This window comes from Clinocottus analis, unplaced genomic scaffold (genome assembly GCF_023055335.1).
Source record: "Clinocottus analis isolate CAN_PGR_092001 unplaced genomic scaffold, fCliAna1.0.p SCAF_6, whole genome shotgun sequence".
In the NCBI taxonomy this organism is placed as follows: domain Eukaryota; kingdom Metazoa; phylum Chordata; class Actinopteri; order Perciformes; family Cottidae; genus Clinocottus; species Clinocottus analis.
Genome location: NW_027176218.1, coordinates 18,528,956 through 18,673,134, shown reverse-complemented (window position 1 = coordinate 18,673,134; position 144,179 = coordinate 18,528,956). Strand labels below are relative to the sequence as shown.

The 144,179-nt window shown below is 41.0% G+C and overlaps 4 protein-coding genes across 5 annotated transcripts; 2 read left to right on the top strand and 2 right to left on the bottom strand.

The window, feature by feature from the left end:
• The first annotated feature begins 42,687 nt into the window (after positions 1-42,687).
• Positions 42,688-48,692, top strand: il34 (interleukin 34). The gene is made up of 6 exons (XM_068603544.1): positions 42,688-42,786; positions 43,044-43,121; positions 43,244-43,321; positions 45,000-45,107; positions 46,823-47,006; positions 48,509-48,692. The coding sequence occupies exons 1-6, from the start codon at positions 42,709-42,711 to the stop codon at positions 48,541-48,543; spliced, it is 561 nt and encodes a 186-aa protein (XP_068459645.1). The 5' UTR covers positions 42,688-42,708; the 3' UTR covers positions 48,544-48,692.
• A 3,039-nt stretch (positions 48,693-51,731) lies between these two features.
• Positions 51,732-73,500, top strand: lonp2 (lon peptidase 2, peroxisomal). Its single transcript, XM_068603536.1, has 18 exons — positions 51,732-51,772; positions 51,988-52,266; positions 56,016-56,151; positions 56,630-56,743; positions 59,967-60,098; positions 61,111-61,233; positions 61,312-61,475; positions 61,900-61,994; positions 63,675-63,793; positions 63,903-64,042; positions 66,292-66,433; positions 66,711-66,861; positions 67,524-67,650; positions 68,519-68,658; positions 69,408-69,493; positions 69,979-70,186; positions 70,270-70,460; positions 70,568-73,500. The coding sequence occupies exons 2-18, from the start codon at positions 52,034-52,036 to the stop codon at positions 70,796-70,798; spliced, it is 2,532 nt and encodes an 843-aa protein (XP_068459637.1). The 5' UTR covers positions 51,732-51,772; positions 51,988-52,033; the 3' UTR covers positions 70,799-73,500.
• A 4,942-nt stretch (positions 73,501-78,442) lies between these two features.
• Positions 78,443-100,915, bottom strand: siah1 (siah E3 ubiquitin protein ligase 1). 2 transcript variants are annotated; one of them, XM_068603584.1, is made up of 5 exons: positions 100,776-100,915; positions 85,638-85,694; positions 81,962-82,143; positions 80,872-81,168; positions 78,443-80,578 (listed from the first exon to the last, which is right to left on the bottom strand). In XM_068603584.1, the coding sequence occupies exons 2-5, from the start codon at positions 85,645-85,647 to the stop codon at positions 80,207-80,209; spliced, it is 861 nt and encodes a 286-aa protein (XP_068459685.1). In that variant the 5' UTR covers positions 85,648-85,694; positions 100,776-100,915; the 3' UTR covers positions 78,443-80,206. The 2 variants fall into 2 exon arrangements, with proteins under 2 accessions (XP_068459685.1, XP_068459684.1); XM_068603583.1 differs by lacking the exon at positions 100,776-100,915 and adding an exon at positions 89,026-90,480.
• An 8,968-nt stretch (positions 100,916-109,883) lies between these two features.
• Positions 109,884-126,873, bottom strand: n4bp1 (nedd4 binding protein 1). Its single transcript, XM_068603119.1, has 12 exons — positions 126,379-126,873; positions 123,225-123,452; positions 122,881-123,054; positions 121,342-121,868; positions 120,298-120,667; positions 119,493-119,831; positions 118,718-118,953; positions 115,264-115,394; positions 114,716-114,812; positions 113,479-113,586; positions 112,369-112,470; positions 109,884-112,212 (listed from the first exon to the last, which is right to left on the bottom strand). The coding sequence occupies exons 1-12, from the start codon at positions 126,688-126,690 to the stop codon at positions 111,858-111,860; spliced, it is 2,979 nt and encodes a 992-aa protein (XP_068459220.1). The 5' UTR covers positions 126,691-126,873; the 3' UTR covers positions 109,884-111,857.
• Positions 126,874-144,179: the final 17,306 nt, after the last annotated feature.

Sequence of the window (144,179 nt, the reverse complement as noted above, 5' to 3'; positions counted from 1 at the left end):
AACTCTAAAAGATGTCAAGATGCCTCCATCTTAGAGCGAGGCAGTGATCACTGTTATTCACAAAGAAGGAAAAGATAAACTAGAATGTGGATCTTATAGAACAATCTCTGTGTTGAATGTTGACTACAAACTATATATAGCCATCTTGGCCAAAAGACTGGATAAAAATAAATGGACATCTCTCAGACACCATTACATTAGAGCGTGGAAGAAGACAGGGATGCCCAATCTCGCCACTGCTTATTGCCCTATATGTAGAGCCTATTGCTTAATGGATAAGACAGACAGAAAGCACTATATGCTAAAACTTTGGCCTGGATCAAAATAAATGGACATCTCTCAGACACCATTTCATTAGAGCGTGGAAGAAGACAGGGATGCCCAATCTCTCCACTGCTTTTGCCCTCAATGTAGAGCCTATTGCACAATGGATAAGACAGACAGAAAGCATCAAAGGCATTTGTATAAATGATTCAGACCACAAAGTGGCCTTGTATGCTGATGATATCCTGATCTATTTAAGTACCCCCTCTAACTCCTTTTTTTGAATGATTGAACCTGTTAAAAACATTTGGTAGATATGCAGGATAGATATTCAACCTGCAAAAAACACAAATCTTGACCTTTCAACAGCTGAACAACTTCTTGGCCGAAAACAGTTTTGATGTCTTCCAGTCCGGCTTTCGTCAGCACCACAGTACTGAAACTGCTCTTGTTAAGGTTTTCAACGACACCCACTTAAACACAGACAGTGGCAGAACTTCAGTCTTAGTATTACTGGATCTCAGTCCTGCATTCGACACGATAGATCATGACTACTAGACAGACTGAAAGTCTGGGTGGGACTCTCTGGCGACAATACGGTAGCTAATTAGACATCAGAGCTGACTAGCACGACATGTGGTGTTCACCAAGGCGCAATACTGGGGCCTCTTCTGTTCGACATCTACATGCTTCCACTGGCTCAGATTATGAGAAACAACAAAGTGTGTTATCCTAATTATGCAGATGGCACATAAATCTACATAACTATATCACCAGGGGACTATAATCCCATACAAAGGTTGGCTAAATGCATTGAAGAAATCAACATCTGGATGTGCCAGAATTTTCTTCAATTAAATAAAGATCAAACAGAAGTTATTGTTTTTGGTCCCAAGGATGAACCAAAAACAATAACAGTAATAAAGTGAGTGCTCAGCTTCAATCACTGATAAAAACTTCAAACCAGCCAGAAATCTAGGTGTAGTTATGGATTCAGACCTCAACCTGAACAGCAACATCAAAACAATTACAAAGTCAGCCGACTATCACCTGAAGAATGTATCAAGGGTTGAAGGACTTATGTCTCAACAGGATTTGTAGAAACTTGTCCATGCATTTATCTTCAGTAGACTTGACTACTGTAACGGTGTGTTCACAGGCCTCTGTAAAAAGTCAATCAGAAAGCTGCAGCTGATACAGAACAATGCAGCTCGAGTTCTCACTAAGACCAGGAAAGTGGATCACATCACTCCAGTTCTGAGGTCTTTGCACTGGCTTCCTGTCAAACAAAGAATTGACTTCAAAATCCTGCTGCTGGTTTATAAAGCATTAAATGGTTTAGGGCCAAAGTATGTTTGTGATCTGCTGCAACCTTATGAACCATCCCGACCCCTCAGGTCATCTGGTTCTGGTCTACTTTCTGTTCCAAGAGTCAGAACTAAACATGGAGAGGCAGCGTTCAGCTTTTTTGCCCCACATATCTGGAACAAGGTCCCTGAAAGCTGCAGGTCTGCTGAGACCCTCAGCTCTTTTAAATCCAGTTTGAAGACTTTTCTGTTTGAGGTTGACTCAACGAAAGTTACGAAGGTAACTACGGTTCTATGAATCCCGGATGACCGCCAGAGGCAGTGTTTCACACTAGATGCGTTCCATCTTGTGCTTGCGCAGGTAGAGTATTTATAACAGAGTCACGTGTGACCTTGGATGACCCCAAGTCGGGTATAACTTCCGGTGTCATCCTGAGATCAGTCCTGCGGAATCTTCTCACGAACCACGAGATTCCGAGTGACCAAGAACTCTGGCGGTAATCCAGGATTCATAGAACCATAGTTACCTTACCTTCGTAACTTTCGTTCCATTTCATCCTTACTGAACGCCAGAGGCAGTGTTTCACACTGGATGACTCGTATCAACAAAGTCACGAGGAAAGTCAAGGGACCCACCTCGTCAGACTCAGACAGAGGGATCTTGCCGAAGGACCACACCCAGAGAGTTAGGGGTGGCAACGTTAACCCTGTAGTACCTGGTGAATGTGCTTGGTGATGCCCATCAGGCTGCAGCACATATATCCTCCACGGGCACACCCCTCAGGGTTGCCCATGACGTGGAGACACTTCTGGTGGAATGGCCCCTTACTCCGGGTGGCAAGACACGGCTGTTTGCTTTGTAAGCCTGTGCGATGGCCTCCATTATCCAGTGGGACAAGCGCTGTTTGGAAAGGGCAAAGCCTTTCCTAGGTCCTCCATAGCAGACAAAAAGCTGCTCCGACCACCAGGGCCTGCTGTGGCCCTGACATAGGCTCCTCAGGCACTGGGGGGTCAAACTGTGCCAGCTGGATAGGCTGGTTTAGGTATGAGCGTGTCAGTGCCTTCGGCAGAAACGCTGCATTAGGCCATAGTGTTACACCCGAGCCATCTGAGTTCCACCTCAGACAGGATTCACTCACCGACAGGGCGTGGAGCTCGCCTACTCGCCGGGCGCAGGCTGACTAGGCGTAGCGAACGCTCTCTTCACTAGCACTAGTCTAGTAGCTGCCAGAGTTTAGCGTGGTCACCTCAGCGTATTGCTGGGACACTCCGCCTACCTCTAACAGCCAAACTACTTACCGACGCCTGCTCCCTGAAGGCCGGCCGCGACGGTGTCGCGAGCTAGCCACGCAGCTAGCGGTGTGTGCTCCCGTTAGCACTCCGCCTAATTAGCAGAACGCTCCGTAGAGCGATCCGCCAATCGTGCAAACCGCTGCTGTAATCAAACATTGTTAGTCGATCTCACCCGATGCTTCACCGGTGTTGTTGAGGCGACAATGTTCGCTGTCCGGCTTAATCCGGATGCTGGGGCACTGTTTCCTCCCAAGAGGGGCAGCTTATCGCAGCCTTTGGAGGGCGAGAGACCCGCGACTCCGACCGGTGGTCACAAGGCTACAGCGACGAGCTCTTTATTTTTTACACAAATTTAGCTTCAGCTAGTGCTTAATGTAGTAATAGTTAGCCTGCTTAGCGAGAAGATGAAAAAGGACTGATCTCAGGATGACACCGGAAGTTATACCCGGCTTGGGGTCATCCGAGGTCACACGTGACTCTGTTGTTATAAATACTCGACCTGCGCAAGCGCAAGATGGAACATATCCAGTGTGAAACATTGCCTCTAGCGGTCAGTAAGGATGAAATAGAACTGCTGCATCTCACTACAGCATTTTATTTCTTAAACTGCACTGCAACTTTTATTAATTTTATTTGTATTTTTTTCTTGACTGTTTTAATGTTTTCTTAACTGTTTTTAAATCTGCTTTTAATGGTTTTATGTGAAGCACTTTGAATCGCCTTGTTGCTGAAATATGCAAGACAAATAAACTTACCTTGCCTTTAATTGTACACCTCCTAAACACATTAAAGATAAATTCCACCTTAACTGGGACCAGAAGTCCTTGAAATACGTAGGAATACACCTACCAAGAGATATCTCCACATTGGCAGGGATTTCTTTCCTCGGATTAAGCCATAGAATTGACTCTGTAAAAATGAACATTCTCCTCCTGCAATATGTGTTCCTATTTCAAGCACTCCCTGTAGAATATTTCAATGGTGTGCCTATGACCTGGGGTTCAAGCCAAATAAAGTGGATTATCAACTTAAATCTTGGATCCCAAAAGGTATAACAACATTCTATTCTCTGACAGAAAAAGGAAAAATTAAAGGACTTTGAACACCTAAGGAAAAAATATTGTCTTAAAAAATCTGATTTTTATAGGTATCTCCAGATACTAAGAATATTTCTCGGCCCTACCAAAACGAATCAAATAAAGGTATTATCTCTAAATCCTACAAGGGCCTTATGACAAATAAATCCCACACTGCAGTATATGTAAAGGAAAGATGGGAAAGAGACCTCTCAATATCAAATGAGGACTGGTTAGATGTGTGTCAATTCCAATGGAAACGCACCAATTCTCATATATGGCGGGAATTTGCATGCAAGTGTTATTCGTTTCTTTATTACACCGAAGCAGAAGGCACGCTTCGCGGGAGGGGATGCCACATGTTGGAGACGGTGTGGGGCTCATGAAGCAAATTACTGGCACATTATTTGGGAGTGCCCTGTGAAACCTTTCTGGGCAGAATTTCATAAAGCACTAAAAGTCATACTTAACACTGACTTACCCCTGGAATTTTTTAACTTTTATTTTTAGGAAAATTTGATTTTCAAGCATGGCGTCAAGATAAATACATGTTTAGTACTTCAATAACAGCTTGTAAAAAAGCGCTCACCCAACGCTGGCTGCTTTCTGAACCCCTCACGATACAGGAGTGGATAGACATAGTACATGACATCTATGTTATGGAAAGGCTCACCTTCTCCCTCTGCCTTCAGAGAAGTATGCTTATTCAACTCTGAGACAAGTGGGTGAGATATGCAAAACCAATACAGACAGATTCTGTGGAATAATGAATGAATGACCCTGTAACGCAGATCTAGTTTAGGAAACCTCTCTGACCTTTATCCCTCTCTCACCCTAGTCCCCCCCCTTGTCTGATGTATTCCTCTGTTTATGTATACACTCTCCCAAAATGTACAATGTTACTTAATTTAAAAAAGCTGGATGGTATATATTGAATACTACACTTGTGCTGATGTATTCTTTGTAAATTAAACTACTGTCCAAAACAAAAATAAAAAATTTCAAAAAAGATTTATGAGGTTCGGACTGGCCCAGCTCATTTGCATATAAGGACACAGAAATACAGAAATAAATAAATGAAGAAATACGTGTAGACACATAAATACAAGCATAATTAAATGAAGATATAGAAATAATGTAGAAGTAGATGTATTTAATGATGTCCTGTTAATGTATAACTTATATGTATATATTCCTGTATTTATATATTTATTTATACATTTATTTAAGCAATGATTTATTTAGTTCTGTATATATTTATTTTTCAGAATTTATTTTTAAGTATTCATGCATGTATTTATTTATACTTAAGGCATGTTCTGTCCTCCATACCCTGCAGCTTTTTATCTGTCTGTCTGTTTTTTTCCCTCTATTTTTTAGAGTAGACATTAGACTCTGGGAGCAAATTACCATCTCCCTCTAAAAAATACTTGATCTTATCACTGAGTAAAATTCATGAAAACACATCACAAGGTTCCAAAACCAAAAAACAGATCTTCTGACCTCTGCCAAAACCTTGCTTTTCTTGACAACTTGCAAAACTTTTGTTGGGACTTACCCGCCGGCATTGATTTCCCCTTTGATTTCCCAGTCTTCAGATCATGTGGTTTTGAGGAGAAGAGTTACATGTCTTGTTTTAAACATTTGACTGCTGAAGAGCTTGAAAATAACAACAAATGTCCCAGGGGAGGGATGTGTGCGCATGCATAGTTTTAGTCAAGGGTCAGACCTTCAGACCCTGTGGTGGTTAATTCTGATGCAGCTGCATTTCTTATTAAAGCCAGTTGTGAAAATGGAAATACGTGCCTGTCTACGTTTAGTGGTCGAATCAAATGTAAAAGATTTGATTGAAATCTCTCTTGTCTAAGTGAGGTGGATGTCTAACTTCTTAGATGGATGGATGGATGTGAGTGTGATAACATTGGTTATATCTGGTACAAAGATAAGAATATACATAACCCATACACAGCACACTGACAAGCAAAACAGAGGGAAAGCCAGTCTGACACAGAAACATTGTCTTGTCTGGTTGCAGAATGAACTGAAGTAAGCTCAGATGATCCCAGCTAAGAGATGCAACATTTTTCAGTAAGTCTAGCCTCCTGCTCAGTGTTTCTCCTTTGTCACATTGTCACAGACAGTGAGGCCAGCAACCCTGCAGAAAAGCTTTGTTTTTGCTTCACCAATGAATATAAGAAAAAACTAAGGCCCATCTTGTGATGGGATTACACCAGTTGAGATGCCAAATTGCCCCATGGTTGTACGTGAGTGTGTGTGTGTGTGTGTGTTTTTGTGTGTGTGTGTGTGTGTGTGTGTGTGTGTGTGTGTGTGTGTGTGTGTGTGTATGTGTGTCTTTGTGGTTGATCCCAACCATTGAGATATTGATATCTAAAAACAAACAAAAGACCATCTTTGTGGTTTAAGTTCAGATTTAATTCAGGTGTGGCTGCAGGGATCACTGTTGTATTGTGTAAATGGATTTAAGCCTCGATTGGATATTGACTGTGAGGCATCATAAAATACAAATGTCTCCAAGTTGAAAACCAACACTCGCAAATCAGTGTACTCCATGTAGCAGTGGCTGAGTGTCACCAATGTACTCTGCAGTGTTTACTGACTATAAACAATTGCTGTTGATTTACAGCCAATTTGAACAATAATCTACTATATATTTTCAATCTGGCAACATAACGTAGTATCGTACCAAACGCTCATTAGTCGTATTTGGAGGACTGAGATCGGTCCACCAATGACAGTTCTCTCTACATTAAGAGCTCGCGCAAGAAGGTGAGACGTAAGGGAGATACCCTTTCCAAAACTTGTAAAGGCGTAATAACTAGTTTGTGAAAGACCCAGAGAAACACAAATATCCAACGAGGCAAAATCCCGGACGTTTTTGGAATAACTGCCGGACGCATTTTTTAGGTCTCGAAAAGAGGGCATGTCCAGAAAAAAGAGGACGTCTAGTCAACTGACTTAAACAGTAATTTTATGCTTTATTTTACAGTATACTACAATATTTTTGGGATATTTGTATTGTACATTAAAGTAATTTATAAAGCAGTTTTTACAGAGACAATTGGTGGATAAGTGCTAATAATAATAGTTTCAACTTATTTAGCGCTTTTCATAGTACACAAAGACGCTTTACACAATAGACAATAACAGACGCAACAGAACACGAACATGAAGACAAGAGCAAACAAAAATAAACAACAAAATATTTGAGGTAATAAAGAAATAATGAGAAGTAAACAGAAGAGGCTGCGTGGGGCAGAGCGAAGGGCAGGTGCAGAGGTTTATCAGGTGAAAGCAAGTTGGAAGAGGTATGTTTTGAGGGCTCGCTTGAATGATGGTAGGGTAGGAGCCTGACGAATGTGTATTGGGAGGGTGTTCCAGAGGGGGGGTGCAGCAGCTGAGAAGGCCCAGGTCGCCCCAGGTCCGGCGCTTAGTCCTGATGATCTTTAGAGTGGTTGAGCCGGCGGACCTGAGGCAAGGGGTTGGGGCGTGGAGGGGGAGGAGGTCAGCAAGGTAGGGAGGGGCCAGGTTATTTAGGGATTTGTAGGTGATGAGTAGCAGTTTGTAGTCTATCCTGTACTGGACGGGGAGCCAGTGGAGGTTGTGAAGGACCGGCGTGATGTGATCATAGCGTTGGGTGGAGGTGAGCAGTCGGGCGGAAGAGTTAACCATAACCCTAACCTAATTCAACCCGACAGTGATCATGTTCAGAGCAGTGAAGCCCAGTCTTCATCTATAGTTGAGGTGTTAAATTTGACTGTGTTTAAATCGCTCACATACTTCCATGTATGTCAGCCACGGTTTCCCCCATGTCTTGGCTATGATACATTGGAAGGCATTGTATCATCTGATCTTCCATTGTATGTTAATCATCTTGTTAAGGTGGATAAACGGTTCAGCTTTCTTGAGTTGTATCAGTGAATAAGTCAGTTCAAGTATCTCAGTAAGGTTACTAATGACAAACCTTGTGAGGTTAATCCAGAAGGTGGAAAATTTGGGGGACATGCTGTTCAAAGTTGGTGTTTGCACAGAATGTTGCCCATGTTCATTAGAGACAAAATAGAAAATTCAGGTGACACAGATATAGCTTATTACCAATTTACCTTAATCTTTTTAATTTATTTTATTTTATTTAGTTATACTAAATTGATTTGGTAAGTATCTTGGTTGTCTCCAGTTGATTCAGAATGCTGCAGCTTGTGTATTAACGAGGACTAGGAAAAGAGATCACATTACTCCTGTATTAGCTACTCTGCACTGGCTCCCTGTAAAATCAAGAATCACATTTGAAATCCTTCTCCTCACCGACAAAGCCTTAATTGGTGATGCACTATCATATCTTAAGGAGCTTATAGTACCATATTACCCCACTAGAGAACTGCACTCACTGAATGCAAGGCTACTCCTAGAGTTGTGTCAAGCTCCTCTTCTGTGGGGGCAGTCACCTCATTTAAGAGTAGACTTAAGACTTTCCTCTTTGACATTGCTTATAGTTAGGACTTGCTCAGGTTAGCCCTGTTCCTGCCCCTAGATGTGCTGTTATAGGCCAAGACTGCCGAAGAACATCTTAGGGTACACTGAGCTCCTCTCTCCTCTTGTCTCTCTCCTTCCGGATGAATTCATGTCCCTTCAATACACATTACTCACGCTTACTCACTTCCCGGAAGCCTCTGTGCTTGGAAACTTGAGGCGAGAGCCTCAAGTTTCCATTTATTGTGGCTGTCTGGACCGCTCCTGCCTTCTGCCATGGCCATGCTGATGCCCCTCCTCTCTACCTTCTTCTTCTGATATGGATCGTGGTTTATGCCTACTACTCATTATATGAATCATTTTGTCATATTCATTGAATGTGCTGTAACTCCGTTACGTTATTCATTCTGAACACATGACATCTCTTGCTTCTGTCCATCCTGGTAGATGAATCCTCCTCTGTTGCTCCTTTTGGGAAGAGGTTACACATGACTTTTGATTCAAATGAAAAACCGAAAAGAGAATAAGGTACCGTGATGGAAGCTACATCCAGTCCTACAGTTGCAAACCAACACTTACGGATGTACAAGATTTCAGCCAGAACTCCCTCCAGAAGAAACTAATGAGACTGTGGACCAGAACCACCAAAGACTTTTGAAGATTTTCAGACAGGAGTGTACAGATGTAGCTCAAAGAGCAGAGGTTAAACATCTAATGGAGCTCACGTTCTGTCTTAAGCGTCGCCATATAAAAAAAAGAAAAGAATTTGGGTGGCTGTAGCTCAGGGGGATGAGTGATTGTCCCGTTATCACAAGGTAGCCAGTTCGATCCCCAGTCCCCCCACAGCTCACACGTCGAAGTGTCTCTGAGCATGACACTTAACCCCTCGATGCGCCTCGGTTATCATGCCCCTCTTCAGTGGAATGAGCATCCACTTTCAGTGGATGCCTATTCTGGAGCAGGTCCCGCCTCAGTCGCCATAGCCCCGTTGATGACTTTTCTCTCTTCTGCTGAAAGGGACTGTGGCTATTTGGATCGTGGTCTTTATACTCATTATAATAATCATTTCTTACATATTACATACAGATTCATTACTGTAACTCTGTTACGTTGTTCATTCTAGTCACATGACATCTATTGCTTCTGTCCATCCGGGGAGAGTGATCCTCCTCTGTTGCTCTACCTCAAATTTCTTCCCTTTTTTTTACTTGTTAAAAGGGGATTTACTATCTTTATTTGGGGAGTTTTTCAGCTGAGCCGATGTAAGGTCCTCGGACAGTGATGCTATGTGTATAGATTGTAAAGCCCTCCAAGGCAAATTCTGTATTTGTGATTTTGGGGTGTACAAAATAAACTGAATTGAACAGGACAAGTCTGAGGGCATCACACCAACTTTCTTGATGGGACTGTGTTTCCAATCTATTTAATCTTCAATATCAAGAGGAGAGAAGAGGCGGCACTCTAGAATTGATTCAGATGTAAGACTCCTCGTATTTCCTTGTCGCCAATATTTTTGGGTTCTTTTACAATTCATATAAAATAAACAATGCATTTTATTTAGGATTGTTTTATGGATGTATATTTGGAGAGAATATGTGTGCCTGTGTAAACTATGTATGCTTGTGTTATTTATGTTGGTTACATTATTATTATTATTTTAATTTGTTCTGATATACACATTTCACATTGTTTTTTGTAGTTGATAATATATTAAGTTGAAATATTTCTTGATTCAAACGTATTTTTAAAAGCCCAACAACAGCCTCAGAGAGAAGCTAGCATGACTGACTCCCATGACAAATGGAAAAACAAACCATGGCCATCCATAGAAAATGTTCCTGGTGAAACCTTTTTGTGGTTCAGTAGCTTTTTAAAGAAACACACAATTGACAAATAACGTTGTGACAAATGACCCCTGTTTAAGTTGCCAGCCAAACTCCTAAAATTCATCCCCTCAGTCAAACTGCTCCAGATGCTCTCTTCCTATATGACTCATCTATTACATACCCCTGATGGTAGTCAGGAGCAGTGAGAAGACGGTGATGAAGAGTCTGCTGTGTAGAGAACAATGTCAAAAGCAGAAGCAGGTTATGGCGCTCACTTTGGTTTCTCCGGCTAAAAGTCCCCTGTATGAGTTTTCATCATTCTGCGCCTCTTGATTAGTGAATCTGGTGTTCATATGCAGCGTTTAGGGTTTTACTGACTTTTTTTCATTTTAATTTCAGGATATTTAAAGTGTTTTTGTACATTTAATGCCTTTTTAAAGGCTTTTATCAGTTAAAAGTCATCTATCACAAAAAACTAGCTTGCCAGGGTTTATTTACCTGGTCATTCCACCTTTTTTGCAACTCTTTTTATGTTGCTTCTCTTAAACAACTCTTTGAAGTAGTAATAATGTCACTTTTTGTACATCTGGTCAAAAAAATATCAAAGAAGACCTTGTGGCTAAATGGAAATATTCATTAAAAAATGCCCCGTCTTGCTGTGTCCATGCCTCTGCCCTCCTGCGGGATTTCCCCTCTGAGCTCAGCAGCCAGTCTGGAGGGACATGCGGTTTGTGGTGGAGGTTTGGCTCTGACTGTCTCGGTGTGATCTGGCACTGGTCTATAATAATGCAATATTTATCCCTCCATCATATGGCCAGCCAGAAGCCTTTCACAGTCCATCATAGACATTCTCTAAAGTGAAATTGTCACCACTATTTCGTGGGAAATCACAATTCAAGAGATAGATTTTACCCACAACATGTAATTCATGCTTATAGAATGAAACCCAAGTTATTTTGTCAAAAAAAGAATAGTTGTGCCTTTGTGTGAGAATGTTTTTCACCAAGCCTGGAAATATGTATTATATTCTATAATAGGTTGACACTGACTGCTCTTGCTAAATGCTACTGGCCGTCACACTGAGTTTTACAGATTCCAACTTTAACAGAAGGTAAAAGTCCTGAACAATACTGTAGTGCCCAAGGAATATAGATGTGCCACTTTGTGGAACAATGTCTTACACACTGTAAACTGAAATTTCACATTTCTTCTCTCTCTCGTCAGTAAACAGAACATCTAAATCCATGCCACAAAAAGAAGAAGAAAACTGTACAATGTAGTAGCATTGTCCTTCAACCATCACACTGAGTGTAGCCTGTAATATGACTGAAAAGACAAGCAGATGTGCCTGTCCTGCATTTTGATGGATTAAGCCCTTCGAGTAAATAATATAGAAAGAAAAATATATATCATGGATTGAGGACTAAGGTAGGTGTACTGTCTGGTTGTCTATGACCTCATGTTCTGAGTCCATATAGTTTACATCTAATCTATGAAATGTAAGAGAGGAGAAGCCTGTTGATCAAGTCCTCTTGCTGGTTGTTGTGAATGGAGGCGCAGGACCAGCTATTAAACAATGTGCGCTGCAGACCTATTGACTTGAATCTGTTGTCTGCATACAGAGAGCCAGCACTCTGTGTTTTCATCCTGCCAAGCCAAACAGGATCCAGTTCCGACAGCTCCGGCTAGAAAACACGTTTCAAGGGACTCTGCTATACGTGAAACCACATGCCGTTTCCCGCAGTGAGTGAAGTGCACATCTGCACACTATAAGGCAGAACGGTGTGAAACGTGGTGATAAAAGGCTTATGTTCATTCCCAATGCTAAAAAAACCAACACTGCAGGCTTTAGGCTGGGGGTTCGTTAGGAACATTATGACAATCATCAAATTAATAAGATGAAAAATCACTGGACCTGATAATTTAATTTCGGAAGTTAGTAATAGTTTCCCATTTTGTTTTTGTTTTTCATTGGAATAATTAAAATAGGCAACTTTAGCCAAGTTATTTTTAAGACTTATTTTTGTTGAAGGAGAGAGAGAGAGAGAGAGAGAGAGAGAGAGAGAGAGAGAGAGAGAGAGAGAGAGAGAGAGAGAGAGAGAGAGAGAGAGAGAGAGAGAGAGACTCCATTATGCGTGCGCTTTTATTTTGACAAGCCGTCTGTGTCTGCGGCTTGAAGTTGACTTGAAGGAGCTCGATGTCAGCTTGTTGCGCACTTAGCGGCTCACTCAGACGGAGCGCACTGCAGCTACGTCGATGGACTTGCCTTACTGACTTTTATCGGCTTTTTATTTGAAGGATTGGATGGCTATCGGATCAGGTTTTCTTCAAATTCAACAAAGGCTCATTTCAACGCGCCACCTCTGAGCGGACAGAGCTTTTACGCATCCCGGGAGCCGGGGCAAGAGGGACCCTCCAGGTGCGTGTGTGTCCACGTGTGTGATGAGTGTGCGCGCTCCTAGGTATACGTTTAGATTTCTCAAACTACACATGTGTGCTATCATGTGTAGCGCAAGCGGCTGTGCCTACAGCGAGTTGTCTTAAGGAAAGTTGTCCAGCTGCACTTTCACTTTTTTCAGGTGCGTAAGTTAGTTACCGCAACGGGCCCTTTACTTGTGGCAATATGGGCGCGCTGATGAAGTTTACAAGTAAAAAAAAACTTAATCTGTAGCTCAGCCTGCATGGAGTTATTGCAAACCCCAGTCGAGACTTCACAAAGTTTGCGTCAGATGTCATATATCATGCCCAGTAATGCGAGACCTCATTGATCACAGGACGGGGACTCGGCTCCTCACAGCAAGAGTAACATCTGCATCAAACAATTTCAACACACAGTGAGGGAGTTCAGGTTTCATACTTCAGAAGGAACCTCGTCACGCGGCTGGTTGAAACAAGCTGAGACAAGCCAACACCGAAGCCAGTTAAAATCAGACGGCGAGATGCAGTTTAATAAACCAACCCGCACTTAAAAAACATTTCCTTTATTGTTTAGCTCAAATTTACACTGTATTTTGTTTAGGCCTCGGCTATGTGATTTTACAATGTTTAGAAACTTAAAGGGAAAGATAGCTCAAATGGAATTTATATTTGTCATTTTGTTATATTTGAACGTTAATTACAGGAATTTATTAAGAGGTTGTAGTACAATTTCAGTGGATCCTTGTTCCACCCTACCTCAGTTTTGGAAAAAAAACCCAATACAAATCAGCAAAAACGATATTATAAAATTCATAATTCCCCATATTTTAACAAATCATTTAGATATTATAAGACACTTTCAATTGATTCTTGGTCAAGATGACCCCTGTAGGTCCAATGTGATTTTACTGTCCAGTTTTTTTTAGTTTTTTTAGGGAAAGTCAGCTCAAATAACATGCTATTCCCAATTTCCCCATATTTGAACCTTAATTACAGAAATGACTTAAGATGTAAAAGTAAACTTTCACTGGGTTCTTCTGTATGAAGTCTATATCTATTTTTATGTGATTTTACTGTACGGTGTTTAAGAACATTAAAGGGAAAGTCTTTCAATCTTACTATTTCGTGACTACAACTACTTCTACTACTGCTACTGCTATATCACCTACAACTTACTTTGACAGTAAAAACGTCAAGCTTCCAGCTTTTCCTGATTGCATTTACTGCAGGAAATGCATTTGCTTTTTGATGCAGTTAAAAGGGAATTATGGCAAGGATATGCAAATGCTGTATTTTCTCTGACCTGTGCTGCATACTGAAAGGCAAAAGCCTCTATTACAGCAGAATTAGTCTAGAATTAGACAATATATGTCACTCATATAGGCACAGATCTGTTCAATATTTGGCTTTAGCTTGCCAGTGATGGCACTCTATTATCCAGGCTTGGTTTTAGGGTCTGGCTTAGAATTAAGATCAAGTATAAACATGCAGTGCTGATTGGTCAAGGCAACAATAATTACCTGAAACTAAAAATCTTTAAGTTTTCATTACCTTAGAATTAAACTTTTATATCTACATATGGAGCAGTTCCCTCTCACCGAGTGCGCCATGTTGCACCGCCATGTCTCTACAGTAACCGGGAACGGACAAACCAAACACTGGCTCTGGTGTGAGTTTTTTCAGGTTTTTACATTATACCTGAAGACCACGGTAGTTGTCCAACACGTTTGAAAAATCAAATGTATATGGGAGCAGAGGTGTGTTCACTTGGCTGCAGTCTACAACCTTACCACTAGACGCCACTAGATCCTACACACGGCTCCTTTTAATTAAAACTATCTGTAGCTTCCTCTTCTGTGTCATGAGGTGACCGCACATGCTGTAATGACAACACACAAACTGTTACATTTTTGCCGGCTGTGAAATGAACACTGGGTTTCAGTCATTTGTTGATTGTTGTGTCTTAGCTGCCTGCCACACAATGTTTTTACCACTTGTGGCACATTGTGGCCAACCAAAAAAGTAATTGGTCCAATCCCAACTCCACCCTTATGGACTCACAGACTTTGAGGTGCGCTCCTGCGAAGTCCTAGAGGGTTTAGGGGTGTCCCATTGTCAAATTGTAGAGTGTCTGGGGGCTCTGTGGCGGACATTTTGAGTCCTTTATGAACCCTTTCCGTAATTCAACATTAGATGCTGACCTTGCCTAAGGGAATTACCCATTATGCATTGCATAATGCATTGCCTGTGGTTAATTGTGTTATTGTTAAATTCATCCATATCAAAAAGATTTTGTCAACATCATTATCTTATCAAATCGTTTTCCAATAGCTCAATATATATATATATATATATATATATATATATATATATATATATATATATATATATATATATATATATACACATATACATATATATATATATGTATATATATATTACATTTATCAAACATTTCGTTTTGACAAAAACAAGTGAATAAATTATTTAAAATTACTTCTCATTTCATGAGGAAGACCTTCAAATCAGTAAATAAAAAGAATATAATAAATACACAATTGTACACAATATTTTTTTATGTACGTCACATGATGTTGCACCAATATGTTGTCCCATTCATGTTTACACCAGTTCAAACCCTCACAGATTCTCACACTCAACCAGTTAGCCTGCTGACGTCAGTGAGTCCCTGAGGGTTCAGGGCTTGAGGGTTTAGGGTGGAGATTGGGATTGGGCCATTGAGTTTGTCAGCTGGCTAATGACTGAGGTGCCATGTGAAGAGCCATGAAATGAGCTTGTAAAAACTAAATAAGGAGGAAGGTAAATCTTTAGCGGGAGATAAACAGGGCAGAAAGGGAAGAAAAGTCATATCATTGAGACAGTTTTTTTGTTGGATGAGCAAATCAGATAAAATATGTTTTAAAGCATTTTAATTAGCTATGAAGAATTGTATTCGCACGTCATTGGTACATGGTGTTGAAGTGTAACCTTAATGTCCTATCCCAAAATAGACACTTTTGGTTTCAGTCAGTGTGACCAATCGGTGTCATTCACTGCTAATTATGCAGCAGACAGTAGCTCCTGTGTGTTTTCTACCAAAACTTCAGAAGCATTCCTAAGCTTCGAGTCAACTGGAGATTGGAACATTTTATTGACGAAACACGCGGTGGGTGTGCTGCTCTGAAATTCTGAGTCCTATACAAGGAATGCCTCTGCTGAAATGTCTAAGACGGCTAAGCACCTCTCTGACGGTGTGAAATGAATAAACTGGCATTTTATATTGATCTTCTCTCTGATCTTGCTGCTGCCTGCTTTGAAGTTGCTCGGAGCTCAAGAGTTGCATTTTTAATGCCCTCGCAGTTCGTCAGACGGTCGAGGATCGGCTATGTGCCAAATGTTATAGGACAAACATATTGTCCATATTAGGGCATGTCTGTTATACATATGTGCAGACTGGGACTCAAACATTGGATGTAGTGACTGTATCAAGGATGGGTGGATGTGTTTTCTGTGTTTCTTGCAGATATTTATGCATGGATACTGTCGTGAGCTAAATGAACAATCCAGTTCAAATAGTCCAGGAATGTGCGTGAGGCCAATTGTTCTGTCTGATCCAAGTAGGAAGTAGATGTGTGAATGCGGTTGTGGGTAAAATGTTGGTAGGAAGCAGCCTCTGTCACGGTATTGGGGGACCTCCGGTTTTGTTTTGTGGTTTATCCTTTGTGTCTCTGCACTTCCTGCCACTGTGTGCCTTGTCTTTATTGTGCATGTCTCTGATTGTCATCACCTGTGCTTCCTCGTTGTTCCCACCTGTGTCTCATTACCTTCCCCTTGTATTTGGTAAATGGCCCCGTACTTGTACAGCGCTTTTCTAGTATTCCGACCACTCAAAGTGCTTAAACACTACATGACATCATTCACACTCATTCACACACTGATGAGGGGAGCCACCATGCAAGCGATCCTCTGATTGAAAGACAATCCCTGCTCACCACTGAGCCACAGTCGCCGTTATTTAAACCCAGTTTGTCACCTGTCCCCTTGTCTACTTATACTGTGTTACACCATGGTGTGAACTGGGTGTAGATGTCCTGTCTTATTTCAGTTTTTGATTCCTGTTCAAGTTCCATCTTGATTCCTGTTTTGTTCTTTAGTCATTTTGGACCCGGACTGTTTTCAGGCCGGTCCTTGTTTTTTTTCGTGAAAAAGATTCTTGGAACGGTTCTTCGGCGTTTGGCTGCTTCCGACACCTCCCCTGACAGAACAAGCCAACCAACATGGACCCAGCCTTCCATCATTCCTCAAATCCTTTTGCTGGATCCCACCTGGCCTTTGGTGGTTCCCGCAGCCTCGAGAGGAGATCGGTCCGCATGTTTTTTTTATGGGCCTGACGGCCAAGATCTGGGCTATATTGACCAGGAGGTGGACCCTGAGAAGCCCTGCCTTGTCTGCGGTGGGCCCCGTAGCCTGAAGGGCAGGGTTCCAGGACCCCGAACCTCCGGGTCACGCCTCCGCGCCACTTCCAGACCCGCTTTCCGCCGCTGCCAGCCCCAGACCTGGCCTCACCGCCAGCCCCATACCCTGCTTCCGCCACTGCGCCGCGTGTCCTGCCAACACCGTCCTGCTGGCCCCGCTGCCGGCCCCTGCCACCTCCCAGCCCTGGTTCTCTTCGCGGTCGGTCGGTCTCTCTCTCTCTCTCTCTAGCCCCCGCCTCGCTTCCTGGCGTCTCCTCTGGTGCCCGTCCTCCGTCACGCCCCCCCTGAGCACATTAGCCCGCCTGGTGGAACTCCCCCCTGAGCGCATCTGTGGGCCTGGTGGCCGTCCTCCGGCCCGATCCAGCTTTATAGGTTTTGACAGCACCAACATTTATTAGGTTCGTTCGAGATGAGCCGGTTCTGCGTAGAATTAATCGCAGGGGATTGGCGCGCTATGCATGCTGATTAGATTTGGGTATGACTGGCTCCCGCCATGCTCTGATGTCATGCACACGTGGTTAACGATACTTTCACGAAAGCTAGGCGGCATCGATTTTAGAGCCAGGTGCCGCAGCAGCTCTTCCCGACTGCCTGGCTTATTGCATGATGGGACATGCCTGGCTGTCGCCACATCAGAGAGCTGATTGGCTCTTAAATCTGACTGCAAACACCACATATTGTAGAAAATTCTTACTTTATGTGTAGTTAATAATAATACTTAATGCTGGATTGTTGACTATTAGTCTCATGTTTAATCTCAAAACATATCTTGTGTGGTTCATATTACACAATTGTATTTATATAACATATATCAAAACCAGTAGTAATGTATTTCACAGGCAGACATAAAAAATAAAGGCTGCAGCTACACACACATTACTACATCATAATCAAAATGATCCCGCAACCTAGTCTAAATTATTAATTATGAACACTGACTAAGTTTCTATCTTCATATTCTAAAGCCAACTTGATTTCTGAGATGTTTAATTGTTTGGGCTTCAAAAAGTTACCCTTAGCTACTATAAATTGCTGTCACAATCAATTTGGCTGTGGACAGAACTTAACTACCAGCAACATCACAGGATCCAGCAAAGAAAACGCCAAATCCCATTTACAATTAGATTTGTTTGTCATCTTCCAACCTTAGCCTCCACCACACTTCAGGACTACATCAATTTTGGGGGATGGCCATGCATCTCTCCAGCACAAGATTGAATTTTGAGAGGATCGGCTAATTCATGCAATGCTCCATCCACAACTGTTGAAGACGATTTACTGAGATAAGCACTAACTGGTGCTCATTCTCCAGTCAGGTTCCATCCAGAAGTTCTCACAGTTTTGATTAGTCTGTGCTAATTTAGGCAGCCAGCATATTATTAAGGTTGAAAATCTGTATTAAGCTAACAGAAATTGTATTAGGAGAAAATATCCAAAGGAGTGTCCCTATTTGCACATGTAACAGGTACGGTTTTTCATGTACAGTATTGTGTAGAGGTCCAGACAGACGTTCATGAGCCTCAGAATTGCAGATTTCTTTTCCCACACTCAAACCTTTTCCAAATTTTCACACTGACAGAAGTTTTTGAGTGTCTTGATAACCTTTTTATCAGTTGGATTAGAAAGTAGTGATACACCTGGTCTAAGGGAAACTTGAGTGCAACATAACGTTTCTCCCCCATTCCCAAATAAGGACCAGTGCTGGGTTGATACAGTCCACAATATGTATTCATTAAAATGGGTTTAAACCCTGAGCTTCCCATCAAATATTGATTGTTGGCCACGAATGAGGACAAATATCACTTTTTTCTGGCTCTGACAAATAGAACAAGTGATCCTCTATTTTACCCAAAATGTCGGGGTTCTGTAGATGTAGACACTGAACCCGACACAAGCGGCTCACACAGTCCGTTCCACAGGACATTTACTTGCACAGGAACTGCACGGGCAAAATAACATTTTAGCATGTTGACATGGCACACCCAGGACTTTCTTCCTATCCTAGCCTGGAGACAGGAGCCAACCACATTGGCAAACTCGGTTCCAGGGTCAGGTTGTTCCACACCTCCTGACTTTTACCCACCAATTTACACTGGAGCAGCTAGGTTCAAACATCCTTTGGCTACTTTAAAGCGGATGCAATGCATTCAAACACATTAAAGTAGGAATCCACCTCAGGCTCACATCGAAGCTATCTCAAGGAGAGTGTGGGGTTTTATTTGTTACATGTGGCTGGGGAACAACACTCCGCCAGCATTTCCAAAGACTCTCACCCTAAGGTGCATAGTCTCCACTAACTCCAGATTCTGCACATCCATCTCTCTAATGCCGAGTGTCAGCTGGAACTCCTCAGCCGACATTGCCAGAGTAATTGGAAGACTTAAGGAAGTGGGCGTGACCGACGGCACAGGATTAGAGTAAAACACGGAAACAATGTAACAGCACCATCAGGCAGAAAGGTGAACAGCGTTCCTGTTCATCGTCTTCATATGACGCTCTAATGGTGCGTTCACACCAAACGTGTCAAAAAATTTCTCGACGCGCGTCGTAGAAATAGTGTGTTCACACCAAAAGCAGCAAGACTAATTGCGGCGCCACAAAGGGGGCGTGGCTTATCTCCGCCACTTTTCTCCTTGAAAAGAGCGATCTTTTCCGTTGTAGAGCGTATTCACGTGACGTCATCATCTCAAACGTGCCATCTTGGGGTCCGCCTCGTTAGCCTGCTGCTAGTGGGAGGCAATGGATTTTGCTATGGACTTTGTTTTTACACACAGGAAAGTTTCAAGGCGTACAAAATTCTGCAGGCTTATGCCGAATTCACACCAAAAGCGTAATGCTTGTTTCCCTGATTTACTCGCTCGACACGTTATGTGGTTAACTCGTTTTTCGCTTTTTTTGCAACCAGTTGCGGCGGAAAGGCGGTGCGGCTTGAGTCCCGTTACCCCGAGTTACCATCATCACATAGCCCTGTCACGTTCCTGAAAAACAGTTTTCTTTTCCGCTATCAACCATGAGACATTAACAACTATTTCTGCGTTATGCTTGTTGTGTAAATACCACAAATAAAACAAATGTCGGAACATTAAGCGCCCCGTGTCTCGGTTCATACTATACTCCGTAGTCACACAGCGGTTTCCAGGACGAGTGTCTGGATGACGCCGCTTCCAGCGCTCATTCAGAGGGACCAGCAGTGACTGTTTGGCTGCCAAGTGCTGTTCCCATGTAGCCAGTATTTTATTTTACCTTGAAATGAATCACAGAGTAAAGGCAGACATCGCCCGACGGAGTTCCCATGTTCGTGGCTTTCTCCCAAGTTTCCATCCACAGTTCTATTTGCGCAAGTGAAAGACATTGATTTTCGCTCGGCAAAAAAGCGAAAGGAGATTATTGATGAGAGTGTGTCAATGGAAACGTGCCCACAACCCGATGTATCAACAGAAACACATGAGAACAGTCCTGACGCTCATACGCCGAGTGAAACCGAAGTAAGTTAGATGCATTATTTGAGAAGCTGGACAAGTTGATAAACCCGTATTCTGTATCATTAGTCCCACATCCAACAACAAGGCATAGTACAATAATCACAAGACACGCCGTTTTGAACTGAAATAGTGTCTCCTTCAGGATATAATGGTCATTTTTTAAGAAGAGTGGCATAAAACACAGCAAAACAATGCTGTGCATGTACCCCTATATGGCCGCCAAAGCTTGTGTTGGTCATGTGGGTGAATACGCTCAATAGACTATAGATTAAATAACCACTAGATCTGCTTCATACTTGTTGTGGAAGTCACAAAAACGTATGAACATAAACTCTATGGTGTCTGGGTTCATAATAGTATGCGTAGTACCACAACAGCGCCTGAATGAGGCCGCTATCAGTGCTCCTTCCGGGTGACCGGCAGCAGTTTGATTCAGCACCGGCAGGACGGTGGTGACGAGCGGACTATCTCAGCTCTGATTGGCTGACGCAACTAACTACCCACGCGTTTTTGCAGCCGGAGTTGGGAAATTTCAACTCGCGCGTCGACCTGAGTTCGCTCCGTGACCTGCGGGCTGTTCGTGCTACTTCTACGCGTCTGACCTGCTGCCCGCTAGAAGATACGCACGTCTACGCAGCTTCGACACGGCTGTGCATTGACTTTACATGAAATCTCGCCGCGCGTCAAAATCTTGACGCGTTCAGGCTTGATCATGCTTTGCGTCAGGTCGACGGCGTACCTACGGCGTAGGTACCGTGTCGACGCAGATCCCTACGCCGTAGCCTGACGTGCACCTCCCCAAAATCCTAACTACGCGTCGCGTCGACGCGGACCGCAAGCACTGTGATTGGTCCGCTCAGAACGTAATTTCCGGCAGTTGCTTTTTTTTTTTAGTGGTCGTACAGACCACCTCCGCAAACGTCTTCTCTGTCGCCTACGCTTTAACATTTGTAATATACGCATTTGCTCTTCAATTTTGATGAGCTCCGACGCAAAAACCCCTGAAACCACACAGCCACACCCCCCTGGCGACATGACGGTGAATTGCAGAGCGACGCGCTCCCTCGACGCAGAACTTTGAATGCTCAACGACGGCGTCACATCGACGGCGTATGTACGCCGTTGATGTGACGCCGAAGCTAGGCTTTTGGCGTGAACACAGCAGAATGGTGCTAGATCTGCTTTATACTTGTTGTGGAAGTCACAAAAACGTGTGACCCTAAACTCCATCGTGTCTGGGTTCATAATAGTATCCGTAGTTCCACAACAGCGCCTGAATGAAGCCGCTATAGCGCTCCTTCCGGTTGAACGGCAGCAGTTTGATTCAGCACCGGCAGGACGGCGGTGACGAGCGGACCATCATCTCAACGCTGATTGGCTGACGCAACTATGAGGAAATTACAACTCGCGCGTCGACCCGAGTTCGCCCCGCGGCCGACGAGCTGTTCATGCTGCTTCTACGCGTCTAAAGGCTGAATTATACTTCTGCAACTCCAACTCCGGCTGGCCACGCAGTCGGATTGACGGACTCGTTTTGATTTTTAGTTCCCTTGCCTTTTCCATACGCCAGACCAGCAGGTGGTGCAACGACCGTAGTCGACATGCACACTGACGTTCACAGATATCTCCCTCCAGGAATTCACCTCCATCTGCGTGTCCTTATACTCCATCAGAAGAGTTTTATAAATGCTCTTATTTGTGGACCTCTTCAGCCAAACGTTCTTCAACAAGATCCATTGTTCGTGTTTCTCCTATGGCTTTTGAAAACAGCGGTATTATGCTATGAAACCGGAAATGAGACTCAGAAACGATGCGGTTATCGGACCAATTACAGCCTTCCGGGCTGCGTACGGCTCGCGTAGCTTTGACGGATAGTCAGAAATTTGGGGTTACGCACGCAAGCACGCAAAATGGCCGATTTGACCGCGCATGGTCAGCCATGCGTGTCTTGCGTGCTTGCGTCTCTGCGTAAAACCCGAGTATAAATCAGCCTTAACGCGCTGGAAAATACGTGTCTATGCAGATTTGCATTGACTTCACATGTAATCTCGACGTGCGTCGAAACTTGACGCTTTCGGTATGAACACATTATTACTCATAACAGTAGTTTCACGTGTTGCTCAACATCCTCCAGGAAAACCACTAAATAATTGTGTTATTGTTAAATTCATCATTATCTTATTAAATCATTTTGAATAGCTATATATATATATATATATATATATATATATATATATATATATATATATACACACACACACACACACACACACACACACACACACACACACACACACAGAGTGCTGTGACAAAGTATTTGCCCCCTTTCTGGTTCCTTATTTCTTTGCATAATAACTGGTTGTGCCACCCTTTGCAGCAACAACTGAAACAAGCTTTTACAATAACTGGCAATGAGTCTTTCACTCATTGCTGCAGAATAATTTTAATTCAGCCACATTGGATGGTTTTCGAGCATAAATAGCTTGTTTAAGGTCATGCCAAAGTATCTCAATCTGATTGAAGTCTGGACTTCGACTCGGCCACTTCAAAACCTTCATTTTGCTCTCTTTGGGCCATTCAGAGATGGACTTGCTGGTGGGTTTTGGATCATTGTCCTGCTCCATAACCTAAGTCTGCTTGAGCTCGAGGTCAGAAACTGATGGCCGCACATTCTCCTATCAAACGATTTCACTTTTGTATCGCTAGTCTACAGAATATTTGCCGAAACGTCTCTGGATCATCAAGAGGTGTTTTAGCAAAAGAAACAAGCCTTAATATTCTTTTTGGTCAGCAGTGGCTTTCGCCTAACTCTCCCATGGATTCTATTTGCACCTAGTCTTTTTCCTCTTGTTGAATCATGAAGACTGACCTTAACTGAGGCAAGTGGGGGCTGCAGTTCTTTAGATGTTCTGTGGACTTCTATGACCTCCTGGATGAGTCGTCGATGCACTTTTGGAGTAATTGTGGTATACTGACTGATACATGTCCATTAATTTCTTTCTCATCTATTCTTAAATGTATTTAGGTAATGTATGATAGCATGATGTGTTGCTTTCTAAGATCTTTTAACCAACTTCACTTTATCTGACAGGTTCTATTTAATGATTTCATTATTCAACAGGTCTGGCAGTAATCAAGCCTGGGTGTGGCTCGTGAAATTTAACTACTTAAACCGTACAAATGTGGTTAATCACATTCATGATGTGGGTAGGGTGGTATAGAAATACTTTTTTTTTTGTTTGACTGTTTGCTTCTTTCCTTATCTGGTTCCCTGACATTTTTTTGTGTCTTGTTTTCAGACTGTCCGCAACAGGGAGACAGCAGAAGTACAAGAGCCATACAATCCAGGATCTGTCTCTGCTGGCATGTTCCAGAAATGCTCAACGGTGCAATGAAGACCTGATAACCCAATAACTCATGAGTGCCCCACTGAGCACACACACTGAAAAGTTGCAGACATCAGTGTTGTGTGTGTGGCCGGCCCTGTGTGTTTGTGTTTAGAACACTGTGCTGAGATAAAGCACTGTGGAGTCAAGGACTTAAGCTCAAGAGTATGGTCCAACTGTCCACCTCAGTCTACCTGCTGGGAGGCCTTTTGGGTAAGAATCATCTGCCCGTGTTTGTGTGTCTGTGTCTTGGCCCTTTCCACGGCAGTTGGTGCTGAGCTGATTTTTGTTTTTGTCCAAGTTTAACAAATGGAATTGTTTGTCTGAGTCATCCAAAATTTGCAGATAGCTACAACGTCAGTATGAATCTTAAAGGTACAACAAAATCAAAAACAAGTTCAGTTTAGGTGAAATTATATGATTCTTCAACAGTCTGTGTCATTCAAATCAAATTTGTAACTTCCAAAGTTTATGGATGAAGTCTTTGTTCTTTTATGGACTGTGTTTGCTTGCTGAGCCATTGCAGAGAGATAGAGATAGTAGAGGGAATACTAAAAAGATTGGAAGATTCACACTTCCTCATACTCCATTCCATCCCAAACCGCATATCCTAGTTACGGTCGTGGGGGCGCTAGAGCAGTTAACATTGGCCGAAGGCAGGGTTCACCCTGGACAGGTCGGCAGGCTATCTCAGGGCACACATAGCGACAGACAACCATTCACTGCATGTCTTTGGACTGTGGGAAGAAGCTGAAAAACCCGGAGGGAACCCCTACTGCCACGGGGAGAACGTGTAGACTCCACACAGCGGGACCACCCGTGATCAGGGATCGAATCCGGGCCAGGTCAAACCATGATCAGGTCGCTTGCCAGTTTTACACCATTCATGGAGTCGAGGGCATTAGGCTTCTAGTTGGTTATCTGTCTGAGATCTCTCCAGACAGAAGCAGAGTCACTTGTTGAGAGCAGGGCCCTATTCCACCCACACGGTTCAACTAAGCAGATCAAATGTCCCATTATCCAGCTTAACTAACGAGATGATTGACTACAGGATATGTCGGTTCCACGAAGGTGGATCCTCCTCAAACCGTCTCATTCATTGTAGCCAGACGTCAGTCCTCAGGATAACTGCGCGTGCCCGCTCTACTTCAGAAGGGAGAAAAGTCAAACGGCAAATTCATTACGTGTCTTTCTAAAATGACAAATAAACCCAGAGAAAGAGTGTCTCTTTTCTCTGCTGACGAGCAGAAGATGATCATAACTACATATGATGAATTTAAGTCCATAATCATGCCAAAGTACAATGGTGCTTTCACATTTAAGCGTAGCGAACATTCGCAATACTTCCTGTTGTAATTGCAGCATAATGCCGCGTAACACGAGTCAGTGCAAAATATCAGACAAGTAAATGTGTCAAAAAAAATTTTTTTAAGTGCCTCATGACCCAAATCAATCAGATTATATTTATCTACTGCTGGCAGTAGTATACGAATTAATATATAGTTATGAGGATATATTTACTGTATGCACGTATGTATCATGAACTATGTGTATATTCATGTAACCTATGTGTGTTTAGATTACCATATAGCTAAGGGTTTGAATATTTGTATGGGCGGATCAGTATGTATACATTATTCATAATCAGAAATTCAATTAGTTGAAGCAGGGATAAGTATTCTTATCATGAGTCCACCTTCATCATGTTCTACAATAATGATATGTATGGTGTACCAATGACTATCATATAATTAGGAGTGCCTTCAACACATCCATAAATTTCTTAAGCGCTAAATAAACGTTATGAACAGCACACAGTGGCTTTCGCAATGTTCTTCGCATTGCAGACACAAACATGTACCACTCGCAAAAAGTGAGCTGTGGCCTTGCGCTTTTTTTTTGACACAATCCTTCTGTGATCCAGTCTGCATATACAGTAGATATTGTGTACATTATGTGAGACAGACAGCGCTCGGCTGCGCTGGTGTTTAATGTACGGCTCCAGAAAGTCTCGTAAATAAATGAGTCTTTGTTGGCAGAATCGATAGCGCTCATATGAAGTCATCATAATGCGAGATTGGATCTTGGTGATCTGGAATAACTCTCTCTATAAAACTAATATTGCTCCTTTATCAATGAGGAAGGGAGCTGCTTTTTGCCTGGTGGAAGTGACCAGCTTATCCAGTGAACTTTTACTAAACCTGCTCCAGACTAGGTTCGGGGATTTCAATGTGTTGCTATGGTGATTGCTCTAAACTGGCTTTGTGAAACCGAAAAGCCTGATCTATGTAATATTATCCTGGAAATTATCCAGCTATATCAGTAAACCGCATATGTAGAATAGGGCCCTGGTGTTGCAGTTTCTCCTTATTGTTATTTAGCATCTCTTACTGCCTTGATATTTTTACTCTTTAAACCTGTCCTTGTCCCCACTTCTAAATACCTGTTTTTTATGCAACCTTAGCTGTCTGAGTTTATGATGATACACGGCAATCTTGAGCCCATTACCAACTACATCATGGGTGGGCTGTGCATCTTCGACGACAACAATGCCCCACGCCGTCTAGGTGCGGACGTTGAGTTATCTGTTGCTTTCCACCCTCTTGCAATTGATGCTGAAGTGTTGGTAGTTCCTCTTTTGCTAATCCACTATCAGATCCTCAGTCTTTTGATATTCACAAAGAGGTTGTTCTTCTGGCACCACGTGTCCAGGTGACTCACTTTCTTTAGGTAGCATCAAAAAACAAATTGTCCTTCTGTCTATATTCTCGAAACATGTAAATAGACACAAACACTATGTTCACATTTTCTTCTTCCTTGATAAGTCCCATCACTTTTTGCTGAGAATGCGTAGTGTGTGGAAACTTCTAGTTTAAAGTCATTGTGAAACTCTGTGATGGAATTTTCTCCCTAAAACATGATACGTTCAGTAGGTTCTTAAACTTTCTGTCACATAGATGAGTAGAGCTTAGTCTGAACATGACTAATGCCCCAAACATACTTACTGCATTATTCCCAATCAGAATCAGAGTTGGTTTACTTTCAAGTTCATTTGCATTTACAAGTAATTTTGCTTAGTAATTTCATACGGTTTCACAACGCCAAGTACAAACTAAGAATTATACTGCGTCATCATGTTAGTGGTGGAGCTGTTAGTGGTACAGCAGGGGGCTCAGTTCACACAGTGTGGGGTTCTCCTTTGTTGATAGTGAGTATGAGGTGCTGATGCCCACCTTCACCACCTAAGGCCTGTCTCACGAAGCTGGAATAACATACCCGGGGTTTCTCTCAATTTTCAAGCTGCACTTTTTGGTCTCACGAAGCCGGTTATCAACTCGTTAAGTCAACCCAGGAGTGTCTGATCTAGATCTGTCCTTGTGTACATGAAAAGGGCGGAGTTAACTCTGTTAGACCAATCGTGTACCATGGAGAAGCCTCCGAGAGCAACGTAGTTTACAACGGAGAGGCAAACCATAATCTTGAGAATGTACGAAAAATATAGAGAAAGAATACAAGCAAAAAGGAACACTTCTGCAGCACCCAGAAGCCGCATAGAATCGTGGCAGGAAATCACTCATTCCATCAATATGTAAATTACTGGGATTGTAATATTAAATCACTGTCTCAAATGTATGTGCCTATTTTGATTATCTTTTCGTTTTAAGAATTTAACCTCATTTCAGTTGCAACCCCTAAAAGAGCTAAAAGAACATGGGAGAAGGTTACATTGAAATACAAGAACATAGTTCAAAGTGGTCAGTAAATTTATTATAATATCTTCCAGGCTACATTTATGATGTATGATTTTGCCAGTTGCGAAACACGCGCTCTCTGTGGAGCGCTGCTCTTACTTTCTGTGCGCCTTCCTCAATGGGATTCTGTAGAACTGGGCAGGCCATTTTTCCAAGAGAATGATTGGCCTGTAGGCGGTCTTATGAACCCGCTGCAACGTACCCAGCTAAGAAGTGAACCAGCTTTGTGAGACGAAAAGCCTAGCTTTAATCCAGAAGTTACCTTGCTAAACCGAAATCCAGCTTTGTGAGACAGGCATCTGAGGTCTGCCTGTGAGAAAGTTAAAGATTCATCTGCACATGGTGGAGTTGAATGTCTTCAAGCTTTGTGAACAGTCTTGAGCCGATTATTGAGAGCCCCAACTGACCCCCTAGTGGGCAGCAGCCCTTAGAGGCTTTAGCAGGTCTGTTCAAGTAGTGATATGAACCCCAAATGAGTTTTAATACTTGTGTTATTTGATATAATTCTTTTCAGAATTTATTTGTAAAAAAGTTTGCAAAAAAATAAAATATTTGATCATTACTATGAACACCTAGCATTATTTCAGCAAGATTTCCCGACAATGCGTTTTCGAGCCGCTCCGAGTATTTTCAACTCCCCGGTGAAAGGCCTGAACATCAACCTACAGAGTTGAAATAACCCTCTCTGGAAATATAATGATCTAAAGAACCGGAATCTGCAAAATCACAATAAAACAAAGCCTTAGCCCGTTACCAAGGATTTTAGTCAAAAAACTGTGTCGTTCAGTTCAAAAATGGAAAAGTTATAAGCTTTATGCCTAAACATGCTCGGATTAGGGCATGCTGGGTAAATCGGCATAAATCCCTCCTTAAGACGTGACGCGTTCAAAAAAAAGAAGAAAAATATTATTTTTTTCTGTTAGGATAGAATTCTTCCCACAAGTCTTTACTGTATTTTAGTAATTTAAATTAAGTTAATTAATGTTGTGGATTACACAAGACCCGACTTTTTAAAGAGCTCCATCTCCTCCTCTTGTCCTGTGAGCAGATTCAGTTGCAGTTTTTATAGTTACACCTTTACATTCTACAAGGCTGGGTTGCACCAAGAAACATTAAATTAATCCTGGTTTAGAGTTAATCTAGGGTTAGTAAAACTAGGTTTAAACTCGTTTATATTTAATCAGAGATGTGTTGCACGTCTTAATTTTAACCCTGGATTAGTTCAACTAGTTCAAACAAGGGTTAAAACAGGATTAGTTTATGTCCAATGTCTGCCATGATGGATTCCGACGAAATGTAAACAAATTCACAATGCATGTTTAACAAATACGGAACTAAATAACCCTAAATTAATACAATCTTTTTCCTGAACTAACCCTGTCGCATTTAAAATTGCAAAGCTCCAAGGAGCTGGAGAAGTGTTGGCACAGCTAAATTCCTCTCACTTCCATGCTTGATTGCTGGTCCAACCTTCCCATTAAGGTATATGACAGACTCCTTTGTGAACCACTGTGAAAACCCGCTGTTGCCATAAAATTCAATTGGGTTTAACCTATCTCTAATTTTCCTGCAAGCAAATCTTTCCTGTAACCCACGGGTCGGCAACCCAAAATGTTGAAAGAGCCATATTGGACCAAAAAAAAACAAAAAACAAATCTGCCTGGAGCTGCAAAAAATTAAAAGCCTTATATAAGCCTTAAAATGAAGGTAACACATGCTGTAAGTGTCTATATTAGCCTACTATCAAAATGACTTAAGTCGGCTACAAATACATGAGCATTCATGATTAAATGTTTATTTCCCTGCTGCGTATCCTGGAGCAACCCTGTCTCCTACAAATTACGTTCCCCCAGAATACGTATCTTCAATTACGTTGACTAGAAACTTATTTTCTCCCTGATTACGTTGTCTTTGACATTTTACAAATACGTTGATTATACGTCTGTGATTGACATACTAAAATAAGTGTATAAGCAATGTATTTGTAATACGTATTACAAATACGTTGCTTTTACACGTATTTTAGTTTCATTGTTTATTACAAATACGTTTAAAATCGTGTGTTTGTGTTATTGTTTTCCCGCAGAATTTAACCATATTTGCATTTCTAAACCGGTAACGGCCCGCGTAGCCCCGGGGTCCGGGCCGGTAACGGCCCCGCGTTGGACCGGGTCCGGTCTTCTCTAAGTCGGGTTGTTTGTGAATGCAGCCCAAAGTGGGTGATAAACTCAATCTAGTGCAGTGAATCACTGCAGTGAACTCAACAGACACTCGGATCATCTTCTCATTACAAAGCTAACATGTAGACAATCCTTCCGCATTGGCAATGAAAGCAATTCATTCGGTCCAAGAACTGTTGAATCCTCTGTTCTCCTCAGCTAACTTTCTCTTTTTCCCTTTGGGATCCATGGCCCATCACACATCCACAGGTTTGTTTGCAACAGCCAGTGCCTGGCACTGCGCCAAGCTGAAAGAAACGTGTGTCGCAGGCTATGACGCAAATCTTCGTTGACAGAATAGTTGAAATTTGATATTTTTCTACACATTTTTACAGCATTGGAAAACATTAAGAATGTTTGCCCTCCTAGAGAAACCTTATTAAAACAAAAAATATATTTTTTCGCCGCATCTTTTTCCATTTTCATTCATTTATATATGTATACATATATATATATATATATATATATATATATATATATATATATATATATATATATATATATATATATATGTATATATATGTATATATATATATATATATATATGTATACATATATATATGTATATATATATATATTTATATATGTATACACATATATATATATATATATATATATATATATATATATATATATTTATATTAGGGCTATTACCATTGCTATATTACCATTGTTAATATCGCCTTTGATTCTTATGATAAAAGCATTGCAGTCTTAAGAAAAAGTGTATTTCAATCTCTTTGTTGATGATTGATTTCAAATGTCACAACGATACTGAGTTTTCTACGAACACAGTTGGGCAACATCTGTTATATATTTGTTTCAGATGTTGCTGTAGTTAAGCCAGAACATGATGAATACTGATACAAGCACACATGTCATCAACTGTGTTGGAAGTGTTATGGTCAGTGTGTTCTGGCACTCTAGTTACTCAGGAATGCTTTGTGATGTATAACACAGTGCAGGGCGGCCAGCAGAGTTGAGCTTTTGGGTCTTTTCTCCCTCAAAAACACACATGTCATCGCTCATAGATACAGCAGGATTTTATTATTTATTTAGGGTGTAGCCAATCTGATTTTTTAAATCTTATTTTACAACTTGCCAAATTCGATGCCCCTTGCATAATCAAGGTTTGGTCCTTTCTATATTTTCATTTTCACACTTTATTTAGTGTGAATGTGTTTGACCGTCTTGCCGTGACAGGTTTCAGCACTGCACAGCACCGAGGAGAAAAGGGACAAATAGAAAAGTGTCATTCTTGTCAGAAAGTGTTGATGAGGTTGTAAAATAGTATGTCATGTCACTTTAGATTATTTCAAGTTTAAGTGTCTTCATCTCAGCATTTGCCAGATGCATGAGGAGACTTGTGACAGCATAAGGAGATTGTATGTAATGCTGGTCCTGGCAGATTGTTGGTGTTTACATAGATCAGTATAGGTTTACAATGAAAATACCGTTCTAACATGCAAAAAATAACTAATATTTAGTTACTACTAAATAGCACATTGTGCAAAACCATGAGCTAATATTTTTTTGACAAAACAGAATCAGTGCAGATATGTGAACATCAGGTTGTATCAGTATTAGTGGCTGTAGTGAGCTGTATTTGTTGAGGAAAGCAGCAGCTTTCCTCTACAAATATGAACTGGGTTTTAGATTTGATACGGCCGCTCTCAGTTTATGCTCCATGTTCATCTAAGATCTGTTTTCTGTTTTCTCTTTCGAGAGATGGAACAGCAGAAAAAAACCTAACGGAGACTTATGGAAATTGACTTTTGGCAAAATGCCAAGAATCGGCGAGTCGCGCATGCGCAAGTTTAACCTGTTAACGGCGTAACAAAACATTTACCCGACAGTACAGGCATTTCTTCATATATTTATTAATGACTTAGTTTTATGTCCATGTAGTTTTATGTCCGTGTACTTTGTACTTTTGTAATGTGTGAAGCCAGCAGCTCATTGTTGGCACAAGACGCGAGCACTTCGACTCATTTCACTTTCAGTTCAGAGAACATCGTTCAGAGAGCTGCTCCGCTGCTCCTTGCAGGAGAGCTAGTGATGCCATCTTCAACCTGGGAGCGTTATAATAAACGCAGATATAACTTAGTTGTCTACTTTTCACGCGATATATTTTTCGACGCTCTCTGTGCTGTGCGTGTGCTCAGTGCTCACCTGTATGCGCGCAGGTGTCTGTGCGCATTAGGGCGGAACTCGCGCAACCACGTACAGAGACATATATGACAAGCTGTGTGTAGAACCGATCAATAAAATACGGCCGTTTAGTTTGTTTAATAACAGAAAAAGGTGTAAATCTGTTCTACAGGTTTAAGAACCGTAAATGACATTTTGTTTTCTGGCCCTGTAGAGAAAACTACAGTGGGGCGGGAGGTTTTTTCAGGGGGGCGCCCCGCCCCCCTATTATAATGGTAGGCGAAACACTGTAAATGGTCAATATACATTAAACAATGCCTAATTTCCCCAAAGGGAATAATAAAGGATGACTTTCTTTCTTTTTTTTTCTTTTCTTAATTTCCTCAGCATGGTTTGGCTCAACTCCACTCACTTGTGGTACGAGAGGCCTTATTACAAAAAATTTGAAGGATATTAATTACTCAACTATTGTAACCTTGAATTCAGGAATGTCAGCACTTCGTCAAGTTTATTGTAGTAGGAATCAGTGGCGGGCCATGGATTTGATACCCGTATCTTCAATTTGAGTCGATCAGCTGTTGCGGCGCGCAACAGCTGGCCATGGACTCCTGTGACAACAGCCGAGTGTCCAATCCGCACCCCCGGAATACCTTTACACGTTCAAGAGGAGAAAATATCTGCTTGACAGCAGTAGTCAACACCCTAAATCCGCCATTGCTTCTCTTCCTCCTTCAGCCACCAAGCGCCAAAACACGCAAAAAACTAAACATGTCACAACTTCTCTGCTTCAGCTGGAATCATTCTAGCTCCCACTGAGGGCAGCCCTGTTGACAAACTGACCAATCACAGTGCATATTAATGGTCACTCTGGGCCACCAACCAGTCACACGTTCACACCAGCGCAGGCTTTGCGCGTAAAAAAGAACATGCCCAGTTTGTCAAAATAAAGATTTGTTATGTTGAAGTCCATGACAATCAACCACAACGTCCAATCCCTGTGTAGTTTCATCTGCAAAGCCCTTCTTAAACTGCTTTTCTTCCATAGAGATACAAGAGGAATACATGTGATTGGATAAAACTCTCATTCAAACCAGCTGATTTATTTTTTATCTGGGTTCCATGAATAAGAAAACTGTGGTCGCTATGGGAGGTACGTTGGCCAAAAGAAATGGCGGATTTGTGCAGGATATCTATTCTGTGTTGCGTTAGCATCAATTCTCTGACCAATCTGTGGTCTTCAGTATTTTTAAACTCTACCTTCTATTATCGGATCAACTAACTTAAAACCTCAACCGAGGTGGTACCAGGAGAAATACCAGATACTAATTCACAAAAAAAAAAAAAGCGAGTTGAGTTGAATAGAGCTGTGCCATGCAGTAAAAATGCTGAACTGACCAATTTACTCTGCACTGTGTCAGTGGGACTAGGGTTGCAACTAACGATTATTTTAATAATCGATTAATCGGTCGATTATTTTTTCGATTAATCGGATAAAAAAATAATAATTTTAAAGCATTAATTTGCAACCTTTTATTACAAAAACAGAACTAACAGTGCAAATTCACAGTGCAACAAATTTTAACAATAAAGAATTTATAAAAAATAAAGAAATACAAATCAGAAAACTTAACAGGATTTGTCATAACTTGTTCTCTACAATTACAGACACACACACACACACATGCACAGACACACACGCTCACAAACATGCACACTCACAGACGCACTCACTCACACACATGCACAGACACACACACACTCACAGACATGCACACTCACACACACACTCACACATAGACACACATACACTCACAGACATGCACACTCACACACATGCACAGACACACACACTCACAGACATGCACACTTACACACATGCACAGACACACACACTCACATACATGCACACTCACAGACATATACACTCAGAACTCAGAGAATAAGAGATGATATTCCAGAAGTAACCACTCAATGTATCAACAGATAACTTACAGACTGCACTTTACCTAAACAAAGGTAATTAGATATGGAACTACAAATCCCAGCACACGTCCTCTGCATGAAGCCACATTATATCTGACTGTTGAACGCAGGTCTGTGTTCTGCACCTCAGAGGAAATATTTACGCGTTGCTTCTCTTGAAACCTCCGCGGTATTTTAAAACGAAGACGTTATCTAACCCAAAAGTGCGGCTCAAACACGGGGAATGAACGACTAACTAGAGAGCTAACGACAACGGTTAGCCTAGCTGTTATTGTACACACAACGCGACGATGCAGTGACATACGAGAAGGCACAGCGGGCTGCAGAAGCTCCTGGACCTTCCGTCTGCTGCGCTCCGCTCCACTCAACAGTTTTGTTCAATACTCAAACATCTCCGCCGCATCTATTATGGATGCTGTATCCGGGGAAGAAAGAATAGAGTTAGAGGAGGATGTGTTCATGGGTATACTCGGTAAACGTCTTTTTGAATTGTGAGCCTCCCAAACAGCCCAACCTCACCCACAACAGCATCTTTAATGTTAATACTGTACAGGTTCCAAAGAGGCCATTACTTTTGTCAGCATACTGCTAATCTCATGGAAGATATTTGATGTAATGATGTAATAAAAGACAAACTGCTATAGGTATCATGGTATATAGTTTCTAAATCACACATAAATCGTGTTGCTAAATCACATCTATGAGAAAAGATTTATTTTGGGAAGGACTGCAATTACTGGTAAGTTGTAACCACTTTTAACCCCAGTATGATTGGTAAATGGGCTTCTCTACTTACACAAAATGTTGTCTCTCTGAGCGTCTCCTTTGCAATGTAGAGTGACATGCAGCTTGTGTACTCACTCATCTGATATATTATAGATGCAAGTGTACTGCTGTGTGTGTATTTCAGCGAAAGAATGAACGAAAACAAGGAGCTGAATTTCCTTCCAAAGCTTCATGTGTGTGATGCAGTTCTTAAGTTTAATTCTTGTGACACAGTCAAGGAACTCATGTCCACAACATCAGTGTGTCAATCTCTTGCATCTTGATCACCGACCCCGTGTGCCTCATGTGCTCACATCCCAGGGGCAATACCTTTCTGTTTTAAAAGGCATAACCTTTTCTACAATTATGCCTCGCTCAACGGCACAAGCTGCACACTGTTAGATGTCAGGGGTGGGAGCATTCAAGTTAATGAGTCGAGGATGTAAAAAGTTGCATTTGTACCCAAATTATGTTCAATGGTAGGAAAAGACTGTGGTGAGAATGCTGTGGACATGAGGTTAGTTGCATATCCTTCAGCCCATGTTTCTGTTGAGCGATAATTGAATAAAAGTGGAAACTGCACAACCCACTTACACTGCCATGATACAATTAGCTGGCTAGATCTAGAGAAAAACCACCACACAGTCTGGTCTTCCATTTTTGTAATAAGTGGTGTGTTAATTTTTTCAAAGAAACAAGCACATACTCAAGCAAGCTATTTAATGCACTAACTAGACAGCACTGTTTCTGTGAGTTGTCACTAATTTGCTTGTGATATTAAATTGTCTTGTCACAGTTGAAATTGCTAATCCTCTGTCTTGTTAAATGAGATTAACTTTCTTCACTAGTCAAATGTGAAGCTGTTGACACTTGTGCAGAGCTGCATCAAGAAATAGCAACTTTTTCCACACTAAATTTAGAGCAAAGCAGCTATTGTATGTAAAATAAAACACTGATACGTGAATAAATAAAATAACCAATTATTTTCTGGGAGATCTGGCTAAAAGGACATGGATGGCTGCATTGATATGGATGCATATGAGTGAACAACAGGCAAGCCTAAAGACAAACAAACAACACTGATAAACTAACTCTCTAAATTTATTTTAAACACATTATTAAATCACTGATGAGATAAACACACATCCTAATTATTAGTAACAGTAGGTGCTGGCTCTTCCTCTATAACATCCCATTTCGACTTTTTTGTACCCTACATCGCTAAGTTTGGTTTTAACAACCAAAACCTGCATCAAAGTGCAAAATCAAAACGTTCTTCCGCCCTGAGAATTATGTGATTATGTAGTCCTCATTATTCCCTGGCCTTAAGAAAGTATGCTGAAAAACTAAAGTGAAGAGAAGTGTTGACCGTCGAACTGAGCTCAGGGTTCCCACAGCATCGAGGTTCTGTCATCCCTTTCTGCCCCAATTACAGGATACTGCCAGTTGACTAAATAACTCAAATTTGAGTGTTTAAACTCTGTAAACATTCATTGCAAGATATTTTTTTAAAATACATTTCCCGATAATTGATTTCAGATGTCATTTATTTGTCTCAGATTTCAGGTCACTGTAATAATGCCAGAACACAAGTTAATAAATGCAAAGATAATCTTATTTCCTGATCACAGCACCCATGCACCTTTTGTGAAACTTAATTTGAAGCATATACTGCAGGGAAATTGAGCAGAAGTAAAATGTGACAAGTTGTTGAATGTGACTTGCAAATTGATCTTGTACCTTTATCTAAAAAAGGAGGAAACCAGTGGCTTTCTGGATGGTCAGAGAATCTATTATACCGATACATGCATGACTTTGTTCTGCTCCGCTTCTTTTAACTTGTGTCATGAAATGTAAACAAATGTAAACAACTGTATATGCATACTGGATCACAGAAAGATTGTGTAAGAAAAGCGCTAGGCCACAGCTGGCTTTTTTGCGAGTGGTATGTTTGTTTCCGCGATGCGGAGAACATCATGAAAGCTGCTGCATGCTGTTCATAACGTTTATTGACCGCTTAAGACACTTATGGATGTGTTGAAAGCACTCATAATTATATGACAGTCATTCGTAAAAAATACAAATATTGTTTTTCAATACTGACACATTTACTTTTATTTAGCAAAAATTCTATCCGGGTTTATATCTATAGACATAAACCCAGATTCTCTGGGTTTATGTCTCATTTTAGAAAGAGAACATCATGACTTTGGCATTCAACTTTTCTCCCTTCTGAAGCGGAGCGGGCACGTGCAGTTATCCTGAGGACTGATGTCTTGTTAGAATGAACTAGTCCGTTTGAGGGAGGATCAACCTTCGTGGAACCGACATATCCTGTAGTCGATCATCTCGTTAGGTTAAGCTGGATAATAGGACATTTGGTCAACATTGTTGAATCACGTACGTGAAACATGGCCCTGACGTCTCTTGATGATACAAGCACACATGTCCTCAATGTGTGAAGTGTTAGGGTCAGTCTTGCAGTCTTGTTACGCAGGGAAGCTTTATGGTGCACTGAACAGTGCAGACTGTAAGGAGAGTCAATGGTTTATGGCTTTTGTTTTACAAGAAGCAACCTTCTGATCTGAAAAGTGAAGCCGTACAACAGTGACTCAAATCCTAATGGGCCAACTTATATATTCAATGTACTCCAGAATGTGTCTACCTACTTGCATATCTATATGAAAACATTGTTGGATCCGTCTGTTCGCCAATAGCCCCTTTCAGACAGCCTCTTCTGTATCAAAGGTATAGAGCTATAATCGGTGGACAGAGGTTTTGACCGAGCTCAGCTGATTTCTGTGTGAAAAGGGACAGCCGGCATGGAGACAGCAAAATCTCTGTGTGAAAGAAGTTTATATGTCTGTCTGTCTGATTGTCCATTTGTCTAACTGAAGAAAGGGTCAACATATTTAAACATCAGATGAGATTCAGATTTCTTCTTTTACAAGAAACCAATCTCACAGATGGAATGCCAGATGGATTGGTCAGAACTATCCTTCAGTTTATAATTAAAAAAAGATTTTATCCTGCAAAGAAAAACATATCTTACTCTCACTAAGCAACCTTAACCAATCCAGATAAGAGTTTCATTACCATCAATGGCAACATTGAAAAATGTACAAAATGCACAAAGTACATATTTTTAGTTGGATTCATCCATTTGCTTTCACACCCTCTTTTAAGGATTAGCCAACTTCCCAAATTCACATATTAAAAGGTGAATGTATCTTTGAAATAAACAGAGATCTGAACCTCCCATAAGCCTCTCTACTCCTCATCTACAACTAAACAATAAATGACAGAATGTAGACTGACAGATAACTGGTGACTACACAACCCAATAGAAAATGTCTTACTAATCCTCATACCACAAAACATATCCCTGCATTTTTTCCCCAACAACTCTCTTTTCAATAAAACCATAGATTCTATCACCCACTATGATTATTTCTGACCATAACCCTATGACTCTTCACCCACACTCCCTACCGAGATGTCGCTTTAATACCTCACTTGGATTTTTTTTTACAGTATTTTAAACAGGAATGGATATCTTTCCTAGAAACCTGCAGCAGAACAAAAGTAGTTCTCAGAGGTAAATTAATAGCGTATTCCACAAACAAACTAAAAAGAAGAAAGAGCAAGATAACATTTTTCTACAGCAGAATGTGAAGGGACTTAATAGCCTCTCAAACGTCCATGAACATGTCGAGCAAAGAATTACTCAAAACCATATACCTCTTCTTAGACTCCGACAGCAACATTTTCGTTTTGGAAATACAAATGGTAAACTTCTGATTCATTTAATTGCCCCCAGGGCAGGCGCATAGACCAAGTTTGAACAGGAGGATTTGATCAAAAATTATACCGAGGTTATGGATTTGTGTGGAAGCAGAAACAATGCCATCGAGGCAGAAGGACAAGTAGTGGTGGGATTTGCTTTGTGATTTGGGGCTGATGATGGGTTCAGATTGGTTGCTGTTGAATATATATATATATATATATATATATATATATATATATATATATATATATATATATATATATGTATGTATATATATATATGTATGTATATATATATATATATATATATATATATATATATATATATATATATATATATGTATATATATATATATATATATATATATATATATATAGTCAGTATAGTCTAACTAATTAGAGTATTGAAATATGTTTGTCTTTGTATTGACACATAAAAAATTACTGTAATGCAGTTCAAAATAATCACTTGGTTGATTGATTTGCTTGTTGAGTCAATAACAATGGTGGATTGACACCTGTCTTTCTTTTATTGGGACATTTTAATAGAAGCTAAAAGACAGTGGATATGAATGTCTTGACTAGAAACATAGAAGGATTTTTCATTTGTATTTTTTTAATCAAATTTTATCAAATTAATTAATGTCTGGTAAAATAAAGGCAATGACTCTTTGTTAAGACGATTTGTGTTTATGTTCAATAGCAAAGGCCAAAGTAGTGTTATTTAACTTTAGAAAAGAGGACAGAGTGTTGTCAAGGTCAGGCACATTGAACCAGGGATTGCACAGTCAGTTGGCAGATCCACTGCTTTTTTCTGCTTTTTCTAGCGGCAATAAAGATAGGATTAAAACTGCCCAAAAGGAGTTAAAAGCTGTAATTAAACAAGGTAAGCGGAATTATAAGGAACAGGTTGAAGGACGAATGTCCAATAGTAAACAAGGGGCCTTTGGAAATGCATGAAATCGATTACTGGTAGTAACACCAGTAATCCTAGTTTGTCTGGTGCTAGGATCAATGTAAACGAAGCGAACCAGTTTTTTGCTAGGTTTGCTGAAGTGGATTTCTCTGCATCTCACGAGAGCATCCTCGCTTCTCTTGCTTCTAAGTAGCCCTGAGGACTGTAGCCCAGCCATTTTAATAAATGTTGAGGAGGTTTGACAGCAATTAAAATGCCTTAATGTGAACAAGGCAGCAGGTCCTGATGGTGTCCATCCATGCACCCTAAAGGTCTGTGCTGACCAGCTGTGCTCAGTCCTTCACTATATATTTTCCTTGTCTCTGTTTTCCTCAAAAATTCCAGCAATGTGGAAAACATCTTGTTAATTTCCCATCCCAAAGGCAAACGGTGTGAGGAGTCGTCGTCTTACTAACCTGAGACCCATAGCCCTGACATCGCACCTCATGAAATGTTTTGAAAGGGTTGTACTGGGTCACCTGAGTAGACAGGTCTCAGTCTTTCAGGACCCCCTGCAGTTTGCATACAAGAATGGTGTAGAGGTAGATGATGCACTACTTTTTTTTTGCTCCATAGCATTTACAGTCATCTTGAAACCACCGCCAGTTCTGTTCGGATCATGTTTTTTGACTTTTCTAGTGCTTTTAATACAATTCATCCACACCTTTTAGCTAAAAAACGTATGACTTTTAAACTGCACAATTGCTTGAATTTTAGATTACCTTTTATCTCGACCACAGTTTGTCAGGCTCGATAAGAAACATTCTGACTCTTTTTTTAACTAAAACTGGAGCACCACAGGGAACGGTTTCATCCCCCTTTTTATTCTCACTTTATACAGCTGACTACAGGCAGAGCTGCGTGTCCTGTAACATTCAAAGGTTCTCAGATGACACTGCCCTGGTTGGTCTTCTGACCCGAGGCAATAACCAGGCCTATAAACGGGAGGTTGAATTCTTTGTTAGCTGGTGTGAGGAAAACGTTTTAAAACTTAATATAGGAAAGACCAAAGAGTTGGTCCTCGACTTCAGAAGGAAGGAGTAGGTCTCCCCAGTGATAATTGCAGGTCAACAAATCAAAATTGTCCAGTCATATAAATATCGTGGGGTGCATCTGTACACCAAATCAAACTGGAAAAAGAACACTGATGCTGTATTTAAAAAGGCTAAGTCAAGGTTTTTATTCTTGAGGAAGCTCAGATCCTTTGACATCAGCAGCAAGCTTCTTTATGTATTTGACCAGGGGATCGTAGCTAGTGTCCTCTTTTATGCTGTGCTCTGCTGAGTGGGGGGAAGAGGAGGGGCATGACTGCCGATGATAAAAACAGAATCAATAAGATGATTAGAAAGGCTGGCTCAGTGATTGACCTTCCTCTGGACTCACTATAGAGGTCACTCTCGAAAAGAGATCAAGGGCCAAGTTAAAAAATATTGTTTCCTCTGAAAGCCATCACTGTGTTTTTAAAGAACTCAGAAGTACATTCATTGATCGGTTTAGGATGCCAAAGTGTTCGACCGAGCGACTAAGAAGGTCTTTTGTACCGGCAGTGGTTCGATTTTTTAATGAACACCTTTAGTTGTAGTTTTTAGATTTAAACTTAGCATCTTTTTATGTTGGTTATGTCTCATGTGTTGTGTTTCACATGGCATGTTCTGGTGTTTGTTCTTGTCATTACACAGCTTTGGTGAGGCTGTGTAATGAGTAGCGCAAGTGAACATTTTTCTGTGACAACGGCGTCGGTCAGGACAATCATTAAACACTAACAGTGACGATATTAACATGCTCGATTGTCGGATTTTAAAGGTAAAAAAGCGGAACTCTTTTAGAAAGAAGAAAAAAGAAACGTATCCTTTATGATTCCCCTTGGGGAAATTCTTCTCTGTATTTGACCCATTCTGGGTTAGGGGGCAGTGGGCTGCCCTGTGGAAGCCCAGGGAGCAGCTAGGGGTTGGGTGTCTTGCTTTACTGACTCAGCATCTGTTAAAATAATGACACGGCTAATTAGACTAGACGAAATAACACAGACACAGTTGCCCACTTTCTCCTGTTAGACAGACAGCAGGGGTGGGAAAACGTATTGGCTCAGTATCCACAATGAGTTTTAAAATGTGGCAGACGGGCCAGTATCAGATAGATAGATGGAGAGTGTTTGTGCCATTAACTAAAAAAGTAAAGAACACTTAGATTTAATTTCAGTGTGAACAGTGTTGTTGGGCACCTTTTTTTTGCCAATGCTTCAAAGTTTGAGTGGTTGGTGACTCCCTCCTTTGTGCTTTTTCAAATAAAAGAATAAAGAAAATTTAAATCACTTTCAAGTAAACCAGACTGCTCCATCAGACAAAAACAAATAAAATGTGCAATCACTTTGTTAAAACAATGCAAATAAAGTATATGTGTGCAAAAAATAACTGGCTGCAATTAATCTGTTTTGCACTGAATATATTTCGAAGATAATAACAATAAACTGCAATCTGTGAAAAACAAAACAAAACAGTTCAAATATGTGGCAATAAAGAGTTTTACCGAGTGTTGCACTGCATATCGTTTAAAAAATCAAAAGCAATATGCAACATGCAATACAAAACATAATTAGTGCAGATATGTGTGAGTCATTAAGTTCAAGTGGCTGCAATTCAACCAGGAGAGACTTGTTTCAGAGTTTAACAATAATTTATTACAAATGCATATTTTTCAATAGTGCAAAGTGTTTTGGCGATTGTACTCCATCTCCCGACAATTTTCTACCAATATTTGATAGGCCGTAGTTTGCCCATACCTGGTCTACAGTATCTTTTTTTCTTTGTCCTAAGGCGTGGTCTGATATCAGAATATTTTCCTTATCCAAAGTTAGGTTGTAGAGAGAGAATTAGTCAGATCCTAATTCTGTTTTGTAAAGAGCATCGGAGTAATGAGACATGCAACAGGTATAGTGTTCCTTTGTTTGACTGTATTCTTGACAAACACTTGATCGGGACATCCCTAGTGGACGGTGTGAAAAGCAAGAATAATATGGTTATGAATGTAATCTTATCTTCTGTATTTTCTGGCATCTGTAGGCCTGTTTCTGCTATCACCTGTTCTGATGGCCCCGACACCAGCCAGCATGTGCACACCCTTGAGGACACTCAACGACAGCCTCAGCCACAGGCGGCGGTACATGGTGAGAGAACAATGGCATGGTTGTGAGCGTGTCTCAATCGTTTTGAAATGTATTCAAGGGTCATTTTTAGAAGCGTTGTCCACTTCTACTGAAGTATGTAATTTCCAGCCAACTTGACTTATAGAGGAGACAACAATAACCAGTCTCTGTCTCTCTCTGTCTCTCTCTGTCTCTCTCTCTCTCTCTCTCTCTCTCTCTCTCTCTCTCTCTCTCTCTCTCTCTCTCTCTCTCTCTCTCTCTCTCCCTCTGTATTACAGAAGCACAACTTCCCCATCAACTACACCATTAGGATTCATCATAAGGAAATCTTTAAACTGTCAGACATCAACAGAATGGTAAATGTCTCTTTTATTGATACCTTTACTTTTCCTGTCAGAGGACAAGGTGGAGGTGTCGCACATTCACATAATCTGATAAACGTACTAATAACATTTTTCTCCTCTGCGTCACTGATCAGAGGTTACAGGTCACAGGGTTGCATGAGCTTGTTCTCCAGAGGTTGTGGTTCCAGGTCAATCAAGGCGTGTTAAAAAAGGTAGGAATATTGTAAAAATGCATTTCTTAGATTTTGTCACAAAGCGAAGTGTTTTTTCCCATGTGTAAACAATTTGTGTCATTTTTTAAAACCAGTGCCCTTATCCTTATCTCCCAACAGCTAATTCTGAGCTGTCAAAATGATTACACCACTGCAGTTTTTATTGAGTGTGGCCATTGCTATTTGTAACAGAAAGCATGTGTTGTCACTAGCATATGTTTATTTAATTTTGTCTGCTAAAAATAAAACATAAAAATGTTATTTAAATTGGTTGATGGTCATAAAATGCTAACAGCTAAAGCATGACCACTATGCAGCCGTTCACTGCACGGCACAAATCAAACAGTGTTCAGATCGGTGAAGGGCCAAAGAGGTTCAGCAACTCACTTTTGACATGTGATAAAAATGCAGTTTTGAGTTGAATTAGAAGGATGAAGCCTTCATCAATCCGACAATAAAGATCAGAAGTTGAAAATGACATGTCAGGTATTGACTGACAACGGGAATAGGCACTAACTTTATGCTGTCCAGGGACAAGAGCTTCAAGCAGTGCTGCGGCTCCCACACATTTTGTGTGCAGCTCACCTGAGCTGCTGACAAGGCCAGCCAGGTTGAATTAGTGGGATGAGTTCCTTCTGCTCTCTGCACTCTGTTGGTGTCTCCTATGTTATCTGTAGAAAAATAAACATATGCACAGAGAAATTCTTCTCTGCATTTGACCCATCCTTGATTAAGTGGGCTGCCCAGTGAGGCGCCCGGGCAGCAACGATGGGTTAAGTGTCGTGCTCAGAGACACTTCGCAAGTGAACTGTGGGGGGACTGGGGATCAAACCAGCTGCCTTGTGGTAACGGGACGACCGCTCATCACCCTGAGCTACAGCCGCCCCAGAATTAATTAAGTGGGAACTGGCTGTAAATAACCACCAATGGAGTTAGTTTAACTGGGTTTGTTGTTAGTCTCTCTCGCCTACTCTCTCGTTGGATTCTCTCTCTGGTGGTTTGTCCTAATGCCCACATGTGCAGCCATGAACACTTACAGTGAGTGTGCTTTGACATGTAGCCAAGTTAATACCACAAAAATGGAAACACCCTTAAGCATCACTTCATGCACACTTCATTTAATACTCAGTGGTCCTCAAAGCTCATTAATTTACTCGATCCTTCCCAGTCTTCTGCATCACACCAGTATAGCGGTTGAAAGCAATGGAGCTGATTTTCCGAGCAGCATTAATCAACAAAAAGGTTGATTTCATCAAATTCATTGCTTGTTGTGAGTACAATGATTCCAATTTAAGTTTCTCAATTATGTTTTCTGTATCTTAAAATTTGGAAAAGAAGCTAAGCTTGAGTAAAGAGTCACTTTGTACAACTCCACTTGTAAATCATTCCAAAAGAATTAAATAAACGCTACCGCCTCTCAGGTGTGTCACATTAGTACTTAGTACTTTTTTTTTTTACTATGCACATATATGTATTACTTAAGAATGTTGTAGGAAGTGCATTAATGAATTGTGAATTCCAATCCTTTCACTGATCAAAGTTTTTTTCCTTCTTTTAATAATCAATTTTGTGTCGTCCTATGTACAAGGAGTCTAAAGATCTGAATGGAGAAGATAGTCTGCGGTCTTGAAGTTTGAGAGCATCTTTTGGTCCTAAACTAAAGAAATTGAAATTTCAGATTATCCGAATTATGCCAGAGAGACATCCTTCACGTCCATACACCACTGAGTTGGAAAGACGCTTCAGGGATGCGGAGGGCGTCTTTGTACAGTCACATCCCGCTGAGGTAAGCTTCAGTTCACATATCTGTCCCACAGCTGTATTTAACTCCTCTTTAAATAAAGACTGTAGTATTTCAGTCGCAACACGGGTCTTCATCAACCTGTGTTAAACCATGTTGGACCAATTGTTGCAGTCATTTGAAAAAGAAATAACAATCTTTAGTAATTTATTTTCACTATAATTGTATCCAAAAGTTTTTAAAAAAATGACAGAAAGTCAAAGAAGTCCCTGAAGTGAAAAGGTTTGGGAACACTTCGTCCAGTAAGTAACAGACACAGATGTTTTGACAATTTACATGCATAATTATCGTTGACATATTAGACATCCTTACCACAGCGCCCTGTGTCTATTGAAGTACACTGTGAGTCTTAAAGCCTAGTTCATGGTTTTGAGTAGTTAGGATTTTTTTGGAGGTGCACGTCAGGCAACGGCGTAGGGGTCTGACATGTTTGACATGTGGGTTTTGGACCTATGACCTCTCCATGACTCCTTGTGATATAATTCACTGTGATTAATTTTTTTTTTTTTAATTTCAGGCAATTTCAATTTAAATAAAATATATAGCCATGCTAATTAAGAGGCCAATTTTTTTATATTCATCATGTCGTAATTAGTATTTTCAGACATGCATCTTCGAGTTCACACTAATGCCATATGTCTGAGTTTACTTAATTTGTTAATACTTTTTTTTTGGTTCTGTACTCATACAAACCTCATCTTTACTGTCTCACTAAACATTGTGTCTTTAAACATTAAATATGTAAGCCTGAAGTTAATTAAATCTCAAACAGTGCAAATATCAGTTTCAAACCCTGGAACACTCATATTAAAAATAGTTTCACTATCACTAACGTTGGGTATATGTCACCCGCTATAATATACCTGATAAAATGTACTGCTCATCAAAATATATTAAAATATAACAATACAAATTGAAGTACTCTTCCTTTATTTTACCCTATAACTTCTCATAAAACCAAAAACAGGTATCATGGTACCTGACTCAAAATTGGGTGAAATATTAGGGAATCTTCAATAAAATATGATCATATATAAAAATAATGGCGCCACAATCAATCGGGTGCAAGTCATCCAACGTTAGTGTTCTAGGGTTAAATAATATGTAGTTACATAACTCCATCACGCTGGACACAGATTTGTGCTCAAATGTTGAGTTTAATTTTAATCATTCATTTATTTTGCACACATAGGGCTGTCGTGTAAACAAGGTATATCTGTGTTGTTTAATCATTTTTATACATTCCAACCTTAATTCATCAGGTTTTATTCTGTGATCGATATCAAACCGTTTTTGTCAGTGAACTTCGACTATGAGAATTCTTAGGATCGGGGTTGTTGGCCATACACCCCTTTTTGAAGAAGATAAAAGCAAGAAGAAGTCAGCATGTGAAAGGGTTTTTACTATCTTTATTTGGGGAAGTTTTTCCTGATCCGATGTGAGGTCCTGGGACAGGGATGTTATGTGTACAGATTGTAAAGCCCGCCGAGGCAAATCTTGTACTTGTGATTTTGGGCTATACAAAGTAAACTGAAATTAAAATTGAAATTGAAATTGAGAAGAAACTCTCTTCTACTTTGGAATTTGCCACTGAAGTATTGTTGATTAATCTCTTCAAAGATATTGACATTTATAGATGCGCCTCATGGATTATGGATCCAGCTTACTTGGATGTCTCTCATGCATGTGTTTGTGTCCAGGTGTTCCAGCATGAGCTTCCAGAGACTATCCAGGACACTTGGGATCATTTAACAGAAGAGCCTGACAGAGTGCCAGAGACCAGCTGGCGATTTGCTTCACCAAAGTTTCTCCTGGACAACTTCTGCCACACCATGCACTGCCTCTTCAGCGAGTGCTTTGCAAGCACAGAAGCGCAGCAGGACTGTGAGTATATCACAGGAAACCCTGTGGTGAAACTGCAGTCTGTCACTTTAATTTTAGAACAGAAAATGTGTTTTCTAATGTGACTGTACTATAACAACAGAGACTAACACACCAGCAGTGCAGTCAGCGTAAAGAACAATGTGAAGCAAAGAACAACAATTATAAACTCCCCAGGCAGGACAATCTACTATGATGGAGTCCTGACAACTAAGGGTCCAATTCCAAAGCTCAAGATGTAGAACTTTATTTGTCCCAAATTACCTGACTTCAACTACTTGAGTCTTTCTATTTCATGCTATTCTACTCCCAACATCTCAGTGGCAAATATTGTACTCGCTGCATTGAGCTTGTGTTACTTTGCAAATTCATATTAACAATATAAATAGAATAAATATACAAATTATCATCTTATTATATCCATAAAGCTGTATTTCCCTCCAGGGGAAAATTCACTACTGTTACACAGCAGCCTATGAAGTAATCTACTTACTGCCAGTCTCAATTGCCCATTTGAGGAATTGCAGTCTTTGCTACTTTGGAGAAGAAGTTGAAGCTTCACAGCAGCCTACTGGCTCCAAAAACAATTTGAACAATCCCACACACTCACTTATCTTCTTGTTTTGCCTGTGACTTACACAACCCTTTGGTGGAGGTGTAACCTGTCCGAAACATTTTTTAAGAGCACATCTGCTCCTCGAATGGTTCACATCCATTATGTCTTGTCGGGCGTAATAGTTTTGTACTTTTATTTATGTGCCAGCTTATCCTCTGGCTCATCTTTCTTGTCGTTCGAGATTAAAATCAAAAGAATTGAAATGAAAGAAAACTGAATTTGTTCATTCAAACAAAATGTTGTTCTACTATCAAAATGATCCCAAAGCTTCATTGCGTATAATAAATATATTTCTATAACGAGTTCCACCCAAGCATCCTACAACTGTTACAGAAAGTTCACAACATTATGAGTGTGAGGCACATTCAGTTTAGAAAATGTCATGTATATACTACAAAAAGTCAAAAGAACCATAATTCTAGACTACATCCTGTATGCATTTGGTGTATTTGTGTGTATATGTTTGTGTGTGGAGTGCATGTGTGTTTGTGTTATTTATTGATTTAGTCTTATGGCTTGGGAGAAAGTTGTTCCTTTGTCTGCTTGTGGTCTTTATGTGCAAGCAAATACTTCACTGGCACATAAAAGTAGTAGTGTGTCTAGTGTACAAATGACCCAGATAACAACGTGATGCTACAGTGGTCAAAGTCTCTGTGATTTAGGCACAATCTTGTGAACAACTCAAGTAGTGCAGTTTATCAAGAACAGCTGCAACTACTTTCACTGTGACTCCTCAAAAATTTGAAACTTGAGAGTAAAGTTGTGCTTGAGTTGAGTACCTCTCAGTTGCCCCAGGTTCATATCCATAAAGCATGCCAGTTAAAGACACAGTGAAATGATAGAATATTTATGAGAGTTACTCAAGTTTCTCTTCTTGTCTTCTTTTCAGACTGTGTTGTTTCCCATTGGAGGAAAGGCAGATAGACGGACTTCCATACCGAAAGCTGAGAAGAGGCCAGTGGGTCGAAGTTGTTCCTGTTGATGATGAGGGATTGGTACCATCATATCCCTTGAGCAATAGAGAGAAGAGTAAAAGGACAATCCATTTGTGAACATCAATAAGTCTTTCCTAAATCCATCAAACAGAGCTAAATGATGACGACACCAAAACTCTCCATCAGCCAAAGCAGACTGATATTGTGGGCACAACAACAATTTTTATGGAGATTTCATGAGCATCTGGACTTTCTGCCAAAATGTAATAAAGCTCATTTGGAAGTAAAATCACAAACTCTGAAGATCTTCCAGTTCTCTGTCTCCCAGGAAGCCTTAAGTATGTTTCTCTCGGTAGCAATTTAGCTTGATGCTTTGATACTTCAGTTTTAGGTTTCGCACGAGATTTGTTTGTGTTCACATATTTGGACAAAGCTCCTCATCAAATTGATTCCATTTTGGATTTGCCAAATCTGCCTAAGAACCCAGTGATGTTCTCCATTGGACCTGTGAGGTTCACCTCAGAAAACAACAAGAAGCAGTAAGATAGACAATACATTGAAGTGCTTTTATATTGAAAAACATCTGCTGACTTGTGCCATAGCCAGACACCTCTTTTTGATATCAATGAGCTAAAGCAAGCACAATGTACATGAACTACAAACCTGCAGGCAACCTGATTACTACTGTTTTCTATGTTTAAAAAAAAAAAAAAAAATTACATTATTATTATTTTTTTTGGGAAACAAGACATGGCAAGAGAGACCAAACATAACTTAATACATTGGGTGGCATGATGAGATTAAAACATGCATTGGGTACAGTGTAAAAGTAGAAGTTTTAACCCCAGGGTGTGGGGTGTGTGTATTGGAGAAGGTAACCTGAGAAGGCAATCTATTTTTAAATGTTGTATTATTTTACTTAGGGAAAGGGTCCCTTAAACACTACTGTTTTCTCTTCTCTCTTCGGTTGTCAACTATGCATTTCTTACTTGCAGCTTACATTTAATGTGCAGTAGCCCCACTTTGCATATCCAAAAGCTATTAAAGCAAGTTGGAATTCATTTCTGCCCCATTTGATGCATCACTCTCTGTCCAAGTCATGCCTTTTCATACTTACTGTGTACCTGTTAAGAGCTGCCTGTTCAAAACTTAAATAATGGCCAAAACCATTTCAAATATGAAGGTGGTCACAGTCTCATTTCTTTGTAGTTTACACTCAGTTTCCAAATCTATTTATTCTCTTAATTCAGTTGTTGTCTCAATAAATAGTTATCTTATATAGTTAAATAAAAAGTGCAGTTTGATGTTTGTTACAGTTTGCCACAGCAAACTAAATGGGCTTTCAAGGCTGGTTTGAGGGATTTCCAGTTTTCCAGTTTCCAGTTTCGTTTAAAAATGTAATCGAATCTTCGCTCAACAAAAATATTTTACTTCAAAGCAAAACAGTTTCTTCTATCATTGTTTTCTGTACGAGATTACCTCTCAGGTCGTGTCAGCTGTTTTATTTCTTTCCACTTAAGCAATTAAACTCAAGGCTATCTTGTTAGTTTTTAGGAATACAATATATATATTCATACATATCACAAAGCTCATACTTTAGTTGAAGAGGCAGTAAGATTATGAAGCTCAACATATAAAGCATAATGCAAATCTATGAAAAGAACTTGCATAATGCTTTTGGCATCTGAAGGACACTGTAGGCCTTCTCGGAGTTGTTTGAACATCTGGGGCTCACAATTGTTTGCTGACTACTTCAAACATACAAGGTGGCGACTTTTATCTTGATGCGTCTGGTTCAATGCCTGCAACTCCTGACTTGCTGGTTTAGTCAGTCAGTCATTTCCTCATCCCTTCATTACTTTGGGCCAACCGTATTTTATATTATAGCATATTCCAAATGCATTTGTTAACATTGTGGTTTTCAAAAACAAATCCTGTGCAAATTGAGAATACTCATACTCATTATTTCTGTGTTAAAAATGTTATTACATAGTAACTAACAGGTTAGAGTTAGTTATGCCTTAAGATTTCTGTGTTAACTAAAAATGAAAGAATATATATTTGATCAAAAGTCAACAACAAATAAAATAGCTGCAATTGTATTTCACATGAAATGGCACCTACACTACACAATTTAAATAAGTAATGTGGTGTTTCATGTATAATCTTCCGGTATAGAATGTCTTCCAAGGCTCTTTGTGTCACTCAACAGAGAGAATGTTTAACTATTATGTTATACACACAGCAATGGCTTAAGAAGGAACTTTAATGAAGACAGCTTTAATTATGTAATAAATTAATGATAATTATTGGTGTATTGCTCTAAATGCAACCCATGTATTTTGCTATTTCCCAAAGCTGACCGCAACAACAGAGATAATAAATGCAAACACATGAATAGTGGTTGTCTGTGGTCTTTAGAAACTGTGTTTGTTTATACACAGGATATTGAATGTATTTATTTTTTTAAATGTATAATGCTATGTGACAATACTTTATTGAAAGAAATAATAAATAGCTATTTTTATCAACCAACCCTGTGTGTAGTGTTCAGTCATTATTCAAGTGAGTCTTTAAATTTGCTAGCATTATTATTTAAATGTATCCAATTGTTTTGCATAATAAATTCAGTTCTTTAAATCTTGTGTTGGAGATCGTTTTCTAAAAAAACTATAGTATGTATTTACGTTGCCCCAATATTTAGGTAAAACAAGTATTATCTGTGAAATGTACTAAACATAGATTATATTATATATTAAATGTGAGCAGCATTTTAATCGCATATCTGGTTGGGGGAGCTAATTTCTCTGCGATAATTAGAAGTTAAAAGCCCGAGCAATTAATCATATTTTATAAACCAGTCTTTTATTATGTATGTTAAATTTGTATCCGTAAAGTAGCAAGTCGCCTAGCTATAGCTTTTACATAAGTAGTAAAGTACAAATAAATAAAACACAATAATTTCATATGAAATGTAGGGAAGAACGCCTATATTAGCAAAAGCACTGTACACGTTATTTCAAGTATCACAATTTATCATCTTATCTTAACAAAAGACAGGGGGAAAAAATCAAAACTCATTGGAATTGATCGCATTTATTTTGCAGCAATAACGTATAGTTTGTCCATGTGTACTTGCCGTAGCCTATTCAGAGCATACCAGAAGTAAAAGGATGCCTGAGTAAGAGTGCAAAGCAACCTAAATGTTGCATTACAGGGTAAAAAACGGTACCTTTTACACGACTATGAAAACAAAACAACCACGTTTTAATGTCAGAAGCAGTATATTAAAACTCGTGCGACGTTTACACGCGTAGTAAGATCAGTATGTGTTAAGCTAGTCAGTGAGCGTTTTATTTTGAAAATAACTATACGGAAGTCTTATGTTTACTGCTGTCTCGTACGGTTGATTGGAGTGCGTATTTGTGCGCAGGAGTTGTGTCATAGGCAGCGACCTGGTTTCTAGAAAACAACTGACAATGGCACCCGGCGACGGAATCCAGATACCGAGCCGTCTCCCGCTGCTGCTGAGCCATGAAGGGGTACTCCTGCCCGGCTCCACCGTGAGGTTCAGCGTGGACTCTCCACGGAACATGCAACTGGTCAGCCAACGACTGCTGAGGGGGACCTCTCTGAAAAGCACAATCATAGGAGTAATTCCCAACACCAGAGATCCAGAACACGACACCGACGACCTTCCAACCTTGCACAAGTAATTGTCAACACATTGAGTGTTAGTAGTATAGGTGTTCAAAGGAGTGCTAGTGTTGTGTTGGAGGAGGGGAGGGACATACCAGGTGACTGTCCGCTATAGGACCTCTCACCACGGGGTCAGGACCCCTGGTTGGAAACTAAAGAGTCTCTACCTCTTAATGCCTTTTAAAGTGTATATATATATATATATATATATATATATATATATATATATATATATATATATAAAAGTTGAGGAGGAACAGTCAAGCCAAAACAGATACAGACATATTTTAGACATAATCTTTAAGGAACAACTTATCCCAGTTTAAAGGAGGCTGCACGCAACCTAGTTGGATAAGGTCTTAGGTCTTTAGCTAGTCTTTCAGCGGCATGGCAGAGTTGGATACAAATTAGAGTAGGATACAATATACAGGATAGAGTAGGATACAAATATAATGTGTTTTTAAATTTTTTTATTGTGTCTATAAGGACCGTCAGATCACTTAACATGTAATCATAAAATGTAATATCTGTATTTTTCAATTCTGTGCAATTTTTATGTTTATTGACAAAAAGTTTCAGTTCTAAAAAAAGTAAAGTCACTCCTCACAAATTAGATGAAGTTCTGTTCTGTGGTTCGTCTAGTAAGCATTGCAAGGGAAAAACTTGGCCTCATTAGGCTCACTCAATTTAAGCATGACAGCAGGCTGAACATTTGGGGTGCTGGGATGTGAAATGGCATGAACTGAAGGTGCCAACTTTCCTAAACAAGTTTTTTAGAGCACAAACCTCTGGATTTCCAACTCAATTAATTGTTGTTGTCCCATATAATCAACTAGAAAATTTCGCAAGAAATTTTGAAAGTGTGGCTACTACTGCCGTAAGACGTCGCAATATATAGCTTTTGTTTCTGACGCCCGTCTCTCCTCCAAAGCACTTGAGTTGGTTTGTGTGTTAAACTGATTGGCTGATATGAAGCACCTGTGTGCTGCCGTCGTCATGGTGACCAAGTGAGCGCCAGCAGACTGATTAGAGGCAGACTGGACTGTGGACTTAAGGAAATAAACTACTGAACGTCCTGAACACACACAAACGTATATGAAATATCATATGACCTTATTAATGATCACAGTGTTGACAACTACACAATATAAAACACACGTAAACGTCTTTGTGTGTGTCTGTGTGTGTGTGTGTATGTGTCTGTTTGTGTGTGTGTGTTTGTGTGTGTGTTTGTGTGTGTGTGTGTGTGTGTGTTTGTGTATGTGTTTGTTTGTTTGTGTGTGTGTCTGTGTGTGTGTCTGTGAGACAAACAGACAGAGAGACAGAAGTCATCTGTGTTGTGTGTGCGTGTGTAAGTGTCTGCGTGTCTGTTAAACTGCCCTAACGAGAACACCTGTGGGTCGTTAGATCAAAGGTTGCCATGGTGATGACTTCAAAGGGACTTCCTTACGCTGAGCTTAACAGACCTAAATACTGTGGAACTCCTTTCAAACTATTTTAAAAAATGGTACTTTAAAAGCCACTATTGCTTCGAACATAGTGAAATATTGTTGAATAAAGCTTAAAAAAGCTGAATATATTTGAAAACAACAAAACAGCTGAATATATATGGAAATAGTGGAATATATATATGAACAGATAGAGAAAGGGAGGGAGGGAGACAGAGAGAGAAGTCCTGTGTGTGTGTGCGTGTGTAAGTGTCTGTGTGTCTGTTGAACTGCCCTCATGTCAGAGGTTGCCATGGTGATGAATTCAAATATCGGCAGTTACAATTACTAACTGCCGATGATTACATGGAGTCAATGCTGGGAAACACCTATCCAAAAATCACCCAAAAAACATACTTAAAAAGCCCCGATTGCTTAGATATCGCATATGAAGCGTTAGGAAGACCTGATGAACAGATACTGTGACTGGCGAGTCTGTACGATAAAACATGTGTCTGTACGGGCGATTTACAAATCAGGTACGAGCTTCAGGGGAGACGTGGTTTTGGAGGGAGATTTAACATGGCGGCGGATGGCAGAGCGAGGTGGACTTGCTCTCACATTCAGTCCGATTTCAAGACGTCTGAGTCTGTTGGATTCCTATCGACCACAGTTTATGACAGAAGACAAGATTTCCAACGTTTCTATCCAACAATGGTGTATGAAGAGTGAACATTGTGGGAGTAATGACAAAATACGTTTTATTTTTTTAACAGTTTCTGTCGCTTCTTCTCACTCTGTTAATTGGTGCGCCACCCTCTACGAACATTTCGTGAAATTTTTTTTATGTTTTTTGCATTTTTCGGGAAAACGTACGGGCGAATCTCTTAGAAAAGTCATACCTCACGATTCCCGCGCAAACCGCACGTTTCGACGTATTTTTTACGCATGTGCTGGCAACGCTCTGGGAGGAGTAGTGGTTTGACTATAAGAAGAATAATAATAATAATAATAAATAATAAGCCCGCAGGAGAACATGAAGTGTGCTTCCAGCATGGGGTCTATGACCCCATGCGGCTGAAGCCACACTTAATAATGAGTCATATGATCAAGTAAACCAAGTATTCTTTTTTAAAATTCATTTTCTTTCACGTACCCTTTTTATTTATTCGTCAGTCTATCGCCTTTGAAGACTGGAGGGGAAAATAATAGTCCTTTGTCGGGCATAAATACAATGTTTGTATATTATGTTAAAATGCTCCATGTCCAGTATTTCATTCATATATATTTATAGGAAAGTACAGTTACAGTTTATCGGTACAGTTACAGTTACGCCCCGCAGTCAAGCACAGCGAGGTGAACTTTGACCTTTCACTAGCTGTCTACCACGTCAATTGGGTTACTCAGTAGCAATTGTTTGTCTCTGGACAGTTTGTCTCTCCTTCAACCACAGTTGCTGGAAAAGGGTGGTAGGCAACTAACATGGCATTTTACCCCTGCACAGTCATTCCTCCACCCCACACACACACACTGCTCCTATATGGATTAAATGGATTAGTTAGATTAAAGGCTTCAGGATGCAAAAGGAATTCTTTAAACAAAAAGAAAGGAGATAATCTAGTGCCCCTGTTCCTGGTAAACCACAGCAACACAAGGTATAGCAACACGTATGTATTCCACATAGCTGTGGTTTACCACAACAATGTGGTATATACGTGAGGGGGAAAGAGGTGTATAATGCTGGTTATCCAATGTTCCCTTTTAACAGTACAAGTGTCTTCAAAAGTCTCTGTGGTGGTTGCCACTTCACATTACCATGTATGTGTGTGGAAGGGGATTGTGGAGTCAGGCCCCATCGCCCTGTGCTGCTAATGGGTGAATGGCTGCGTAGCTAGAAATACCACAATGTCCTACTGCACTGTCATGCTCACACACATACATATTATAAGGCCCCTGAGCTTTTAAGAAACTATTGGAGCTGTCCCACTAAAAGATTCCACAAATGTGTGTCAGTAAACAGTGGGGAACCGTGGACACTTTGAGCAGAAATAAAGATGCGGAAGAAAAGAATAGAAAAAAATGTGGATGAAGCTGTAATTAGTGTGACTGTTGACATGAAACTCAAATTAGAGACTACCACATACTACAGCACACCTGCTGGTTATAACAAGGATGCCTGATCCGAAGCAGGAAGTCATCGAGGGGTCCGGGTCTCAATCTGAACAAACTTGAAACAATCTTGGTCGATTATGGTTGATCATAAGTTAATGCCGCTGTAAAGCTCGAGACAGGCTTCCTCCAGCCTGTCTCACTCTCTCTGTCTCTCTTTCTGCAGAATTGGCACAGCAGGGATAGCAGTGCAGGTGGTGGGCAGCAACTGGCCGAAGCCCCACTACACCCTCCTCATTACTGGTTTGTGCCGCTTCAGTGTGTCAAGTCTGCTAAAGAAGCGACCCTTTGTTCTGGCAGAGGTAAACTTTAATAAAAAAATCAGACGATAGTTAATATAATTAGCAAACCCCCATCATTCTTATAATGTCTTACGGTAACATTCATAGCGATAGATAAACACTAGCGGAGCAGGGGATGGAACCGCCAAAGGTGCCCTGTAGAGTTTTGTGCGAGCATAAAACAAACAACTAGCAGCAGCATGTCCTGTCACAGCTGTCGTGCATGTATGCATGTTTGTGCGATTGCATGATACAACCAAAGCGGGCGACCCATTTTGTAAAAATAAAGCTCCACAACAAAAAACTCCACACCGTACCTTACATATCCTAATATCGCTTTGTCCAATGAAACAGTGACAAAGGTGCATTCTTGACTGGGGGAATCCTTACTCACAGTTTCTTTTTCTTTGCCAGTATCGAACAAAAACATCTTTCATTCACTACATACAAATGTGGATGATATCAAAGTGCATCTCTCTAATCGAAAAATGAATTGCAGGTAAAACAGTTGGATAAGCTTGAGCATTACACCACCCCAGTAACGGAGCATGCCACGGATCAAGATGGAGAGCTTGGGGAGCTGTCCCACAAGTTCTACCAGGCAGCTGTACAGGTATGTGCGTGCGTGTGTGTGGAAGAGAGATAGTAGACAAGAAAAGAAAATAAGAAAAATCTCCAGATTACTTGGTTAAGTTGAAGGACCACACAATGTATTAGGGCTTAATTGCATTTGCGATAATATCGCAATATGATAAAACAAGATTTTCTAACCGCAACGTGCAACAACATCATTGCGTGACGCGAGCGAAAGAGTGGAGAACTAGGCTGCGTCAACTTTTCATGCGGCCCTAGCTATACTGGAGAGCGCAGCTTCACAGCGTGAAGGATACCATACCAGCGATAAAGAGGACAACGCCAATAAAAGGGATCCATTGGAAAATGGGTAAGTGTATTCATTGAACTTTGCAATAGCATATTTACGTAGTACCGGGAACTGCCAGCTAGAGCTGCTGCTAACACGGAGCTAGTGATAGCAAGCAAACATACGTAGATGGCTTCAGGGTGTCTATGAGCCTGAATAGTGCAAAATAAAATATTGTCAATGTCCCCATTAACTTTCTTTGTGAACTTAGTACGCCTAGTAGTGTTAGATCTCTGTTATATGTTTGTAAGACTAACTATCGTGTTCACATTAGCCTGACCGTAGATGGCTCTCTGTTAGCTTAGTAATGTTAGCACGTAGCGTTCGTTATGTGTTAGTGTGTAATAGTTACTCTCTTTCAGTGAACTTATACTAACTTTTAGTGATGTATTTTACAGACAGGATTCACAGCTGACAGGGTCCAGAGGACAACATACAGCATCGCTGCAGGCTCCAGTCCGTCTCTGCAGATCACCAGACCACACGCAGACCACAAAGCTAGCCACGGCTCATCATCCACAATATATAATAAATTTGGTTTAGACATTTATTTACATGTGTCTACCATTGTGTTCACAAAAGCTAATACCTTCTGGTAAAACAATTTCTAGCACCAAAACAGGTAGACCACATAAGTAAAGGTATATTTTCACAAGAGATATGAAGTTCCAAAATAGTATACAGTCATCCCTTGTTTATCGTGGGGGATACGTTTCAAAAACAACCCGCGATAGACGAAATCCGCGAAGTAGTTAGCTTTATTTTTTACCATTACTATACATGTTTTAAGGCCGCAAAACCCCTAACCACACACTTTTATACACTTTTCTCAGACAGGCATTAACATTTTATCACATTTCTCTCTGACTTAAACACTCTCAAAGTTTCGCGGATTTAAAAAAATAAGCCCGAACGTGTTTAACAAATTGATCATTTTAATGATCAATCTACGAGGTCCTCTGGCCGTGCCTCTTTGTCCGGGAGCCGCTTCGCTGACTTTTTATTGGGACGTATTCTTTTCCTGTACAGGAGACACTGCACGGAGGAGACTGATTGACAAGGTGTACGGTACAGTCCCTTAGTTTAATGAGGGCGCGTTCATACTGTACGCTGTAAAAAAAAAAAATAAAAGCAACACAAAAAAAAAATCTGTGAAACAACGAGTCCGCGAAAGGTGAACCGCGATATAGCGAGGGACGACTGTATGTATTTTTCAGCTTTAGGGCCATAATATCACCTTATACGTGTCCCTTAGGACACAAAATAGAGAGATAGAGATGTGTTGATTAGTAATCAGGAAGCTAAATATATACAAATATTAAAATCATTCATTATTTTTTGTTGGGAAAAAGAGAAGATACAATTCAAAAAAAGAAAAATCGTATATTAAATCGCAATTGCAATATTGGTGGGAGGAAAAAAAAATCGCAATTAGATTGTTTTCCCAGAATGTTCAGCCTTACAATGTATCAATTGACTATTTATTGACCTACAAAACAATTTAAAAAATAATTATAAAATCATTAAATAACTTATCATGTAACCTAATGGTTACATACACAACCTGGTCAAACAGATTCCATAACAGGAAAATTGAGCTTCTGGTCATACACATCATTCTTATTACAGGTTTCGCAGGTTTGCCTGTAAAATAAATGAGTTACAGAGGTGCTTTCTACAGAGTCTTTTTTTCTAGGTGAGATTCCTCAACCCAAAAACAATCATTTCTTTTCAGATCCCATGTGGGTTACAATGTTTGTTCTTCAGAAACTTAAAGCAGTATGACATCTATTAAGAACATGTGGAACAATTAGGGTTGATTTCACATCTAGCTTCTGTGGTTGCATCTGCTAGAACATGAAAGGGCTGTGTGCTTTCATCCACGTTTACGTTCGAGTGTGTGTGCACGTGCACGTCCCTGAGTGAGTGAATGAGTGTGTAGGTATGTGTCTGTCCACGGCTAAGCTCCTGTTCGTCTGCAGCAAACTGTACAATATTTGACCATTTGGTGACCGCTTGAGGCTAAATGCTTGAGGACGTCTCGTGCTGACTGTTTCACACTTTCTTGAAACGCCTTTTTATTGCCGTTTTTATTCTGCCATTGACTGCCTGGGTATTCCTCACTAATTACTCCTAACTGGGGCTGCTGGTGATAACATGGTGTCCATTTACAACCCCAGGTAGACATCACTGCACTATACTTTTACATAGCAAATAGTTATTTGCTGCTATAATAATGTTATGGCTCGTCCTGTGGAGTTTCTTAAAGAGAAACTAAAGTCTACATTCAGTGATATTCTCTAAAACGCAAAGATCTGAACAAAGATTTCTTGTGCATTGCAACTTTACCTTGAAACATTGACCATACGTCTTTCCCTCAGGATGAGTAAAGATCTTTCTTATCTCATCTTGGTGTGGCACGACCTGCAAGTTGCTGTTATCAAGCACTTATGGAAGTCGGCAAACCTATAACTCAAAGTATTTACGAGATGATTCGTCATTCAATAAAAAGGCGTCATCGTAAGTCTTTGCCTAATAAATTATTCTTGAGCTATACCAGAATTCCTGAAAAACTCTGGAATGTCAAAAGTTCATCTAAGTCTTATCTGTTTTAGGCAAGACAATGTATGCCTAAAACATAGGCATATGCCACGTTGAAATGCCTTTCGATAACAAGGCATTTCAACGTGCAGTCCATTAGAGAGGGGAAAGAAACGCAAGATACACAAAAAGACACACACAAACAGCATTTTAAAAAGAGCAAAACAAAATTAAATCAAGGAAAACAAGAAGTAATACAGTGATGGATTGGAGTTAGCTTTGAAAACAAGCCTTATTTTGTGTGTGTGTGTGTGTGTGTGTGTGTTTGTGTGTGTGTGTGTGTGTGTGTGTGTGTGTGTGTGTGTGTGTGTAGTTATTAGGTATGTTGGACATGTCAGTTCCAGTGGTGGCCAAGTTCAGGCGTCTGTTGGACAGTCTGCCCAGGGAAACTCTACCTGATGTGGTAGCCTCTATGATTCGCACCTCAAACAAGGAAAAACTACAGGTGAGGTGAACTATTGGGTCTGTGTTTAAAGCCACTTACTGTGGAGAATTTTTTTGTCCTTGGTGATTAATAAAGTACTTTTCATGGGTTGGAGTGGAGTAAGGAGCCATCGCATGGGAAAATGTGTGCATTGTGCCACAATGTAGCACATTCAGGGGCAAGTTCTCCAAAGGGATGGCGCTGCATATAAGACAAAAAGGAACCAAAAGCTATTCTCAAAGAGTGCAATGCACTAATAACTGGGCTGCCAAGGCAAATAGTGTCTTGGTGTACCGGCACTATTTGCATGTATTTAAATGAATCGGCAATTTGGGCAAAATGTTTTCTATGCCAAAGAGCCTCATATTAAAAACAGTCCAATTCACACAGATCAGCGTTAATAGCCGCACTCGGTTACCAGTGAAATATATTAGCGTCTTCAGAAAGTTGATGGTAACTGAAATGCAGCATTGAATGCTATTTTTCTATATTTTTTCCTCCTGTCCTTTCTTTTGATTCAAATCTTCTTTTACAGTTTTTTAAAACACAAACTGCACTGACAGACAGCCTGAGATATGAAACCCCAAATAGGCTTGCTCTCTGTCAATTTAAATTCCTCGCCTGAAGCTCTGAGGAGTGCCTCTGCACGTCATTGGTCAGGACCTGGAATTTTCTTTTTCTCCCTGCCGTTGTTCTGCCTGGCGTGTTTGTGACGTTTATTCCACACTGATAATTGCAGACAGATACAAAAAACATCAAATTGCATCAGCTGCAAAACTGTATGGCTGCTATAATATTATCAGCACAATTTAGTTTCCGATTCAGAACTTGAGATAGTTCTCTGTGATTGTCGTGGGGAGGGGTGTACTGGAATATCTGCCACAGTCTTTTTTTTATAGCTACGACCAAATGGTGCCAACGAGGGGAAACAAGTCAAATTCTACATACATCAGAGTGGGCTTAATGTAAAGATATTCCCTCAGGTGAATTTATTTTGAAATTAGGTTTTTGTATTTCCTTGTGTGCTGTAAAGGTCCTGGATGCAGTAACCCTGGAGGAGCGATTCAAGAAGGCTCTGCCCATGTTGACCAAACAGATAGAGGGACTATTACTGCTGCAGAAAACCAGGAAATCAAGTCCTGAAAATGAGAAGAGGGTAACAAACATTTGCATTGATCCTTTTCCTTGTCCGTATTTATATGCCTGTTTAACTCTCCATGTCCTATCTGTTCAGGTGTTATCAGTGCGTAAAGGTGGAGTCTTACCGGGCCGGCAGTTCAACATAGATGAGGAAGCTGAAGATGAGGATGGCGATGACACTGCAGTCTTGGAGAAGAAGGTCCATGGGGCCAAGATGCCGGAAGCTGCATTTAAAGTTTGCCTCAAAGAGCTCAAGAGGTGAATTGGCCCGGATAATAAGCTCTCTCCTATATATCTGTAATTATCATATTTAAAATGAAATGAATGAATGAAAAGTACTTTATTAATCTCCAAGGAGAAATTTTTTGTCGTACTAGCAGCATCCCAATGCCGTAAACTAAGTTAAACACACAGATGATAAATAAAATAAATAATAACAGGAACAGCGGGTAACAGATGTATACATAAGTAAGAAATATGCCTTTATTTGCTGTAGCTTTCTTGTGCAAACTTTTCCTTTGATTGCACAGTGAAAAAATCGATCGTTTTATTACTTCAAATCAATCCTCACATGTTGTTTTGTCTTGAACACACAGACACTCCATCTTTGTTTAATGCCTGATTTCACTGATGAGTCCCGATCTGACCCGTGTTTCGGTTAATCTCATTCATCTGTTTTTAGGTTGAAGAAGATGCCTCAGTCCATGCCTGAATTTGCCCTGACCAGAAACTACTTGGACTTGATGGTAGAGTTGCCATGGCGCAAAAGCACCAAAGGTAAACAAAGCTAAAGGCAAACCTCCAAAGCGGAGTCCAGGTCCACAAGCCACAAACAGTATGACACATGCATCAGATACCCTAAGAGATTAATATTACAGCCAGTTTAGTGCTACGTAATGCCTAAAACGTTGGGACTGTAACAATGTTGTAACAACTGTAGAATATTTCATCGTAACCGGTCTTACATGTTTCTGGTTCGCTGGTTTTGCTTTGAAGCGTGTCTGAAGCTCTATGTTGTCTTTGGACTGACCAAATTATGGTGTAAGATTGGTACAGATATATATTATAAACATCAATTAATATGGTCACATAATAAAATGTCACGGCTAGTCAGCTCACAGAAAGGATTAAACCGTTTAGATACATTCATTACCCAGGTTGCATCTCATCTTCATTTATACCCTTAACTCGGATTACGATGCTGATGCATCCACAGTGTAGTCATTCATACTGAAATTATGCAGCACTAATCAATAGTTGAATCATGACAACGTGTAAAGGGAAATTGTCACTAGACTCACTAGAGAAAGGCTGCCTTCGCTCCAAATCAGGTTTTGCTGCGACTAGCGTGTTTGACTGCACTTAAAGGGCCCATTCGTGTGAAACCATGCTGCTCGTAAACACATTGACTTTCAGGAACTAACCAGGACACCTATGAAAATTGACGGTTTCAAACTGGTGCACACAGCCAAATTGAGCGGCCGTACATGAAGTGTGTTTTGGTCGCCCACGGTGCTCTTCTTTCCGATTGTTTTTGTTTATGTAGTTCTTTTGCCTTTCCCTGCTGTCCCCACTGCCGCAGCCAAAACTCACTTTAAACTCACGCAGCCACATCCAAATGAATGGGAGGACTGATGTTTTTCGCCCGCAAACCCTGATGTGTTGTAGCATTTCTCAGCTCATTTATTTAGTTTTACCAGCTCACAACTTTACTGTTTTGACTCAGTCTCACCACTCTCATCCAGCCCCACACCAGTTTCCACCCACAGCTGTTGTCAGTAAAAAATAATGCTAAGTGTTTAATTTTTTTTTAACATATGACATAACAACTTTAAAAGCTGATAAAATGTCAGTGTTGCATTTACTGCTTGTTCCGCTGCCCCTTCCCCGTCAATTATTTTCCAAATGCAGCTTTAGATAAAGTGCGATACACCTCTTATAAGTCTTGCAGCCTGTATCGCTCATGTTCAAATGTGAACCAAAATTGTTTCCATCAAAATTCCACAGCAATAATATTTCCGCAACAGAAGCCGCCACGATATTAGAATGGCAGTACCCCTGCTGATGTTCTTTGCTTCGTCTCTGCGCGAGACCGCAGACTGCCTCAATTACAGATAACCTCAGACAAGCGGAGAGTTCAATGTCCAGGGTTTATTTGTTTGCAGGCTCTGGAGTCAAAACCAAATTATGTCCTGCAAACAAATCCAAATAACTGTTTCATCTAACTATTTTGGAGGTTTGTCTGTCCTTTTAAGAAAAAACAACTTTCAAGCAAGCTTATTTCTACTCTCCTCCTCTTCCTCCTTCACTAACGTAAATGTTCTCTCTCTCTCTCTCTCTCTCTCTCTCTCTCTCCCTCTCTCTCTCTCGCTCTCTCTCTCTCTCTCCCCCACTCTGATCCATCCATCCATCTTGTCCACATTCGTCCCACCCAACACAAACACACATACTCCTTAGACTGCCTTGACATCCAAGCTGCTCGCACTGTATTGGACAACGATCACTATGCCATGGACAAGCTGAAGAGACGCGTGCTGGAGTACCTTGCTGTTAGACAGTTGAAGACTTCTCTGAAGGTGTGTCTTATAGATCAGAACATAAAATGTAGAAAGGCAAAAAGTTAGGGATTTTGTCGATGTACCTCATATTTACCTGTGGATTTTATACTGTTGTTTTTGTCTCTAGGGACCCATCCTTTGCTTCGTGGGGCCCCCAGGAGTTGGTAAGACCAGTGTAGGACGGTCCATAGCCAGGACCCTGGGCAGAGAGTTTCACCGCATCGCTTTGGGAGGCGTCTGTGACCAGTCTGACATCCGTGGACACAGGTATCATAAGATAGCATCTCTACTGAAGAGTCTATAGCAGCAGCAGTAGTAGAGGCCGGTGCCTGCAGTGTGAGTAGATTGTTTGGATGGCGAGCTTCCACAGGCTCTGTGCATGTGTATTGGAGCACAGCGCCGTCTGCTGCTGAGTGGAACATGAGCTCTCGTGATTACAGTTTATAAATTACAAATATACTGTTTAAAAAAAAGGATTTTTTTCTGAAAAGACTCCTATACTATGGAATGAGTCCTAACATCCAGGAGTGAGTCAGCATTTCTGCACTTTTTTTTTAAAGGCCTTTCTGGTTAGATGCCTGAAAAATTGCCTGTGGTTTACGCAAGCATTATGTATTTGAATGTTTTTTTGTTCTACAATATAAAATGCATCAGTAGATACCCCTCTCATGAATTATGAAGCTTTGACATCTTTTAAAGAGGTAGTTGCTAACAAGTGGCTAAATAAGACAAAACGTTGCTATTCTGACGAGTCCGCCTTGACAGCCTCATTGGGGAGTTAATTTATGGGCTAACTTTGAGTTTTTACCTCCACAGATAGCATTCACCCTTCACGCGTTGACAAATCCCATTGGGTTTGTGTAGAGGGAATCAGTGGCATGCTAACTTCCAGGCCGACCTCCAAATATATGTCATCCATTGCTCCGCTCCATTGGAGCGAAGCAATGAAACATTGTTAACTAGCGACAACCTCTACTTACTTACCTTTTTCTTAACTCTTCACACACCTACATTATACAATAAGCAACATGGTTGGTTATCTGCTCAAAACCACATTTTGTTCATTAAATACCAACACTGCAATTATTCAAAATACCCCAAAAAAGCTTTCTCTATCAGAACATGGCCAACTCAAAATCAAATAGTTCTTTCAAAACACAAGCATATGTTTTCAAACCAAGAGGCATTACCAGTCAAGCATAACACAACGACTTTTAATATAGTAACAGTTGACTGCCTTCCAAAATCTGTCACAGTTCTACCCTCATACTCTATGAAAATCATTGTTTTTTTTAAAATGCAGTTTCCTCCTACCATCTAAAAAAGTACTGGTAAGTGAGTCATTTTGAATCCAGTAGACATAATCAGTGACAGAATTGCTGCAGTAAAAGCTGCAACAGCAAGAAAATCCCAGATTGATTCAAATGTGTAACAAATTAAAATTTAATTCAGGAAAGGCATAGAAGAGAAAAACAATCCCCAAATCCACTTATGTCTTATTATCTATACAATCTTCAGCATTTGGCCACGTTTATCCCACCACGTCACATCTCATGCCATCTCTCGCTCAGCACGTTGGATAGAAACTAATCCAGCCCTGGGGTTCTCTTTTACTCAATTTGTAGTAAATTCGCTATTTCTCAAGGTTTCAATCAACTGTAATTTGGTATTGGTTAATCTTGTTTTATGCTAAGAGCACAAGATGAATTGTATTAGTGGTGTGGTCAACAACAAACAAGTGTACCACATTGTCAAATTACAAACAATTCAATCAATGATGCCGTAACCTCAGATAGAGGTGTTCTGGGGAAAAGTGTTACAGTGTTAATCTTTGGGGAATTTAATACATTTGAATTTGACTTCATAAAGTAATACATCAACTGTGAAAATAAACGATCACTGTGTTTTTGGTTTTACTGCAACACAAACAACAAAAGGATTGCGACCTGGAATTTTTTTGGTTGACTCCCACTTCCTCAGTGTCTTTTGTAACCCGGTTCGGTCAAAGAGTCATGAGAGTTTAGCCGTCAGATCGCGCAGCTCGCCTTTGATCCGTCTGTTTCCAAATGAGTCTTATCTCTATCAAAACACACTCACTTACCCCAGGTGGCGGAGCTGATCCTGGTATTTTAAAGGACAGGACCGAATTAAGTGGCCTTTAAAAAAGCCAGATGAGAAATGTGTGTCTTACTTTACCAACAGCAGTAGTGTATTTTCAGTTAATTATTTAATTTGTTCAACAAAAATAGCAATCCTCTGAAATGTAGACCACTCCAGTTGTTTTGTTTCTATCCTTTCTGGCATATTTTCATGTTTTCAGCTTGCAAGTTCTTGTCCCCTGCTCGCATTTGAACTTTGTGAGAACTCTGAGTCTGCACGTAATCACTGTCATGTGGCAATGCAACAAGAGCGTCAGCGGGGCAGGACAAACAGAAATGTAAACGTGTATTTCTGCACTTCTCTGCTGTCACTATTTACCCAGTGAATCAATTCAAATCCTTCTCATCATTCTCCAGACGCACCTATGTTGGGAGCATGCCTGGCCGGATTATCAACGGTTTGAAGACGGTTGCTGTAAATAATCCCGTGTTCCTCCTGGATGAGGTGGACAAGCTGGGAAAGAGCCTGCAAGGAGACCCTGCGGCCGCCTTGCTGGAGGTCAGCTCTGTTCCTCTCTCCGTGATGACCTGCAGTTGTATCTGGGGGAGAGGATTAGGGCCATATGTGAAGAATGTATATGAGTCCAGATCCTCACCCATCAGTATCAGATGTATTCTCTGCTTTTGAATTTCTACCTTAACATGTAGAAGCTTCCAACTTAATCCGCCAGTAGACCGTAATCTGGTATCTAACCAACTAATTGAGATACATTAATTAAAGGTTGACTAAAGGCTAAAAACCCACACAATTAAACAGTCTCTATATACTCCCTCAGGTCCTGGACCCAGAGCAAAACCACAGCTTCACAGACCATTACCTCAACGTGGCTTTTGACCTCTCCCAAGTGCTCTTTATTGCCACTGCGAACGCCACAGCGACCATTCCCCCTGCCCTGCTGGACCGGATGGAGGTGCTGCAGGTACCAGGTGAGTTTAGGTGCAGAGAGTCACTCCCTGGAGTCATTGGTGCGGTTTCAATTTGATCTTGAAGCCAAACTTCTGGTGACGTAACAATTCCCAAACTGAACATCTGTATTCTCGAGGTTTCTGCAGTGGAGTCAGGGTGAAGCAACACTGTGTCCAGCTGCGTATCCATTCACAAACCTAAGCCACTCAATTTATTGCTGAAAAAAAGTCACAAACTTAACATACTAGCTATGGCATCCTGCAACTTCAGTTCCTACTGCACAATTTTTTTTCATTGTAGTTCATTTTTAATGCCTACACAGTGTAAAGAAAGGGATGACAGACATGATGAATGGAGGAAAAACTAAATAAATAAAACAGAACAAGAAGAAAACAAAAATACAAAACCACAAAAAGAAATGGCAGGAGCAGTTTGCGAATACAAAGTAAACTCAATCTAAAAAAATGTAGGCACCCAGTTTTGAGCCAAAGAAGAATGAAATAAAAAGTACAATATCTCTGGTTCTGCATCACTTAAGATACTTACTACTTTTAAACTGTTAATCGTGATTTCGACACTGTTATGAGAGCGCACTGCTGGAGATCTCTTTCAGTGTAATGAGATATTATGAGTTACTGCTTTAAGGGAATGATTCATCAAAGCGTGTCCGTTTGTGTTTCAGGCTACACTCAGGAGGAGAAGGTGGAGATAGCTCACCGTCATCTGATCCCAAACCAGCTGGAGCAGCATGGATTAACGCCCCAACAGCTGCATATACCACAGGACACCACACAGGCTATCATCAGCAGGTACACACAAATGTTGATTAAAAAAAAAAATCATCATGAAAAAAAAGGAAACTCGCTTAATTTAAAGTTACCACAAGGAACTTTAATGTCATAGTGATTATGGCGGTCCCTGTGGATGAGGGCGGTAGTGTTTCTGAGCACTAGATTCCTTTGAAAACCTCCAGTGGGCCCAGAAGACTGTAAAGCTTTAGCGCCAAAACAGGATTTAACTACGGAAACCACAAAGTACTTCAGTGGCCCAGTGGCACTGATGACAAGCATGAAGAAATACTAAATAGAAAAGTAAACTTCTGTCGGCTATTTGTTTGGCATGATGAGCTTCTGTCCATGTGATCAGATGAATGTCTCTCTCTCAACAGATAGTAACCTTTACTAGTAATATTTGTAATAACAACCGACTCACAACAGCCTGAATAAACTGTCAGACAAGTTTAAAAAACGAATCGGTAAACATGGAGCTGCTGATGAATAGGATCTCAGCCTTTTCAGATAGAAGCAGTTTGCTGCCTGCAGACCTGCAGGGCGTTTGTACAACACCTCACTCCAAGCTGGTAATTATAGAAATGGCCAACAGCATCCAGCTTGGTGCTCGTCCTTAGAGGGATACTCCTGATCTCTTTCAATAAACAGAAAAGGTTTGGGGTGAAGTCAAAGTGTATAATGTGTCCTCACATAAAGTATGAGAATACAAACTTTCAGTATTTTCAGGCCCTGGAGGGGCATCACATTTGCTGGTCAGACCACTGGTTTTATGTTCTTATCACATACCTCATGCACACGGATCATTTCTATAAACCTGGTAACCGAAGCACCAATAACCCCCCTCCCCCACATAATTGTATTATTTGTTGTGTGCTTGTTATTTTAGTTACACCCGTGAGGCGGGTGTGCGCTCCCTAGAGAGGAAGTTTGGGGCCATCTGCAGAGCGGTGGCTGTGCAGGTGGCTGAAGGTCACAGAGTTGACATGACAGATGCTATGACCTCCGAGTGCCCAACGCAGCAGGGGGGTAAGAACCCGGCTCTCGTTCCTGTCTGTGTCTCAGTGGGAAGTTTGGACTGGCGAGAGGTAGAGGGTCAAATCCTTCATCACATGTCAGCGCAAACCTGCACAACTCACAATGATACACAGTAATCTACTAACGTGTACATACTTCAAATAAATTAAGTTTATCAATCAAATGAAGCTAAGCTCTTATGGAAGTACTTTTAAATGTCAGCTTTCATTTGATAACTTTCGGAAATAAAAAAGACAGCCTCACCAAACTGGGTGAGTGAAAGCGGTGTAAAAATGTTCAAACTGGTTTGATACCAAAGACAGGACCAGTGAAAACAAAATCAAACAAGCTGGGGACAAATGGAGAATATCAGCAAGTCATGTTGTACTGCTTAGTCAGAAAGCCCTCTCTGTTGCTAGGTAACTGAAGTTTGGGACATGCACTACAAACATAGGTGTGTGTGGTCATCTCCTCTTTGTCTGTCTCTCTCTTTCTCTCTCTCTCTCTCTCTCTCTCTCTCTCTCTCTCTCTCTCTCTCTCTCTCTCTCTCTGTCTCTGTCTCTCTCTCTCTCTCTCTCTCTCTGAGGCATCAAATCAAAACTTGATTTCCACAAACATAGATGGTAAATGCGTTTCCTTTTGATCTGCTAATTTTCCCTCCAAAATGTGATCAAAGATGTTGCAATGCGGCATTATGAATTAGTTGTCTGACTAACATCCGTTTGTCACAAAAAGATTCATTTCATTTCCTGTGTGCTCAGACCATGCCGCCCCGCCAGAGATGCCCATAGTGATCGACAGCGTTGCATTAAGAGACATCCTGGGTCTTCCTCTGTTTGAAATGGAGGTAGGCAACACACCAACGTGGGTCCACAATCCACAATTGCGCAGACATGCGCAGAATTTTTTTTTTTCTGTCTGTAAAGCTCTCACAACTCAATAATGTAGAGGCCTGTGGAGTAATCTCAGCGCTCCACAGCAGCAGCTGTACATGAAGTCAGAATAATGCAGCAGCTTCTTGAGCTGTCCTCATGCAGTATAATGTGAAACACAATGAATGTTTTTGAGTTTTCTCTTTTTCTCCCTTTAGTTTTTCTTTCGAAGTGTCTTTCATCTCACTTGTTTTTGTTCTCCCCACTCCTCACCTTTTCATCTCACCCCGTCTCTCCTGTCTTCGCTTATATATTACATCATGTTGGCCCTTTGTTTCACACGTGAATGTTTAAAGCCCTTTTGAGTTCTTTCAGTTTTTTACACTGTGTGTGTGTGTGTGTGTGTGTGTGCGTGCGTGCGTGCGTGCGTGTGTGTGTGTGTCTGTGTGTGTGCGTGTAGGTGTCCGAGAGACTCACCCTGCCAGGTGTGGCTGTGGGTCTGGCCTGGAGCCCCCTCGGTGGGGAGATTCTGTTCGTGGAGGCCAGTCGAATGGAGGGAGAAGGAAATCTAACTCTGACCGGTCAGCTTGGAGACGTTATGAAAGAATCTGCCCATCTAGCTATCAGCTGGCTCAGAGCAAATGCTAAAACCTACCAGCTCACCAACAGTGAGTTCACACAGATGTATAAAATTAAAGGTAAATAGTGAAATAGACTCATTGACATGCATTTGAACCCAACATTTGAACAGTGGTGGGCGGTCCAGACCCGCTAGAAGGGACCGACATCCACCTCCACTTCCCAGCTGGAGCTGTCACCAAGGATGGTCCCTCTGCAGGTGTTACCATAGTAACCTGCCTCGCCTCACTGTTTAGCGGCCGATTAGTCAGATCAGACGTTGCCATGACAGGAGAGATCACGCTGAGAGGGCTGGTGCTACCAGTGAGTTCAACACCATATTTTAACACATACTGATAGGTAAAAGTTTTGATTCCACAAGAAAAATGCACATCCAGTTTTAACTGACTGCATTGGTCTGTTTTCCTTAGGTGGGCGGTATCAAGGACAAGGTCCTGGCGGCCCACAGGGCGGGAGTGAAGTGCGTCATCCTCCCTCAACGCAACAAGAAGGACCTGGAGGAGCTTCCAGCCAATATCCGAGCCGACCTTGACTTGGTCACAGCCGCAAACCTGGACGAGGTGCTGAACGCCGCCTTTGATGGAGGGTTTCCAGGGACAGCCAGACCCCACGCCCAGCCTCAGCTGACCAGCAAACTGTAAAACACCGATGAAAACACACACACACACACACACACACACACACACACATACACACACACACACACAGTAACAATTTAAAATGAAGGCCGTGTTCCTCAATTGACCGAACAGAGTAGTAATTTGAGATAAATTAAGCTACAATCTCTCTGTTATGTGAGGTTGTACAGGTCTGGCATCCTTGTTAATGACATATTGGCAGTTCAGCCATTCAGAGGGTTGTCGTGTTGATGGCTTTCAGGTGCCACTTCAGATTTTCTGAATGTTGTGAATGTGATGGTGGAAACATGATTAAATATATGTTCCGCTACGTTGCAGCAAAAATGAAACAGGGTATGGACCCAAAACCAGAGAAACACAGGGAGCAGAAGGATGTGTAACAGTGAATTTAATAAACAAATATCAATATCAAAACGTACAAAGTAGAGGAGTCCATAAATGAGTAGCTGAAAATCCAATCCGGCAAACCAGAATGGGCAAAATGATAAAACAGCATCAGGTACTTCCGACATGTGCACAAGCAATACCAACAGGAACGTAGCAGATGAACCAACAACCAGCAGACAAAAAGGCAGGACCATGAATACACAAGGAACTAATCAGACATCAAAATGTGAAGTGAGCGGAAAGTGCAACCTGAAAGCTGAAGAAACACAAGGGAACAGAGCACGGCTGTATTGCAACACAGGTGATCACAGGAAAAAAGGAGGAGAAAACATGAGGACTGCTAACGTCTATTCCTAACCACTTGTCCTGTGGAAAACATTACGGCTTCAAGGAAAGATGAGAGGAGAATTAGTATGAGGGTTAGGAAAAGAACTTATCTGACTCTTTTTGATCAGTTTACAGCACTTTTCAGCAACAGCATATTAACGTTCCTAGTTTACTAGCAGGTTTAACAGATTATTGAATGTTCACAACATCTAAACATTTCCGAGTTATAGCAACTGTTATTTACATGATTGTTTGTTCTCGTGAACGCACGAATGGTTCGTCACTTGAAATGTTGCCACCAAAAGGAATTGCACATCTACTTTCCTTTCGTAAAGGAAGGTCCAGTGTGTTTGCTAAGCTAAAGGAGCTAAATTAGGAAGCATTCAGGCTCCTTTCCTTTGCATTTAGAGAATTCAAACAGCTCTTATCATGGCGGCCACTTTAAGACTTATGGGTCATTTCACTCAGTCAGAAACATTCAGAAGCAAAAAGGACTGTCCAGAGACAGGAAGTCAAACAACCACAGGACAAAGGGCGGCAGAGAGATTTTCCTGATGTTTACAAAATAAACTGAATTGAATTAAAGGGAAGTTTAAACTTAGGTTAATTGACTAGTCGAAAAAGAAAGAAGAACAAATGTTATGTGTATAAATGCAATTAAAAAATCATCAAATATTATTTTTCAATAATCAAAACCGATTTTCATTTTTTTAGGCAGAATGAATTAGACCTGTTTAATTCCTGGAGTCAAGCTAACTTTGTTTGGAGAGAACATTTAAAATAAAACAAAGGTCAGACTAATCCTAACTGTATCCATCAATAATAAACATTGCTGGTTAAATTGACTGGTAAAAACTAAATTACACTTTTGCACAAAACATATTTCTCAGCTCCTGAAAAACCGACGTTTCATAAAAACATTTTCGGTTCCTGGCACATATGGTTAGGAGGTATTTTACTAAAAAAAATATTCCACAGGGGTACAACACTGGAAACATGTTAAAAACCAGTGTATGAGCATATCAGTGTATCTGGGTTCCCTATTAACCTACAAATTGTGAGATGAAGCAATTCAATCAGTTCTTTTGTGGGCACAGAAAATATGTGGAAAAAAAACTATTTTTATTATGTAAAAGATGATTTTATTTTTGAAAAGACACAAATCTGGTTAAACCATGGTGCACTTTTGTTCTTCTCAATAACTAATTTGGAGTTGAATTAAACATCTTTGACATTTGGAACGTGTTTTTGTATTCCTTCAGATGTTCCCGCCCTTCAGTGAGTAAATGTATTAATCACACAACGGATCAAATTGTCTCCCAACTGAATTCAATCTAAAGCAGAAAAAAAAGTATTTTTAACTCTGTGCCACAGATGGGATTTTTTTCCTCTCTCCCCTGTAGCGATGTAATCTAAAACACAAGCGTGCAGGGTTCCCCCATTCAAACAGACGTGAAATGATTAATGTAGTCCTGCAGAACATTTGTGAAGAGCATCAAAAGAGTTGTGTGGGCACAGATTTTGTGAATTATAGAAAAACACTGCATGGCCCAAAAAAAGTCACCACCAAAAAAATGGTCACACACACTAATATATTGTTGGACCACCTTTAGCTTTGATTACGGCAGCATTCGCTGTGGCATTGTTTCCATCAGCTTCTGCAATGTCACAGGATTTATTTCCATCCAGTGTTGCATTCATTTCTCACCAAGATCTAGTATTGATGATGGTAGAGTCTGATCACTGCGCAAAGCCTTCTCCAGCACAACCCAAAGATTCTCAATGGGGTTAAGGTCTGGACTCTATGTGTGAAAATGATGTCTCATGCTCCCTGAACCACTCTTTTACAATTTGAGATTTGAGCTCGATGAATCCTGGCATTGTCATCTTGGAATATGACCATACCATCAAGGAAGAAAAAATCTATTGATGGAATAACCTGGTTGCTTTACCTGGTCGTTGCTGAACTTTTTTTTTTTGGCGTGTGTGTGTGTGTGTGTGTGTGTGTGTGTGTGTGTGTGTGTGTGTATATGTATGTATATATGTATATATATATGTATATATGTATATATATATGTATATATGTATATATGTATATATATATGTATATATGTGTATGTGTATATGTGTATATGTATGTATATATATATATATATATATATATATATATATATATATATATATATATATATATATATATTTATATATATATATATATATTTATATATATATATATATATATATATATATATATATATATATATATTTATATATATATATATATATATATATATATTTATATATATATATATATATATATATATATATATATATATATATATATATATTTATATATATATATATATATTTATATATATATATATATATATATATATATATATATATATATATATTTATATATATATATATATATATATATATATTTATATATATATATATATATATATATATATATTTATATATATATATATATATATATATATATATATATATATATATATATATATATATATATATATATATATATATATATATATATGCGAGAAAATAGGCATCATCTAATCAACTAATAGGCAACATCTAATCAACTAATAGGCAACATCAGCCGTGACATTTTATAGCAAGGTGTGGTGATGTATTGTGTTTTTAATTTGTCAAGAGATAAAACAAGTAAACAAAATGTATATCACATGCAGCTATTTATGTGCATTTGTTTCATCATTACATTTATCACTAGCAAAAAATAAACATCTAACATTTATTCACTGGGTTTGGCCACTTGGGGGCAGTGGTGAGAAACTGCACACTTAACACTGACATGCGCTTGAAGTTTGTGGGCTTTCTGCCGGAAATCTTGAGGTTGGTTGTCATCGTTTGGGTTAAAATAACCCTTTCTGGCCGCAGAAAATCCTGAAGGCAAACGTCTCTCATATCCCATTGTTACCTCCTGTCAAGTGGTTATGACAAACTTGCTTTTGATCATATTTTCAATGATGACAGCAAAGTGATTGTGTAATAATGTACGTTTAACCTCAACACTATAATTTACACTGCAAATACTGTCATCTCTTTTCCTAAACAAAGTTAAAAAAAAAAAAAAACACTGGTCCATTCTCAAAACAATGATAATAGTAAAAAGAGTACATTGATGGCATACACAACATCCCCACTCACTAACTGCAATCCTTTTTTAAAGTATTGCCCACTTCTTTCGTCTACAGCTGTCATAACATGCAAATACACAAATGTTCATGGTAGTATTAATATATATATATATGCTATTGTATTCTTTTATGAAACTTTAACATTTCTTTTTCATGACTTCAAATAGCTTCTTTTTTTTAACGCTGAAGAGCGCAACTAATAATGGGCATATAGCACGAATCTTAGTTTTCATTAAGTGTTTGTGAGTAAAATTGCTGCAGTGAACACAACTTTATTTAATAATTTATTGTTTATGACAATCAGAATTTAACAAGGTGGAAGGTGCATAACAATAAATAAACAGCGCAATAATCAAACATAATTTAAAGATAAATATGGTACACAAACATCCCAGTTAAAACAAGTATATTATCAAATAAAAGTGCATGGGTATTTTAATAAAGAAAAGATGTCCAAGGGTGTTTCAAGTTGTCCTGTTGATGTCAGAATTAGAGTCAGTGGAGGTCCTGGGCTTTGTTGACAAACCCGACTGCAGCTGCAAAGAAACTGTTGGTGTGGCGTGAGGTCTTCGGCCTGATGACACCAACAGTTTATGTCCTGGGTGAAAGCGGCGGCGGTCCTGGAGGTGAACAAGTCATCAGGGAAGGCAGATTGCATCAATCCCCTTTCAGCAGAGTGAATGAGACACTGCAGTCTGCCCTGGTCCTTGGCAGTGGCTGCAGTGTACCGGACACTAATGGAGGCGCAGAGGATGGGCTCAATGATGTAGAAGTAGAAGTGCACCATCATGGTCTTCAGCTGCCTCAGGAAGAACATCCTTTCTGAGCCTTCCTGGTGATGGAGCTGATGTTTGGCTCCCATTTGAGGTCCTGGGGGTGGAGCCTAGGAAGCATAAGGACTCAATCTGCAATCTTCTGGAAAACCATCTTTAGTGTCTTTAGAGTGTAAACAACGGTGTCTAAAAGGAAAGATTTTGATGACAGAAATTACAAGAGATATGGAAAACCCCACAAAATGCTAACCCATAGACACATTTTCAGGTTCAGAAATAATCTTAAAGGCCTACAATACCCATGAGTCTGTGCCACTGTTTCCATGGAGAAAAAAAATCCAAATTAAAATTATCTTTGTCGTTAAGAGTTGAGAACAAAAGTCAGCGCCACAGTTACTGAAGTCAAAACATACTTTGAATGAATTGATTGTGTTTTCAGGAACATCTTTTGAAGCTGTGATTGGATGTTTCTTATAAAAATGTACACTGACTTCATAAAAATATATCTATATTTGACTTCATATTTTATGTACACAGGCTAATCATACCTTAATTCACTGCGAGTTACTAAAGAGACGCTTACTTGGTGTGCTGATATTCAATAAAAAAAACACAGTTGCACAATATGTGAAACTTGAAACACTATAATATTCAATAAAAAAACACAGTTGCACAATAATACGTGAAACGTGAAACACTATAATAGTGTGGGAAGTTGTTACGATCTCAGTTACTTTGTCGTTAATCATCCTTTTAGAAAACATTGCGTCACAAAAGCGGATAATTCAGGGAAAATAATTGAAATGGGCAGCCAGTCATGATGCTTTATAATGACCAGCATTCATGAAAAGTACATTAATAGTTATTAAATTCTGCCTAAAGTCAAAGTCCAAAGCATTCACATCAAATATAAAGAATCAGTATCAACTAATGACCTAATAATTCATATTTACTAGTTAACTGTTTGTTAACATTTTAGATTACTTATATTTGTTACTGATTACCAAATGATTCATAAAACCTTCGAAGAAGTCGTTTCTAAAACAAGATATATATAACACGTTGTTTAACAAATTGGTTTTAAAGCCTTAATTTGTTTGAATTAATTTTGAAAGAATCCAATAGCTCCTCAGGACGAAAACAATTTCAATACTCCAGGAGCCTTACTTTGGACCGCCATCAGTCCCAAATGTCAACGAGACGTCTCACAATCTAAAGGCATCATCATCATCATCATCCTAAACTGAATTGTGCATTGTTGGTGTCATGGTGATTTCAGCCTCTAGGAGCTGCTCTTTAGGCACCAAAGAGGCGGTGAAACAGTCGAGTGTCTGCTGCTCTCTCCCTTCTTCACCGCCACAGATCACCTGCATAACCTGTTTTCACATCCCTCCTTCTCGGTCACAACATAAACACTTGAGCTGTGTACAGATTGTAAAGCCCTCCGTGTCAAATCTTATATTTGTGATTTTGGGCTATACAAAATAAACTGAATTGAATTGAGTATTCAAGTGTACGCAGCTCTTTTATGATGTCATAAATGCTCACCTGCATGGGTGTCACAGCACATTCACTGCCGACACACACACACACACCTAGTCTCAGTCAAATCAGACTATTAGCCCTCTTGATTCAACATTCAGCCTCACCGCAAGCACATGTTTCTCCTCCAGTGAGCTGCGGACATTAATGTACGACCCAGAGGCCCTTGTGGTGGGCTCACATACTGGCAGCATGCCCACTGCACACAACACAGCATCCTCACACTGTGCTCTCGTAACCGCTGATTTGAGGTGTGGAAAGGGGACTGTGGGGAGATTTGGACAAATATATCAGGATTTGTATTACACAGCAAATCATGTTGCATGTTACGATTAATAATTAATACTTTAAGATGAGAATACCCCAAATAAACGTTTACATCAAACAATCGGATTTTCACTGGTTGACTTGTTTTTGTGCATATTAAACAAACATGAATCCATTTGAATTGATTGTTACCTTCACAGGGCCAGGTAAGCAATTCTTAGACCAAGTTGAACCAACCGGCTGCCGGTTACAGCTAGTTATTAAAAAGGGGAAACTTGCATCCTTTCAGGAACTGGGACCTTGTTAATAAGTCTTCAAAAATGCTTCATTCAAATTGGACAAAAACTCAACAAAAACACCCTGGTTAGTCTTTCCAACGGTACAAATATCAGCCAAAATTAATACTTAAATTGTAGAGGTTACATACAAATCCTTCTCTTACTTCCAGTGACAGATAACTGTGCAACCTGCAAGCGGACAGGGACCCGTCAGAGACACACGCATTTGCATCTTCACCACGTTCTCCCTACATCCAACACCTAGTTGACAAAATCAACGTTGGAGGCGGACCGATGCGTGGAGAGGAGCTCCCCCCCCCCTCTAGGTAATAAAGACACAGACAGCATTTTCTACAGAAAATTAAAATATATTTAATATTCGCAGGATGACACATGTCGTTCCTCACCTTATTACCATGGCAGCATGTTCCTTGACCTTTCACCTGGCTGAACAGAAGCGAGAGACAATAACATAATTTTTTTTTTGATTGTAGATCAGTTTCATTACCCATCTGTTATGAAAATTAAATTTGAAGCGCAATTTTAAGCAAGCATGGAGAAGATGGATTGTTTTCTCTACATTTTTTAAAACATCTAGAAGGCAAACTCACTCTGCTGAGGAAGCTCATGCGATTTGATCCAAAGCCAGAAAAAGACTTCCACTCAATTTGACCTTAATGCGAGATAGCTTTGTCAAGTTCAATATACGAAATGTCCGAGACAATGAGCTGAGGATCTTACAGGGACTGTTTAGAACTTTACTAATGCAAATATGAAAAAGATGCCCTGTGGAGCTACGAGTTGTCAAAAACTCCATTAAGTATACGGACAAATAAATTGGTACTCATCAGAATTGTAATTATGGTAAAAGGAAAAAAGAAAAAGGCACCAGGTATGAAAAAGATAGATTTATTTAATGACAAATTAAAACAGAAAAAAGTAAAGGAGTTGAGGGAGAGCAGCAACATTACTGAGACTCCACATGAAGAGAAAGGGAGAGATGATTGGCTTGACCTCCCACTTGTAGACAAAAAAAAGAAAAGGACTTACCACACAAACAAGAGGACAGAGAGACAAATAGATAAGGGAAAACAATCTAACTTGGATAGACAAACCTTCAGAAGGAAAACACAACTTGCTTTAACTACAAACATTGAAGTTTAGCCACAAGTTTTACAACTGCCTTTTCATTTCTCTTTTTAAAAGTCATTACAAAATAAGATAATTATGATAATCTCCATTTAATAATAACAATAGCAACATGTAACGGTAGAAACTGTCCCTCATTCCTGGTTGGGTGATCAGTCAATCAGTGGTTGAGGCCGACACTGGCAGACGGAGCGAGACGGAGGCAGAGAACAAACGAAAGAAGAGCGGAAAAGAAAAGGGAGAAAATGAGTCCATCTCGCACGCACACACACAAACACACATACACGCAAATCAGGAGTTCTCTGCTCTCATACAAAAACTAAAATAATTAAAAAGAAAGACTTGAGAAAGAAGCAAAAGACCCCCCTCTAATAACGCAGTGAAAAATGCTCTGACACACACTCAATTCATCCACTATTACAACGGCACACACTGTCTGTAATGAATGGTGTGTGTTTTGGGTGTGGGACTCCATGAAAATAATAAAAAAAGAAAACATCCAGGGCTGTTTTAGCTGAGAGCTTTCCTAAATCCATACAGTACGAGCGCAAAGTCTGTTCTAATAAACTATCAACGACGACAGTCAACTATTTAAAGAACGCCCGATGCTCATTCTTTAGCCTTGGGTGGGCCCGATGTGGACCGGATGAGCCCCTTACGAATGTTCTGTTGAACAACTGCCATCCTGGACGCGACTAAGCGTCCGCAGTTCTGGGTTCCAGTCTGCAGACATCGATATCCACGTCAGTCACAGGTAACAATACGGAGCTCTGGGTTCCTGTTCAAGCTGAAGACCACACCCAACCTGGTGACTGCGGCCATGTCGTCAACCCAGGAGCAGGAGGTCTGAGGTGGATTACAAACAGTAGGGAATTGGAGGAAGAGGGGGCGCTAGATAGCTGGCTAGCACTGACCGGGAGTCCGTGTTGAAATATAGCGTGAGGTGTCCCAGTGTGTAGCCACCAGGGCAAAGCCGCAGTGTCTGAAATGTCTGAGGATGACTGAGGGAAGAGAAGAAAAAGAGACACTAAAATGAAGTGGTGGGAAAATCACTTGAGACGAGTTTGCCTGAAACAGCCTTTTAGTTTGTGCCTGTGTTTTTTATGACCAAGACAGGGCGAGACCGCAAGTGGGTGCACGAGTCTCGCTTGTGTGTGTGTGTGTGTGTGTGTGTGTGTGTGTGTGTGTGTGTGTGTGTGTGTGTGTGTGTGTGTGTGTGTGTGTGTGTGTGTGCATGTGTACACAGTCCTGTCCATGTGTTAATCCACTCCTCCACTCATCCATCCACTCATCCATCCATCCATCCCACCCACCCCCTGGGCATCCACGGCTGTCTGATCAGTCCAGTTCCACGTCTCAAGGGGTGAGGCAGAGAGGAGGGAGGTGGGGTTGGTGCGCTGTAAGGTCACAACGGATTTGACCCCCCCTGGCTCCCCGTATAAAAAAAAAAAAAAAAGCCCCCTGACAATCTGTAATTTTTTGACCATCTTCTCCTGAAAGCTCTTAGCACATGGAGATGGTCACGTTGATGCCCAGGTTGCCGTTCTCCGCGAACAGCTGTGCGATGGATGTGTCGAACACCAAGCAGTCGCTGTTCATGATGGCTGTGGCGATGCCCTCGTGGATGGAGCGCGGCGTGGCCTCCCAGGTCAGGCGGCGTCTGTGGCCGTTGAGCTCCAGCCGGTACGCAAAGTTCTCGGCCTGCTTGCGGGTCCCGATGAGCTGAACGATGGCAAAGAACTGCTGGTGGCCGTCGTACTTCTCCTGCTTCTCCAGGACGAGCATGAAGTGGAAGCCAAAGCAGGACTGCATCATTACCCAGTCCACCGCGCCCGGCAGGTTGATGTCCGTGGCCAGAAACACAATGTCCTCCCCCTGGACACACGGACACACACAGACAAACACACCATGTCGACTGCTTATTAATATACTTTTTAAATCGAAAGTAGTGGTAGCAGCTTTTTCCCCAAAGCAGCAGATTTGAAATAGTTTCCATTATTTATCTTGTAGACATGTATGCCTATAGACACAGCTCGCTTATTAAGCACCGGCAAATGCGGTGATGTCATAAGGACAAATGTGGAGATGACGTTCCACAAAACGTGAACAAACATCAGTGTACCCTCGTAGTTCACAAAAGCAGCCGAGGAGACCAGTCAATTACTGACCTGCAGTGTGGTGATGGACTTGTGCTGATGCATCAGATGAGGCATGACGGCATCTAGGGAGCCCTGCCACTTGCAGGAGGCGCCGGGGCAGGGGCACGAGTACGGCCGGAACTCGCACAGCTCTTCGTGCTCCGTCTTGTCGGTGTGGGGCAGGGTGACTTCGCAGCCCGATGAGGCATACTTGCAGGGGAAGAGGACAGAGTTGGCCACCTTTTCCATGGCGAGGTTCCTGATGGAGCCCAGGGGGCCTCGGCAGGTGGGGCAGCAGGTGAGCTTGGGCCGGCAGTTGGAGCACACCTGGAGAGGGACACGGAACACAAGTTAGTTAGCTCACGTGTAAAAAATCCACGAAACGTCAACAGTAAGCTGCTAAACATAGTGCAGTGAGGTGCAAGAAGAGGTTGTAAAAATGTAATAATAAAATTGTGAAAAATGTATATAAACACAGAGCTATATAAATGTCCTACACTGGTAACACCTGCAGACACTTGGAAACATGTTCGATCCATAGAGTTGAGTGTAATAAATCAAAGAAATTCAACTTTTCTCTTTTAGGATTCATGGCATGGTAATGGTTATACTGCGTACCGAGTTATCTGTTCTTCAAAGCCATGGATGTGCCGGTGCAGAACCTATATATTACAGTGAAAATCAGGTCACGGAGTGTAAAATGTGATGGGGGCAAGAAAAAACTCCCCCAAACTGCGAGTTGATTTGGGGCTTAACCACCCAAGACTGGTTATCATAATCTCTCTTAAATGTTCTTTATGGGTCGAGATGCGTCATACTCGGAAGAAAATGTTCCAAAGGACAGCCTTCGAATGTATAATATAAATGTGTTATTAGCCAACCGGAGTCTGGTCTGTCCATGAATTTTGGCAATGAGCTGTGAAAATCTGTAGCTCCCCTTTAAAGATGACTCAATAGTTTCTTAAACGCTTGAAGTCTGAACCGCTTTGCTTACTCAAGAACAAACCAGTTTAGGACATTAACACACCATTTCAGTTGACTTTAAATTATTGTGACATCTAAAAAACGCATGGCACACAACCACCGGCTCTGGGTGGTTTCCTGGCCGGACAGCACGTACCAGGTGTCCAGACTGGCACTGCAGAATGGGGGGCAGGACATAGTCGAAGCAGACGGGACACTCGAACAGGCTGGCCAGGTCGCTGTTGGAGGCGGTGGTGCCTGACAGGGTGGGCACGCGCTGGGAGGGTGGGCACTTGGAGGTTCCTGTGGGGAGCGCGGTGGCAGTCTGGCGACTCATTTCTGACAAAAGGAAGGGAGGAGGAAAACGCACCATGTTAAAGCTTTCAGAACATTCTATAGTACGATATCAGAGGTACAAAGTCTTTGTAGAAGAGAGAAGCAGGCCAGTTTTCTAGACCTCCCTTTTTAACTTCCTTAAAGCACATCTGATCTCTCGCTCCCTGGCTGCGGCTGACTGAGTTCTCCTCGCTGATTTATTTATTTATTTTTTTAACTACATTTTGGGCAAACTTATCTTGTACATGACACTCACTGTGCTTCGCCACTCTTGCAGCAATAGAGGCAGAATCCCTCGTGTGTGTTGGCCATATAGTGCAAGCTCAGCCATCGACAGAATGAAGCATCCACTAGCGGTGATTAAATGTGTCTTTTGTCGGACAACTACGTTCCAGATAAATTGTGTAGGAATCGATCATACAAAACAAAGACTCACTTTAAAGAGGCTATTGGTGTGGTTGCCCACTCAGAATCTGTAGATTGTAATCCTACCATGCTTTCCTTTTTGAGTGACTAGTATGCTGCGTTACATCTGTAACCACAGTGCTTCATTTGGCTGTTGCCTTTGGGAGTTAAGACACTGGTAACTACAGGCATGTGGATTTCATTTGGAGCATCTGCACTCCCTTTTTTGGGAGAGGGGGGGCGGGGGGCGGTACCATCTTTCCATGCCACGATGTGAGGAATGAACAGTGAACACTTCATTACTCTGAACGTTTCCGTCAGCTTCTCCGGAGTTTGAGCTTTCCATGTGCAACATGTTTATTATTGCCACAGCAACAAGTCAGAGCGACACACACTCTCTTGGTCACATATACGTAAAAAGAAAGAAGAAAAAAAAGAACCACTAGACAATAAAGTGAAATCAGATGTGGTGTGTGTGCGCTGTTTCCTCTCGTGCTGAGCAGTTGCCTTGGTAACAGGTTTATGTTTAAGTATGGGGCGGCCTGTAGAGCGGGGAGGATAAGCGTGGAAATTATGGGCGGGAGAATAGGTATGCGATAAGGACTGAAGGGATGAAGGGGGGTGGGAAAGGGAATGAGACATTTGGATTCATACAGGGTTAATACAGCAGTGAAAGACCTAAAAATTTTTTTAAAAAAATAGGAAGATGGTACATAGAGAGTGGATTCAGAGGAATATGGAGGAAGGCAAAGGAAGCAAATAAGCAAAGAGCAGTTTTGCTGTTTTTTTTTTTTTTAAGGGAAGGGGAGGCGGATAAAGTGAACGTTTCACCTGTTAAGTCTTTTCTGGGCAGTACAAGGTTTGAGGTGGGATGACTGTGCATGCCTGTCTCTACACCCACCCTGCTACCTGGCAAAGTTCATCGTTCTTATAGCCCTTCCCCCAGACATATGCAGCACGGGGGGAGGGACAGAATGGAGGTGAGAAAAATGTTGGCCAGGAGAGGAGATAGCATGAGTGGGAGTCAGAGACAAAACAAAAAAAGGGCAATCAGGTTGTGAGACAGGCTGCAATACATACACAGACAGTTCAACAGCTGGGAAATATAACACCCACAGGTCAAAGATCAGTAATGGCTGCTCAATTTATCAATCCCAGCTGCTCATTAAAAAAAAATTCCAGTGTTAAATAGAGGATGCGACGGGAGTTGAAGAACATCATAGGTGGTCTTTGCATGTCTATGAGGAGCTGTATGGAGATTGAAAGTCATTATTTATCATATTTACTTTAAATCGTAAAGCATTTAGGTCAGTTTTAGTTTTCTAAACTCTGTACCATAAAATAAGTAGTTTGTTATGGTGCTCATATTGAGGCGCAAACCTTCACATTTAAGTGATTGATGATTTCATGTTGACACTTTGGACTACTCCCAGAAGGTTTTAGGTTCACCCTTCAACCAAAAGTGCTGCTTTTATCTACGTCATCCGTACTTGCATAAGCTTCCTTTTTGTTTTCTATTTTTAAACATCTAGCTTGGTAGCAGGCAGCAATGGTAGCAGGCGGGTCACTTCTTGAAAGTGCATCTGTTTGGGTAAAGGCCTATCTGCAGAGGTACCGACTGGCCCTAATGAGGGAGCGTATTAGCTAGCTGTAACTGTGTCCGCCGGCTTGTAAACTCATGTGCTGTGGTGGAGTAAATGCCTTGGCAGCTATTAATAGAACTTCTTAGCTGGCTTGCATGGCTAGCATGCTAGTATGAGCGCTATGAGCAGTGGGACCAAATTAGCTCGGGACATTCAGCTCGGCCAAGGCCACGGTCAGCTAGCATGCAGGATTGGAATAACCAACACCATGGCTTTGTATTGGCCGTTTTTAACTTACCAATACAGTTCGCAGACACCGCTGCGAACAGAATTGGTAGCACTAAGTAATTTGCTGTAGATGGGAAGCTTTATACAGACATTCCAAATTCAAGGTATATTTTTTTTAAATGGGTTAATAATAGTTTCTTTTATGGGGTTACACATTGATACTTTGGAAACTTAGTATCTAACCATCGAAGCCATTTTGTCTTAAATCAGTCGAAAGTTGCCTCGAGGACACAAATGAGTTGCAGTTATTACAACATGAAGAATACAGGCTGCAGCTCAGTCAGCAGAACAACTGTACAGCTAAACATACCCTACTGAAATAGAACAACACTGGAGGCCAGGAAAGGGGGCCAGTTTAACAGTCTCAGAGTTTAGAAACATTTGAGCTGCCACACCAAGTCCCTGTAAGAGAGAATTAACATACTGTTTAAATTCAACTGTATGATATTATGATCTCAAATGTAAAAAAAAAAGAAAAAAAGAGGAGCTTATCCGTCATCAATTTTTACTGTTGCACATAAGGCGAAGAATTTGCTTCACACATTGCATCTGTTTGGCTGAGGAAGACAGAGATGCTGAATTGTTGGCGTTTACGCAGTACAGTGCTTCTGAAACAATTATTTCCTGGCTCACATCTGCTACAATAGCTAGTTTGGCAGCACATACATCCACACCAAGTAGCAGCAAGCCCTGCTAAAGAGAGCAACTGGGGGAATAAACAAGTATCACTTGTTGAGTTGCACATTGGGTGGGGAGCTAAGAAGAGACACTGCCAAGATAAAGAAACGAGTAAAGGACCCGCATGGACCAGTAAACATTTGTTGATAGCAGGTGCTATCAACAAAAAGCCTTTTACAGTCTGAATTTCCAGTCCACGTGGTTCTGTGTTTGTGGACATGGAGGAGAACCAGCAGCTCATTAGAAACAATACATGTCCCGGGGACCTTGATAACAAAATGAAATACAGTCAACAGAAGGTGAGCGAAAGGAGGCGCTGAAAGCATGTGTTCAGAGGGGCTGAGGGTGGGGGAAGGGGGACAAAGAGTGAGTCAGCTAACCAGACAGAGAGCACACAATGAGCGCAACGCTGCTTCGTGTCAGGAGGTGAGGGGAATGATGACGACGGAAAGAAGAGCGAACACAAACAGAAAAAAAGCTGCTGGTAGCATTACTGTCCAACACAGCCGTGGAAAACTTAAAACCTGACAAACAAATACCAACCTTCGTCCATAAGATTTCCAAATAAGGCTTTCTTCTTCTCTTGAAATGTGGGGACCTCTGAAAAGAGAGAAAAAGAAAAAAAAGTGTAAACAAACATGACATTAAGTAACAAAAGCTAGAATACAATCGCTGGGAATTATACCAAATACAAAAAACACTGCAACAGTAAACTCACAAGAATTGTGAGGTCACAAATTAGCTAAATGCGCCGGTGAATGAAGATGTTAAGTTCCCCACAGAGTGATGATGACCTGGTTCTGTTATTTCTGACATGATAAATGATGATAGGAAAGATGATGACACAAGTCTAATGTTTATGGTTGTCATCTCTGCCATGGCGACAGGCCATAAGAGACTGGGAAAGTCACTGCCTATCTTGTGCATTCTCATATAACACTCATTCAAGGCCTTTAAGCCACTTACTGCGCCCGCTAATGCAACGTGCATTAGACCAGACTTCTAAGATCAGCCTGCTGTTACGTCGTCTGTTGGGTCCACGCTGGTTTCCCAGCACCGTTCATTCATATTTCATAAAGACGATGAAGCTACATCCGTGCGTTACATTTTGTGGCTCCTAATTGCTGTGCCAGGATCGTATTATGCTGACGCGTCACTTTCCAGAAGTGACCGAACAGCAGATACGCTCCTTCAGAACTTTTTCACCACATAAGCTACCATGAGCCAAAGACTATGTCATCCTGACCGCAGGATATTCCACGTCTGCTGTTCAAAACAGCAACTTCAAACGTGCAGTGGTAATTTGCCGTGCTTTAGCACACTCGGCTCAATGCCCATTACCACTTCCGCAGCCCCTGAATCCCTCTACTGAAAGAAATAAAACAGATATTCCTTTATGACCTAAAAAAAGAAAGAAAAAAAGTGTCTACACTACTTCCAACAATCGTAACGGAGCCGCGAAACACCTGTATCGGGATTAGAGATCACTTCTGAAGTGTGATAAGCTATTATTCAGAATCTGGCCGAGTCATAAAAGCATACGTATAGTCCAGTCCACAGTATAAGATCGATTTAACAAGGTTCGGACATGAAACCTAATGACATACACTGATTTAAAAAAAAGCACACCAAGCAAACACATCAGACAAAGTATATTTTCCAAAACAGTGTGTACCTTAACGTCTTTGGAACTCAATTTGTTGCAAGAAAAATGGAGCAGGAAACACGACTGAGCCAGCAATGCAAGTAAGGTGGAGCCCATGTAAACATTATACACTGTCAGCACTCTTTTTTGTCTGGAGTATGCCTCAACATGGAAATATATTCACAGACTTTCCATTTCAGCAACTTTTAGAAAAAAAGAAGGCATATTTGCTCAATCCAACTCGAAAGCAGATTGTTTTCTGCTTTATGCGCCACAGGTGGCAGACTAACTGCTTGCCAACACATGCCAAAGATGTTGCAGTGAAAAGGCACAGCTCCTCCATTCTTTCATCTCTTATCAACCATCTCAAGGCTACAAAAACATCCTGTGATTCAAGCTGCGCTATAAAGTCGGGAATGTTTTTATTTCATTTTTTTCTAAAAGGAGAAATGCTTTTGTATAAGCTATATTTTTATTAAAAAGCCAATATCAACAGAATGACAGGCGCACAGCTGACAACCTTGCAGCTAAACTAATTGCTACAGCGGCGACTAACCAGGGAAAGTGGCTGTCATGTGTCCACCGCGACGTCAGCAAATCCGTGGCCGCCAACTCCACCAGACCGACTGCAACCGGTGAGAAATGGATTCAACCCAGTTGTGCATTGGCAATTGTTGCAGCAACCCTGCATGCAATCTTGTCAATCACTGGATATTAATCTGTGAACGACAGTCGGTCAGAAGGAAGAAGTGTCTCTCCACTGCAGCCCAACGAATAAACACTGTCCAGAGGGTAACTTACACTTAAATGTTTTTAACTTTGAAAGATATGCACAGATTGATCTAATTTAGAGGAGCTTCAGATAAACTTTTAAATACATTTTTGCATTGGTTTACTAACAAGTGCCTTAGGAAAGAATCTCATTACGTCCACTTTTAACAGGCTGAATGATTCCAGAGAGTAAAACCTGTCTTTAGGTTTACATGCGCACGCATTTACATCTTGATTGCATAATTGGATTATTGAGTGCATGTAAATGGTGCCACTTTAGTTGTGATGTAGAGCAGCACACATAAAAGCATATGTAAGGGAGGGAAAGTGAGATTGGTTTGGATGCATTTACATTTCTTTTTAATCAAGCACCATCAAGGAACCCTCAGGATCATTACGTTATCAACTTAACGTTGTGCTGACATACTGCTCATTGCGTTAACATGAGAATGAAAACATGATGGCAGAAGAGCAGGTTTTCCCTACAAGAATACGAATAAGAATTGAACTATAAGAATTGGGGCAAAGCGGCGCAAAATCTTATTTCAATATAGGTTAGCAATTTATTCTGGGGCAATATACTGACCAACAAAAGTAGTTAATGTCACAGGCCTAATCCCATTTTATACAGATCTCCATTTCAGAAGTAGGAATCCGATTTCTTTCAATGTGCAAAGTATCGGTGGGTTTCAGAGCAGAGGGATAGTTTATTGCCAGGTTTAACACCAAACCATCTAAAAAGCACAAATTAAAAATGCTTTACAGTTTGCTTTGGGTATTCCAGTTAACCTGCAGCAAGTGCTCACTTTGGTAAAATAGAAACCAAACTAAATTACACATTCAAACTCTAGGAAAACACTGCAAATACAATGCCTTCAGCACGCCAAATGGATAAAAAAAAAAGGATAATATGTCTTTTTATTTTTTAAGTCACAAAATACCAAGATAGTCAATTATAGACTAAAGCCGAGAAAAGTGAGGAAAAAAAAGAATAAAGACACAACATGGAAAGAAACAAGTAGCAAGAAAGCAAGTGTAGCAAAGATAAGGCTACAGGAAAGAGGATATGTAAGACGCCGGGAGAAAGAGACAGGAGACAGACGAACGGAGCACGAGCAGAGGGGGAGGCAGAAAACAAGCTGGGCTTCAACACAAACATGACATTCTTTGTTCTCAACTCTGAGCCCACTCTTTTCTCAGTGTCTCTCTCACGCACACGCAGTGTTCATACACTCAGACTCATTTAATTCACAATGCACACAGGCACACGTGTTCAAAGCTTCTTCTGTGCCATTCAACAAGCAGTTCGTCACAACACACAGCACACACAATTTGTTATACAAGCTTCTTGTACACAAAAGTATCAATTCATCAACAGCTGGACTGAGCGCAGGAATTCACAGCATTTCACAAAACGCCTCAGCTGCAGCTACAATGACTGCAGCAGATAACAGAGGAGGCCAATGAGGGAGAAAGAGGCATTCGTAAGCATGATCTTTTTAAAAGCCTGTTCACCTTTAGTCCTGTGCACGCTCCTGGAGGCTACACATGAGAAGAGTCTGAACCAGGAATTCCAGGGCGGAGCTTGCAGTGTTACGCTAGCTGGCTTGGATTTCATTTGGACCAAAGACATAGGGGTAGAGCAATCATGCAGCCCCTCGTCACCATATTTCTCTGGCCTTTTCCATGGAAACAGCGCCGCTGTCGCTGCCCAGAGCACACCACAAAATAGGGGATCACATTTCTTCCTTCCGCTTCCCCATTTGGGAAGCATAAGCTCACGAGGGTCCGGGGAAAGCGGTTACAAAAGCACAAGGGCTGTGTCCAGCAGAGATGCCCAACACCCTGAAAAATAACAGCCCAAGAGAGAACGAGACGAGAGCAGAACACCACAGCGCCAATGTGTAGGTCCGTGGCACTGAAAGCCTTGCAACTGTAGTCAAAAGTGTGCAGGCAGCTTGTCAGTGTGTGTTCAACCTGCCACTCCCTGGCCCCTCCCAATCACCCAATAGGAATGACAACATTAGATGGTTTTAGCCAAGTCACTGTCGATTGTCTTTGACACTGGATGACTATCCTTTCACAAAAGTTCCACCTTTGTCTTTCCCCAGTGCCAGGTCTTCAGGGTCTGTTTGATGCTACTTCAAACGCAGCTTCAGAAAGGTACATCCTCTTCCAACATCATGGTCCAAAATGTGCAGGTTTCCAGCAGAAAAAGCTCAATTCCCACAGCAAAAGAGAAGGGCTAGTATCTATGAGAAACAAATAGTGTATGGCGCAAATACAATTTTAAAAAAAAGGTCGCTGAAAGAACAATCCTTTGGCCGATTTGGAAAACAAAGCGCTGCTCTCTCTCTTGCCGTCCCGGTGGAAGGAGAGGGGGCAGTGCAGCTCGCGAGAGAAGAAAAATGAGGGAAAGTCCCAAACAAAGTAACTCTCCGTTCTGACCTTTTTTTTCCTCCTCGTTTTTTCTCTCGTCTGCATTTCTTTAATTCAAGCCATGTTCTTTCTGTCCCATGGAGTGTGGTAGGTGTCACTGCTGCTGGGTGTGTGTTTCTGTGTAGGACAGAGAGAAGCTAAACCATCATCCAATGTTAGTCCAATCAGAGCATGCTCACTCACACCCTTCCCCTCTCCCGGCAGCTCCAGCCAAGCACATAACCCCTTCTTCTCCACAACTGATTTCGTTCACACAGACCATAACTCAATTCTTACTCATTTTATTTGCCTCGCTACATTTTACTTTTATGTTGGTATCTCTTAATCTTGGTCAGGCTGCCCCACACTTTCCTGCCCTAAACCAGCATAGTTTTTATGCATTTTTTCTCGACGGTGGACATTCGCCCTCTCTGTCTCTCCCCCTCCCGGCTCTGAGGTTGTGCAAGTGTCATATTTCAGCCTATTCTGGCTGGAGGCTGCACCACCAGCTGCCCTCACTGACACCATACCTCACTTACGTGCTTCCTTTACATTCGGCTCTTCTATTTACTATAGCCACAATGCAATAGATGTAATTATCACATTTAAGTGCACGATTCACTTTATGAATGAAGAAATAAAAATTAAAAAAGCAGTTATAACTTGGAAGTGTAGTGTGTGTTACCATCGAGTTTTGACATTTGCAGATCAAAACAAGAAGACAACACAAGACTCCTCACACTCTAAAACACAAAACAAAACTAAGCTAGCCAGGAAAAGAATCCAAAGTAAAACCACAATATTACTGGGAGCCAGAGTTTGTCAACAGACGATAACATTATAGCTAGCTTCGAGCATACAGGCTAGCCATCACATACTTTCCCTCTTTTTCCTGAGGCTGAATGAATGGACATTTTGTATTCCCTAATATTGGTATTGGTGTTCGTTCAGTATCGGTCTCGGTGTTTCCCTCTATGGGACATGCTCCCTCAGAAAGAAAAAGTTAAATTAATCAATGGGGTGCATCTTCAAAGCAACCATAGGAACACTTTGTGCTCTTGTATACAAGTATGTGCTCCTTTACAAAGTCACACCTTAATGGCATTTTTAGGTACTTAAAAGTAAGTACTTGTACTATGTCCGAATGAAAATAAAAAAGGTGTATCAGTGCATTCTTAGAGGAAACAAATACACACAGCTGCACACGAAAAAAACACAACGATCTAACGACCTGCGTTCCACCACTTTGTAATGCACGCTAAAGAGGGCCACATGCGCCGAGCCTCGGTAAGTCCAGGGGCGTGACAAAGTGGCAATGCTTGACATGGTAAGGAGAAAAGACCGCACACCCCGCTTATTGGCTCGGGGTCACACGCCCACACGGGTTCCTAGTGCTGATGCTCAGAAGAGTCCTGAACACAGCAAAAGAAGAAGAAAAGAGAGAAGACAGGCAGAGGGCAGATACAGACACTAACACACACTTATAGAGGGTCATAAGTGTAGTTGCAAAGAGGTGGAAATTTTCCGGTAAATTCTGGAAAGTTTCCACAGGAATTTAGGCTTGGGAATTTCGAAGAAAAAAAATGTGCCTGAGTTTTTTTGCAAAAGCATATAACAGGGAACTTAAATGTAGTTGAGAACAAGACTATACACACCTATCTCAGCTGGACCCTGAATGCAGCTGGTTGGGAACATTGTCTTCCAGAAACATAAACGTAAATATAAAAACGTTCTGTTTTTGAACGTCTTTGTCATCAGTGTTGCATCTGAACGTTTACCCTATGCCTGGCAATTGAGAGCGCCGAGTTGCATAGAGGCCAAGAACGGTATTGCAGACAGATAGAGATTAAAATTATAGCTCGCAACATATTAAAAAAAACAAAAACTGAACTAGTTGGGGCTGTAAACTTAGTTTAACATTTTGAATTATGAACTGAACTAGTTCATGTAGAAGGTGCACTTTCCTAACACTGTCATTAGCTAGCATATTGATTACTTGGTAAACTTACACCATGTTCCTTTTATTATCAAGTTTATTTGTATACAGTAGACTCATTTTTTACAGCAGTAAGAGAAGGACGTATGTACGTCCACACCAAAGTGCACCATCACCTCAATTATCCGCAGCTTTCGGGGTCCATCAACAAGCAACTTGGGCAACTTATCACACTACAGGAGGGCTATTGAGGCCACACTACTGCATTTGAGCACAAGGACTACATCAATTAAGTTTTGATGATATTACTATATTACTGTATGTGTGTATGTGTATATATATATATATTTTTTTTAAATAAGATTTTTTTTAAATTATCTAATCTATTTTATAATGTAATTGCTTTTCACAAATGCACTACCTATATATTATAATTATTTTTCCCTATTAGCTTATGTTCTCATTGAGCAGCTACTGTCAGGGCCTTCTAAAAAGGGCGAATTATACTCTTGTAACTACAACTGCGGCTGGCCACAATGTTGGATCGACGGACTCGTTTTGGTTTATAGTGCCCGTGCGTTTTTCATACGCCAGAACAGTAGGTGGCGCAACGGCAGTAGAGTCGACCAGCACACCGACGTTCACTGATATCTCTCTCCAGGAATTTACGGCCACCTGCGTGTTCTTATACTCCGTCAGACGGGTTATATAAATGCTCATATTCGTGGACCGCTTCAGCCAAACGTTCAACGGGATTCGTTGTTCGTGTTCCTGCTATGGCTTTTAAAAACAGCGGTATTATGCTATGAAACTGGAAATGCGAGACTCAGAAAAGATGTGGTTAGCAGACCAATAACAGCCTTGCGGGCTGCGAATGGCTCTCGTAGCTTTGACGGATAGTCAGAAATTTTGGGTGATGCACGCAAAATGGCTGATTTGACTACGCAAGGGGGTCCATGCGTGTCTTGCGTCTCTGCGTAAAACCCGACTATAAATCAGCCTTAAGCCTGTCAAAACCTAGAAGCTAGAATCTCAGGTTTTTGATGACGCCTTTCCCACAGACGTTTACCTGCGTCTGGTGAGTGAAATGATGATTGTTAGTTTTTTTTTACATTTGCAGTCGTATTTAAATCATAAACTAGCCATAGCGCTGTTGTTACTTGGGGGTGCTGGTGTTTCTACCCGCAGCCTCTCCTTGATGCGGGTCGCTGCCTGCGCAGCTGTGCTGTAATGTCATGTCTGCACTGTGCAGGGTCAGAGTGGCGGTTTTGTTGATAGATGTGGACAACATGCATTTTTGTTGACCCGACGGGTTACACTCTCCTTTTGCTGTGCTGCCCCTAATCGGGTGCATTTCCTCCATTGTAGTGCGCCACTACCGGCTCTAGGTCGGTTTGGAAAGGCTCGGGCCGAAGGTGGCATGTCAGCTCTGGTCGCGTGCTAGAGAGCCTGTGCCGATCGAGCGGGGATCGGCCCACGTAAAGGGCGTCAGGGATCTGCTGCAATGTCGGTAACCCAGCCGACCCATCTCGAAACACGGACAAGGAGCCTAACGCACGCGTGAGTCAGAGGGTATCTGAAACCCCGTTGCACAATAAAAGTGAGGGGCGGCGTGCATGATGCGCACCTTGCTCACGGCGTCTTCTTTTTTTTCTTCTCTCTATGTGGAGCGGTCGGTCTCCTCGCACCGTATGCTCGTGGTGGAGCCGACTGTAAGAGTGTGGCGGTCTGTGACACTTTTTTTTTGCTGCGATTACAACTGGCCTAATGGCCAACACCACGGACCACCACCACTGGGGGTGGTGGTGGTGGGTGGGGGTGTGTGTGTGTGTACGCACGCGCGCGTAAATGTAACTGTTAAGAGTCAATTCACTTTTAATGAGGTACTCACGTCTGGCTCAGAGCGAGGTACGGTATCAGAGGAAACCACTTACAAACAAACATAAGGCAGTGCATCAGGAAGTGCCAATTGTTTCCCACATTTTCTCAATTCAGGTTTGTTTAGTCTGCAGTTGAAATTCATTGTGGTTCGGTCCTGATGTTTGTTTTATGAAGTACTCTGAGATAAAGACAAAAAACAAGTACTTTGAGTTGGGTACAAGATTTTTGGATGTTCATGGAGAAAAAAGGATGAGTTTTGGATTAGTTCTTAAGTTGTTCGTAGGCCTCTTTAAAAAGACCAGACCTGCTTGCTTTAGTGCAGACTTTGGGAACTGGTTGAATGACAACTTCATTAGTAACTAGGATTTATTGGGTTGCCAAAATTCCGGGAATATTCAAACTTGGAAACTTTCCACAGGAATTAACTGAAATAAATGGGAATATACGGGAATTAACAGGAATAAACTGGAAATTTTGGGGTAAATTAACTGTATTTACCTTGTCATAAGCAGACATGCATACAACTTTTAAAAATGACATTTTTGACATTTTGTGAGTCAAACTTTATTCTTTCATTAAACAACGAAAACTTGAACTTGAAAAAAAGGTGTATTCCGTATGATCACCACCCCAACACAAAATTTCTTTCTTTAGTGTTTTTCCCTGAATCCTTTCAGGTTTAAATGTGGAGGTGGTGATCTACATCAACTAGTTCAGTTCATAATTGAAAAAATTTGAACTAAGTTCACAACTCCAAAAAATGAACAAGTTCAGTTATTTTTTTCAATATGTTGCGAGCTTTAATTAAATCTCTGTCTGCAATACCGCTCTTGGCCTCCACGCAACTCAACGCTCTCACACCTGCCAGGCATCGGGCTGAAACGTTCAGACGCAACACTGATGACAAAGACGTTCAAATAACAACAGAACGTTTTATGTTTATATTTATATTTCTGGCAGACAATGTTCCCAACAGGGTCCACCGGAGCTCGGCGTGCATAGTCTTGTTCTCAACTACATTTAAGTTCCCTGTTATATGCTTTTGCAAAAAAACCTTACCAGATTTTTTTCTTCAAAATTCCGAGCCAAAATTACCGTGGAAACTTTACAGAAATTTACCGGAAACTTTACGCCCATTTGCAACCCTAACTGTAATCCCTTGTTGCAATTTTTGTCAAGAGCATCATGTGAAGGACAGTTTTCTTAGCCAAGAGGAATATCACATGGAATGTGTGACGCATCCCACCTTGGCCTTGAATTAAAAAAGTGTATACATGTTTAAATCGCTGAATGATATAGACAACTAGCAAACGTTTTCCTTAAGTGGCTAACTTAAGTAATGTAGTCTGCTTTGGCAGTCACATGTTTTCCACAGCACGAAAAAAACAACAGTAACTGTGAATCTCGTTTTCACGAAGAGCTGCGATATCAGGCAGAGACAAACCCCAACTCTACAAAACACACACAAAAAGCCTCACACATGCACGCTAGCAGGGTTTCCCTTTGGCATTTGTAACACATCTAGAGTTACCTCACTGATGCAGAGCCAATGAGTCACCGTCACTATCTTTCTCAAACACAAAACACACCCGATCAGCACGGCAGGAACAGCTGTCATTCTCCTGAGAGGAGCAGAGCTCGATACACTGCACGTGCTGCTGATGTTGTACCAGTACAGTAAAATAAAACAATGTATGCCGAAAGGAAAAAAAACACACACCAGCTCAATATCGCCTGAAAGCCCTAATGGTGTTCCAACGTTTCTTTACTAGAAGTGTGATTTCTTCTTCTTTTACTAAATATGAGTAGGTTGGAGCTCTTCTACTACCAAATCAGTCATGTGTACGTTAACAACGCCGACAAAAGTGCACTTGAGCAAGAAATATCCAGCAGGTTCAAAATGATGTGAGGGACACCGTTATCGGAAGCTTAAGATCTATGTTTAGGTTGAATCAATACACCAAACCTATAGAGGAGAGGTCATTTATAAATAAATAAAATGTTTTTAATTTTGAAAAGTTTTATATTAATTTAAAAATAGTAATGATTTAAATTACGCATTATTCTTTTACTGGTGTAACAGAGGGTTCTTTTTACGCATATACTGTGTGGTATTAATAAAATAATAACACGATCGTCCGTCAGCCAAGCCGGCAACTTCTTTATTAACGTCTCCCCTTTTTCACCACCAACATTTCTCTGCACCTCTTCTTCCATTTTCTTCCTGTAAAATAAAAGCATCGGAAACACAATACAATAGCTTACACTGGCAACAAAGACGATGCCTGCGGAATTAAAGGCGGTGTTGGATGAAGCAGTGGGAACAGTAAATTTAATCAAAAGTCGTCCACTGCACCCGTTTGCCATACTATGCACAGAGATGGGAAGCGACTACCGGCAGCTTCTCCTGCAAACTGAAGTCCGGTGGCTTTACTGGTAAGGTGCTCACCAGACTTTTGAACTGCGTGACAAAGTCAGGACATTTTTTGTGAACTCCTGGTTTGAACTGTCAGAGCAATTCTGTGACTTTAAGTGGCTTTGTAAGTTGGCGTATTTGGCCGACATGTTCGGGTTCTTAAATGGACTCAATCTATCCCTCCAAGAAAAACCAGTGAAAAGCAGCTTCCTGATTACGTCGATGTTTGACATATTACAAATACGTTGATTATATGCGTATCTTAGTTTTGTTTATTACAAATACGTTTATAACTGTGGACTTGTGGTTTTGTTTTCCCGCTGAATTTAAGCGTATTTGCATTTCTAAACTCTGCGGAGGAAAAAAAAAGAAAAGGGGCTGTGTGAGGCCGGTAACGAGGTGGGTCTGAAACCGCTTGGCCGCCGGTATGAGGTTGAGATGCCGGTAATGGCCCTCGTTGCGCCGGGTCCGAGACGTTAACAACGCCGGTCGCGCCTTGTCCGGGTCCAGTAACAGCGCCGGGTCCGGGACGGTAACAGCCCCCGTCCCGCCGGGTCCGGGACGGTAACAAACCCGCGTTCCGCCGGGTCCGGGACGGTAACAGCCCCGTCCCGCCGGGTCCGGGACGGTAACAGCCCCCCGTCCCGGACAGCCCCCGTCCCGCTGGGTCCGGGACGGTAACAGCCCCCGTCGCGGAGGGTCCGGACTTCTCTTCTCTAAGTCGGGTTGTCAGCTGCAGTTGACACTGACGTACGTTTGTGTTTAACATTATAAAACACACATGAAAACTGACGCGGTGGCTACATTACCAAACGACTAGGCCTATCTAAAAGCTACAGAGTAACCTGAGGTCAAAGCAGGTTCATCTCCGCTGCTGCATCACAGCCAACCAACACTGTACAGAGCAGCGCAAACTCAGCAAAAGACAATTTATTTTTATGCCTGTATGCATGTGCTTTTTGCTTATAAATTAGTATACATATATACCAGCATCACTGGTGTTGATTTTATGTCAAACAATCAATTTTGGTTTAGAACTAGGATTGATGGAATAAACTACCTGACAGGACATAACAAGTTGAATGGGACCACCATTTCCCTCATCAATATCATGCAGCTCTCAAGCCTGTCTTGAGCTTAAATTAATTAAATCTTAATCTTTATATTTGGTGTTTAAATCATGCACAGGACTAGGGACGTCACGAGAACCGATACTTACGGTACCTTTTCGATACTAAAATATCAAAACACCAACGATGCCTATTTTTTTTTAAGTACCGTGAGCATCGATACCTGTTGGTATTGGTGCTGTGCCTCTTCTGGAACTGATGGGGCAGTATACGCTTCAGTGTTCCAGTCAACGTTTACATTCAGAAAGCAAAGATGCAACTGCGGCTGCAGCGATCGTCCCACCGCGTGCTGAGGAACTGCACGCCAAGCCTACCGAGCTGGCGTGGCTTGTACACGCCAGCTCCAATGTTCACCAGTGGAGGTGGTGAACATTAGTGGAACTTTAGCAACAGCTATCTCTGGAAAATCGGTGCACAATGAAAGAAACTGTTGACATTAACTTCTTAAGAGAAAACTGATCATTTTGAAGCAAATGCAGACAGTTTTGTGCACCGACTGTCCTAGCAGAACGCCGCATTGCTATGGAAGATTTATTTCTGACAGTAGGTGGGCGGACCCAGTCACCATCAGTTCTGGGCATGCGCAACTCTCAACAGATGAAAATGAGGCGGGAGGACTCACTTCTTAGCTAATTCTGGAAAGTAAACTAAAACTTTGATTGAAGTGTCGGGTGTTTTTTTAAATATTTTAAGTTTATCTTTTAAGTTCAAGTACATAGAATACATTTTTTTATTGTGGTATCAAAATTGGTATTGAGAATTGTGTTATTTTACTGGTATTGGCACCGACTACTGCATTTTGGTACCGTGACACCCCTTACACACACACATATGCACACACGTCCTCTTTTCGAGACCTGAAAAATGCACTCGGTAGGGATTCCAAAAACGTCTGGGATTTTGCCTCGTTGGATATTTGTGTTTCGCTAGGTCTTTCACAAACTAGGTATTACGCCCTTACAAGTTTTGGAAATGGTATCTCCCTCATGTTCCACCTTCTTGCGCGAGCTCCGACTGCAGAAAGAACTGTCATTGGTCGACCGATCTCATTGTTGCCAGATGCACGATAATTATCCTCCAAATACAACCATTTTGAGCCTTTGATACAATACTTCGCCACCTCCAATTTGACAACACTGCGCACCTTGCTAAATCCACTAGTTGCATTGTTTACAACAGCACATGACATCTGCAGCCATGCCGAAACATAAGTTTGCGGAAAAAAAAAAAAAAATGCCGCGGCCGTGATGCTTCGGAAGCTGAGTGCACTTTATTATGTTGTGCTATGCTGTATTGCACATCCTGTGTATGTCTTTTGCTATTTTTCAAATATTTTAATAAAGAAGGTCATGTTTCAAGTTCAAATACATCAAATCTTTTTATTGTGGTATCGAAAATTGTGTTATTTTACTGGTATTTGTACCGACTACTGAATTTTTGGTATCCTGACACCCTTGCACAGGACATGAGACTCTGCTGCTGCGTTATCTCACCGTGGAAAATAAAACGACCAAAACCTAAGCTTTTCTCTCATCAATATAACAAATGTGCAAAATACATTTTTCCCATTATATTTTTTTGGACTGACAATAAAGTTTGTCAATAAGCTTAGCAATGAAAAGGCAAAGTTTTTTTTTTTTTTAAATGAGACGGTGAAATAGACTTTATGTCCAATCAAAATATCCAAAGAGATGCTTTAATATCTCCCACCCAAGCCATTAAATGTGCTACAAGTAGTTATTAATTAAAGCATAATTGCAGTGCTATTGCTAGTTGCAATGGTACCAGCAATATAGGGGTGACATCAAGGTTCTTTATTTACAGTTTGACGATAGTCAACTCTCACACAGGGTCTTACCCAGGAAATTAGTTAGCAGAGCTTACCTCTGGAGTCGTCTTAACTGTAAAGTTGTTCTCTGACAAGCTGCTTGGTTAAAGACAGCACAGCTTTTATGCATTCGTAAAATATGACAGGATTGATGTAATTTCCATTGATGAGATGAAAAAAAAAACCTGTGTCTGCACTTGCCGAGTCGTCTATCTTGGTCAGTGAAGACCACATCCTGCATCTCCCTTGCCCTTAAAACATTACAATCCCGACATGCATGTTCATCAATCGATGATTCAAAACATCAACCAACCAGGCTCATCAGCCTGTGCTATGACTTATAACACAATCACACATTTAAAGTGATACAATATGCAATATTCCAAAGCGTGAAGAAAACAATAATGGAAATTAGCTCTCAGATATGTCTCTGTATAATGTGTCAGACTATTACTCCACGAATGGAAGCTGTCAAACAAACTTATAAGAAAATACACACAAATGTGTACCTTTCATGTTGTTGCATTCATGCATCTGAAGCTTTTGCATGATGAAAACAATGGTATCACTTTAAAAAAGTTACCAAACTGCTGATTCACAGCGTGGCCCTAAACGACTAGACCTTGTCCCTGTCCTGAATGCTTTAAAAGTAGGTTATTCCCATCATAGCGCCGCCATCCTATCCAGAGCAGCAGACTTTAGGAACAACAACAAAACAAAACAGTGATCATCAATGGGGCTGCATTACTTGACTTTGGTAAGGTAAACACGAGGTCACATAGAGAGACCATTTGTTTTGATAGTGACAGCATAGTTAGCACATATGTGTTTATGGTAGCACAAAACATGAACGCGACCTGCTCATCTGTTGCACTCGCAATGCACAGATAGGACGAGCGCGTAATAAAGTCGATCGGAACCGTCACAGGAACAACAACAAGCGAAAGCTGACATTCACCCGTCCTCCTCTTTGAGACCCCCACCACCTCTCGCACACGCACACACCAGTCCAGGTGGATCTCTGACAGCAGCTGCAGTCGTTACTTTGAGTACACATTAGTCATCACCTCCCTCCTCGACAGCAGCCTCGAAACCCGGTTATGCCGGTAACTTTGCGACGGCTAAACAACGCCGTGGTGGGTTTCTGTTGACCTGAACTAACCCGCTTAGAAAGCAAAATGGCCCTGTGTGTCTGGCAAGTCGGACAACGGCAGAGCCGAGCTAGCGTCAACCGTTACAGACACACAAGGCCTCTGCTTGCCGTAAAGCAGTGGCCCATAGCATACTAGCTAGCCAAATTGGTGACTTGTTAGCTTAGCAAGTGTGCGAACAAGCAGAGGAACCGACACCTTCATCGTTTTCCCCGTGCACAGCACCGGGGGCCTTAGGCAACCACGGTCGCTCCGCAGGCTTGCCAAACGACTGAAAACCACAGAGAAGTGTGCATTTCGAAGCGTCACGACCAGTAAACAAGCTGAGCTACCGCCACGGCTAGCTAGCTTTCCCCCCAGCTCCAAGCACAGCTAGCCAACAGCCAACATTAGCATCGCGCTAATGGAGGAAGCTAACGTCTGCTACACAGGGCTGTTGTTTTCCCACCAACACACACTACGCTCGAAAAGCCGACGTTTCGCTCGCCACGGCACACCCGCTTACCTCGGACAAAATATCCTTCAGCTCACTGCAATTAAATGAGTGCTAGCTGCGGGATCCCTCCTAGTCGTCTTTCATTTGTTAGTTGGATGTATATATATTCACACTGCTCCTGTAACAGAGACGAGACGCCAGGCTTTAAGTACCAGCCGCTCCAGAGCGCGCACAGTTGTTGAAGTTTGTCGCGGGAACGCGCTCTGCACGAATCGCACATTGTACATATTGGTCCAAATGGACAAATAACAAACAAAAAATACATGCACAAATATCTGCCACGCACTGAGTTTCCTACTTTGATATTGTTTTGATCATTTTTTATACAAAAAAGATTATAGATTATTTCATAAATAATCCCACCCAAGGCCAAATATATGCACGCATGCATGACCAAACGCACACACGCACGGAAACACGCACACACACACACATACACACACACACTCACACACACGCACACACACACACACACACACACACACACACACACACACACACACACACACACACACACCATAGAAATTGGAAGTCAGCAGTGCTGTCTACGTTTAATTACTTTCTCATGTTTGACTTCATTCCAATTCATGATAATGAAAAAAAACAACACACACACAAAAAACGCATGTGTTTGAACCCCCAAAAATATATCTGGAAAGAAAGTCATCAAAAAAATGCATCTGGATACCTAGAGACGAGTGCCTTCATATGCCTTCTGGGACATTGATTGCATTAGTAATTTGGAGCTGTCCTTATTATTGAACAGCAAGGTGACTGAAACTCTCCAGTGGCTCAGCACTTGAGAATGAAACCATGTGATTCAGTCTTGATACTTAAACATGTAACTGAATGAGATTAGATTAAGAGGTCATGTTGCCTCCTCCATAGTAATCTGGACATAAGGAAGTACCAGTACCCCACCACCATCGGAGAGATTGGAGGGGAGAGAAGAGTGGCATGAGGACGGGGTGGGAGTGACTATACAGGCTGGATTACAGAGAGGGATTGGTTATGTAAGTGCATTGTCCCAGCAGGCTAGCAGCAGCCAGAGTGCATGGGATGGTTAGAGAGACAGCAAGAAAAGTGAGAGAAGTAACAGACTTTTGTAAATATGGGCTAAGCCAATTATCCTATCATCAACAGTGGCTTAGGGACTGTGAGTGTACTTCTTACTGTAATTAGAAGAGGAAGGACATTTACCTCTGAACAGCACAAAATAGACCAGACTGTAGAGTGTACATACCTCTTTTTGCTGGATGGAAATTACCTTAAAATGTATGTTATTTTTTTATCCACTGTATGGATGATACATAACACATTTTGCAAGAGCTATAGGTTGAATAATGACTGTTTTTCCATTTAAAAAAACACCCCTTCCTATGTGAATATGCTTTGTTCTCGTTTAACAGCATATATTTTAACCACGACAGCGCCAGACTTTAGGAATAGTAATGTTGGTTGGTCAACCATTTTTTGGGTCCTGACTGAACTATTGCAACAACTGTAAAATAGATTGCCATGGCATTTTGCATTAGCATTTATGGTCTCCAGAGAATGGAGCCTATGAGGCTTTTTGGTAATCCCCTGACTTTTGCCACGTGACATTATGTTTTTTTAATGAAAGGTCTTGACAACTGTCGGATCAAATACTAAAAAATGCGGTCGTTATATTCATGGTGAACAGCAAATTAGTCCGAGTGCATTTGGTGATCCATTAACTTTTCATCCAGCACCATTTAGAGGTTGACATTTGTGGTATTTGTGATATCGGACCATTTGCCATGGAATTGTATTTACAGACATCCATGTCCTCCCCTTCAGAATGAATTGTAACACCTTTGGTAAACCCATACATTTCTACTTAGTGCCATCATCCGACCATGTTTCTCAAAGCACCGTTAAAAAGTTGCTGGCACGGCTCTACATTCTTTGTCTTTGTTATCCAATGTAAATTTCCCTTACAAAATATGGAACTTAAACCCATAAATCGTAATTACAGCAGGCATGCCTCCTCAGCATATTACAAATTACACTACTCCTGCTATGCTCTAATAATAACAAGGCACTTTTCCAAATTTACGTTGTGCTTTACCGAATAATAAACAATGCACTTGATGAAAAAAGAAGAAGATAAGAGAGAAATAGAAGGTTACAGAATAAAACATATCTATCATAATACATGTAATTAACGCTTATAAAGTAAATACGTTGTCCAGTTGTGGATGAAGTGAGCCCACTTTTTTATGATGATGAGATGAAAAAAATGAATCTGCAGAGAGAGGGGCTGGTAGAAGGAAGGCTGAGGAAGTGGGGTGATTCAAACCCAAGAGAAAGTTAAGCTGCGATGGTATGCGGCTGGAATTTGAATTACTGGCCAGACATACCAACATACATGTTGTTTTATTTTTTCCCGCATCAAAATGATAAGAAGACAATGATGGATGTTTGAGGGACGGGAAAATGTAGAAAGAAGTGGTGAAGGGAGATAGTTTGAGGAGGAGGCCGAGAAGAGAGTCTGAGAGAAAGGGAGGAAGGAAGCGAGGAGACAGGCACAGGCTTAAAATGTTTCTCAAGATTGTAACTAGCGGCAGCTTCCTTTTGAACACACAGACCTGCTAGTCTTCTCATCTAACTCTCTTCATAAGCATACTTCCCCAAAATAATGTCCAACTATTCCCCTTCTTTGTGACAGACTTGAATCTGGTCTAGTACATGCCAAAGACAAAAATGTGTCACATGACATGGCTGCGGCATGAGAGATTCCCACACTCAAGGAGAGGTTATTTCTTTGGCTGAAGAATCTCTGCCTCATTTTACATTATGTCATGTTTCCTCCCACCGGCCCGCCGCGTAGACTTAAGTCTTCTTTGGAACTTTACGAGGGATTAATGTAATTATGTGATCATGAAATCCGGCTATTAAATTACGGCCTGTGGAGCAGTGATCAAAAGCACAAACAGCATTGTCTGTGTCTTTTTAACTATATCTACTGGCTTGTGTATGACACACACAGGACCATGAAGCAATAAGAAAGGCAATTAAGGGTCTGACTCAGAAAAACAGGGAAACAGTGGCACAGACAAGATTTTAGATTTGAGTGGCCTCATTAAGTGTGCAAAAGCCACAACTGTGTAATAGGCACCAGTCTTTCCCCATTTTCTGCTTAGAAGTGGCGCTACAAATACATGTACGGCTTTTCAAAAGAATTCTTGAAATTAAAAAAAAAAAAGGGTTCAGGGATATGTACCACAATAGAGAACCTTAAAGATTCAATACGAAAGCACTTTGTTAAAGAGTGGCGTAGTCTCAGGGTTTAATGCTAAAAATCCATAGGGAGACAAAAAAAATACTTTCTGTAATCCTGAGTCAAATAGTGTTTCTGTCAACGTCATGCAGTAGGTACACACAAGATGCAAAGGCCTCTGAATGCAATAAAAAGTGCCCTAAATCTGTTCCAAATTAGACTACCTGGCCTGCAGGGAATTCCCCTGAGACATTTTTTTGGCTGAATCAGACCTGCACAATTTGCATCTGTGTATATATATATATATATATATATATATATATATATATATATATATATATATATATATATATATATATATATATATATATGTATATATATATATATATATATATATATATCTATATAGATATAGATATAGATATAGATATATAGATATATAGATATAGATATATCTATATCTATATATATCTATATCTATATATATATATATATATATATATATATATATATATATATATATATATATATATATATATAGATAGATAGATAAAGATAAAAAGATATATAGATAAAATAATCTCTGGATGTGTCACGATGTGTCACTTTTCCTGCATTTGCATAACGAGAGTCAGGTTTGCTCTGTAATACTGCTCCTGGTCTGCGTCAGTAGTTCCCTTTAAAATCCCTCCATGAAGTGCATCGATTGAGTTTAGGCTTGATTTCCTTTTGGCCTCTCTTGTGTAAACATCAACACAACCTTTAACCCTCAGATTTAGTAGGATCTGATTTGGTAGGATCTGTTTAGAAATGAATAGAAAAGGTTAAAAATAGAAGATAAAAAACTTATAAAAAGACTACCTTAACAGCTAAATATTTTACTTACTTACAAAACAAGGCAAAGTATTTTTTGCAACATCGGACACAAGGTGGAATGGGGGATGTTAGTTGGTCAAAGGCCTTTCACAACTAAACAGATGTTTTCAGTTATGCAGGATCATTAGACTGCGGCTGAGGTTCACATTGGGTGAAGCCAAGTGTTTTCTGATCAACTAAATTAAAAAAGGTGAAGTTTTGTTTCTCCCTGAACAAACCAAACAGGAGAGTCAGGGAAGGCAAAGTTTGTACACAACACACAGGGAAACATGTATGAGAGTTCATAACAAAAAGATGCTTTAGAGTATTTTCTTTATTATTTTTTAAGGACTTTTTGAGTTACAATGAAAATGATGAATAGATGGATCGAATGCAAGCAGATTTCAGCGCTTCATTCTCTGGAGATCATTGTGAAAATGCTTAAAAAATGTAACTTTTACCCTCTTCAAATTGTTGGAAATCCTTGAGGTTTGGGAGGTTAGTGGTGTGTTGCACGTAACAAGTACAACACAAATCTATTGTATGAACGTTCCACAGCTTTGCTCTGGTTTCCTGTGGTTGAACTTTAATACATATCATCTGCTCAATATTATATTTATAAGTGAGTTAGTTTTAAGGTGGTAAAACAATATTCAGTATGATTAAAAACATGTTTTCTTTACAAGTGATAAGGATCCTAATCAGGGCATTTGTTTGGGTTTGGGACAAGCTTAAAGACACAAATGGTTTTAAAGGCCATGTTTAAAATGATGAAATCAAAATTTTAGTCAAAACTGTCAGACTGTCAAACTTTGCCAGACTAAAGAGATTATCCCAAATCCCTAAAATATAACCCTAATTAAAAACACACTTTAAAACTAATTATTCAGGGGGCTTTGGCATTGTAAAGAAAAGTCATCCTCTATCTCAGCCCCCTTCCAACTGGCACACATATTGAAAACTGTGTGTTTCAATAGAATTTCATTCTATAAACATTGATCACAAAAATGTGCCATGTAATAAATCTAATTGAAAAAACAATGCTTGTAGAAGAGTTTAAAAAGATGGCAGCATGCAAACTGAGAATTTCAAGTCACAGTCCTCAGAACTAACATCTGGCCTTTGTTACAATCAACCAAGCCATATATTTAACTGTGCATGACTGTCATCTGGCTTCTGTCTAATCAGAAACACAACTGAATACATCAATAGATTTATATAAATACGATACTTGAATCAATTGAATCAATCATTAAAATGGAGTATAAAAAGTAATATAAATGAATAAGACAAACAACATACTTTTTTTTTTAAACCTTTCTCTTGTGTTAGCTTTCTGTTACCATCTTGTGTGTCAACCGGTTGGTTTTGATCCATGACCTTAATCAACTGTAAAATACATTAAAAACAGTTATCTATCATCCAATTGGTTTCTCATCTCTTGGTTACCTACCGTGGTTACATAAGAAAGCCTAACCAGGCTTTCTTATCCATGAAAATATTGTTGTATGTACTAAGATTCTTAGTGTGGGCCTCTGGGCCTTTTCTTGTATTTTCGTATTTTCATTTTAATATTATTGACCATAGTAACATCTATGGTGTTACGGGTCAATTTCGACCCATGTATATTTACTTCAAGAAAAAGGCTAAAAAGTATTTTTCAGCAATATAACTTTAATACAAACACAAAATGAAAAGCAGAACAAGTCACAACACAACATATAGATTATTTTATTTTGTTGAAATATAGGTTGCTGACAAAGTCAAAAAGCAATTTTATAGGGTTCTTTTAATCATCCATTCATTATCCAAACCGCTTATCCTCATTAGGGTCATGGGGCGCTGAAGCCAATCCCAGCTGTCAATGGGAGAAGGCAGGGTACACCCTGGACAAGTTGCCAGTCCATCACAGGGCAGACATAGAGACAGACAACCATCCACGCTTACATTTACACCTACGGGCAATTTAGAGTCCAATTGACCTAACCTGCATGTCTTTGGACTGTGCGAGGAAGCCGGAGGACCCGAGAGAACCCACGCTGACACGGGGAGAACATGCAAACTCCACACAGAAGGACCTGCCAGAACAGTATCTGAACCCCACCCAGACCGGGATCCAAATCCCAGACCCTCTTGTTGTGAGGCGTCAGTGCTTGCCACTCCACCACCGTGCAGCCCTTTTGTTTATTTAAAACCTAAAACAGGCCGGTGCCGACCTTAACACAAGAGGAAGGTTAAGTCATCTTTAAGTGCATGTCCTCTCATTATCATAGGCATGTGGAAAAGGTGTTTAAATGTTGTTAAAAATGAATCCGTTATTTCTACTTTGTGTCTGTATGGCCTTCGCCACCCAGGCGAATTGCAGCATCCATGTCTGTCCAACACGCCATTGCCTCATTATGTCACCCTGTCAGGCATTTGTGTGAAGGTGTCATCATTATGTGAATTATTTTTGTTGAGGTAACGATGACCCTTGACGATCAGAATCTAATCAGTTCATCTTTGAGGGAAGATAGGCTTTCGAGGCCAAATAAAAGATGTCCAGGTTTTCATCCCATGAGAGGGCCACAACCTGTCATTGTGGTTAATCTGCCATAACTGAGAACATCTCCACATGTCTGCAGCACCGAGTACTCTAACTGTGCAAAAGATAAGGCCACATTTCAAATAAAAGCCCTGCACTAATAAAACACACCACAAACCATATCACCATCAAAAGGGATGCTGATCCCTCATCCTCGCGAAGGCTCTACAAACAATCAGTCCACTTTCATGCACTGTTCTGCAACGAGAGCCGAAAACACCCAGTGACCGTATTGCAAAGCGCACACTGCCCCCTAGTGAATAATATGCACAAGTGACTCCGGCCTGTTGTGCTGTGGGAGGATTTCAATGTGAATGCTGAAGCAATGTGCGAGGAAGTGAGAGAGAAAGTCAAATGCAGAGTTAACTAATGGCAATTCATGTCAATGCGTTATTAATACTTTGGCAACACTATGCCATTTGTGTGAGAGTGTTTTCAAACCTTTTGTAATCGCAATAAAGAGTCTTTTTAAGCCTTAAAAGGAACACATTTTACTGGAAGTGGATGCATAAACCCTGCAGATTAACACCAACCATGACCACAAGGACGTCCGTGCACTGTGGAAAAGCATTTATGTGGGAAAAAAAGTCTGAAACAGAATATGACTCCGTGAACACGCACCAGGGCATGCAATACTTTTATTGTCATTTAGAGTTGTGTAGTCCAGTAGGAACTAACTATTACCAGATTATTTCGAACGTGCGGAAAAGCTTGCGCTTCATTGTCAGAGTTGGGCGATGGGATTTCTGCCCAACAAAGTATTTGACAGCAGCAGGCCCAAATTAAAATGAAACTAGAAGCAAAAAACATGGATTATGTTATATTTAATGCTGCAAGAGATACTGAGAGGAGCGTGTGGGATTCTGCTTCTAGTAATTCGTGACATCTGCCGTTTCCCTCCTTTTTGAACAAGAACAGACGAAAGGAATCCCAAATTGACACTCTTAACTTGAAACACATTCAAGCAAACCATCAGAACCATCAAAGTGGGCACCTTAAAAACATTATGAGGCTGGACTTCTTCTCAAGAACGAAAGAAAAAGAAAAAGATGTTCAACATGTGTATCGTCTCAGACACACACTCCATCACTTGTTTCACGCTAAGGGTGCTGTCTTGTTGGAAATAGAACAATCCATCTTGCGACAGTGAAACCAATCAATGTTCATGGTGGTTCTTTGGAGGTTGTTATTAATTTCGATAGAGACAACCCTGGACGTGAACAGTTTATAGATGTTGCATTGAACACATGACATAATGTATTACAGCACTTGGTCTCCTTTCCTTCCTTCCTTTCGTGAAAATGCCCAAAAGGGTTTTCTATGTATTTACATCTCGTTTTTAAAATGGCAGAGAGAGCTCTGGCAGATGCATTTCATTTCATTTGAATTGTGCTTTTCATGTATGGCAATAAACATGAAGCCGAAGCGGCTGGTAAGGATCCACGATTTGGAAGTTTCTGTGGAAATCTGGCAGCTGCACCATGTTGGTTTATTTTGCCATGCTAGCGGCACGGCTCCTGGGATGCCAATGACATCCTGTCACGCAATTGGTACACCATTTTGTCCAGACTGAAATATCTCAATGGGCCGAACCCAGTGTCCCCCCTCAGCCCTCAAACCTTGAACCCTCAGGGATTTACTGACGTTACCTGGTAACTGGTTGAGTGTGAGAGGCTGTGGGGGCTTGAACTGGTGTGACTATATATGGGACAGCACTTTGCTGCAACATATCACGTGACTATGACTAAAAAAAAACATTTTGTGTACAATTGTGAGTATTTATTGTACACTTTTTATTCCCTGATTTGATCGTCTTCTAGGCTCTTTCCTTATGAGAGGAGACGTCATTTCAACTAATCTATTTACTCGTTTTTGTCATAACAGCTTCAAGCAAGAACAAAGCGAAATGTTTGATGATTAAATCTGTGTAAGAAAAATATATATACATCTGTATAATTTCTGCTTGCATTTCATTGATTTTATGTTCCGTCATAAATCCTAAATCGTATTTATCGGGCTGAACACACATGTAACAGCATGTTTAAAGTCACATGACTATGAATTGTGCATAACGCTGTAAATCCGTAAGAGATTGGGATTAAAAAACTATTGTCATGGATTATCAATGAATGTTGTCCAGACAACAAATGCCACTTAGGCAACTATAGGCTACGACAAAAAAAGAGATTTCGAAAAACATCTTGATGTAGGAAAGATTAGAAAGTTCAGGAAACAACTCAAAACTGCCAAAAACAAAAATGTTGCTCAATCTTCTTTAATATACATTATGTAATTAGCGTGTAGCTACATTCTGTAATTTTTTTTAAATTAGTGTTTAACGTCGTCACAGTATAGTGGGCTCAGAAAAATTTATTAAAGGAACAGTAATTCGAAACTTGATAGACGTGTGAACACCAGACGACACACACAAATAAATGTTTTATGGGGACTGCCATATTTATTTCCTTTTCCCCGCCCCCACATACATAAACCATATGTGCACCGTAGCCAAAAATGCTTGTATTTACAAAAAAGAAAGAAAAAAAGAATCAATACACAAAATAATTATAATACAACAAAAAAAGAGAAAATCCTTCAGTAATCCTTACAACAACAACAACAACATGGAAAGTACAAACAAAACTTACTTTGAGACACCTTGTAAAAGTTTTGTGCAGATTTTTTTCCCTCAAAAGGAGATACAATGTGTGTATATTACAAAAATCAGATGCACATCAAATATATGCAAGCAGCGGCTTGAATTCTCTAGGTGTATGATGGTAAAAAAAGAAAAGAAAAAACACCACAAGACCTCTGACAAATTATCAATGAAACCTTGTTTTACTCACGACACCATTACTTGCCTTCAGCCATTCAATTGAGCTATTTAACAGTAATTACAAATGCAACATGAGAAATATGTCGTCTTTGCAAGATGTTATTCTGGCGAGCAAATGTACGGTGTACAATTTCAAATTAAAGTGGATCCATTAACTCAAAGGATAAATCCAAACTCTTGTAGTGTGGTGGACTTACAAACTTATCGCCAAAAAAGGCTGAGGCAGATAACTCCCCCGAACTGAATGCTAACGTAGAACTCGGGACCTCATCCTCGTGAATTTCTTCCACAGCTTTTCAGGGATCATGTAGAAACAGCAGCAAAAAAGAGCTGGCAGAGAACACGAGGATGTAGGGGTTATGTCACAGTGATGGTACTTAAACGCAAAACCTAAACAATGAAAATTCTATGGTAAAGCATTCTCGATGATATCCATCCAAAACACAAGATTTGTGCCTGAGGAAGAGCGTTAGCTGTTAGCGTTTTGACATTTGGTAATGAATTGATAACGTACGAGAGCATCATTCCGATTCTGTCAGGTGATCTTTGGCGCGGAGGCCAGGATGTACAGGTGAACATTTCAAAAGGATAGAGATGGGCAGCGCTGCTTTAATAAGAGCAATAGATCGCTAAGTGGGAATAACTCAGCCTGCAGTTATACATCATGTAAAATAGAGGACTCAACATTGTCATAACTGCCCATCTATATAGCTATAGTTAGCATAGAGGTGCTTCCGTAATGTGGCAAGTTGTGTCTAAGATCTAAATATAACTTTAGGGAAAATTTTGGTGCAACATTAACTTAATTTAATTGTCACTAATAGAGATTTGTATGATGCATAAGCGAGTGATCTCATCATGCTTCCTAGAAAAACACTGCCAAAATAAAAAATGTAGTACTGTAAATTATTGAAACGGATGACTGACACAGAGTTGAAAAACTGTGAATTCACTGTTACAGAACATAACAAGTGTATAACCTAATATGTGAAAACTGCAAATAAAAAATAAAATAAAAAAAACATGTTTATGTCCCAATTTGGGTGCATAACAAGCTTAACGCTTGTTTATTCAAAGATGTGTTCGAGTCTGTAAACAAGCTTCTGGAGAAGAAACCCGTCAGGTACTGAGCTTGAGCCGCTGTCAACAGTGTAACGAGTTCACTGTCGTTGGTCCAAAACATTTTTCTCCCACTGCTGGTCCCACATTCAAGGAACCTCCGGACTGTTGTTGAAGATCTGCAATGATTTCTGATCATCGGAATCAAAAAGAATCTGCTGCTGGACAAACATGACAATGTGTTATCATTGTGGTTGTGTGGATACCGTAAATCAATTTGAGAGCAAAGAGGAGGGCGAGAAAAATAGCAGCCAATTAGCAGCTTATTTGACAACCAGTCTTTGTTAAAAAATAATATTAAAACGAAAAAAAACTTCACATAACCTTCTGGCTGGAATAAATGGTGAAATAAATTATGTTTTTGCCAACACGTATATGATCTTGCATATGTGTTCATATGTACTGTGTGTGTGTGTGTGTGTGTCTGCTGATTGTCACTGAGCCGGATCTTTATCCCAGCAGCAGCCCAGACAGGGCGTTCAGGTCTCTCATGTATGGGTTGTCGCTGAGGATGCGGTCGATCCGCTGCTTCTGGTCGGGGAAGATGTCGTACAGCTTTCTCTTCAGCTCCGATGTCTCCCCCGGCGACCGCTGTGGAGGGGGCGAGGGCGAGGGAGAAGGGGAGCGGCGGGGCGGGTGCCATTCGGGGGGACCGGAGTGGGGCCAGTGCACAGTGGGCAGGGGCGTCAGGGAGGCAGGGGGCCGAGGGGCGGAGTGGAGGGCCTGGACGTAAACCGGCTGCTGCTGCTGGGAGGACGGCCGGATGTCTGGCGGTCTCAGAGGGGCAGGAGTGACTGTAGGCCTCCTGGCAGGGAAAGATGGACAATGCCATAAGAATAATCCAGCATCTATTCGGTCATCGTATCATAAGGGAAAGGACTGACATCATGATCACAAAAAAAAATTAAAAAATCAATATCACAGGTTTCCTCCAACCTCACAAAACACATGCAAAACTCACCGGTTGTGTCGACACAGGAAGATGTCGAGGTGAGGTCCGTTTTTTCCCAGAGGGTCATCGGGGATCATGAAGTGGTCCTCCACGAAAGTAAACTGAAGCAACCTATCAGTGATGAGAAAAGAAATATGACCGGTTTACATATGGTTCACAGAGATGATTCTTTTGTATTCCATTTTTTAACATCTAAAAAGGATTAAAAAAAAATGTTAGCCTCAAAAGGGTCAAGGCAAAGAATGAAGGCCTTTGTGTTCGCGTTATCTAAACTCCAAAGTGCAAATGTGCTGAATAATCATCCCTCAAAAACATCCAACAACTAAATATCAACTGATAAAAGAACATCTGTGCTCACATTTATCAAATCAAAGCCATCTGTGCTAAAAGTTGTGTGTGTAACATTCTATGTAAAGCCTTTATCTCACTGAAAAGCAATTAAACATTACTGATTTACAGTAGTAATGAGAAGATGAAAAGCATTTGAAGGTGCAATAATCTTACAAAAACATAATAATGTGATAAACAAACAGAACCCCTACACATCTGCGTGTTAGGAAAACCGTGGCTTCAGACCACCTCTTACCTTTTATGCTATGGTCATTTTTGTTTACTGGTATTTAAGTTATGTCAAGGCTTTGCTTCTCTGTCATGCACTTTGTAAACTTTGTTTTTAAAAAGGTGCTATAAATAAAGTTATTATTACTATTTCAAAGTGGCCTGAAGTTGATCCCCATTATCCAGCCTGGCTTCATAAAAACAGGTCTAACTAGCCTGAGTCAGTCAGACGAGTCCGACCAGGAATTACCCGGTGACAGCAGCGTCACAGAGAATCGGTGACACAGGTTAAACCAGTAGAGCATCTCAATTTATATTCTCTAGCTAATAAATAAAAGATGACCCCCCCCCCCCCATGACATTCGTGACCCAGCCGGCGGTCGGTCTCGGTGGACTTTTCAGCCTCTCGTTGGGTAATGGAACGTAGAACGGATGTCATGTATACAGATTGTAAAGCCCTCCGAGGCAAATCTTGTATTTGTGATTTTGGGCTATACAAAATAAACTGAATTGAATAGAAGTGAATGACTGAGCGTCTGTGTGAACGTTACACACATTTACCTCTCTTGAATGATCTTGCGCCAGGTGTTCGAGGTGTCGACAAAGTCCCTCAGGTTGTCGTTGGTTACTATGATCCCATCTGTTTTTTCTGCGAGGTGGAGGAGAAACCTACAGAGAGAGACAGAGAGAGAGAGAGAGAGAGAGAGAGAGACAGAGACAGAGACAGAGAGAGAAAGAGAGAGACAGAGACAGAGAGAGTGAGAGAGAGAGATTAGAGTAGACACTTTTTCGTTTTGGCTCAAAAGGTTCAGAAGCTCATTCAGGGCTGCTTTACACAGAGGGGAATCCACTGGCAAAAGATTGCCGAGTCAGGATCTGTATTCTGCATTAATCTTTATAAACCCCAAATGCAATATTGCCTATTATATTTGCAAGAACTGACGAAAAAAAGGTTGTCACCTCGATATAACTACTACTGCCTAATGTACAAGCCTTTGGGGGCAGTGCTATGATCAGGGGTTGCTGCAGTTGGTCAGGTCTAGGTTCAGCAACAACCAGGTTCAGCCATGACCAGGTTATTCCATCAATGGATTTTTTCTTCCCCGGTGGCACAGGCATATTCCAAGATGACAATGCCAGGATTCATTGGGTTCAAATTGTAAAAGAGTGGTTCAGGGAGCATGAGACATCATTTTCACACATGGAGTCCAGACCTTAACCCCATTGAGAATCTTTGGGATGTGCTGGAGAAGGCTTTGCGCAGCGGTCAGACTCTACCATCATCAATACAAGATGTTGGTGAGAAATTAATGCAACACTGGATGGAATAAATCTTGTTCAGAAACCTCTTATCGAAACAATGCCACAGCGAATGCAAGTCTGTAATCAAAGGCGGTCCAACGAAATATTAGTGTGTGTGACCTATTTTTTGGCCAGGCAGTGTATTTGCGTATCAATTTTAAAAGATCCAGAGAGATCTGACATTTGGTACTCACAAGCAGGATTCAATTACAGAATTAGAAATCACATCAAACCACTTTATCTGGGATGGGTAAATCTGTCCTTACTCATCTCAATTATGAAAATAAAGCATGACTGTTTTTGGCGATGGGTGGGGTGAGAGTAAGAGACACACTGAAAGATACTTTGCGGTTCAATGCACGGGTTCAGGAGAAGCACGCTCGACTGATTCTCCTCTGTCTACATGTTGCTGTCTGGATGTAAAAAACTCAAGATTGGTGGACTCTGTTCCCTAAGAAGTCCGATTTGATCAAAGGCTTAAGAAAAGTGTGTGTACCTGTCATCATGTGAGGATATCCTCTGGCCACACACCTCTCTGGAGGGAGTGAAGGAGAGCAGTCTCAGGTCCTCTAGCTGGTTTAGAAAATGTTGCTCTGTAATAAGATAACAATAATTCTATTAAAATTACATGATAATATAAAACGGGAAAGGAAGAAAGCGCACACACAATTTGTTTTTGGTCCTGCATGCTCAAACACGAATGCATGTAAGTAGTTTGAAAAGTCAGTTGGAAGGTCTAACCCTATAGCAAAGGGCGCCTTTAAGTGTCGAATGTGATCTGAAATTGTCTAGTTTTTAAATCACTACGAGGTCTGAAATGAATATGTATGAAATGATATTACATTCATACTTTTAACAGCATACATGTAACATGTAAAAGCAAGCGTTAGAACTGTTTTTTTATATACTCCAGTTTACTATTTCACTTTTGAACCCCCTTAAAGCTCAAAGGCAGGACTTAAACATGCTAATTTTAATTAACACACTCAACACGTAATTAGAAAAAATTACGACAGCCCTGTATGAGCATGCACACGCGTGTACCTGTTGTAAGTCGGTCTCTCTTCTGGCGCCACTGGGGGACAAAGACTGTGATCTCCCGGTGACCCAGTCGCCAAAAGGTCTCCACAGCCAGAGCTATTCCTCGACAGGAAAAGAACCGATGAAGGCCGTGACTGCAGGGACGAAGAGGAAAGAGGCACAGTGAGATGAAGGGACATTTGGATGCTCACTCTATCATGTCGTTTGGGTATCGGATCGTAATCTGACCAAGCCACATCTTTGTCAATGGCACTATGAAAAATGTCTGCATTTCTGTTGTGAGAAATATTCAGAGGTCTTAGGCAACAGACATCTTCGGCCTTATGTCACTATAAAAAAAAAGTAAATACAATGTGGGTTAAAGGGAGCACTGGTATCGTATTGGCACTTGCATTGGTAGATAGTATGAGTTGAGGTGAATTGTATTAGGAAAGAAAAGATTATATCAGTCCATCCCTACGTACCACATCATCACAAGTCAACAATGCTAAAGATGACATAACACTGCGAGCGACAAAGCTACATAAATCCAGTAACGTTGTCGCAGAGTTGCCGCTGAAGTGTTGTTAAAGCAAATAAAATGTAATCCAATCCTGTTTTATTGATGCGACAAAGTCAAAGGAATTAAGAATTCTTAAAAAATGTGCAGGTCTGTCAAACTGGTGTTAATGGTAAATAATGGCAAACCCGGCAGTTGTTCTCATGGTGCTCAATACAAAATAGCAGCCAAACACACACACAGTGCACGTCAACAGCGACAATCTGGGTCAGCTGATGGTGTGAGGTGCACCGTGTGTTTGGGCCTTTACGCGCACGTCAGACAGCTGTAGTACAACAAATAGGTTGCTAGGACAGAAAACCGCAAAAAAACCAAAACAAACACCAACAGAGATGAGAAACTCCCTGAGAGCAGCAAGCCTCACCGAGCAGGAAGCGGAGTGCTGCAAGCCAGTGACACCAGTGACGTCCTCTGCAATTATTTGTTTTCAAATGTTCATATGAATGTCTTAGTATATTTGATGCTCTCAGGTGTGTGTTGAAGGACAGTTTGCCTCATTACGACGCCTCAACCCTTTCACCTTATTGTTTTTTTTTTGACTGTGCTTTGAATCTTAAATGACATTACGATCACCTCAAAGCAGAAAACCAATGGCCGGCGAGATATACCGACCCATAAGAAGGGCGAGTCTAAAAAGCCAAACTAGTAATTGAAAAACTGATGTAAATTACAAAACTCTTCTGAGAATTCTTTTTTCTCTCGTTTTTTTTCTCTTCATGAGCATTTCTGGCAGTTATGTCACTACTGGCAACTTCACTTTCGCTCTGGGTACGAACTTGAGATCTGAGATCTGAGAGAGAGAGAGAGAAAACTCAAGGGAAGTTCCATCAACTGTTGAAAAAGATAGTGATAAGGAACCCGAGCAGTAAGAGATTATGCAACAAGTAAAATATCTGTGGAAACCTGGACATCAATTTGAAGCAGTTGTTGCCTTTTGTTTCCAATAAAAGTAAACAAAAAGAAGAAACTGAACACTGCAATTAACTGGATTCATGAGATCTCCAAAAATATTTTAAATATTTGGTTGCCTTGGTGCTGTGTTTTCAGATTGCAATTGTCCGGTCATCCCATGTTTTTGTTTAAGCCGTCTTCTGGAGAGGAGGTGTCGACACCGGCGGAAAGAGGGAGGGAGAGTGGAAGTGACCCAGAACCAAACATGAAAAGAAGTGGTCGCACAAGAAGAAGTCAAGATGAAGTCATTCGGGGTTGAAGACTGTGATGACACATTGGCAAAGAGTGTGTAAAAAAAGAAAAAGGCTACACTCAATTCTTCCTTTGTTGCACAATTTCTGTACAATACAAAAAGATTTTTTTACAAGAAAAGGCCTTTCTTCCCAAAAACACCTCCTCATATCCCCACGCCCACCCCACCATACTCATCAAATCATGTTGTTACGACTGTTTTCACTCTGCCGGCTCAACAGTGATGAGTAACAAGATCATGTGAATCCGTGGGCTAAGTTTTGGTGCACCTACACAATAAGGGTTGCAGCTGCCTACAGGTGGCTCATTTATATTGAGAGTAAGACCGAGTGTGTGTGTGTGTGTGTGTGTGTGTGTGTGTGTCCTTAACTGATAATGATGATGGTGATGTTGATGGGAAGGGTGATGGCTTCATGTGCAGAAGGAAAAAAATCATCGAAGGAACTACAGCTCTTGGCATCCATACCAGTAAAACTTTTTTTTTTCCAAACTATTTCATATCCATGTGACAGTGATGTGCAAATATACAAAAACATTAAGAACAAATAAACTATAAAATAGGTAGAAGTAGGTGTGTCTGCACCGACCGCTGCTGAATTTAGTGAATGAATGAACACAACACACGAGAGGATCCCGCCTCAACACTAAAAGCCTGTTATGCACCGCAAAACCCACAATGTAACACAACGAAAAACAATCGTCGATAAAAGGCTGTATGAAGACACATCATACAATCCTGCCACGCACAGGCAGTATGTACACTGGTAGTTCCGTTAGCTGTTAGCGGTTAGCAATTAGCCAAGCACACCAGCCTAAACAGTGAAAGGAAGCCAACGAACGATAGACCCCAACAATGGTTATGAAGCACAAAGAATTCAAAACTCAAGAAGAAACGACAGTGTATGCAAGAGATTGGCTCAAAGTTGTTGTTATATAATACACAAATAAAACTTGACTAGCTGCTAGCTTAGCGGCGACCAAGTTGTGCCGAGGTACTGCAGTGCAGCTGAAACAGAATGCGAGCTGTGGACAGACACAGAGGTGCACACGCGACCAATCGCATAATCCTCCTGACGGAGATAATAGTAACATAAATAATTATTTTTATCATCATATTCATCATTTTCTACTTCAGATTTTTTCTTCAACTAATTTGAGAAGGTTTGTCTTCAAGAAAGAAAAGTCCTAAACACCAATGTTCTGAGCTGAACTAATATTAAGTGCACTAACACACAAAAACAAATCCCCGACCAAAAGCCACAATGCTGTCAGAATGACACTTGTGTCACCACAAGTGTAATAGGTGCCTGGACACAGAAGAGAGAGAGAGAGAGTTTTAACAGATAGTACTCCAGGAGGACAGAGTAACTTGGCTCCCTGTCAGGTGCCGAATCAGTCAAATCATTTGCTTGAAAATAAAACACATAATGCTTTGTTTTTAGTTGCTGAATCCAGATTAAACTTATTTCTGCTTGGTAGAATTCGCGCCAATTTTCTGCCACATGAAAGTTTCTCGTCGGTTTGCAACTTCCACGACACACTAATAAATACATCACTGTTTGGCAGTGCAAAGAGGCCACTGGTAGTTCCGTTAGCTGTTAGCGGTTAGCAGTTAGCCAAGCACACCAGCCTAAACAGTGAAAGCTCTGGGCCTGAGCTCTGGGCGTGTGTCTGGAGTGTGTTGTGCAGACTCACGACATAGCCACGTTGCTGCCGTCGATGATGATGTGCCTGAGCTCTGGGCGTCCGGGCTCATTTGGCAACTTTAGAGTGTAGGGAGTCCGCAGCGACTGATGGAAACGAGCAAACCCCGTCACCGGAGGAGCCGGGGGGTCGTTGGCAGGAGGAGTTCTAGCCCCGACGCCATGGAACCCCATGTGGCCGATGGTCTTATAGGGAGAGGCCAAGGGCCGGGGGATGGGCTGAGCTGACTGAGGGGGGGAAAAATAGAAAGAAATGACTTACAAAAAGGAGGGGATTCATGACACGGAATCTGAAACAACTGCCAGGAATGGGCATGTTTAAGACCTCATTCCCAGCTCTAAAACAAGTACGGTAGACTTTCTTTTTTTACCCGACAAGTGTGTATCAAAGTTGAACAAACCAATTTTAATGGAATAAAACACAGGACAGACACAAGACCCACTTCAATATAAAATGTATCAATCTTATTTTGTTTCATTATTCTTCGTTTCATCCAGAAGTGAAACGGGTTTGTTAAACATTGAGCCTCCAATTAGAAATGATTCATTAGTAGGAATATAAGTTGACTAATTGTGAAGTTTTCAGACACTTTTGGGTCAACTTCCTGGACTTTCCCAGACAATATATTGTGGATCCACATTCAACACACTTTAGGACATATAAAAACAATCTCATACTATATCTTTATTCTAAAAAGGTCAAACCACCAAGAAAAACAAGGAAAAACGCAACACGTTATGTGAGCTGACTTAAAGACAATACCTACACTGGGGGTCGATGCTAAGGAGCTGGTGGTGGCCGTGAGCCACTGAGGCGTGCTGCGCAGCGCCGTCACAGTTTCAACTTTCACCGCTCCCCCCAAAGTCTGAGTCCCACCCCTCGACAGGTAGTCCCTCTGCAAGACTCCGCCCCCTCCCCACGCCAAGTAGTCCGTTCTGGAACCGGACTGGGTGTCCAGGTGTGGCACTGTCATCATCCGGGACGTCCGACTGTCCGCCGTTTTGCTATTAACGAGGACGTCGTCGTCATCGTCGTCATCAATGGTGATAACCTCATAGTTTCCTGCTCCTCCTTGAGCACTGGAGCTCCTCTTGATGGTGATGGCCTGAAATTAGATTAGTTAAGATTATTTTTTTTCTCCTTTGGGAGTAAAACAAGGTTTTGTGGCCCATTGCATTTCAAATGGCCATCGAACATTTCCTAGAGCTTGCACCCAATGCATCCTGGCACATGTTGCACAGCCACCACGGCAATTCAACGGGAGAAATCAGCGTTTAGTGGAGGAGAGACGATATAAGGCTAATAAGGCGGCTTTGAGGAAAACATAACAATGCGTCATGGGAGTTTAGATGTGAGAGCTGCAAATTCCAGAGGTTAAGAGCCGTGTGTTTATATTCGCTGAAATGTATAATGCAAAGAAGCAAAACAATTTTTTTCCACTTGATCAGGGATATAAAAAGGTGGAGCTTCGGCCTTTCCCTCGTTAAAGTCCAAAAAGCTTGCTTGAATTTTGGTGTTTTATTAGAACTGAGAAGCAACTTTCTTCTTTTTTTGAGAGAGAGGTGTGTTACCTGCTGAGTGCTGGTCTCACTGCCGCTGCACTGCCTCCGGTGCCCCAGACCGTTGCTACTGCCTCCATGCTGGTTGGGCTTAATGTTCTCTTTAGACCGGCCCTGGTCTACAAACGCTCTGCTCAGCTCTCTGAATCGAGAGACCATAGAGGAGGATGAAGAGGAGGAGGAGCAGGAAGAGGATGACGATGACGAGGGAGTGTCTGGAGAGCGCACAGAGTTCAATCGTCTTTCCTTTTCCCCCCCGTTTGACCCCTCTTCACATTGTTTTGTTTCCTCAACGATTTTCTCCAGAACGAGGAAGGTATCTTCCGTCTGTCCTGTCTCCTTGACGACACGCTCCACCACTTCCTTCTGGTAACCCATGGTTCTGAAGAAAATTATTTTTTTTAAACGTTGTTTTAAATGGCAGAAAAAGAGAGGTGTTCATATGTTTTGAAGGACACTCTTAAAATACACTCACAAGCCCACATGCACACTGAAAGCTGTTGTTCTTGTCCATACTGGCTACTTTCCAACGCAATCCCAGACAGGGGCCAGTTACACAGTAAAGGTTCACATGGGCGTGGATCTACACTCCAGTGCCATCCCGTTCCCGTGTTTAGTGATATCAGAACTGTTTGAAAGTTCAACCAATGCTAATATGAAGTCTCAGTCAGTACTTTCTTTGTTTTTGTCTCTATCCTCCCGATGCTGTGCAGCAAAGGAAATACAGTTAATTTGCCCAACTTGGTCCGCTGACACTTCATTTTAGCCTCGGAACATTAGAATATATTTTTGCGCAGAAGTTGGACTGTGGATTTTGAGCCCCCACCTCTGACATTGAAATCCATCCACATATGACTGAAAATATGAAAATTCTTCCTTTAAAACATTCAAGGAAAAAAGAGATGAACGATAAGTTATCGAGCACCCTGGATAGACGGACACAAAACCACAAATTGTAAAAGTAAAATTCCCAATGTTATGCTCGACTACATATCCGGTTAACTATTAATAGGCGTTATGTAATCTTTAAACATTTCAAACTATTATGACCTTTACCTGAAGAAATTGACTAAGCAGCGGAGATTGGTTTCTGGGCTTACTGCCTCCCCATCATCCAAGACTCCTTCACTGGAGTCCAACATGATCGTTCCAACTACTGTGTTTGCTTTTCCCGAGGAGGAGGAGAGGGAGGATGAAGCCGAGGGGGTTTTGGATCTGCAGCTGCTGCTGCTGCTGCTGCTGCTGCCGCCGCTGCCCCGGCTCTCCCTGTCCCTCTGTCGCTCCCTTTCTCGCGCTCTCTCCGGCGACTCGTCCCTCCGCTCCAGGGAGTATTGTCTCTTCGTGTCGCGGTTCTCGCTCTCGGACGAGCGCCGCTTGTGCGAGGGCCGAGTGCCGTTGAGCGGCAGGGAGGCCTCGGGACCCAAGCCCGACATTGCCCCTGCCTTGCCGCCTCCAACGACAGATGCCGCAGCGCTCCCCTTCTCCTCAAAGCTGGTGCTGAGTATGCGGTTGGAGAGTTCCGTCACGGGTGTGCTACTCTGCGAGCGGTCCTGGTCGACCTCTGCCATGCTGGGATGCAGCATCTGATTGAGCGGAATTGGGGACAGGAAACATCGCATCACAGTGGTTAGGAAGGACAGGTCAGAGGTCATGATTCATATCGTACTTTCAAACTCAAAGAAGCACGGCAAAAAAGTTTCCAGCTTGATCTAACATGTCCATGGCAGGCCTGATTTGTCACTTGAAAATGTTGGAGATGCAGAACAGGAACAACCTGCCTTACTTTGACGAATACAAATGTGTTCATCATTTACCTTGGTTGTGAACACAGTTTTGATTTTATTAGAATTTCAGAAAATTGACTTATCGAGGCACTCGACTACAGCCAGTGCACATAAACCTTTTACACACAAATATCACAGTGATGATGCAGACTTTTAACTTGAAAATAAAACAATTGATCTCTCCTGGAAAACAAATTTAAATTTACAACCAGTACAAAAAAGCCTATTTGCTTGATTAGTTCAGTCAGGGTGAGATATTTAAGAATGCACATCCTTCGCGCGTCATTATTGCCTTGATTCGATGTACTTCAATGAAATAAGACAAATGGAATCATTGCATCTTAGCTGCAAAGTTACAAATACGCTCACTCTTACGATCCAGAATTTGTCGATTTCTGACTGAGTTGTGGTAGAACGCCATACGGACATATCACCACAATTGGAACCCAGTGGCTACATTTTACCGTTCGAATACCCAGAACCACACCATTAGTATGCCAGAAATTTGTATGTGTATAGTATGTAAAATGCCATAAGATACCAGGATATTCTATTGTATACGGTCACATTTTTCAGCATGCAAGTGGTTATATGGGTTAAAGTGTCAAAGTTTAATATGCAATATTAAATGGAAGTATGTCCCAGATAAATACATACTGCACACAACATTACTTACTTTGTAATGGCAGCTGAAGTATGTACTACATTTTTTGTATGCAATTTGGAACCCAGCCACTGTTTTCTAAACTTATTCAAAGACACTGTAGAGAATTTCAGCTAGACACTGAACAGTGGTTATTGCTGTACTAACCAGGGAGGATGCGTGTGTGGTCGTGGGGCTTTGAGCCAGTCCCAGTAACTCTTCCTTCAGGGCACTGGGCAGCAGAAGAAGCTCCATAATGTACTTGTCATCCCTTTCCTCCACAAAGGACTTGAACGCTCGCTTCACCGTGGGCTCTCTGTCACTTGGCAGACTTCGCTTTTCCTGGATACATTACAAACACAGACTTTAAATGGGACTTTAAATGTAAAGCCTTTTACAACTACTGGATTATTGGTACATGAACAGTCCTCTGTGCACTGAAAAGAAATGACCACCCAATAACTGGACCGAACTACTGCATAGTAAAACCAGAGATCATTTGCACTCCCTACCTGGAACAGCGCTACAAATTGCTGAACTCTGCTCTGGGCCATCACTACGGGTTCAGCCCGGCCCAACAACCGCAGGCGGCCCGGCTCAGGCACCACAACTTCGGCACTTGTGTCGCGTATGAGCCTGTCCAGGAAGAGGCCCCGTGCACCAGCAAAAATACAGTGCATGTCCGCTGGGTACCTCTCTTCTTTCTGAAGCTCTGGGTCACAGAGTCCCCGAACATATTCCTGCACAACAAGTAGAGGAAAATACTGTGATTTTATACGACTGCATTGGAAACAGAAAAAAGCACAATTTTGCAAATACAAAAAATACCTTGTTGAAACAAAAAACAAAAGCCAAACCGGGCTCCTTCGATACAAGATGTTTAGTGACAAATGCTCCTTAAAAATCTACCTGTGATTTCAGCAAAAATTCGGAATAAAGGACAAAATTAAATGTGCAGCATTAGTGCCAAAATTGCTTGCAATACTCTGTCAATTTATGAGCACACAAGCGCCCATGCAACTAGCTTTAGAGCAGTGGAGCTGACAACGCGCTGAAATTAAACACTTGTCAATGATTCAGGGAATCGCCTGACTATGGGAAATGTTCGAATGAATCAGCTGCAGGTGGGTTCGGTTACTTCCTCACAGATACTGTGTCACATTTCTTAAGCACTAATGTGTAAAAGAAAACCCTAAATACTGAGAAAGAATGTATGATGACTCAACAATGACGCCGTGGGACAGAACGAAAGAAAGAACGGGCGTCAGACTTGTAAGAGAACCAGATCACACATATTTAGGAGTGGCTTTTGAAATCAAATGACCAATGAAATGAGTCTGGGTTCTAAGTAGGCATGGCCCTCGGCAATAACCACCAAATGGGCGGATATTGTAGCTGAAATACAACTATTTATTGAAAACTAGTTTTGTTTACATTTTTGGAAGCTAACTCTGCTAGCAGTGAAGTCAGTGTACTTAGTTTTGTGATTAAACTATTCAAGCAAAACACACAACACAGCAAATGGACAAGCCGTAAGAAGCTGCAGTAATGAAATTCTGGTCAGACATTTTATGAAGTATAGAGGGCAATCAGTGTATGTATATATATGTGTGTGTGTGTATATATATATATATATATATATATATATATATATATATATATATATATATATATTTCAAACTTTGGCAAATTATTCAAAGAGAAAGTTACAAACGGGGCTATTTTCAATCACGTACAGTGGTATTTTATCTTTTCTTGTGGGTCAAGTGAGATGCAAACTAGTGAAACTACATTACAAGAAATGTTGTCATGGGAATAATGACAGTGATTTCCCAACGAAAGGGAAGCACCATCTTAGTACGGTCAGGCCGGAAGCCATTTGACTCCAGTGTCATTCTTATCATAACTCGAATAAACTGACAGCAAAACTTACCATTTCCAAAGCGCAGTCTCGGTTGACTGGCAGAGCTTGGAACAGCTGCAAGGGTCTCTTTAGTGTACAACTTGAACACTAAAGAGACCCAAGATGCAGAAGTGTAACAGATGCATGTGAAAATCCCACAGGGATAAATAAATGCCACAGATGCCGACAGCTATTTTGCATATGCAAGTGCAGTGTATAATCTCTAAATGTGTTGCAGGCCCAGCCAGGTGCCTTTAAAAAATAAATAATGTGATCTTGTGAAGTCCACATTATTGTCAGTTAGTGTGATTCAGTACAACTGAGCACTGTTATTTTTTTTAGGGAGTGCTGCCACATCTGATAAAGTGTATGATGCAAAAAAGGAAGACATAAAGGTGCCTGCAGAACTACTGTTATCCCAGGTTCATATGCAGCCGTCCTAGACGTCAGATACAACTCCACAATAAATCAACAACAACACTTCCCGGGCGAACATCCCCAGGAACCAAAATGCTGTACGATTGTCGTTTGTGGTCTTAAAGTATTCATTTATAAATAAGGGTCGTAACTGGTATCACAATACACTGAGGGATTTTAAAACCCCCACAATCAAATGAATTTTTAACTGAGAAAGAAAGCCATACATATGTTGTAATGTCTGTGCGCACCTCCTCTTTTAAAAACACAAACAAACGGAACATGTAAAAATGGTTGTTAAATTGAAGTGACCCATCTGTGTCCACAGGGGTTTTCGAATCATGGCGTAATTTGGTGGCTTCCTTCCTTGCGACAACTGTCTGACAAACACACAATCAAATGTCATGCCGAGATACCACAACGTCAAAAGTGAGGTTTTCGATTGGGAACGGTATGAAAACCGCTGCAGCGGAAACCCTTACTAAGACCCAGAAAGTGGATCACATCACTCCAGTTCTGAGGTCTTTACACAACAAAGAATTTACTTAAATTTCCTGCTGTTGGTTTATAAAGCACTTAATAGTTAAGGGTCTAAATACATTTGTGATCTGCTGCTTTCTTATGAACTATTTTACCTATGTTCTGTTTCAAGAGTCAAATCTAAACTAAACATGGAGAAGCAGTGTTCAGTTCTTCTTGTTCACATATCTGGACGAAGGTCCCTGAAAGCTGCAGGTCCCTGCAGGACCATCGTAGACCTTCAAATCCAGATTGAAGACTTTTCAGTTTGTTGTTGCCTTTAATTGAACCAGATTTAAGGATATTAATCAATGTATGCATCTCACTACTGCATTTTATTTCCTAAACTTTATTGCAACTTAATTTTTTTCCTTCTATTTTTTGCTATCACCGATACTTTCGGTGAATATCTGATCCAAACTGAGTTTATAAAGAGTATGTATAGTTGATATTATGTCAAGAAAAGAAAACACATACACCGTTTGCACTCTGGACGCAGTGGCTAAAGAGGTAGTTAGTGGTAGTAATGTAGTAACTGTATCTAGAAGGTTAAAGCAGCGACCTTTTTAGGCCAGTAAAACAAACGGAAGAGAAAAAGCCTTCTCCATACCTAGTCTCAAACCTCCCGGCTCTGGCGTACAACAGTTAACATTACAGGCGCCAACCGGGGACACCGACACCTGTTCGTTAGCCGTGAACGGGCAGACATTGAGCGGTACCGCCATGAGAGGTGGTTATTTGGGCTTATCTTGGTATAACAACACAAACAAACAACAACTCTGTCTTACTGACAGAGAGTGCAATTGAATGGTTTCACGGGACCTCACCTTTGCTTTGGACACGTCGTCTCTGTTTCCTCCGAGCTGCAGCCATATCTGCCGGGATGTTTTGCTGCCGTGCGGCTGTCCCGTGTGGTCAAGCAGACCAATAATGGTAAATGTTACTTTGAAAACCTGCTCCACCCGAGGCCTGGCGCATTTCAGCTCGTCTTCTTTCTCCTCCAGCACCGTAAACTCGTCCACAGTGGGGTCCTCCAGCTGCTGCCTCCCGACGGACGTAGGGAGCCTGCTGGCCGGCTGCTCGGCGCACGTTAGCTCGGTGCCTCGCCTCATTCCGAGGAGGGGCCGCGTTGTTGACATTGCGGCTCTCGGTCTGACCGTCGCTGCTGACACCGACGTCTCAATATTGAGACCTTTCGGCGCTGTTGGGGTCCTTTGGCGTTGTCATGGTATCTTTTGGTGTGTACTCCAGGGCAACGAGGCGACGTTTACAGTGTCTAACGACATGAACACAGAGGTTGAGCTAGCTTAATAACTCGGAAGCCCCGAATGACGTATCCGGAAAGTCCCAGTGATTGCGTCATCAAAACACGACAATCGTGCTTAGCACGGCTGAGATGCCTATCTGCAGTTGTGAAAGTACTCGAATATTTTATATAAGTGCGGAATGTCATGCAATTTAAATTTGACCAAAATAAAAGTACCTACTTTGTTGACCGCTTTTAAAGATCATATATTAAACAACAGAAAAGGTTACTTGATCCTTAAATTACAATTGGCACTTTTTTAAAATCATCCTTAACCTCAAATTGGATAGTATTTCACCTATGTTTCAGGGTGTAAGTAAAGACAGTCATTGATAGGGAGTGCCAGCATTTGCAGAGCCATTTTTGTTTTGCAGCTGGCTTTCGGCATCAGTGCAAACTCTGGTGCACTTGCAGGAAGAGGTGTTAGCTCTAGTTCATCTTGGAGAGGAACAATATAGAGCATGGATTTTCCTGAACTTGAGGAATCTCTCAGTATGGACCCAGTGTAGCCCTCAGCCTCCATAGCAGGGGTGTCAAACTAATTTTAGTGAAGGGGCCACATGCTGCCCATTTTGATCTCAAGTGGGCTGAACGCATAATAAATAACGACAATGTTTCTCTATGTTTAAATCATTGGTGAAGGTTTTTAGATGATAAACCCTATTTTAAGGTCGTTCAACAATTAACTAGAATTATAAAGACCAAAAATCAGACATCAGCCACTGTTTATCTGCCTGGGCTCTCCTCTGCAGATTACCTCGCTTTGTGACACGTTTGTGACGCCACTTTCATGACATAATCCATATTTAACGACTTCCAACACTATAAGTCCATCCATCCATCCATCATCTTAACCGCTTATCCTCATTAGGGTCACAGGGCGCTGGAGCGGATCCCAGCTGTCAAGGTGCAAAGGCAGGGTACACCCTGGACAAGTCGCCAGTCCATCACAGGGCAGACATATAGACAGACAACCATTCACACCTACGGGCAATTTAGAGTCCAATTAACCTAACCTGCATGCCTTTGGACTGTGGGAGGAAGCTGGAGAACCCGGAGAGAACCCACGCTGCCACGGGGAGAACATGCAAACTCCACACAAAAGGACCTGCCAGACCAGAATCCAAACCCCGCCCCTCCCGGGATCCGAACCACAGACCCTCTTGCTGTGAGGCGTCACTGCTAGCCACTACACCACCGTGCAGCCCAATAATATCAGTGCTCAAGCCAAAGTCAATATGTCAATTACTAGAATTAAAAGACTTTAAAGTCTCTGTAAAGTTATGTCCATGTGTCCATGTGTTAAATGATGGTTTGTCATACTACCTCCACACACACACACACACACACCCTCCCTATTTTTTTTTAAAACAACAAAAAATCTTGTTTTTTAAAACGGACACTTAATTATCTTTGCAACTACATGGAATATTAACTTAATTTAAATTGTTACAATTACAAATCTCTTATGAGAAGATACCAATGGTTTAAAAATACAAATAAAGTAACTGTTAAGTTTAAGTAGTTACGTAACTCCATGAACTTGCCGCGGCGACCGTAATGTTTCACCGAACTCGTAATATGTATCTCTTATATGTGATTTCACGAGCAGACACAGCCACGTATCCGTACGTGCTTGTGGGAGTCTAACAAAGCAACCCATGTCTTTATAAACCCCTTATTAGTACCTAAAGTCACAAAATGGCCAGAGGGTTGTTTTTTCTCTCCAGCTGACATTTCTGAGTGCCAAGGCCTTCCTCAACCATTTTTTAACTGAACGACACAGTTTTTTTTGACTGAAACTCCTTTCTAACAGGCCAAGGCTTTGTTTTACTATACAGATTCCAATTCTTTAGGTCCTAATCTTTCCAAAAAGGTGTCTTATTAGTATGTGGGTTGTTAAGGCCCTCAACCATACAGTTTGAAAAACTCGGAGACTCGCTTCAAGAGGCATTTTTGGTTAATCTTGCTCATAATAATGCTAGGTGTTCATAGTTATGATCAGAATATGGTATAAATTATTATTATTATTTTAAATAAAAACATTTTTGCAGCAAAATTCTGAAAAAAATCATATTGTAACTCATTTGGGATTCATACGATTACTTGAACACATGTACAGAGGGAAAAATGATCGAAAAAACAACAACTATTTATATATATATACATATATATATGTATATATATATATATATATATATATATATATATATATATATATATATATATATATATATATAATAGTTATTGTCCATATATATATATATATATATATATATATATATATATATATATATATATATATATATATATATATATATATATATATATATAGTGTTCATATATATATATCGAGCTTAAAAGGTTAAAATGTGGTGACATCATCCATGAGTGAGTGTCGTGACCTCTGAGTGACTTACCCTGAAAGAAAAGGTGGGAGGGTGAGTGAAACCATGCCATTGCCAGGTGGGTGAGTGTCATCCCACGTTTGTTATTCAGTCAGGTATACACAATATCACAAAAGGCTAAAGAAAAGAAAATATGCTTTAAAAACCCACATCCTCCACTAAGCACAGTCAGAACTCATCCTCTCCACTGCACCTACACTTACAGTAGACCGACACTCAGAAAGGCTCCCTCACCTTGTTCCTCCTTCGCCATTGCTCTTGAAGCGTTCGGGGCCACGGGAACATTTGACCCTGCTGCTTTGGAATATAGCATACATTTTGCAGAGTATCGTCACACTCGTGAAACAACGGCGAGCTACAAGAAGGTCAACGATATGCAGCACGGAAAACGGAAGTCGTTGCACAACGCAAGTATTTTATGATTTCAGACCTTAATCAGGACCAATCTTCAGTTTTACAGTTCGAAAAAAGAGTCGACTTGATGTGGAAAGATAAGCTCTACTCCAGCTGCCATGCCTTTATTTGCTGCTATACGTGCTGAAACATTTGGGGGTAAATGTCTTGAAGGAACTGTCCAAAAATGATCTGAGGGGGGTAATTTAATCTGTCCCTTGCAAAATGTATAACAACTTGAAATAAGTATGAAATAAGATACAAAAATTTGCATCGACAAGCTGTCCGTGTTCAATCTGGTTCAATCACTTTGTGACAGTGTTCGTCGAACAACCTTTCGTTGACCAGAACACACAGTTAATAAAAATCTAACTTCATGTCCTCTTATTGACGTGCGGGATGCTGTCGTGAAAAGGATAAGTCTATGAAGCAGATGATGTTTTTATTAAAATGTCTTCTGCTTCTTTTAGTGAAACCCCCGCCCCATGAATATGATACAGAATTTGATTGCTGTCTGTATGTATGCGTCAGTCATATTATTGTACTTGTGGATTGGAAGAATCTTCCATCTCTGGGTTACGCTTTTCTACAGGAAGCTGTGATATGCATCTTGCTACTCAGGGCCCGAAAGCAACCACGACCAGGAAGCTGTCTGCATCTCCAGCAGCCACTAGATGGTGCTGTAATCTTTGGAATGCCACTTGATACTCTCTTCTGTCTGCGCTCCCTGACGACAGAGAGTAATATCGACTTAAAAATGTTTCAAATCTATATTTTTCATTATTTGAGGTTCAGACGCATCAGCAAAGGAATATTGTCTTTATTAAAGTTCATTGTGATGTATTATGTGGCAAGAGGGGGAGAAAAACAGGAGGAGGTTTTCAGCAATATCCACCGTTGTAGCGCACTGCTGAGTGTTACTGTGGTTTTGGCAGTGCTCCTGTCATGGGCTGTGCTGTCAGTCGACAGAGTTGTTGAAATCCTGCCAGTGGCTGAGTATCAAAGACATCACACTCATCAGTCACATTTTATTGACAAGCAGACAAAAGAATGGCATATCAACTCTTTGTGATTCTAGCATGCAGGACAACATAGCAAACATTTACCAACGTAATTCACTTCAAGTTATTGTCAGTAGAAATATTAAGGAGTCCAAATAGAAATAGGGCTTCCAGTGAAACAAAACACCCTCCCATTGCCTCAGTGCTTCAACAGGGGTCTCCATACTGCAGTTACAGTGTGTGTGTGTGTGTGTGTGTGTGTGTGTGTGTGTGTGTGTGTGTGTGTGTGTGAGAGAACAGCTGTGACTGCCACCTGTGAGGTGAAACTGAGGCTGACCTGTGACACATGCTCCTCTTTAGTTCAACATGACTGTGTGTGTGTGTGTGTGTGTGTGTGTGTGTGTGTGTGTGTGTGTGTGTGTGTGTGTGTGCGTGCGATAGAGGTGGAGAGACACACACGGAAAGAGAGAGAGAGAGATTCAGCGACGGAGACAGATTACAGTATCTTGGGGACCATTTTCAGCCGGAGTTTGAATATCCAAAGGACGACGCAAATTGACGTCCACAGAAACAGGTCTTTATTAATAATTACTTGAATTCTAGCTTGAAAAATGAATCGGAAAGCAAATGTAGCCCGAGAGAAGGAAATTAAAGGGAGCCCAGAGAAAACGGACATTATTTATTTGTGTTTCAGAAGCAGCCCACTTCCAGCAGTAAGTTTTTGTCAGCCACTATTCCAGTGGTGGAAGCTGTCCGTTGCTTTGCTGACGTTTAAGGAGCTTTACAAGCATTTTGAAAAGCTAATTTGTGATCGTGGCGCTAGCAGACACATCTTCTGGCTGCGTTTGCTTCATAAACATTGGCTAAAAAAGCTGCAAACATGCAGTGAGGCACGGTGTTAAGTCCCGGTCACATTGCATTTCGCATACAAGTATTTACTTCATCTCTGTCTATTCTTATGTTGGAGTCACAGGTCCCCCTTTGTTCAACTGATATGTATTTGTTTGTATGACCAATATAGATGAAATGGAATGAGCAGCAGGCAAAGGTGACATGCATCATTTGTTTCATTCATGCTTCATAAAATTGTTGGCTATTGGCTCACAATTAAAGTCCAATCATCAGCTATTGGCCTGTTTCAAAGCAGAATCACAGCAGGAAAAGCACAGGTGTTGATAATAAAATGAATGATTGGCTGAATTCCATTTAGCTGTCTTGGTTTTAAGCCAAGGCTGCAGAAGAATAGTCCAAAAAATTACATCCTGAAGTCTTTTCCTGACCACTGGTCTTCGTCAAGAAGGGGTTGATGGGTTTTGCAGACGTCGCTGGTATTGTACATGATTTAAATAAGCACCATGTCATGTGCCCATATGGAAGGGGAGGGAGGGGAACTCTTCTCAAAGTTCACTGTGTTTAAGTAGTTCAAGCAGTTGTATGAACCCCAAAATACTTCTAATACTTGTGTTATTTTATATCTTTTTTTCCAGAATATATTTGTAGAAAATGTGTATTTAAAGAAAAATCACTTTTATAACATATTTTGATCATATGAAGATCCAGCATGACATAAGCAAGATTTCCCAAAAATATCTTTTTGAACAGACTCAGACTTGTTCCAACTCCGTAGTTAAGGCCCTTACCAACGTCCAACATACTAATAAGACATCTTTTATGAAAGACTAGGACCAAACAAATTGGAATTTGCAAAGAAAACCCCAATAAAACAAAGCTTAGGGGTGTTTCAAAGGATTTTTTTAAAAACATTTTTTTTTTATCAGAAAGCATTGTCTCATTGGCCTTGCTGGGTGTTACAAATTGCATAAGCCTTCCCCCTTTTATATAACGTGTTTTTAGAAAGGTGAAGGATACACGGAAGGCACCAGAAGCAAATATGTGAGAGAGAAAAAAAAATTAAAACTTTGTATTACTTTGTTAGAGTCCCACAAGCCCAGAGAGGTACTGAGATGTGTTTGTAAGTGAAATCTGACTTTGTAAAGGGTATCTGTGAAAGATTCTGTGAAATTTGTTGTTTGTAAAGTGTTTTGTTGTTGTAATACTCATTTAGGCCACAATAGCCCCACTTGCCCCACTTGCCCATGACTCTTGGACACTGGAGCTTCGGTCAAATCTGTTCAGAAGAATAAAGACAAATCGTCCCGTCATCAACTCGTAGAGACTGAAAATGAAAAATCCAGCCTCGCTAGCGGGGCTAAAATAAATCGGTCGATAGTAAAACATTGATCCATCATCTACAGCATCTGAATAAAGAAAAAAAAGGCGGAAAACAGATGCACATGCAGGAATGAGTGATTGTATTGCAGCAATGGCAGATTACACGACACACTTTCACTTGATACACATGCACTCATAATTAATTCATACCCCCCAAAAAACAATACTGTGTCTGTGAAGAAGAGAAAAACGAATGGGAGGAAAAAGCAAAATGTGTCATGCAGGACTGCTGCGTTTGGTTTCTCTGCCTCATGGTGGGAGATTTGAAGGTAACACTCACAACAACAAAACACACACACACATGCTCACACACAAATATTCAACCACACCCGCCCACTTAACAAATTTATTTATGTACAGCTCAGCTAAAGCCTCCCACCCCATCTGAACACACTAACTTTTCTCCTCCTCCTCCTCCTCCTCCTCCTCCTCTCTTTTTCTCCTCCTCCTCTTCCCTCTTTCTCTTGCAGGTCATGGGAGATAGCAAAGAGATAAATATCACTGGCAATAAAAGGACTGCATCATGAATAATAAAACAGCCGTAATCTAGACCAATGATTTATACATCTACAGGCTCTGATGGCCACGTGTACACACACACACGCACGCATACACGCACGCACACACGCACACACACACACACACACACACACACACACACACACACACACATACCTGCACAGCACCGAGTCACGCATTGAGCACCGTTAAATTGAGATGAATGGTGATGCAGAATGTGGGACTGGTGTTGGACACACACCCAAACAGTCACTTACCCATTCACACACACACACACACACAGACAGACACCCGCCCACACGTGCTAAAGAAGAACATGAGAGTCATGCTGAAAATATGGAGACGTGCAAAAACACACACTAACTGGGTGAGATAACGGAGAGAAGAAAGAGGGAACATTTTCAGGCAGCGTTCTGAGTCCAGAACAGAATGGCGGGGTGACGAAGAGGAGGATGAATAAAGCCTACCAGTGCAAATCTTCCACGCCGCTGACAAGCAGGATAGGGAGGTCACCAAACCTGACCAAGGAATGAATTGTGTGTCACGTGACTTCATGTTCAGACAGCTCTTGATTGATTTCTTAGAAGGCAGCATGGACTGTAAAACTGGAAAGTAAAAAAGGGATATTTGCTTCTGGCATGAATAAGAAAAAAAAAAAAGAACTTTTCAGGACGTAAAAACTACACACCAGGGTCTACATACAGCTCAACGTCTTGATAGGCATGCATGTTTCTTTTTTGATTGGCCACATGGGGGCAGCAGAAACAAACTGTAAACACACCACCCACATTTTATCACCTTTTAAATTCATACGGCCAACTTGTTTGCAAGCAATTGCTTGCTTTACGCATCCTGCGGGTACAGAGACATATTTGCATTCTTTCGGAGTCGCGTTTATGGCCGCCTGGTGAATGCAAATGTCATTTTCACTCTCCTTTTAGTAGTTGTGTGTGTGTGTGTGCGTGTGTGTGTGTGTGTCTCTCCACCAACTCCTGAGGGGAAATATCTGGCTCTTCAGCAGCTAAACGCGCCTTTATGTTCTTTAACTTGCCGCTAACTTTGCCTGACTGTTGCTTGATGCTCGGCAGGTTCTGAACAGTAAGTTGCAGGCGGGAAAACCAGAACAATCCGCTGAAGAAAAGAAGTTCAGGGCTGCGCGAGGGTGAAGATTTAAATGCGGCCTCAAATCCATCTCAACGCTACCAGGTATAAAACCTTTGAAACAAATCTGTCATTTATTGGCCTGAATTTAGTCAAAACTAAAATATATCAATTCATTTAAAACACTCCTTCAAACCTGTGTAATCTAATGAGGACATGCATTTCCGGCTGAAAATGAGTTTGAATTCTGAAATATTTGATAAATAGCTGAAAATGGTGCTGAAAAAATATTTTTTCCACAAGATTTTTAAGCTTCTTTTCCACTCTGGCGATAAAATCAGGCACTGCGTAATTAAACTCGTCGCTTCCTTGTTTAGAGCTGATGAGTAATAGGACCTGATCAGGTTAAGCGACAGTAGTTTTTTGTTCCGGGGGGCAGGGACGAGAAGAAGGAGGCAAGGACGAGAGAGAGGACGGGAGTGAGTGGGTTAGGCTTAAAAGCAATCCAATAAATACGTATAATATTGTTAAAAGGATCATTAGTATATTTTAAGAGTATTCTGCTTGAATATTTTTTTTAAAATAAATGACATTTACTTGAATTGGTCAAAGAAAATGTTACAAATACAAACGTAGATATAAATTTACTGATTTGGGATTCATTAAAATACTAGTATCCAAATACACCGCTCCCATTGTTGCCGAGACCTGACCCAGCTGTTGGAGTCAGTATTGGACCTACCTGTAATCTAAAGAGCATGAAATCAGTGCCGTCGTACCTTTAGCCATGACATGAAGCACCCGTGTGTGTTTACACATCACACATTCGCTGCCAAGTTACTGTGATTTTCTGAGACATTGGATGTTGAGGTTTATTTTTTTTTCAAGCATCTGACGTTTAGGTATCTTGAGTATGACTGAAAGTAATGCAAGACAACCAACATTAACAGAGCAAACAAGCAGTGTTGCATCCTGCTATAATCTTGTGAAAGATGTCAAACGGTCGTACTGAACACTGTGATTTCTTTTGTCACAGAGACTCAGATGTTCCTGATTCCTCTCCACCATTAAACCTGTCAGCATCTGTACATCTTTTATATGGGTTGAATGCTGTGATAATAATGACACATAATGTCCTCTTTAATGCCACATAATGTATAATATATGCGGCATTATATTGCATTAGAGAGAGAGAGAGAGAGAGAGAGAGAGAGAGGATCACAAACATCATATATATTTTGTCTTAATTTAGTACACCTTGACATCTTTACCAACCTAATACTCTCTCTCTCTCTCTCTCTCTCTCTCTCTCTCTCTCTCTCTCTCTCTCCACACTCACACTCACTCACACACACACACACACACACACACACACACACACACACACACACACACACACACACACACACACACACACACAGCTTTATTGCCATGTGAAGGATACATGATTTAAAATAAAACAACAGTTTGAAGGATAAAACAGAAACAAAAGACAAATCCTCAGACCGTTTAACGAGCCTCAGTTTTTAAGACGTGGCACGTAGTAAAGTATAAAATGTTGATTGTCGGTGTTAAACACAAAGTACTCTTAGAGACAACGGATGCTACATCAGCTCGTGTTTCACTTAGCCGTGAATAATGAGTTCCTGGATCTTTCAACCTGTGAATGCTTGATAAGCGTTTAGTATTGCAGAGCAGAGTTTTATTTTTCAGATGATGTTTTACACACCAGTGGTCTGATTTGTGTGGTGCTTTTGGAAAACATTTTAGACAAATACAACTTGGCCTCAGTTGAATTGTGAAAGAATCTGTAATGAACAAAGAATGCAATTGTCATTTTGACAGAATATGTTTGTCATGTCACAAATAACTATTAACATATTGTTTATAACACTTAATAATAAAGTAATATAGTTATATGGAGATATAGGGATATTTACTATTTGTCATAACATAAGCCCATTTTGAAAGGATCTGAAAAACTCAATGAATAATTGACTAATATAATATATTGACTAAATATAATAATCACATAAAATGTCATTCTATTTTACATTGTAATGAAATATGAATAATAATGTGTTAGATGGATATGGTATTATTTAATCATGAAGTATTTATTTATTTATGTAATCGTATCGCCTTTGACATTTCTTTTTACCTTTTCGACTGAGAATATTCCGTCCACCGCTGATAGCCATGAGATCTGACTAAGAGCCTTACAAAAATCTTGTAAGTGGACCTTAAGTTTTGAGAATTTTAAACTAAGCTCAGCTGCTCAACATGTCTGCTTGGACTTATTTAAACTGTAGTAGTTACAAACTGTATTATTTGTGTATAATCATATTTTAGCAATTCACTTACAGTCGTCAGTGTTATAAAGTAGCATTCATTAATTATAAATATATTGACAAACACTTAGAAAATATCTTTAAGTTGATGTGTATTAAACAGCATATACTAATACTAAAGTAAAGTGTTCCCAAAAACAAATCCTGTTGTTTGGTGATGCTAAAGCGAGGGACACTCTCAATGGAACCAACGGGAACAATGCAGGACAGCTGCCTCATGGCCAATTCATAAGCAGGCATTTTAAAAACATAGTATAATGATGAAGCCATTTTGACTTAATGTTTTGCTCCAGTTAAATAAAGCCTGTTGGATGTATCCAGCGGGTTTTCAGCATAATGTTCCTTTGATCTTGTATTTATTTTTTTTGGGTTACAAAAATAGCCGAATAAAACAAATTTGCTTTTACCTCAAATCACACAAATTGTTTCTTGCATTAGGCCCAGTAAGATCATTTTCTTAAGCTGGGTAGGAAATGACAGCTTCTTTTCATTCTCACCCACTCCTGGCCTTTATTCTGCTCGCTTTTCTTCTCCTCTGTCTCCCCCTCCTCCTCCTCCTTCTCCCCTTATCCTTTACCCCGTCACACGCTGAAGAGAGACAACAGGGTAGAGATGAGAAAAGAGGCATTAAAGCGAAAAGACAGGAGGAAAACATACAGCGTGATAGCGACATGGCAGAACATACGAAGAGATTAATAATGTGGAACTGTGGGATGGGAGGAGAAAGGAGGAAGGATACAAATATGTTGGACACCTGAGAGAACGAGCATCCAACACATCAGCCGCCATCAATATGTGGACATGTATTTACAGCATTTAAACCTGCATTAATGATTGTATCAAATATTGAATGAATAAAACTGAGATGAATTGGCCCCGTTCCTCCGTCTTGTACTCCTCCTCGTCTACGTTTTTTCTTTCCCTCCTACTGAATTTTCTGCCGGCCAGCTGCAGGTGGCACATTTTCCCTCCTCTTTCCTCCTCCTCCTCCTCTTCTTCCTCCTCCTCCTGTCCCCCTGCTTTTGAATCTTCTCAATGACTTCCTCCTTTTCTCCTTTCTCTATTCTATCTCCTCTCGTCTTTCTCAGTCTTACCTTCCATTTTTTTCATTACCCTTTGTTTTTTACTATTCATTTTCTCTGTGGCCCGGCATTCTCTCCTCCTCCTTCTCTTCCTCCTCCTCCTCCTCCTCCTCCGTCCTGCTTTTGAATCTTCTCAATGACCTCCTCCTTTTCTCCTTTCTCTCCTCTATCTCCTCTCGTCTTTCTCGGTCTCACCTTCCATTTTTTTCATCCTCCTTTGTTTTTCACTCTTCATTTTCTCTGTGCCCCGGCATTCTCCCCTCTTCCTCCTTCTCCTCCTCCTCCTCCTCCTGCTCCTCCTCCTCCCACTGGGGGATCCATTGCAGACATGCTTGTTCAGTGTTACAACCCATTTAGGGCCCTGTCGCCATAGCCACCAGGTAATTGGAGCTGGAGCCAGGACGGGCAGAGAGAACATGGGACAAGGGGGTCATAAATGTGTGTGTGTGTCTTTGTATGTGTGTGCGCGTAGAAGTGAGTGAGACTAACGGACACACACTCACCACGTGTGTGTCTGAGCATGTCAAGGCTGCCACGGTGCGCCAACATGCTTTTCACACCAACTGCAGCGCTCAGGAGAATGAAGTTAAATGGAAAGAGGTAGAAAGTGTCACACGGCTGCTGTACGGACTCGAGTCTGGGGGACGGGAAATCACAGCGACAAAGTTACGATCAAAATGAACACTGCATAACAACCATGTTCGTGTAGATCGAGTCATTTTTTGCAATGATTTTTTGACTGAAGTGTCATTAAAGTGGAAGATTAATAATCAGTTGTACACCCCTTCCCTTTTTATATAACTAACATTTAATTACATTCATTCTTCAATTATAGATCATTGTGAAATAAATAATGAACACTTTTTATTTTAATTTAATTAATTTCTCCAGTTTCTTTTGTAAAAGCGTTCAAAACTGGTAATAAACACATCATAATAGTAATTCCAGGTAGTTTTATTTCAACATATCCTTTTAAATAAATGCCTATTTTATTTCCTAACGCCTATTTCTTTCGTAGCATATTTTCTTGTTGAATGATCGATTTGTAAAGTCACCTGTTTGTACTCTGACGCTACACAGCCAGATGTGACAAAAAGATCAAACGTAAACTGTTTGTACAATACAATGTAATATTTTATAAAAATCAATGCCAACAGACATGATTTGAGAGGAACAGGAGTACTATGTTGGAAGAAATATTAAGGGTAAAGAAATTGCAACACAGCGTTATATTTTCATACCAAATTGAAGAATAAATGGCTGCAAAGACGCGTTAGTGCTGTTACGGTGGCAGGTTTGGTAATTGATGGAAATACTTTAAAGTTAACTCTACTTAACTGAAAAACAAAGTGTCAGAGCTTAACACTCGGTGACTTAAAGATGATAGCGACAAACTCTTTGGGTATCAATCACATAAACAGGCGTAGACATTAAGAAAGAGCTGCAGCCGCTTGTCTCTGCTGTCACTTCCACTCGCTGCTTTGCCCAAAACTCAAACATCTTGTACGGTGGCTGCATTTGAACATATAGATATACACATAGTAACGACTACACCACTTCAAATTTGTTTCAGAAAGGAATCAGGAATCAATGATCCTCTCCACCTGATTTGACCAAATGTGAAATGAAAATGACGGGAACTCTAAACATGGCGTACTTTCCTTTTAGATCCTTTTTCATTTTGAGACGGTTAAATTTCACAGAGGAGGAAAACAAATACTTTTAACCACTCACAATAACACCACATAACAACTCATCCAGACACTTCAGACTTCACTTTCCCTTCTTCCATTTTCTTTATCCCCCCACCCCTTCCTCTCCCCCGTCTTCACTTCTCCTCCTCCCTCATCTTCTCTCTAATGCGTCCATCTTTCTCCCCCTATTCCGCACAGTAGGGGAGAGCTGCATGAAGCTCATTAAGTAAAGACCTACAGAGCTCTGTGCTGTGTGTTTGTGTGTGTGTGTGTGTGTGTGTGTGTGTGTGTGTGTGTGTGTGTGTGTGTGCATGTGTGTGTTCGCATGTATGTGTGCATGTGTGTGTGTGTGTGTTTTCTTCTCACGCATTAGGAATTCATGACATGTAACTCTTTATATTATGTGTCGGCTGCAGGATGTTCTAACAGATAACAGGTGAACTATATTTTTAAAAATGATTAATGTTTCTGACATTTCAAAACAGTCCCTTTCAGATTGATGCTAAAAGTTATTATAAGACAAATATGTAGTTACGTTTTTTGGTGAAAGACTTTCTTTTTTTTACAAAGCATGTTTGATGCTTGTGCAATATAACCAGAATGTTTCCTGTTTACAACACAATGTAAAATTTATTTCGGGCAATTCATTGCTTTGGCCGGTGTCTGCTAGTGAAAGTTCCGCGTAGATTTCCATCCAATTCTATACCTTTTAGAAGATGTGTTTGATCCACGTAAAAAAATGAATCTTTACAGCAGGGATCAGACTACCATATCAACCAGATAACGTCCAAAAATTTCAGAATTAAGATGAGCATTATGGCTAAGGTCTCTATGTCCCTATGATGCCTCACGATGTTGAAACAAACAACCTTATTTGTAAACAAATGTCTCCAGGAAGATTCTCAGAAACCTGAGAGTCTTTGACGCCGAATGAGTAGAAGTATAAAGTAGCTTAAAAATGAAAATACTCAAGTTAACTACCTTAAATTCATAGTTCAGTAGTTGAATAAAGGTGCCTAACTACATTCTACCAATGAATTTCAGTTTAAAATACCTTATTTCATTACATGAAATAGTTGACTTAATATGCAACAATCTAAAGTTAGGGGGAAAGAAACAGTTATCAAGAGTTTTTGAGACGATGGCCTGGAGACGTCAGCAAACAAGCCCTCAACTGTCTGAAGCCGACTGATTCAAACATTGCTCATCTCTGATTGCTGCATCATTATGTGACATCAGTCTTGAACCAAATTATTCTAACTTGAGCAGAACATAGTGTCTTTCTGCTTTTGGCTTTTAAGGTTGTGAAAGATCATGGTTATGGTTAAAAGCAACAAATACCCCCAGACCTCCACACCTCTAAGACCCGCCTTTCTAAATAAAGGGTACACTACTTCCTGTATTTGCCTGATGTGGATTGGAACAGTGAGGTGATTACTTTGGTATATTTACTACATATATTTATACCGGAAAACACAACAATGGGATGCTCCAAAACCTCAATAATGTTGATAATTGTTTGCATGGACAGATTACACAACTCTATGTTTGTATATGGACCTGTGCTTGTTGTGCTCTGTTGTCCCAAACAACTGGTGGTGGTGGTGGTGGTGTGTGTGTGTGTGTGTGTGTGTGTGTGTGTGGGAGGGGGGGGGGGGGGTTAATAATGACCATTATAAAGATTTTTTGCATATTACACTTGGGCTGATGCAATACCAGATTTTCACTCCACGAATATTGTAGCCACAAGAATTCACAAGAATTATATTATTGTGTTATCTGTAGAAACCTTAAGAAGTAATAATGCTATCAGTCAAACTCATCTTTAACTTTGTTTATTGTGCATCTTTTTCTTTCTTTGGGGAGCAAATGGATTACACTCAAAGCTTGAGCATATGGAGGTGGAGAGAGACTCTGTAACCACTGAGGCGCGTGGTTATTTACACAATAGATCACATGATTAACATGATATCAATATCTTAATGTATCAATATTTATAAATAGACAGCTATCGTCAATAGAAAACATACATAGATGAACAATACACCTCATAAACAATGACACAGTCAAGGATTAAGCACAGAGCAATATCAAAATTTGAGTGGTAATATCAAGTATACCACTCATTCAGTATTCTTAGGATAAGATAATAAACAACAAAGAAACTACAGTGGAAGAAAAGCCGATAATTCCATTTCCAACACATGCCTGCAAAAATATAGAAGAAGAAGAAGAAGAAAAAGAAGAAGAAAAAGAACAACAAGAACAACAAACAACTTGCGTGTAATGTATGTATCTGCAGCTTATGTGCAGTTAGAAGTCTGCAGCTAAAGTGAGTCGCGCCAACTGGAGATTCAGGCAGTTCAGCATTTGTTCATTCACATAGTCTCTTTCCATTAATTCCACTTTCTCATATGAAGGTCTTTGTGTTTATGTATGAGCGGGTCTTTGCTGTGTCTGTCGTTGTTCCTGTGTGTGTGTGTGTGTGTGTGTGTTTGTGTGTGTGTGTTTGTGTGTGTGTGTGTGTGTGTGCAGCATGGAGGTGGGGGAGGGGAAGCTAAGCTGACAGAGATGGAACACTTCACTTACTTGAGAAGACGGTTCCATCGTTAATGATGCACGGACATCCGGGGGGCCAGTCAACACACACACACACACACACACACACACACACACACACACGCACGCGTGCGCACACACACACACACACACACACACACATACACACACACAATCACACACACGCAGGCGGGCACACACACACGCATGCACGCACGCACAACATTGTTGATGGCAGACAACAAAAGCCAAATACACGCACACACCCATGACACAAAGATTAAGGTCTGTTATTAATAACTTAAAGCGACAAGGACTGTTTCACATCAGAGAGCTGATTTACACTGTAATCACACCTACATTAGAGACACACAGCATCACCATGCCTGCAGCTACCAGCTGTGGATATATGAGAGAGAGAGAGAGAGAGACAGAGAGAGAGAGAGACAGAGAGAGAGAGAGAAAGAGAGAGACAGAGAGAGAGGGGGAGAGAGAGAGACAGAGAGAGAGAGGGAGAGAGACAGAGAGAGAGAGAGAGAGAGAGAGACAGAGAGAGAGAGAGCGAGAGAGAGAGAGACAGAGAGAGAGAGAGAGAGAGAGAGAGAGAGAGAGAGAGAGAGAGAGAGAGAGAGAGCGAGAGAGAGAGAGAGAGAGAGAGTGAGGGTGTTATAACACTTTGTATGCTAATGCTAATTTGTCTTTCTGAACAAATTCAACATATGTCAAATTCAAAATAGTGTTATGTGGCTGGTTCTATCGAGCTGCAGCATACCCAATCGTTCAATTGTGCAATCATACCTTTGACTTATTTCATTAATTATTAAAAATAATGTAGGAACATTGTGCAATAGTTCACTGTCTCCCTCTCTCTCTTAAAAAAAAGAAGCACATTTCTAATCTTCCATCCACTCAAAGCGCCTGACACTATGTCATCTTGTTTTTTGACAACCAGAGAAGCGATACAAAGGGGTAGAGCTAAAAGACCAAAAAGGTTACAATTTACTTTGATGCTGTGAAGGGGTTAAGTTTCAAAGACAAAAACACAAACAACTTCCAGAAAGGACAACATCTGTCAATCACGAGGTAGGCACGCCCCTACAAAATGTTCTGCTTTATGGCCTAGTTGACTCTAAATGGGAGCATAATTTACCAAATAAACATCATCCTTATTGAAGAAGACTTGAAGCTGGTTGAGCTGCTATCTGTGGAGCGGGTGAGGTAACGACCGTCAAGATTTTGAGTCGAGAGTCGAGATTACATGCAAAGTCAATGCACAGCTGCGTAGACGCATATTTTCCAGCGGGCAGGCCGACAGACGCGTTGAGGCAGCACGAACGTTGGCCGCGCAGCGTTTGATGCGCAAGTTGAACTTTACCAAGTCTGGCAGCAAAAACGTGTTGAGATGTTCTGCTCGTCAGCGGGTCCCCCTGAAGTAACGCTGATTGCGGCCGTCATTCAGATGCTGTTGTGACACTACGGATAATAGTATGAACCCAGACACGATAGAGTTTGATGTTCCGACATATGTGGAATTTACACAACAAGAATAAAGCAGAACTCATGATTATTTCTATGATGAATGATGGAAACGGTAACTAGTTGTACAGTGATAAGCCAGACGCAGTTCCTGGAGTCGGTGAAATTCACCGAGCTGTGTGCGACCACGGATGGTGTTATGAACCCAAACACTAGGGCGTTTGATGTTCCAATGTTTTCCAAGTATAAAGCAGGACTAGTGGTTATTTCTTCCATAGCCGATAACGGAAAAGGTTGCTCTTTTCCCGGAGGAAAGCAGGGGATATAAGCCACGCCCCCTTTGTGGCGCCACGATTAGTCATGCACTGTTTCTTTGAAGCGCGTCGAGAAAAATCTTGACGTGTTTGGTGTGAACACACCATAAGACTAAAAACCAGGATTAAACCCAAAGTAATCTAGCTAACCCCAAATCCTGCTTCGTAGTACAGGCCTCAGGAAGTGTGTGT

Coding starts and splice junctions, on each gene's coding strand:
- siah1 (XM_068603583.1), bottom strand. CDS start 89,284: ATGCTTCCCAAATGGGGAAGCGGAAGGAAGAAATGTGATCCCCTATTT. Junction 85,695..89,025: donor GAGCGTGCACAGGACTAAAG/GTGAACAGGCTT, acceptor CTCTCTTTTCAG/AGGTCCCCACATTTCAAGAG. Junction 80,579..80,871: donor AGTCCATCACCACACTGCAG/GTCAGTAATTGA, acceptor CCGTGTGTCCAG/GGGGAGGACATTGTGTTTCT.
- lonp2 (XM_068603536.1), top strand. CDS start 52,034: ATGGCACCCGGCGACGGAATCCAGATACCGAGCCGTCTCCCGCTGCTG. Junction 61,234..61,311: donor GTCCTGAAAATGAGAAGAGG/GTAACAAACATT, acceptor CTATCTGTTCAG/GTGTTATCAGTGCGTAAAGG. Junction 61,476..61,899: donor TGCCTCAAAGAGCTCAAGAG/GTGAATTGGCCC, acceptor ATCTGTTTTTAG/GTTGAAGAAGATGCCTCAGT.
- il34 (XM_068603544.1), top strand. CDS start 42,709: ATGGCCCCGACACCAGCCAGCATGTGCACACCCTTGAGGACACTCAAC. Junction 43,122..43,243: donor TGTCAGACATCAACAGAATG/GTAAATGTCTCT, acceptor GTCACTGATCAG/AGGTTACAGGTCACAGGGTT. Junction 47,007..48,508: donor CACAGAAGCGCAGCAGGACT/GTGAGTATATCA, acceptor TCTTCTTTTCAG/ACTGTGTTGTTTCCCATTGG.
- n4bp1 (XM_068603119.1), bottom strand. CDS start 126,690: ATGTCAACAACGCGGCCCCTCCTCGGAATGAGGCGAGGCACCGAGCTA. Junction 123,453..126,378: donor ACGACGTGTCCAAAGCAAAG/GTGAGGTCCCGT, acceptor CTTGTTGTGCAG/GAATATGTTCGGGGACTCTG. Junction 121,869..122,880: donor CCACACACGCATCCTCCCTG/GTTAGTACAGCA, acceptor CCGCTCAATCAG/ATGCTGCATCCCAGCATGGC.